Here is a 113,601-nt window from a genome sequence, read left to right on the forward strand (position 1 = left end):
CTGGTTCAGCACTCTCCTGGTTCACTTCCTATCTCTCGGATCGTCACCACTACATTTCCATCAATAGCTGTAAATCCCGTACCACCCCAGTCACTCATGGAGTACCCCAAGGCTCGGTGCTCGGCCCCCTCCTCTTCATCCTCTACATGCTACCTCTCGGACACATTATACGCCACCACGGACTCCACTTTCACTGCTACGCTGATGACACACAACTCTAAATTTCCACCAAATCCATCACCCCAGTCATCCTCTCCACCATCACAAACTGCCTAACTCTGCCCAGGACTTCTCCCTCCTTATCGACGGTCACAATGTCACCCCTTCCCCCTCAGTACGAAACCTCGGCATCACAATGGACCCCACCCTCACCTTCAAATCCCACATTAGCAACATCACCAGGACATCCTTCTTCCACCTACGCAACATTGCCCGTCTTCGTCCCTCCCTCTCTCACTCCGCTGCAGAAATACTCATCCATGCTTTCATAATCTCCAGACTTGACTACTGCAATAGCATTCTTTACGGACTTCCCTCTACCGACCTTCATAAACTTCAATACATACAGAACTCAGCTGCCCGGTTGCTCACCCACACTCGCTCCAGAGACCACATCACCCCCGTTCTCAAACAGCTCCACTGGCTCCCTGTTCAATACCGTATCCGATATAAACTCCTCCTCATCACCTACAAAGCTCTAAATAACCTTGCCCCCCCCCCAACCTTACTGATCTCCTCCATTGCCATTCCCCCACCCGCCGTCTCCGATCATCTGACTCCAACACCCTGATCCCAATCATCAGAACCAAGCACCGAACCTTGGGGGACCGAGCCTTCACCGCTGCCGCCCCAACCCTCTGGAACTCTCTCCCTCAGCAAATCAGAAACTCAGACTCATTACCGACCTTCAAATCCCAGCTCAAAACCCACCTGTTTCTTCTGGCATTCCCCTCAACCACGTCATCTCTCCACCATTTGTCACTTCTGTTAATGTTATCATTTGTTGTTTACTGCTCTGTTTTTTTTTTGTTGTTGTTGCTTCCATTGTCCAGCGTCTTTGAACACCCGGAAAAGCGCTATACAAATTTGATGTATTATTATTATTATTATTAATAACATCAAAAACACATCTCTTGAAGATGCTGTTGTAAAGTATCTAAAAAGCCATCTGAGTGCCTACTTTGACCTAAAGATGACCTAAAGTCGTGAGCTGCCAGGTTCTTCTCAGTTTTAACATAACCCTTCCGGTGCTGCTTCATGCCCCGCTGTGGGGCTTGGGGCTCTACCTAAATTTTAAAAAAAAAAGTGTTTTTTTCCTCAAGACTTAGGTTGACTGTGATTAAAAGATGTATTAAGTGCATGTTTAATTTTCAGCATAGTACAAGAAAATGGACAATACACTGTTCCAATAAAGTTTCTGAAAAACTATAGAGAAAGTGTTACACATGGCAATGATAAATGACATAATTAGAACTGAGAGATGGGCTGTGAACTGCAGCACAGGGGCCTAATTGTCATGAGACGACCTCCGTAGTGTGGGGTGGAGACCACCTTCTACTCTGAGCCTCTGTCAATAGATAGATAGGAAGATAGACTTTGCATGCAGTCATACAGCAGCTTCTTATACTTACTTATTGCTATGTAAGATTCAGGCAGCTATCCCAGCATGCACTGGGCAGCCTGAGAATCTGTAAGTAATATGGGCTCTTGAAAAAAGAGCAGAGGGAGCTTTTATTCCTTTTTATCAGCAAACAAACCTTAATTATTTATAAATATGTATATATACACACAAAACTTTTTTTTAAAAATATTTTATCTATTTGATATTATTTGCCTTACAGTATACACATTTGCTGCAGTTGATACTACGGTATAGTCTACATGCTGACAAATACACAATCTGTCATTTAAGGTTAAACATACTAGCATACATGCTACTTAATTGTCAAGATACCATCAAATTGGATATTTGAAACGCCATTACACCCACCTCTGAGCTTTCATGCACAGCAGCAGCTAACAATGCAGGTTAATAGGACAGGTAAACACCGCTGTTTAGAGCAGACAAATCCAGTAACAGGTAAAAGTTCCACCATTGTTACAGTCGCTCCAAACGCTGAAGGAGTTCCCTTCAGAGAGGAAACGTGGCTAACCACGGGCAGTCTGTGTGGCGAGGCCATTGCACTGATGAAGCAGACCTGCATCTATCTGCACCTTTCATGTGAAGTCCTCAGAAATATTCACGCTGTTTCCAAGATTCTTAGACATCATTTGATGGCCAAGTACATTAGTTTACCAAACGAGGCTGCTACCAAAACCTTTATGGTGCAATACCCCCACATGTATTTAAAGACGTGTTTAAATTTGATGGAGTGGAGCTGTGAGACTGACACTGTGGTTTTAGATGTTAGGTGGGCCAAACATCACCATGGAAACATGTATCGTCCAGGTTTAGTTGTTTGTCTCAGAGTCCATTGTGAGAGGCCGGTTTTTCCTCTAAATCCACCATGTTGCTATTAAAGGTGAACCATTACTGTCTGTTTCTTTTGCACTACAAAACAATACGTCTTGATGAGCATTTTAATGCATTCAAAACTGTCTCATGTAGTTGATGTCACTGAAGTTTTTTTTCTTACAAAGCATTTGATCTACAGATGTCACCGTTGTGATGATTCCAGTTTAACACACAGTAAAAATGTAGGTAAAATCTTCTGAGTATAATGATTACACTCTGTCGATTTTATAGATCAGTGCTGTTTCATCTATCAAAACTTTCATTTTCCATTTGTAGTTTGCCAGGTAGTGCAGAAATTCCTTATCTTACCGTACACTCCTCCTCCAGGGTGATCTTCCTTTGTCCTTTCATCTGGCTCTTGAATTCATCAGGAAGACGTCTCCAGTGGACACTTACACCACTTATCTGGTGGAGAACCAAAATCCATTTATTGGCAACTTATTAACATTGACAGCTCTAGACGTACATGCTCAGCAGCTGTAAGGACTGTGGGAAATAGAATACAGTATAAATTTGCTAATATGGCTTAGTCATTCACTTCTATGCACAATACAATAAATCACTCACACAGATGCACACACACACACAGACACACAATAGCACAATAATTCACACAAAAGCAGAATAACACACAGACGATTTCCCGCAGGGTTGTTTGTATTATTATCTCTCCCTCTCTCTCTGTCCACCATGAGCTGGATTCTGTTCAAGGTTTCTACCTGTTAGGGGGAATTTTTCCTGTCCAAGACCAAATGCTGCTCTTGGGGGAAGTGTTGGGTCTCTGTAAATAACATCATAACTTCTGCTTTGGCGCTATATAAATAAGACTGACTTGACTTCTGAAGTTCTGTGACAGAGCGCAGCGACATTACAACCAGTTTAACATAAAGGAGAAAACTGGACCGGACAAACACAGACTTGTGTGTGACAGCAGCAGTAACAACTCCCTCCTACATTCAGGGCCTGTCCTGTCTCATGCTTTGTGCTGCCTGTCTTTCCTGTGCTGAAAGTCTCTCTCTCCTGCATCCTGCTGCTCTCTGCCTGCACATCCTCACCTTTCTGACCTCCTTCCTGGCTGAAGAAGCATTCGGATTATTTCTTTGAACGGACAGTAACCGTATGAAGTTTGCAGTTCAGAGGACAAATATCTGAAACACTTTTTGGGTAACCTGTATTTACCCACCACAACAATTTGTTTCTGGGATTTATGTTCCATGTTTAACTGTAAATACCTAAATTGAATAAATATGAAATATTAAAATGGTGTAACTAAAAACAGTCCACACATACTAAGTTATCTTATAATTGTGAGGTGGACCTGGGCAGTAACAACTCATTCAGCTCCGAGATGATAAATCAATCTGCTACTGAAGCACACGTCATCGGCAAAATGATAGAAATGATAGATGTGACTGCAGATAGTCAACCCAGCCTCCAGAGACAGGAGCGTACTGAGGCCACATGAGGGCAGTAAACTACATGAAGAACAGACACACACACACACTACTGCACCAACATTGCTCTACACATCATTTGTTCTGCTGTTCATGCATGAAATGTGGGCATCTCCTACTGAATTTAAAAACCAGAGGTTCACGTTTTATTCTTGAAATCCATTGCGAAGCAAACAATTCTCTGTCATGTTTGGTTTGTCGTTGGCAGTTAAAACATGTTGACGTCTATGGGAACTTTACAGGAGGAAACTGGAGTAACTAGCCTGAACTTATTAAGCTGCTAAAGAGTATGAGTTTGCATTAAAGAGAAAGATACTTAAATGAATGATAATACTCCACTCTCACTCCTACCGAACACATTGTTCATCTACAGTGTTAGATTTTTAATATGCATCCCTCAGAAAAGAGTGGCTTTAGCTCACTAACTGCAGCTGCTGCTTTCTTGTAGGCGGTCATCTCTAAATGTTTCCTCAGAGGTGTAAATGACAAGAGTGAAGCTGGCACTGATCTGTCCCCCCTGCATCCTCTAACCCAGTGCTCAGCTGACCTTTACCTCTAACGCTTTCTGTTATGCCCTTCATCTATCAGTAGCAGGTTGTCGTCCATGCTGCCATTTGGTTTTCTTTTTTGTTTCCATTTCATTATCCATTTCATGTGGTTGGAGGATAACATGAAAGAGGAAAATGAACTTAAATACAAAATCAATTGTGCTTTTGCAAAACAATATTAAAACATTAAGAAAATGTTCTGAAAGAACAAACAACGGGACAGATGTAAGTTCAATCCTCTGATCTGACTGTGGGTAAAACAAAGAGTCACACTGCTCATTGCACTTCATACCAAATATTTATAGTGTTCTATCCTTACTCTAAATGATCATAACAGATACATAATAGAGTCCAGACCAGTCCTGTCCACTCCTTCTCTTCCACAGGTCTGCTGATGAAAGTTTTTTTTTTTTTTTTTGGAGGAAAAAGTCTGTTTGGATCTGTGTGCGAGTCCTGTCAGCGAACCACACAGACATCCAGTATACAGAACGTGGCTCTACAGGTGGGGCAGGGGACTTTGCTGGACAACCAGGTCTCAGGTCTTTGCTGATCCTGGCGGCTGGCGAACCATCGACCCAGACAGGACAGACACCACATGGGTCTGCAGAAACACTGCTGGCAGTCGGACTCGTTATCAGCTCCTGTAAAACACACACACAGCAGTGTGCAAGAGACACGGTCACATTAACCAAAGCACAAACACACATGTACACATGTGCTCACACACACACACACACACACACACACACACACACACTCACCCTCTGTGTGGCACAGTCTGACCAGCTTGGTGTTTGCTGGAACCTGCATACAGCCGATACAGGGCTCCAGCTCCTGTGTATGGACAGAGAACGTGTTTTAAGATGAACTGTGATCAGAGCATTTGAGCACAGCAGCTGCATCAACAGAAGTGTACCTGTCCACTGGGGAGCCTGTACGGCTGATTGAGGTCCACCTGAGCTCTGAATGTTTCCAGGAAGAGTTCGCTGATGGTTTGGTGGATCACTACATTAGCAGAGTTTCTGATGGGAGCACGCAGCTTCTCCCTGAGCTCAGCATATTCTGTCGAGTTGAGTCTGCAAACAGTAGAAAAGGGACCTGTTGTTGTTGTCATTACATAAACTGTTTTGTCCTGAGACCTCAGGACCAATTTTGGTCTTGAGCTTCTAGAAACACACCTGATGTCAAAGGGTCTGACAGCAGGGTTGATGCTCTCCACCCTTAGGGTCAAGATCTGTGCAGGTGAGGCAGAGTCTGGATTCAGCTGGTGCTGCCTGGACTCCGTCACTGTCACGTGACAGTCTCTCTGTAAGGCCATGTAGACGTGATAGGTGGTCACCTGGAGACACACAGTCCAATATTCACTCACATTCATGCACCAACACAATGAAACGTTCCAAAGAAGTGAGGAGATGTGCAGCATTGGTGGTTCTTCTTTGTGGGTTTACATTGGTTTACATGGTTACATTTTTTTTTTTTTTACTTTAGACCTTTCTTTGAACGTGGTTCTTCCACATATCTGTTCTGGGTCAAAGTCTCCATCATGAGGCTGATACACAATGACACAAATGTAACCCACACAGTAGGAACAGCAGGAGGACAGGTGCAAACTCCTGACAGTGCTACCCAGTAATCCCCTGTCAGGTCAGGTCAAAGGTGAAGTACATCCCGTAGGTCAGTATCAGGGAAAGTGCCTGCTCACATACTTCATGTATGTGATTACATCAGAAGCTGCGGGTGGAGACTCCTTCCACTGTCTCTCTTCTGTCTGTTAAGACCTAAAAGCTGACAGTGATGCACAGGTTTGCGGTTTGTCTGGATCACTGTGGGTAGATAGTCACCACTGTGGACCGGGAGAGCCGCCCCAGGTGTCTTCACTCACCTGTCATGGCCAGAGCACCATGGGTTGCTGTAACTTTACACCGTTTCTCCCACAGGAGATTGACTCCACTGATGGCATTCTACACACGGTCATAATGACACCTAGTGTTCACAATAAGAACTGCATTTTAATATATCCAGCTTTAATTTTAAAGTAGTTCATGGGCCGTATAAATGAGACCCGCAGATCGTAACCTGGAGAGTTTTACTCACTTTTAACACCCAGGTGTCAGTAACAATAACTCTGGCTCCTGGTGCCCCTGTTGCAAACTTATCAATGCGTCGGAACTCAGTGTTGATGTTGGCTGCCACTTGGCCCCAGCTGGAGTGAGGCGGCTGCACGTGGGCTTGCAGGGACCGGCTGATTGGGTGGTTGTGCCAGTGATGCCGGGACCAGTAGATGACGAGGGTCCAGCTGGCCAATTGGAGGCAGAGAGAGAGGACGAGAAATGCTCTCCAGCTGTCACTCACCTGGTGAAACACAGCATGACAACACCGCCGAGACCTTTTAGTAACTGCTGTCCACGGGACATGGACATGCAAGACAAAGACAGAACAACTTGTTGAGGCATTGCTACACTCCACAACAAATCTCATTAACCACATCATTACAAAATGGACCTAATCTGTATTGTGGGAAGTTATGCAGTGTCCAGTATGTACAGACAGAGAGAGACAGGCTGACCTGGTGAATGTATCCCAGGTTTTTCTCTGGAGCAGCGATACACATCCCCATGTAGTAACCTGGAGAGATGAACAACAACACGGACATAAGCAAAAAAAAAAAAAAAAAAGCACGATATGGACAACAGCAACCCAACAACCCGATCAGAAGCACATCATGTGAGGACTTTCACTGTTGTCTTCTCCGTACTTTGGACATACTGGGTCTGAAAGGTAACAAAGAGTGTGTGGATGAGGTCGCTGGCTGCTGGACTGAGCTCAGTCAGCTGGATATGACCTGTGGATCATATTAATACTCCAACTGGCAAAAAGATGACCCATGTGTAAATGTATGTTTTGTACGATTAGTCGATTAACTGACTAGTTAGAATTGAATAAAAATGCAGAAATAGTGTGTTATATGAGGAGGTGCAGACTCTTAACACTGTGTCACGAACCCTGGTCCTTGTGTGTGTCTCCGAGTGTCAGGTGTTACCTAAAGGCAGCACAGAGTGGACCAGCACGGTGACGCTGGTCCTCCGGACGTGGTACTGCACGAACCCCACATCCTCGCTCCCCAGCCAGGACGAAAACAGGTTCTGGATGGTCAGGCCGGCCGAGCGGAACTCATTGGGCGTAAACACGAAGCACAAACAGAAGACGATGTAGGCCAACGTAAAACTTAACTCCGGGCTCTCCATACTGCTTTCAGTCCGCTACCACCGTGCGGCCATGGCTGTTTATCATACTCCTCTTCCTGATACGTTTCTTCGTCAGCTGCTTCCTGCTTTTCTTCTTCTTCTTCTTCTTGGTTGGTATCAGCGACTGGCACCCAGCGTCGTATGAGGTGCATTAGCGCCCCCCCCTCGCTCCGGAGCGTAGGCCCCGCTGAACCCAGAGCTGCTTGTCTGATAAAAAACACAGAGATGTCTGACTGGTACATGTCTTTCTGTGTGTCCACGGCTTGACCTCTGGAATAACTACTGATAGTCAGGGTATAACAATGACACCGCCTTTCTCCTCTGCTGACTCTCAACTTATAAATGAATCACAAAAATATAATTAGCGTCCCGCAAATCACCCTACAACCAAATGAAGCTTCAGTTTACCATTGTCCACGTAGCTCAGGCTATTAAACATGGCGGTTGGACTCATGGTTTTCTGTGGGCCCCTGTCAAATCTGACCAGTGTTGACATGTTAAAGCCACATCCTCATTCAAACGCTGGCTGCAGAGTTGCAGTCGTAGTGGTTTTGGTGCACAAGTGTCAACCAAAAGTCCCAGGCCCCATTTTTATTCCCACTCTGTCCCTCTCTCCATTAGCATACGATGAATGGACATTATCTGTGGCAGTGTACAGTGAAAGATAAAACCAGGATGACCAGGGAAAATGAGTCTTAAACTATTCTCTGACTTCATCTGTGGCTTTCATTCACCAAATGCTGCTACGTTCTATTTGTAGGAGATTTTATTTTCATCTTTGCTCAGGGGGCCACCGAGCAGAGGAATCTTAGCCATGATAGAAAGGAGGACAGGATGGAAGTATGGCAGGTTGTTGTGTCGTATGATTAAGCCATTGTGTGTGTGTGTGCAGAATAAACAAAGTCACGAAAGTTTATGAATAAAAACGCATTTAATTCAGGAATATGAAAATATGTTTGAGGCAAACAACCTTTTTTTTTTTTTTAGATTCATTAATAAATACATTTTTACATTGTTCTGAAGTTGTTCTCATTAGCAAAAATATACATATAAATAAAGTACAACAAAAATAAAGTGTTTTGGTGTTTTTACTGGATATTTCCTGTAAAGCAGAGAGACTGCTGTGAAGTGTGTGTGTGTGTGTGCTCAGGGTTCAGACTTAGAGAGACACTGCAGTCCCGGCAGCCTCCAACGACGAGTGCTGCTGTGGATCCTCAGGTCCAACCACTCCTGCTGAGCAGCACCCAGAGCCAGACTGGGAAACAAAACACACAAGAGTGCACAGGTCTTACTGCTGAGTCCCTGCTTTTTATCCAGTAAAACAATTCACAGAACACCAGGAGATTCTTTAAGGGGAGGGACAGGCATCGAAGGCACTACCTGTCTCCCACCATCACTGCCTCCATACACGAATCTCTAAGAATGTACCTTGGAGCGAGGTAGGGTTCTCTGGGGGTGGATGGGTCCACCGGAGGGAGCTCAGTGGTCACAACAGAGGGATCAGTCTGAGTCAGGTCTTCGTCCTCCATACACCTCAGGTTGGTTATACTGCTCCCCACTGCTGCATCAGTGCTGCCTCTGCTTCTGGTGGCTGGACCTGACAGAGTGACACACAGAGGTCACTGACTCACTGAACACGATGGCAAGCTGTGCATGGTGGACACCAGGGTTCATCCTGGAGGAAGCTGGTGCCGTGACAGAGAAATGCAACATGGGAAAAGAAACTAAACCCAAACTAGAGTTGTATCAGGTTTCATTCATTCACTCACAACAGCGTGTGAAAGGCTCCCAGGCTCTGGACTGCAGGTACGGTTTGGCCTGTGGCTGCTGGAGCAGACACACCACAGCTGAGTCCACTTGTTGAAAGACCCTGCAAGACAGAGAGAAGGACTGCTCACCAAACATATCAATCAACCTGATTGATTTGAAACTTTCTAACGAGGGTTTGTTTAAAGTTTCACTTGTGCATTCACACTTGAATTTCAGACACAGAACAGCACCGACATAAAGAATTAATAATCATATAAAATCAGTAATCAATAATCTGAGTGTCAAAAACGCCCAACAAACATGACAGGGCGACCATGAAAAGGTCAAAGGTCATTTTAAGATGTTTCTACACAGAACAGGTGGAAATACCAGAAAACAACAGCACCGCTGCTGAAAAATATTCTTGGGGAAACACTGGTTAGTTACAAGGCGGGATGTGATACCGAAGGCTGAGCAGTCGTTGGTGGAGTTCAGCTGACAGGCCGTACTTGTCCGACTGGATCAGTTCCCTGATAGAATCAAAGTCCTGCTTCAGCTGGAGGGCTCCCTGCACACTGAGGAGGAACAACAACAACAGCACAACACTGCTCAGAGACTCAACAACGTCGCACATGCACACGCTTACATGCACACGCTACAGGAGAGGCTCACTCCATGGGTCATGGATTTGGTGGAGAACACTGTGGTAGCCGTAAAAACATACCTGAATTTGATCTTCTGTTTCAGGATGTGTTCCATCCACGCCTCCAAGAAAGCTGTCATTGTTATACTCAGGGCTTGGACACGGGCGTCGTCGGACAGCGGTGCCACGCTCTCTAAAACCTGACCGATCACAGTCTGAGCTGCCAGAGATGCGTACTCACTGGGACTGCTGGGAAAACCTGTGCGGCGTCGGAGAAATGCACAATCAGAAAACAAAAAGAAATAATATTAAGTTCTTGCGTCTTTTGTTCATTCTGTTCACAGTTGTTGTTGTGTGTCCTCTGAAGCAGAGATCAGAGATCTACTGAATCAAGAAATCATGACTTCTGATATTTGACTGACAGAAATCACTTCTCAAAATCTATTTCCTTCAGTACAAGGTGCTTCCCTTCCCCGAGACGTGTGCTTACTGAAAGAAAATCCTTTTGTCCTATATATAGTTACGCCAAGTCTCCGAGGCTGATGGACCGTGAAGAGATGAAGTGAGCTACGAGATGGGACGTCATGTGTTTCCATGGAGATTAACTGAAATTTCTGACCCCGTAACTCATTTCAAAATATGTCAACAATTCGGAACAGTACTGACACTGGGAACTCCAGAGAAGACACCACAGAAGACCAATAACCAGCCCTAAGCTTTTTTCCTAAAGCTAGCTACTCTCATCCCCATGTTCAGGACGAGTTCTGGACCAGGTGACGCCAGGTTCTTCCAGATACCATCAGACATAGAGTGTTTTCTGAGTCAGAGTAGCTCTAACACACACACCTCCACTCTGGTTTCACTGACTGGACTCCAGTTAGCCTTTGTTGATGTCATTAGCCTCAGGGTTCACAGACTTTTTCCAACCTACACTGTGAATGTCTGAATGACACTTTCAAGGTGGACGAGAACAAGACAACGATTTCTGTGTGACTAGGTTAAATAGATTGTGTTTGTTCGTGATTGTAACTTAGATGAAGATCTGAACATACTTTAAGACAAATGTTTTCAGGTAAAAGCAGAGGGATCACTTACTCTGTCTTACTTTCAGTGTGTGTTGTGTGAGTTTATGTCCCAGACTGCACATTAATAACTGAATCCAGAATTCAGTACCTGTCCTGTGGCTGGGTCTCCAGTGTACAGATGAAGGCATGGTCTGTTCAAAGATCTCCCCTGACATCCTCTTGCAGTCACTGGAGAAGATCTTCAGCACCAGAGAGGAGAAGGACTGATGGACACAGAGCAAGCGATATCAGGATCAGATGACAGCTACACTCTCCTGCTCACAGAGGAGGAGACTCCATTATATCCGCCTCTGATCAGCTGCGTGTAATCTGACAAACACATCTGATGTGTTGCTGTTCTTGTTCTCTAATCCACATCATCCTGATTAATGGAATACCATCCTGACAACAAAGCTAAGCACGGCGTTCACTGCTTTTGCAAATAAAAATGGAGGCACCAGAGGTGGTGGTGGTGGTGGTGGTGGTGGTGGAGGTTAATGTGGCTGTGAGACTGGCAGAATGAATCGGAGAGAGTCACCTGCAGCTCAGACACAGTTCTGTCAAGTGCTTCCAGTTGCCGCCTCAGCAGACGCTGGCCGTGGTGATGAAGAGCTGAATGATGGTCACCGTCTGAGTTCACCATCAGCGGCTTAGTCTGATGCACCATCGTCTCTAATGACTCTCTCATCGCCTGCAGAGACAAAGAAAGAAACACGACACAAACACACTTCGCTAAATTAGATTCGCTAATTAGATTCAATACATGATGGGTCCTCTGGCAGACGTACATAAGACACGTACTTTGAGGTCCCCCTGTGTGATAAGCAGGAACTTGTTGAGGCTCCATGATGAGAGGAACTGGTAAGCCTTGGACATGACCCAGACTGTGGACAGCTGCACTGTGGCCAACGCCAAGCTAAGAGTCCGTCTCTGGAGAGTGAGCCTGGCAGGGGGGAGGCTAAAAGGCCCTGGGGAGACAGGGAGAGGGAGAGATGGGCTGAACACTTAAAATGCACAAGTTACTTCAGTAAGTTTATTTCTTTATTTAGCACCTTTCTAGACAAGATGACCCAGAACTTTTACAAACTGTCCCTCCCCCAACAACAAGCCTGTGTGGAGCTAAGTGCTACACACACAGAGCGAGTGGATTTAGCTTCACTGTCAACAGCAGCTGTTTGCTCCAGACCGGGCAACACACAGCAAATGAAGAGGAGCACACACACACACACACACACACATACCTGAGGCCCTGCTGTTTGAGTGATGGCAGCACAGGGATGAGACGAGAGGAGGGGACAGCAGCAGGAAGTGCTCCATGGTCACTGAAATCACCACGCTTCCATCTTGGTTCGATGACGATGGCGTCCCATCTGTGAGACACTTGTCTTTCAGAGCTGAACCTAAACTTCTGCACAACACTGAAGACAGACAGACAGACAGACAGTGTGAGAGATAGCATCTCAGAATAATGCATCAGAGACAGGTCCATAAATCTGTAGGCTGAGGTTCATTTCTAGAACACCTTTAATGAAAACCTGACGTCCACTTCCAGGTGTAATGATTGTGTGTGTGTGTGTGTGTGTGTGTGTGTGTGTGTGTACTAACCATGGTCCCACTGAGCATGTGCTGTAAGGACTAAGAGATTGAGACTGAAATCCTCCAGCATGGCTCTGCACTCCTTTGGAACCAGATCTGCAACAGACAGCACAAAAACCCAGAGCTGACATATGGACAGGACAGTGAGTGACAGTGGATTTCATTCCAGAGTGTTCATAAAATAAAAGCGCACACACAGAACACTGGACACGGTGTAGAAGGAAGTGATCCGCTGAATTAGATATTCTGTACGGAAGCTCGGATTTAATCTTCTTACCGGACTTTGAGGCTTGACTGATCCGGTGCAGGATCTGGAACCGTCTGTGGTCGTCTTGGAGGTTGACGCTTCCCGAGGTGTTCCCTGCTTGTGGTGCAAGCATCTGCAGCCACAAGGCTTTGCCGCAGAGAGTCCAGAGCAGGGAGCGGTACTGTCTAAACAGATCAGCAAAGACCAGCGACTGGCCAAGGTCCAACCACTGGACCGAGTGAGGCCAGCGAACGCGGTCTGGCTCCACTGTGGACTCCTCTGCTCCCGCGGTGTCCTCTTTCTTTGGGTCTCCGTTCTCCTGAAAATCTGAGCTGGAGGACACAAACAGACTGCAGATGTAAAAGATGAGATGAAAATGATGAAATGAAAACAATCAACACACCGTTCTTGTGTTCACTTTGCTCATGGCATTACCTGCCAGTGGCTTCTACCCTGCTCGTAATTTCCGGCTGAGTTCCGTCCGGGTCGCGGTCCTTGTTCGGTTCTGTTCTCAGTCTGTTGTTCGATTCCACTGAATCCGCCGTATTTATGATCGGAGCAGCTGAAATCAATGGGTCGGTCTTTCCGTTGGGTGATAGCAGATCTGTTACTGTATTTGGCAGCAGTTGTTCTGTTGGTGCCTCTGGCGTCGACGCGTGCGACACCAGGGGAGCCAGCAGGTCGCTGGAGGAAACCAGCACCTGAAAAAGTAACTCCACCGAGGAGCACTCCTGTTGGCAAACATGTGACAGAGGCAGGACTGAGACATGGTGGGAGGAGTTTGAAAGGGGTGAAACGCTCTGTGGCGGGTTACAGTTTTCTAAACTGCTCTGTCTTTCTCCACCTGGTCGGGCTGAGTTCAACGCTTCCGCACTGGTCTGGCACATGTAGGTTTGGCACTGGCTGGTTTGGTCTTTGTTATGTTGGACAGAGGTGGACTTGACTAATATAGGATGGTGATTTTCCAAGACGGTACAGTCCAAATGGATGAGGTCAGGGATGAAAGCAGGTGGGCAGGTGGTGGCAGAACGGGGGTGATGGTTTACAGGAGATGAAATAAGGTCGGTGTGCTGCAGCTGATCACAGGAATTAAGAGAACAGGTCTCAGTGTTGTGGTGGACTTGACAGATCTGATAGCTCTGCGCAGAGGCCCAGCGCTGCATCTGCTTGGCTGCCATGTCTGCGTGATGCGCTGCTAAAATCACTGTCAGCTCTTTGACAGAGAAAGTGGCAGGGTGACGCTCTCGGCTGTTTGGAAGACCAGAACCCAGAGTGGGATAATGTGCTCCATGCAAGACCGCAGCCCTCTGCTGGGCGGTGCTGTGCTGCGCTCGCTGCTCCTCCACCGCCTGGTTATACACGTCTGTCCCGGCTAAAATATCCTCCAGGACTTCTCTTGGTACAGCGTCTAATTCAGTCCGGGCTATAGCAGACAGCATGACATGCACATACCGTTCCATCAAAACCAGGGCCTGCAGACCCAGTGAGTCCAGAGTCTGTCTGATTTCCAGCAGCAGCCTGGTTTGCTGGACCAGAGCAAGCCTCAGATAATGATCAGACTGGACTTTGGAGAACAGACAAGACCAGTGGTTTAGATGGACCCGCAGCTCCTGGCTGAGTGAGCCAAGACCAACCCTGAATGAAGACCAGTTTGATGGGGTCTGGAAAGGAGAGGAGGGTATTTGTGTTTAGGAATAATCACCAGAAGAATCCTTTAAAATGTGACTGTACAAGAGCCTGTCTGTCTGTCTCTGTGTCTGTCTGTAGCCTAACCTGGTCAAGTGTCAGCTGTGATTTCTTCAGCTGGTCCTCCAGCAGGTGGCTCACTCTGGAAATGTACGCTGCCGCGAGACGAGCCCTCCTGGTGTACTCGTGTACGAAGAGCAGCAGGGACCGCTGCTCCAGGAGTCTACACAGAGTTCTGTAGTGTCCCTGCAGGAAGGAGGAGGGCAGGAGGAGAACACCACCCTCTGCTGGGAGGCCTTTGACACAGACCTGACAGGGGGGAGGAGGAGAGGGGACTCAGTGCTCAGGACACTGCTCACATTATGACTCTGTGTCTTCTCCCTGCTAAAGGCTCAGACTCACCTGGGGAGACCCCACCTGTGTGCCGCCGACCTGCTGCCACTGGGGCGCCACAGTCAGAAGAGCTTGTTGCAGATGCAGGAGACGTGCAGAGGACCGGGACACCAGGTTGTGCGCAACGACAAAATTTCCTTCTTCCGCGTCCTCATCTTGACTGCGGCCGTGGAACAGCCACTTCAGGCTGGGATTAAAGGTGCTCCTGAGTAAAGTCTCAGCTCGCTGCAGAGAACGGGAGATGGACCTCTGTGACCAGGACCCTGGAAGGAGACGACATCCAATATTATACAGGGAGTGAAGATTTTTCAACACTGGAGACACTGAAAGAGACAACTGACAAACAAGGGAGAGGCAAGCCAAGAAGACGAAACTAAGGAATCGTTTTTAAGAGACACTCTGCTGTGTATTTGTGAATTTTAATTGGAGGAGACATTTCAAATACACTGCATATTTAGCATCATTTCCTGTTAGTGTACTATGTTGATTAGTGAACTGTATAGAATTAGTATGCAGCATGGATTTGGGACAGCGGCTGATAAGAGAATACAGAACGACCGCTTCATCTGCAGCTGTCGCACGTAGACGCCGTACCATTAGTAGCCACGTCCTCTGTCCCCAGGCACCTCCTCTGAAAGACAAAAAGAGAAGGTTCAAAAACTTATTATTGACTTATTTTAGAAATGAATTCTTCACTAAGATAATATGTGGGACTGCTGCTTTGATATACAAAGCAGCAGTGAGGTTTACAGGGTCAGGCTTGTAGAGAAAATTCAACAAGATTCCCACCAGCAGCTGGTTCCTTGTGTCTGCCTGCTCTTTGGTGCAGGGCAGGTGGTGTGAGGGCGGTTTATCAGAGCTTTTTCACCGAAACACTGTATCTGTGAGTTAGAGGATGCTAAAGAGTGTGTGTGATTCTCCCTGGGTCAACATTTACACATTTACACAGAGTCCTAGTGTTTAAAAAATGATCAGTGGAACTTAAAGCTATTTAAATAATAATTAACATTATAATATTAGACAGACACGGCGACCAGCTGACAGGGTGACAAAGGTTCAAACTAACCTGCTCCTTTTCTGGACAGAAGGACTCAGAAGTCTCCCAGTCTGAAAGAGAGAGACCAAAAAAAAATAAAAAATAAAATAAAATAAAATCCTCCATCATCAGTATCAGCATCGCTATCACCTGTGTGTGTGGTGTGTGTGTCACCTGCTGTCAGACCAGGCTCTCCATAAGGATCTTTCAGTATCTCTGGGTTGTTGTGATCCATCCCAGACAAACCCCCGGAAGCTGTGGACAGGCAGCGTGGACACTGTTACTGTTGCTCTGCTGCTTCAGAGACTAAACCCTGCCACTTGTACTTCACTGTTTCAACTTTAAGCTGCTGTTTACTCCCATCACACACATCCGTCCCTGTGCCCCGGGGCATCCTGGCACACCGGTTCGGACCCTGGCTCGTGTTTTTCTTGAATGAAGCTGGTCCTTTCTCCCACCCCCCCCCTCCCCGGTCGCTGCCAGTGCTAACAATCCCACAGAAGAGAGCTCCTGTCACCGGGAGCAGCAGCGCTCAGACCACCGAGCTAGCACCCGGTGGCTACTTCTCTCCGAGTCTGCTTTTCATGTTTATCAAACTCGCCTCTTGACTGAATCTTATTAGTGACTTAGGCCTTTCCTGAGACTGGCTTGTTAATCCACTGCACTCTAAGGAAGAGTGGTTTAAAATAGCATCGGGCTAACGAGGCCTGAAAAACACAGGATGTAGCGGCAGCCAATCAGGAGACAGCGTCCGCCGTCGCTACGGGGGACAGAGGAGGTCTCCCGTGCGGGAAATGGCGCCTCCCCCCAGTAACCTTCGGTAACAACAGGAGAGTCCATGAACTGAAGTGCTGCTGTTGTTGTTCTTGCCACATTAAAAACACATCTTGCTGGTTTATAAAGTTAAAAAATGATTACATGTTGGACTGAAAAAAGCTCTCATGTGTGCAGCCTCAAATATACAAACAATAGAGAAAGTTACAGCACTACTATCAATATTAAGAAAGATTAAACAAGCTAAGAACAATTAGTAAAGGAATCATTCATCACAGCATTTATATTAGCCTGGAGTTCAGTCTGAGGTGCCAAGTCCTTCAGTTTAATTTGCCTTTGCAAACTGTTCCAAATGTCTGGAGCAGAAAACATGAAAGTTATCTTTCCCTGTATGCTGGGACTGACAGCAGATCTGTATCCTGTGATGTATGGTTATGGTTGGAAAAAAAAAAGTTTCAAAAGAAATGAGGGTTTGTCCAGAATGGCTTTATAAATGAAAATATATGACTACTATGAAGAACAGTGAACAATGATATGCTCATGTTGTTAAGTTGGTGTTAACTCTTAATGGACTGTGGTAAACAACATATGGGTCCAACCTATGATGCCTTCATGTGTATCAAGTCGGTGTAATCAAGAACTGGTAAGAAAGTGGTTTCCAAAGAGAAACAGGGCTAGTATCTGAACTAAAACCCTAACTTCAGTGTGAGTTTCTTCACAAGGTTTTCAACATGTTGCTTAAAAGAAAGAATATATCATATTAATATCATATTCTACTTTTGGAACTAAAGGCAGCAAACGTAACAAAAGAATCTGTTCTGGTATATGAGTGATGAACGTATGAAAAAAGGGAAAACCTTTTATCATGGGGAAATAAATGGTGAGGATCTCTGTGGTCCACCCGATCCAGAAACTTTATTAGTGACTGGAAATTACAAGCTTTAAAATTACTAGTGGAGTGAAACACTTGCCCGACCCATAAACGTCTCAATCTCATTTTGGTCCTTTAAAGTTAAATGTGTTTCCTGTTAAAAGACCAGTTCACTTTTAAGATGCTTAGAATGTTAGCTCCCTCCGCTTGTAAACCTAACCTGGGTCGCTCCTGCTTGTCATTCTGCTCCCTGAAATAATAATCCTACCTGTTGACTAACATTTTTACTTTTCCCCCTTCACAAGCTCAGTGTACCTGGGTCCACATAAAATCTCACACTGAGAAAATATAAATAATTCAAATTGAACAAAGTGGTGTTCTTCTTTTAACAGTGACCCTGTGAGCTGGAATGATAAATGAAAATCCTGTTCTTCCTGTTTATGGATCTTCAGATCCATGTGGTGTTTTGGTGAAGTGGTTAAAGTCTGGCTCATAGAAATCAGCTCATATTTAAAGAGATAACCATGGTGGTGTTGCTGGTAATTGTGTCTTCTCAGGCACCACCAGTGCTGCCCCATGCAAAGTCTGTACACTTCAGGCTGAGGAGTATGAGTGCTTCACATTATGCCAGTCCTGCCTGTGTAACAGTAAGGCCTGTGGGTAAGTGTCCGTCCTTGCCCGTAGCCTATTGCTACCGTCAGCTCTTAAACACCGCCCGCCTCCAGCGGGCCTGTTGGATTTGCATGTGTATCCGCCCTTTCCGGTCACATGACCTGCTGGATTGTTCGGCGTCGCGCGTCTTTCAGTGTTGGCGGGTGTTTGTAGACTGTGGGCCGCGGGAGAGCACCTCAGCTGACTGCAGAGATACTTCACTGTCCCGGATAGTCGTTATAATCGTGAAAATGTCTGAGTGGACCAGAGGCAGACGACACGATGGTCACAGTAGCCAGTATGACGAAAGGTACGTTTGACTGTAGTTTGACCCGCCGCGGACACCGTCTGTAGGAGCTGCCATTGTGTCTATCCACTGGACGGGAGGGAGGCTGTGTTAGGTTCGCTGAAAGTCTAGAATAGCTCGTATATGTCTAACTACATAACACGTTTGCTGTTCATTTCTGGGAGACTGTTTGTGTAATTACTTTCTATAACGCTGTGCCTGCGCTACGCTAGCATTATGGTTAGCTTCCTGTGTTTTGGAGGGGGTTTGAGCTAGGAGCCCAGGAGTAGACGATACTGGGTTCTGGATTGTTCGGGGAACAAGGGGGACACGACGTTAGAACTGTGGCGGTTATTGTTTGGTCGTTGGTGGCGTGGGAAGACAGGCAGAGAAAAAGGCGGTAAACACTTGACAGCTGCAAAGTTGTTCCCCGTGTTGCTTTGTACTTTGTCATTGTGTGTGTGTGCAAGTAGCCGAGAGCTTGTTTAACCGCGCTGAACTGAGCACCGTAGCTAACAAAAGTAGAGTAAAGTCTGGGGTTATTTGACTGCACTTACTCGCTATTCCACTGAACTGTTATGGCCGGTGGTGACGATCAGGCCTCAGCCACACCGATGCCCTGAACAGGGTCGGGTAGATAATGGAGGGGCTACACAGATGGTCACAACAATAGGGAGTAGCTCGTATAGCTGGCGGGAGAACCTCGTAAGCTAAGGATGTCTTTTCAGCGGACTTAAGTGGGGCTGCATCCAGCCATACCGAACCGAAGCTCTGTCTAAGCGATATTTAATTGATCTAAAATCTCGAACCGCGAGAATATTTTAAGAATCAGCGACTGTTGTCAGAGCAACACGTCCTCAGATCCAAACCTGTAACAGCGCGGCTCATTGACAGTTAGCAGATCAGGACCAAGAGGTTTTAGGGTAAAAAAACACACATTTCCATAAACCCGATTCTAAGCTGAACCTTAAAACCAGGTTTGAGCCCACAAAGGGCTAACTTTGCTGAGTATTGTTTGCCCAATCAAAGCTGTTTTGTTAGGTTTCATTTTCCTGTTCGCAGTCCTGTTCAACACACGTAGAAAGGTTCTCTTGAGATATGCTTGTAAAGAAAAGCAATCAAAATGTAGCTGAACTTATGCTTGTATGTTTGAATCCAGTTCTTTCTTGTGTCTTTCCCTGCGTAGGAGCAGGTGTCGGTGGTCCCACTGCAGGAAGAGAGGGGTTGATGGAAGCTTGCGGGCCAACAGAGAGGAGGAAGGTGGTGACAGAGAAAACGGCAGACACACCGACAGCAGCTACAGGCACTCTGACAACAGACCTGCCAGGTAACATTATTATTATTTGCCTATAATACAAGTAGATTTACATTTATATCTGGAAGTTGGTAAGATTCTCACGTATCTGAAGTGATCCCAGAGGAAAAAGTACATCTGTTATTACTGTTCCATCAAAGACTTACATTCCCCTATGCCTTGTGTTTCCTCCCTAGTTTCACCACACCAGAGAGCACAGGCCCAGTGTCTCGCTGTGGTAGACAGGCTGACTGGGGCAGCCAGGTAGAGGATGATGAGATGAAGAGGGATGTACATAGAGACATGCAGCGGTAACCAGCCTTTTTTTTTATTTCAGTGACTTTGTCTTGGATTAATTTACTCTTTAGTGAGTGCTGGGCTTCACTGACTGTGTGTGTGTGCATTCTGTTCAGTTACAGAAGGAGGATACTGGGTGCAGAGGTCACCCAGAGAGAGAGAAGGACCTCGTCTGGCTCTTCTGGAAGGTATGTCTCCTCCTCATGTTGTCTCTTTCTGGCAGGACAGACTGCTTTTTGGTGGTTGCATTCACAGTGGATAGCAGCATGTTGTGTCTTTATTGTTGGGGTCTGTATGTGTGTGAATGTGGCTAAGCCTGTCTGTCTGCTGCAGCTGTGACTCCAGAGAGGGAGAAAACATCGAGACGGATGAAGCTGTGTTGCTACGGCGACAGAAACAGATCAACTATGGCAAGAACACACTGGCCTACGACCGATACATCAAGGAAGTTCCAAAGTAGGTCTACACAAACATATACGCAAACCTTCTAAAACTATTATGAGCATATACAGTGCTGTTTACAGTACAGTTTTTAAAAGTAAAGCGAGAATGCTTTTAAAAATAAAGCCATTAGTAGTTTTTGTTCTTCAGTCAACATCATCTCTGAAGAATCTGAAGAGTAGATGAACTAAAAACCAAGATGACATGACAAAGGTTTCCCCATTCCCATTTTTCCTTCTTTCCTTTTGTGTTTCCAGACACATGCGTCAGCCGGGCGTCCACCCAAAGACTCCCAATAAGTTCAGGAAGTACAGCCGTCGCTCGTGGGATCAGCAGATCAAACTATGGAAGGTCAAACTGCACGCTTGGGACCCCCCAGCACAGGACGGCCAAGACAAAGTCCTTGATAACATGTAGGAAAACGATTATTGTTGAAACATGCAAGATTATTGAGTTCTTTTGTCTGACCAACTCCATGTTTATCATTATTTTTGTTTGAAGATGGCTAACATAATTACTGAATTGTCAAAGTCGTTGTGGACTGGCTAATCAATGACTCGTTTTGTCTCAATCAGCTGTTGGTGGTATTCATGTGTTGCCTTGTCCTCTGTTCCTGCAGTGAGGAGCTGGGTCTTGATGATGTAATGGACATCGAGCTCGACTTCCCAACCCTTTCGGACTCCCAGAATGCCCCAGCCTCTGTCACATCGCACAGCTTTTCACTGGAGGTGAGTTTGATGAAGTCACTTGTGTTCAGTAGAATTGAAGCTAATCTAAAGCTGTTGTGAGTGCAGGAGGAGATCATTTGTTAAGTTTCCTAAGAACTGAACATTGTTTACTGTGTTCAGCTGATACACGTCCAGAGCATGAGGATAAGCACAGTCTTTTTGGCCATATTTGTCTGCAGATATACACTTCACTACACAGTATATGGACATTATTGTTTCCATTGATAATGGATGAATGACATCCCCTAGAAATTGACTAAAAATCGACTAAAAAACTAAACTAAAAACCTCTAACAACTGTGTCAGAGCTTTAAACTTGATTGCTTGTGCTCTCTTGCTCAGGGTGAGGACTGTTCAGGGACTCCAGTTAAAATACAGAAGACGGACACCGCCGTGGAGCCTGACACGCCATAGCTCCTTATTGGCCTTCTCCAGAACATTACAGCACGTTCACTCACATCTCAGATGGTTCAGCCGTCTCCCTGCAACACTGACCTCTCACCACAGTCCATCATGTCACTTAGAGTGAGTCTGTTCCGGGTACTGGCTACTTGGTCTGCTGGAGGCACTTCCGCATCTGCACAGCTTTCACAACGCTGTGTCTGTGTCTCAGCTGGTTGTTATTGGTTCAGCACTGTACCAGCTTTAGTATTTTTATTTTTTTTTTTCTATTTGTACTAGTGCTTCTTAACCCATATGTTAGAACCTTTCACAGATTATTAATCTGCTCAGGGAGTCTTCTGTTGTCACGTGGTTTTCAAGTTGCATGTTAAATCAAGCCTCGTCAGTTTAAATGGTTTAGGATTCAGTCTTCACAAAAACACTTACAGCACTAATCTGTGGCCTGGCGCAGCAGACATTCGGGTGTGTTGATGTCTCTTAGGTGAAAATGTTAAAGCATGCCCTGATTGTACTGAGCTCCAAGGGTTCACCAAGTAGTTAAAAGGGGATAGGCAAACCAAAGGCAAGGTATTTTTCTTTTAATGATTCATATTGGCAAGATTTTTTTTTTTTTCAGGAGAATTTTAAAAACTGAATAGCTTTCCTTCAGTTTTATTGGGCTGTGATTTATTTTTTACATGGGTTGTTTTTTAATACAAATGTTTCTGTGTTTCTTATTGCTGTTTCCTTCATGGTGAAGACTTTCAAATAAAAAAAAACTTGAATGTCTCATTGTCTTTTCTGATCAGAACGTTGATGGGTTGTTACTCATCCTGTCGTCCTGGTGTGACTGATTGGTTAAAACGTAGTTTTAGAGCTGGGCCTGCTGCTGAGTTCAAACAGTAGGTCAGCTTTGTTCAGGTAGTACCCAAAGGCTAACACTTAACCCACTGCTCCATGTGTACTGCTGTATTAAGTTTAGAACTAGTCCAGTTACTTCAGCTGCAGAAGCACCAGAACTGCACTTTCATATCTATTCTACCTGATGTATTAAGGTTACTGGCATTGAATTTGTTCTGGGAATGTAATTTGCATGTAGTCCAAACCATGAGTATCTGCCAAATCTTAGCTTTCAGACCAAAGCCACAGAAAATGGGAAAATGACATTATGATGAAGATGAACTACCTGGGGGTCTGTTTCATGTTACCGGATGTTTGTCAGTGGTTTGTTCTGAAACTGCAATGAGTTATTATTTTCATTATTGATTAATCTGATGATTATTTTCTCAACCAATAGAAGGTAAAATCATTACAAGTCATGTTTATCAAGACATTTCAGCAAATTCTTACCTTTCAGAGTAGGAATCATATATTTTTTGCATTTTTGCATGATAACGTGACTTAAACTACAAATCAATTCCTGATTCATTTTCTTTTGATCGACTAATCGATTAATGTAATAGTCCCTGCATCTCCAGTCGCTCTCCAGATGAGAAGCCTGCATTAATTCGTACTTCTGGCTGAGGGAGGCAGTGTTGCACACATTAGCGTTCAAACTACCTATACCAAGTAAGAAACACCAAGAAGAAGAGGGAGAAGGAAAGGGGAGAACAGGAGGAGAGCAGAGTCAGTGCCACTGTGCAGGTTAAATCGATTAGGATTTGAGAATAAAGTGACTGAGGACCATGCTGAGGGCTTGTCTGAGAGGAGCTAATGCCACAGCTCGGGTAAGAGCCGCAGCCGACCCTCCCCTGACCCACCGTGAGCTAGCATGTCGGCTTTAGCATGTTGTCATTCAGTGACCCACAGCCTGGCTCAAGGTGCCATAGCGGATTTCATTGTGGACAGGTTGCACTGTTAACCTTAAACCGCCGGCTAACTTTAGACTGTAGAAGTAACAAGACTCTTTACTGAAGTAGTGAAGAGAAAGAGCCGATGAGTAGCAGCAGCTAGCTCTGACATGAGCACAATGTCAGAGCTAACTGGTTAGCCTCCAGTGACAGATGGCTAAGAAGGAGGCTAACGAGTTTAGCTAAGTGTTTTGGGTGGTGGTGTGGGGTGTCTCTTCTTTTTCTGTTACTTCGTGTCAGCAAAAGAGGAAAAAGACTTAACATTTCAAAAAGTGACTAACGGTCCGTGTTTGCCCGCGGCGCTGAATTAGCCACATTTCTGCCCGAAACTACCGTCGCAATCCGGAACGTCACTCCCGCAAATGTGCTTGTATTTGTCGGCTCCATGCGTGAAAAGATCCGGAGTGACATTTGGTGAAAGTTAACTATCGCGGTCCAGGAGGGACTAGGACTGAGGACTAGGTCTGAGCCCAGGGGCTTCACAGCACACACGACTGGCTGCGGGCGTCTGGTTCCGCCTTGTGGTAGAAGCTGAGAATGTCATTCTGTGGATGATGTGCACTGCGCACTGTAGTGTAATAAAAAAATATGTACTATAGACTCGCGATGCTTTCAGTGACTTGCCTGTAATATAACAACAATGTAATAGTGCATAATGTAATAACAGTTTCTTCTGGTTATTACAGTTTGTTTTCAGTGAAAATTGTGCTAGCTTGACAAATCTAATAATGATGGATATATTTCTGAGAGTGAGATTTGGAAACTATTTTTATATCACCTCTTTAAAAACATCTAGTAGAGCTGAATGCAATAGGATTCTACTCTCTACCAAACTCAAATTGTGAGACAGAGACTCTAAACAGCACCAGGATGTATAACATATCAAACAAAGAGAACTCTGAACTTTCCCCTCACTGGTCTCTTTTGTCTCAGCCATCAGCTGAGAGATGTGAGGAAACATCTTTTCCTGGCTTTTAGCAGAATGAGTCATCCTTCCCTGTGAAGCATCTTCTGACATCAGGCTCTGCTGACGGCTGCACAGCTGGATCGGCCGTCTGCAGCAGCTTTTGTTATCGTGGAGTTTGTGTTTGCACAAGTGGGATGTGCTGCTTGTTGCTCTTCTTGCTCCAGGACAAAATCGAGAGTGAACCATTAGCCCATACATTACAAATGATCTGTTTGACAAGCCTCCACACGCATGCACAACACAGCTGTATTTCCCAAATCCGTCAAACCATACTTGTAAGTGTGCTTCACTGCTCAGAAACACTGGGGCTATATCTGGGAACAAAGTGTTTGCTATGCTATCATTTAGCAGCCCATCAGCCCAAGAAAAGGAAAATCTGAAATAATGGTTCATATTTTTTTTAAAAATCTAGCAAAATCACAGCTTTCCACAGGTCAGACTTCATGGTTGTGGAACTGTTTTGTTTCTCAGACCATCAAACTCCAGCTGTGGCTTTTTGCTTTAAGCCAAGAGTAATGTGCAGTTAGCCAGGATTGAATCTACCACACATAATAGTGGATGTGTGTGCCTGTATGTGTGTGTGTGTGTGTGTGTGTGTTTCAGATGTTGGAGGTGTAACATTAATTGTATTGATTTTCTCTCCTCCTCACTCACTCTCTCCTTGTTCCTCTCCTGCTCTCTCTGTAGAAGAGCCGTGGGAGAATCCCTCTAACCAATCTGCAACACTGCCGGCACTACACATCAGGAGAGAGCGGGTAATACACCAAGTACAGAGATGAAACTGTGCAGTATTTAATATTAATCAATCAATTAAAGACCTTGCACGTTACGTTCAACCCTTCACATGTTGACCTCAGATTCATATCTATCGTTTGTTGTCTTCTTCCAACCACAGCGGTGCTTCTAAAGTGGTTGCTGCCGGCTTGGTGACAGTAGGCGGTGGCATCGGAGGCACAATACTCTACGCCAAATGGGACCACAAGTTCAGAGCGGCCGTGGAGAACAATGTTCCCTACTCTGACTGGCTGCTGAATCTGGCTTTGGGACCCATGTCCCAAGATGGCGGCGTTCCAGTCAAGAAGCAGGTCAGGAAAGATTCACAGCGTGTCTGGACAATGAGCTGAGCTCAGCTTGGATCTATTTATCATTTGATCAGACTGTATTCAGATTACAGCAGGATGTGAAAGAGAAAAATACACTCCTTTGTAGGGCTGGATACTGGCAATGATGTCCCAGATTCAATCCAGTATGATAGTGCTTCTTACAATTTATCCTGGGAACTTAAATTTCATCTACTTTCAACCAGTGAGCAACACTGGTTGAAAGTACTAGAGTACACTAGAAGTTTTTTAGGCCTGAAGTGCATGTGCAAAACATTTCAGCATTAATAATAAAAGTGGTACTCAGTAGAAAACACTTCAGCTACTGTGATAATGACTGATGTCTGCACACTGATTCCTCTGCACTCTTTGTGTTGACAGGACATCAGCCTGATGTCTGCCAAGATACGCTCTGAGTCAGTAGGCCTCAGTTATAATGGCTGCTGTTTCTGCTGTTTTAGATGGAGAAGGCCCAGCCTCCTTCTATGATGGAAAAAGACATGAAGGCAGCCAAAGCCAAGTCGGCGAAGAAGGTGAAGGAGGCAGCAGAAAGTCCAGCCAAAGAGACCAGTCCTGTCCCAGCACCGCCTGCACAGAGCATAGAGGGTAAAAAGCCTTCTGTAAGGCACTGCTGTTACAGCAGTCGCTCAGTTGTACACTTGTACATTGCAGTATTACCTACATTCTTTCCATGAGCAAGTTGTTTTTGTTATGATGCGTGTGTGTTTGAGAGGATGTAAGGCGCACTGTGGGGAAACAAGGGGGACTCATCGCATTAATGAAGCAATCATGGGGCCTCATCTTTTGGTAAATGTTTCCTTTTGAAACCTCAGAGAATATGTAATTTCTTCCATATAATAAATTTCCCTGACTCTTGATCTCGATCCGGGGTATTATATGTCGGCGGCTCTGGTTTCATCCACTTGGTAGTAATACATTTAAGTGCTGCAGTCAGTAATATTTGGAGAAGATATTTCCTACTCTTTTCCGTCAAATCCTTCTGGATAGACCCCCAGTATTTAGAATATTGGGCACTTTATCACACCCTGACCAAGTACAATGGTGAGGGCTGCGAAAACACATCATCCCAAAACAACAATATCTTGGGGCAAGTCCAAAAAATGGATGTATGTATTTAGTTTTGTTAAGATATCAGTGTTTTATGTGCACTCTGTTGTTTTCTGCTTCCACAGAGATGCCTCAGGGTAAGCTGTCTTCTGTCGTACCGTAGCTTCTCTCTAGAACGCTGTGATGCTGCATCGTTTCGCTTTAGAAATTTAGAGATGAAACCATTAAGGGCAACACACAGAGATGGCATCACACGGCGACACGGTGGCAACTGCATTTTCAAATTTAGATTCTACAATTTCATTTATTCATCCAGATTCTCATGAGTCTGTATTTAAGCCTAAGCAGAAATAGAAACGGTGCAAGAGATAGTTGCAAACATGCAGAGAAATTTCCAAAACTTCCAAAACAATGCCATAAAATGCCATCCATGTTTGTCCTTGCCATCGATTGCTTTCCTGTTTAGGCTGTAATCCTTCCTCTTTATTTTATATTATTTTATTTTATTTATTTTCTTTTTTTTTTTTTTATATCTGGAACTTCGTAGTTTTTTTTTTCCCACCATAGGCTCTGTCATAGGCCCTGTTTGCTGTAGCCTATTCTGTATTACTCAGCACAGCAAACCAATTGTTGTTTGTTGCCAAAAAAAAAAAAAAAAAAAAAAAAAAAGCAGCATTGCTTCCAGTGCAGCAGCAACGCAGTAATGTCGTCACAGATTTAAAACTTAAGTGATAGTGTCATTTATATGTAAAAGTTCCGCACTCCAGCTTTGAATGACATGTGTTGACCGTCATTTTTTTGTAAATCTATTTTTAATTAGAACTTCTGTAACTTTTTTATAACTTTTCTTTTTGTTTTCCAAAAAAACTTGAGCATCATGATGGAGCACTCAGTTGCCACACATGCTCATGTACATGCAACCAACTGCCTGTACCTTTTTGTATCTGTGTCCCATCCAGAGGCTTCAGCAGAGGCGACTCATATCATCTCCGCCATCGGCGAGGTCCCGTCAGTCCCTGCTCCATGTGACACAGAGGCAGCAACAGTCAAAGGTAACACAATCTCCACCACTGGGCCCTTTGAGAAGTTCACCCTTTAGAAACACTACTAATCCTTCATTTGGTGCACTATATGCTAAATAACTCAGTGAGTTGTGTCTCTGCGTGTGTGTGTGCGTGCTTTCTTCAGAGGAGTGCAAAGAGTGCCACGACCATAAGGACACACCAGTGACAGCAGCAGTTCACCCTGCAGCAACAGAGCCAATGAAAGAACGCCCAGTAGAAGAAGTGGCAGCTAGGCTGGCTCAACAAGACCAGGAGGAACAGGACATTTTAGCAAGTAGGCTGGCAACGAAAATGATTTTCATAAAAGTGATACACACACACACACAGGTACATCTATCTAAACCTAAACCTAATTCAAATCCAACCGCAGTAAATCCTCCTTCGTGAAGGCGGTGAATTCAGTTTTTAATTCAACCATATGATCATTTTGGAGGTTTGTTGTGGGGCTGTTGAACTGTATCTCCCCTGTCTGTCTGTCTTTCTGCCTGCCTGCCTGTCTGTCTCTCTCTGTCTGACGGTCTGTCTGTCTGCCTGCCTGTCTTGCAGCTGTATCAGCCAATCTTGAAGAGTCACTGGCCAGCTCAGCTAAGGCGACTCTGCAGGCCATTGGAGCTCAGGAAGCTGCCCTGCAGGCGATCACACAGCACATACACAAACTGAAGGAGGCCATGGATGAAGAGGTACACAGCACAGTGGTGTGGTTACTGGTACAGGTGGGAACCACAGCTCATTGTTACACAGAGAGTTTAAAGACCTCCACAAACCAAAAAGTTCAGACCATCACAGGTTGCCATTTGTCATTTCTGATTGGTTGCCAAAATTCAAGAGGGCGGGGCCCTTATCTGATATGAACCCGGTCTGAAGGCAGATACGCCAGGGACAGCGTTGTCACTGTGATGGACAGGGAATGATGACTCTCATCCCTCGTTTTGGTCTTGGTTCAGTTTCTGTTTGCACCTGTTTTGTTATCCTAGAGAAATGCGATGTTATTGTTGTGCAGCGGAGTGATTTACAGTTCTTATTATATCCAGGTTCCGCCTCAGGAGAAGTCAGCCCAGTGGAAGGAGCTAGAAGCTGCTATTGCTGATAGAACCTGCGCTATGAACGATGCTGGGACTGCTCTGTTGAAAGCCAAGTAAGAGACTGACTCTGGCCACGGAGTAGGTGATTGGCCACAGGAAATCCTTAGGAACTGTGTGCCCATTATCTTCTCAAACTGTCCTCACCCCCCCCCCAACTCTCCCATGTCTCTCTCCTCGTAGTGAAGCCTTGGACAGTCTCAAGTCAGTGATCGAGAAGTCAAAAGGGTTGAAGGTCACTGCTGCTCGTCCACTGGTTTTAGCAGCAGAGGAGAACCTCCATAACATGGTGGTGGACCTGGATAAAGTGGTCGCTAAGGTAAGGACATTTTTTTTTGGCACATTATGTACAAGCAGCTATATCACCAATACATAAAGCTGTCTTACATGGTGGGAGTGTTGTTGTTTACTGTTGCTAACATCACTCCAGCTGCTGGAAACACCTGCTCAGGTGGGACAGGTGTCCTGTCACACCAGCTTTATCAGTAGAGCCAAACTTCATCCAGTCCAGTCCAGTCCAGTCCGATGTTAGCATGAGCCTGAGGTATCTATCTACGCTAAAGGGGTGCAGCACAGAGCTGCAGGTAAACCCAGAGCTTCAACTTCTCCTAAGCCTGTGTGTGTGTGGTGTGTGTGTGGTGTGTGTGTTTGTGTGTGTGCATGTAGGTGCGGTCTGCAGAGTCAGAAGCTAAGATTGTCTCCCAGTACACTGAACTGGTTAATGAAGCCAAACAACAGTTCCAGAAGGAAGTAAGCAGCCTTACTCCAGAAATCCAGGCCAACTGGAAGGGACTCAGTAAGACCTCACACACACTTATCTTGATCAGGGACAGCATAAGTGTCCCTTCTTTATACGAAAGAGACATGTTTGTAAAAGAGCTCTCCGTGTCTTTGTGTGTGTGTGTGAGCTGGTAAACTGTCAGCGGATGACCTGAACGCCCTGATTGCCCATGCACACCGGCGCATCGACCAGCTGAATCGAGAGCTGGCCGAGCAGAGAGTCAGAGAGCAGATCCACATCGATGCAGCGCTGGAGCAGCAGAAGCTGGAGCACCAGACAGCCACGGAGAAAGCCATCGGCACCAGCCTGCAGCACATCAAGGAGGAGGCACGGCTGGAGCAGGAGAGGAAGGTATGGAGGGGATAGAGGGGGGGGGGTTCAGGGTTTATAGACTTTCACCTATTTGGAGCCGTCAAGGCTTCTCAGAGACAACATTTATCAATGGAACGTTATTATCAATGTGACTAGACAGTACCAATAATAAATAAAATGTGTGTGTGTGTGTCTAGTTGTCTGAGTTAAGGGAAGTGATGGAGGCAGAGATGAGGACTCAGCTCCGGCGTCAGGCAGCTGCTCACACAGACCACGTCCAAGATGTCCTCAAAGTCCAGGAGCAGGAACTGAGAGCCGATGCAGAGCAGGTCTCCAAACCCTAAACACTGTCCTAGATTTTACTGCGCTCTTTACATTGCTGTTCTCTTGTTGCGGTGTGTGTGTCTGACAGCCCGTTGAAGCTGTAAAAGCGTTCCTTAAAAAGGCTCTGCTGTGGCTTGTGTTCAGGTCCTGAGCACTAAGATGCTGGAGCAGGAGACCCGCTACCGTCAGCTGAGCCAGGAGCAGCTGGATAACTTCACCCTGGATATGAACACTGCCTATGCAAGACTGAAGGGGATGGAGGAGGCCATAGACAGTAAGATAGTTCTGATCTCTTGAAAGTATGTAAAGGTATGGACTTGGGTAGGAGCTTTGAAAATGGTGCTCTATGAAACCCCCATCATGTCAATGCCTTTCCTGTCTTTTTTTTTTTTAATGCAGGCCACGTGATAGCAGAGGAGGAGGCCCGTAAAGCTCACCAGCTCTGGCTCTCTGTGGAGGCTCTCAGCTACACTCTAAAGACTGCCGAGGCCGATTCGCCCTCCGTGCCTCTCGAGAGCGCCGCTCAGGTCGTGCGAGACAGCTGCCACGACAGTGACTTCGCCTTGGCTCTGGCGTCGGCTCTTCCGGAAGAATCCCTCCAGCGCGGCGTGTACAGCGAGGCCTCTCTCCGCGCCCGCTTCAATTCCCTACGATCACTGGCTCGCCGGGTCGCCCTCGTTGACGAATCTCACAACTCCTTGTACCAGTATTTCTTGTCCTATCTTCAAGCCGCGCTCCTGTTTGAGGCTAAACAGGAAGCCCCGCCCACCCAGCTCAGTAGTGAGGACCTAGACCCATTCAGGCTTCTGTCATATGCTAGTTACTGCTTAGAGCACGGGGATCTGGAGTTAGCAGCTAAACTGGTGAACCAGTTGAGAGGAGAGGCTAGGAGAGTGGTGGAGGACTGGCTGACTGAAGCCAGGCTCACTCTGGAAACCAGGCAGGTTATCAGTTTGCTGTCTGCTTATGCAAATGCTGTGGGATTGGGAACCACGCAGGCTCCATAGGCGTTCCACCCTCACAGGAACAATCCACTGAAAAATCTGGCTTTCGAGGATCAAGTCGCTGTAAGGCTTTGAAGGGTGGGGGGTGGCAGAGGCTGCGGCCTTCATCTCTGCGGATGAAAGCGGCTGCCGTCGGCTCTGATTCACAACAAGCTGGGGGGATAGATTTTCAGTGGCGTAGTCCTTTAAGTTAAGTGATGGATGTTTATTTGTTTTAAAAGCACTAAGTCACTGTGGGTGATCATTTGTAAAAAAATAATAATAATAATCAATGCACCCTTTCAGTCTAGTCTTGTCAATTCAGGCCCACATATGTCCGGTCCAGGTATTTATTTCTGGATAATCTCTTTTTTTTTTTGTGTTATGGAAAATGAATCCTGACATTGATTAAAAGAATGTGTCTGCACTGCATTTTCTTTTTGTCAGTACTGCACATGTTACAATAAATCATGAGCAAGATTGTCGGGTGTCAGATTTCTTCATTTCTTCACGTCAGCTGTTAAAACGTCATGGCTAGTCGGTCTCAGTGAATGACAGCAGAACAGTGTGAGCTGCAGCCACGCTGATGAGTTTCCATCGTCGCCGTCTGCAGTCGCTAAATCAGGTCTGAAATCACTCACACCACAGAAAATCTTTGTGGACTTCCGGTGGTTTAACTCCTCACCCTGCTGCAGTGAGGTACAGGTGTAGTATCCCAGCACACTGACTGCTGAGGTCAAAGCAAACAAATGTAACAGCAAGGGAAGCTAGCAAGCTATCCAAAAGTCAGTGGGTCACATGACTTGAGTTGTTTCCGGCAGCTGACATTGTTTTCTACTGGGAAACAATGGGAATAACTAGTGAACTTTTTATCCAAATATGATAGTGAAATCATAGTAAAATAACTGGAAGGTTTATTGATAGTAAAACAATCGTTAGGTGCAGCCCTTGGCGTCTCATGGTGTTCGAATCAAAACAAAAAGTATTTTCCTTCAGCCATAAAATGGTACAGGTCACTGTTTATTGATTGTGGGTCTCCCAACACAAAGCACACATTGGTGTGAATGACTCATTTATTGCCAAAGGAGTTTTACATTAACACAAGCTGCTGTTAGCACTCGCTAGCTAATGGGGAAAAAAAAGAGATCTGGCCTCAGATTGAACCTGAAAACAAGAGGTTTTATACATCACTTTATCATGAGAAGAAAGAAAAACCCTGACAACAGTAAAACTATGACCCTCCCCCAGTTACACGATGCTAAAATACACTGGCCCAGGGTTGAACTTGATTGACAGGTGCTGGTGCTTGACCGGTTGAGGTCAGTTCAGATGTTTAACCGGGAGCGTTCTGGGCTGTTGGAGGGGAAGGTGAGCAGCAGTTTGTGGTTGTGAAGGCAACGAGAGATTTCTTTAAAATATATTATTATTTACCATCAAGTCCCTTGTAGCCTAAAAGATGCCATCAGTAAAAATCTGGCTCTCTGTACATAATGCAGACAGTTCAGGATCAGGAGCCCTCGTGTTACTGATCAGAGTCCAGAGTCAGTCGCACTGGTGGCTACCTCAGAGGCTGAAGAGATTTCAAGCCGTCCATACAGAGCTGCCTGCTTCTGGATGCTCTACACTCCCATTTGTTAAACTATACACACTATGCTGAGGTGAGACGGACACAGCTGGTGATCTGCCATGTTGGTTGCAGAAGGAGAACTTGAGGAGTCCAACAGGAAAATGTGAGCAGACAGTGGCTGTGTGCTTTGTTCTGCTCTGCTGAGAGTTTTTTTTTTTATCTTAGGATTCATATCCTGGGAAGGAAGTGTGTCATGGTCATGGTGGGTGTGACCCGGTTGCCTCTCTTGGTTTTGCCGGTCTTGCCGAGGCCGATGTACATGCCGGGGTAGGCAGCTGATTCGTAGGCGTTATAGTTGTTGGGCAGGAGCGTCTCCTTGAACTTGCACTCGTCGTTGAAGTGGCCCTGGGGAAGGTGAAGAGACACACAGGACACAAGAGACAACAGAAAACCGTCTCTGTCAGCATTCTAAACAACTTTAACTAAAGCTGATCAGTCCAGTGTTTTGGCCCGTTGCTACCAAAGAAAACATCACACCTACGGCTCAGGGCCACAAGAACATGACCTACAATTATCTGTGACATGGAGGGACATGAGACAGGAGCAGCAGACAGCAGTGTTTACATCATCCACATGTTAAAATCACCTGATCATAGTTTCAAGATGTTCAATTCTATGTATATATTCAGTTATTATATATATCAGACATGAATTAATGTTAGAAAGTGAGCATATGTGTTTTAAAACATGTCTGGTAACATAAGTTGCACTGTAAAGCTGACATGTGTGTAGCTCTGTCTTTAGCCGTGCCACAAATCAGTGTTTCCATCAGACGCCTGATGGCCTCATGACATATGGAAATATGGACATTTGAAATTAGATCAAATTTGTTTATGTCAAGATTCACAGCATTTCCTGGATCTACTTCCTTCCAAACCTCAGTGAACATTCAACGCCAATGGCAGGTTACAGCATGAAGATATGGAGGGGTGCAATGCTTTTTGCAATCTCAAGCCCACCTGTGGTACAATGCAGAGATGTGAGGTACAAGCGGAACAAGTTCTGATCGGTTCTTACCGAGCCGTAGAGTTTCCCTTTGTCGCTCATGGCGATGAAGAGACCGCTTCTCATCCCAAACAGAGTCACCACTCCTCTCTCCACCGGGGAAATTTCTAGAAGGGCTGGGATGAAACACAAACACGGTCAGCAGCAGATAGTTTACATCAAAAAAAAGGGAAGTCAGACTAATGGGGACACTGATACTGCACCATAAGGACCACTGGTGTTGTACAGTCAGAAAACAGGAAAAGCAGGAAAGGACCTGGACAGTGTTAATATTTCTGTTTTTATATACAGTACGAGAGAACAAGAATAAATCACATTCATGAGAAGTTAAAATATATTTTATTCCAACTTTATGCGCAACAGAGTATATGGTATATTGGGCATCTCAGGGGAAATGCTCTTCAGATATGAATACTGGGCCATGCTCTGTTTACTGTCAGTAGTTTAAACTGGTTTAAACTGAAGTTTACCACACAGGCAGCGGGAACATCAGGAAATCATCCAGAAAGCTGCAGCACTGTCAGCGCACAGCGAGGCTGAGGCCTGGATACTCAGCTGATCCTGAGCTGATCCTGAGCTGATCCTGAGCTGATCCTGAGCTGTCCGGCCAAACTCAGTGTCTCTGAACACATTTACACTAAAATCTAAGCCGCACACACTCACACAAACGGATATATACCACACGTGACGCACACGTCACCCTGGGTCCCCCGCCCCCCCCCCCTCCTCCAAGTACATTTACCTTTTCTGGCTTGTTCAGTGAAGCATATTTCCCACATACAGCTGTGTGATCTCATGTTCACACAGATCTCATGCTGTGAACCTATCAGTGGTATCTGTAATGACTGATGGGGCAACATGTCTGTCTGCCCGATGTGACATGGGCCAGTGTCAGCGGAGAGAGCCAGCAGCCTGTGCTTGGTAATGAACACAAGCAACAGCTGAATGAGAACGAAACTAAATCAGGTCTCGACAGCATTACATTCATTGTTCACACATGAGTCGTAGAATATAGTTATACAAGGCTGCTTCTTTCCTGTGGAGCATGTGAATATCAGGACAGCGTCTCAATTTTATAACTTACTAAATCACTTTGACAAGAATTCATATAAAGCATGTGATCATGTTCATGTCCTTCTCCTCCTCTCCTCCATTCCCAGCTGTCCTATCTTCCTCCTTTTTCCTCCTTTCACCCAGCCCCGTCCATCAGCAGGAGGCCCCCCCCCCCCCCCCCCCATATGAGCCAGGTTACCCTGGTTGTTTGTCTCTATTGGTCAGGGTGTACCCCAGCTCCCCCCACCCCCCCCCCCCCCCCCCCAAAGTCACCAACTGCAGCACCTGATTATTATAAAAAAAAAAGAAAAAAAAGCCGCCACCGTAATCTTATGGGGATTCCACTGGTGATGTCAGCATGATGTCACAGATGACAGGATGTGGTCCAAGAGAAATCTAATTGTGATCACTGGTGATTGATTCTTTGATCAAACAAGCCTAATTACAGTGAGTCTGCAGGTCCTGACAAACCAAAAAAACAAAAAAAAAACACACATTGTGTACATTAAATTAAATATTATGAGCTTTACTAGTTAAAAAATAGTGACAAATGACTATCTCTAACAATTTAGGAATCACTCATCCAGACTGCCCTCACTCAAATCAAAATTCTCTCTCCAGTTCTTCATGTCATGATCTTGGACAGGTTAAATGTGTCCAGGTTAATGATCAGTTATTTGCTTGCTTTTACATGGATTTCAACAGGAAATGGCAAAAAGGTACTTACTGTATCTGTTTTCATTATGCACGCCTGTGATCTTCCCGTTTGGTAAGACTTGAATGTGGAAGCCGATGCCCACGTTACAGTAAAGCCTTCTCAGTCTTTTGATCCCGAGCAGGTATTCTCCATCCCTAGCTGTCACCTCCCTCTTGTCCCAGGAGCTGCCGCTGGCCCGAACCAGTGACACGGCGCCCTGGATGCTCTGTCTCTTACTGCTGATGACTGGGAGAGGAGCGAAGGAGCTGCACAGGAGGATCCCATACAGGAGCAGTGGGAGCTTGGACCTCGACGATGACGATGACGATGACATCCTCTGCTCACCAACCCCCGAGATACACAATGATTGTGTATTTCAAAGCCTTAACAAAAAATGGTCATAAAAATCTTTCCGCTTTCTGTCTCTCAAAGAAATACCATGAAGAAAATGTCTGAATGTCTGCGCTCTGTAAAGCCCAGAGAGAGGTTTCAGCATGCATATTTAGACATCTCTAAACACTGAACCCATTAGGGGTCCCAGTTTGCCAGTGATTTGGGGGTCCTGATTTCCCCAGTTTGGTTCCCTCCTCAGGTAGATCTTGCAGACAGACAGCAGACTTATATGTGGCCCCATATTACATCACACGCCACCTGCTGTCTTGTTTGTCTGTGAGTCACAGATGCTGTTAGAAGCACACAAACTTAGAAATACATAAAACACATAGTGACAGAAAACAAAGAGGAACACGCAAGGAGATAGAAACGGAGAGTAATAAATAAATAAAGAGGGAAGCTGGATGGGGAAACGGATGGACATCAGCATCATGACCGCCCCTGCTTCCCCCCCAGCTTCAGTGTCTCAGCGAGACACTGAAGTGCGAGACACTGAAACCAATTAATTAATGTCATTCTAAAATGAGGACCCAAAATGTGTGCGTGTCTTGTGTGAACTATGTGGATACACTCGCTGGGGGAGTGTTTTCCACCACTGGCCACCACTGCAGCTCCAGCTAGGGGATGCTCAGCAGGCTCCTGTTCCACAACCTGCCCCCTGAGGGAGCTTCAGCAGAAACAGGACTGTGACAGAGGTGCAGACCCTGAGCCTGGACTCTTCTCCCTGATCACCACATCACTAGCTTCCACTGCGGTGATCAGTGACTTCATGGTTTTAGGGCCTGTTGCTCCTCTGCCATGGGACTGCTGCACTGCTGGACCTCAACACACCGGGGAAACACACAAACGTAGGTTTTGTAGTTGTAAACTCTGAAACTTTAAAGGGATTTTTAAATTCTTTTTACCACTCTGAAAACAACTGGAGAGAACTGTCCTGACAGAACCTGAATCTTCTCTGACTTACTGAGGTGTGACTGGGCATGGATGCCCCCTGCCTCACCTGTCCATTCAGATATATATTTTTAATTTTTGTAATTGTCCCGAGGGGGAAAGAAGGGTGGAGGAACAGCTGTAGAGAGATGCTGAAGGACAGGGGGTGTGCCACTGTTTTAAATTCTCAGCCTCTTCTCCTCACAGGGACCATGTGTACACCCCTTAAATTATCTATTCCCTCATTTCCAACTGTATTCAGATTCAGAGAACTTTATTTGTCCCCGGGGGCACAATTTAAGGCACAATGAACAGCATGAAGTGGAAAACAAGACACACACACACACACAAAAAAAGACCTACTATCAGCCATTCATATCTACTATGATGGCTATGATGGCTTTTTCGAATTGATGAAATGTACAGCTTTTAAACGACATGTTGACATACTGACTCATAAACACGGACACACTTTGGATTTGATTACATTGTGTGTGTGTGTTTTTGATCAGGCCCTCTCTGACCACCTGTGTGTGATCTGGTTTTCGCTATTCCCCTGAGTCAAGTTGCATGTTGATAACAATTTCTGGGATTTTTATTCTTCTTTGTTTTGTGTCACTGTGACACTTCCTGTTTGCACGCTGCCTGCTGGGGCACTGAGGGTTAGAGGAACATGCAGCAGCCTGGACAAACAGTCGGACTGCCTTTCTCTCCACCATGAAGTCCTTTCAAATGCACATTGATGCTGTATTGACTTTATGCTGTTATCTTGTTTGGACATATTCTAAACCCCAAACGCTTTGACCAGCGACCATCACTGCATCACTGTGATCAGCACTGAGGCAAAGTGGCCTGGGTCAGTCCATGACTCCTGGGTCTTCAGGGAGTCTGCTATGTGCCAGAGATTTGAGCAGAGTATACCAACTGTACATTGCATATTATTATTCTTTTGTTCTTTAAACAGCATTTTATGATGGTGATCATGCTAGTTAATAAGACATTAGCTTCTCTTCTTGAAGAGCACTGAAACCCTTCAGATTGAATTCGTGTCACAATGCAAGTATTTAGGAATTTTAATTGATGATTGTTTAACCTGTAGGCCTCACACTGAAAAACGTAGTAAAGAAAATGAAATGTAAGCTACGAACCTCTCACTGACCACTGCACCCTGTATCTCAGAGTTCAGTGGCTTTCTTTGGCCTCAGACTCATTCATAGGTACATATTTATTTAGAAATCCATCCTTGGTCTGCTCTCCTTTTACCTCTGTGGGTATATCTTGCTCAAATCCAGGAATCTAATAACAGCCTTTTAACGGACTGATCCTAAGATTCCCACTGAACTTGGGTAACAGGGTTTGATGTTCTCTGCCCCTACAGCCTGGAACCTATTTGAAACTGCTTTTTTCCTTTCCTTTTTCCTTCCTCTTGTCTGTTTGTCAGTTGTTGTTGTTGTTGTAGGTCTTACTTTAAAATGTTTGCTGTGTTAAATAAATAAATAAATATTCCTTTTTATCTTCAGGGCTGTTCAGTGGAGTGCTGCATGGTGACAGGGGTGACGCCTGTCCTATTGTGGACCCCCCTATTCTGACCCCCAATGTCTATGTGGGCTCAGAGTGGCTCCAGACCAGGCTTGCAGAACCTTTTGCTCTACAAGATAGCCACCATAAGGAAGGAGATGGCCCCTCCATTTATGTATTTATTTCCTGGGGGGACTACTTTAAATGGATCAAAAGGGTGCTAAGAATTGTGCCCAGGTTACATTTTATGACTGTATTGAGCAGAGCTCTTCCACCAGGACAATGCTGGTCCACAGGTCCACAGAGGCAATGGCTGCTATCCAGGCAATATGGATCCGAGCTTGTCCAACACCTGCCCTATTGATGTGATTTGACACCCTCAGACCACTACCTCTTCCCCAAGATGAAGAAGAAGTTCAGTAGTCGCCATTTTGACAGTGACGATGATGTCAGCACTGCTGTGGACCACTCTCTGGAGGATCTGTATGCTCCATGATCTCTGGACTACACGTATAAATGTAGGGGGAGACTAGAATGAAAATTTTTTCTAAAACTGACTCCTTCTTACCTTAAACCAAAAACATATCACCCCTCATAATTAGATGGTAGCTGAAGAAGAGGATGACTTATATAGTGATAGTATCACAGGGTGATTCAGGAGAAAGGAAACGTTAAAATACAGTCATTTCAATAGGAACAGTATTTAGTCCTGTAGAAGGCTTTCACTCTTCTGTGCTACCCCTGCTGCTCCTGGGCAGCATACAAATAACTCAAGCATAAAGACACATTGCAAACAACAATGTGATTCATACCAACAAAATGTTGACCTATCTAGTCTGCACATACGGCACATAATACAGCAGCAGCAGCAGCGGAGGGCTGATATCATGTGACATGTGGTGCGTCAGCGCACCGGTCATGTAGGGCTAAGAAAGAGAAAGAAAGACAGAGGCAGTGATAGATCATGTGTGTGCACATGTGAAGGACTGGTCGCCCCCCCACTGGGAGAAACCCCCGTAAGTAAGTGTGACGTGGGTAACCATTTACTAACATTTGCTCTGACATCAAACCTCGTCAACAGAGACTCCCCCCAAGCCATGTTGGCGAAACGGTGACACCGACAGACCAAGAAAATCCCGATACACTGGCTTCATAGATGAAAAGCACTGTTTTGCGTGGAATTCATGTTTTTTTTTTCCCCTCTGAACAACTAACTCTAATCACATTTGGCAGGTGGACCCCTATGGCTCACCATTACCTAAGCATGGCAGCCCACATGAACAGGCCAGATGGTAATGCACGCAGTATATTTACTTTGTGTTTCATCAATGTTCACACAGTTTACACGAATTCAGACAAGGCAGATCCATTTCTGTCTATTCTAATGACAAAAAAGAGGAAAAACAGGAATGTCAATGTGGAGACCCTTAAAAACAGAGTGTAGCTAACATGGAACAGGGGGAGACATCAGTGGACATCAGGCCAGCTGAAAACAAGGGAAAAAAAGATGGGTTGGACACAAGTTTGATGTAACTTTCGACGCACACCAATCAAATAGAGGGAAATAGAAAGGGATATACCCGGTTACGCCCAGTCCTGTCCTTGAACCTCGTCAACGGTCTGCCACTGGTTGTGTGTAAGGCCGCATGCTTTTTTGGTACAAGATGGGAAGGGCTGAATCTTAGACACGAGTAGAATCATCCCAAAAACTATCAAATAAGGGAAAAAGGGATGGGGTCAGACATGCCCCTTGGTCTGTACCACACCTACAATTTACAATACAAAAAATGATGTACAGATGGTACAAATCAGTCGTTTTCTGTGGGGCGGCTCAAGCTTTTGAATTCTGTATTGAAGAATAAAGCTCTATGGATTCAACTTCTCTGGTCTCCAGTGCTTAAGATGCGCCTCTTTGTGTTTTCCTTTGAAAAGAAGAGTTGAACAGTTCCCACAAGTTTTTGGGAAGAAAAGGACTTAGAGAATGAAGAGTAAAAGAGTAAGGTGTGGGGACTTGGCCGGACTTGGACTCAGCTTCAGCTGGTCCTCAGCTGGGTTTACAGCCTTGCCTGAAAAATCCACATCACCCTAAAATTGATTCTTTACTAGTACAGTGTCCTTGTACTGAGCCTGGCCATTGATCAGTTGTGCCACATTTATCTAGGAAGTCTGTCGTGGCAGTTGTTTCTACAACTATGTGCGATGTCCAATGGACATTTTCTTCACGCTTGTTGTTCATATTGTAATTAACATTAAAGAGAGGTTCCACTGCTCTCTCTCTCGTCCTCTCTTCTCTCCCTCGTCCCATGCAGGAGCACAAACGCCCCCTGTTGCTGACTGGCTGGAATAGTGTTGTGTTTGCTTTCCATTTACAGATTCAGGGCTGTGTAGGAACACCATGAGGACAACATATTTATTGAATTTGACTGAATGGATTTGAATGGCTGGCACTACCTTTAAAGCTGCTGAATGTGGAAACAGCCCTCTGGAGTTGGACTCTGCACATATATCACCATCAACTCTGTACAGTGAAACTCAACCATCCATGTGAAGGAACAAAAAAGCTAAGCAGAGTGAAAGTGAAAGGGAATGGTAATACTTTTAGCATGTAGCACCTCATGTGCAGAGATGTGATAATGAAAATGTGCTCAGTTCAGAGAGAGTACTTAGTGACGGACCACCACTGTCTTCCAACAGTTTATTAGTAATGGACTTCCAGTTAGTTTATGAATGTGTAATTATTTTTTAATGAAGCTAAAAACCTGTTATACAAATGTCTGATTTGAACTCCACTGAATTACAAGTCCAGGTTTCATGTGTCACTTTCCACAGACGGAACTAGTTCTGTCATTTAACCAGCAGGCGTCGCTGTTCGACGTGAGGCGCGCTGCGTGTCACTGACGGTGCTACTTTCCTGGATCGTCTGAATTCTGAGTTGAACGCTGAGGTGAGAGATAACTGAAAACAGAGGCGAACAGTGCTTTAAACGGAAGAGGGAATTTGAACTGAAGTGAACAGAATTCTGTATTAGCGGTGTTTACACTCTGAAAGCGGAGGTGAGCAGGATTCACCAGGAGTCACCTGGGTCAAACGGATTCTTGTATGAAGCTCCACTTTACATTCTTTCCCACGGGACAGTGAACGCCACACGAAATATACCTCGCGAGAAGAGACTTTGCTGGACAAGCACAGTACGTGGCTTGACAGCTGTGGACTGGGAGTGTTTACTGGGATGCACTTGTCGGTAGGTAGAATCTGAACGTCGAATAAATGCTCTGACTCTCTTAACACGGCTTCGGATTTTGTCACAGAGCGGTAACTGAACCGCCGCGGACCCCGTACCGACGCCCCCCCAACCACCCCCCTCCGCCGGCAGTAGGGGGGCCACTGCTGAAGAGAGCTTCTCCCTGCCGATCGTCCGAGCCTGTCGGTGTGATATGGCGGAGAGCGGGTTGTCGGTTGAATACTCCGGCTCTCTGACGAGCTCTGCTCTTCCGCCGCCGAGGACCCGCATCTTCAAAATCATCGTGATCGGGGACTCGGGCGTCGGAAAGACGTGCCTCACCTACCGCTTCTGTGCCGGCAAGTTCCCCGAGAAGACAGAGGCCACGATCGGGGTGGACTTCAGGGAGAGGCTGGTCGAGATTGACGGCGAGAAAATCAAGGTGTGCACTGCAGACACAGACCACTGTTCAAAAACACTCTGCAAAATATATAACACAACAGTGAGACAGACACGGTGCAGGTGCTGTGCCTGCGGGTGTTTCCTTCCTCTGATGTGGAGCATTTGTCATGGAAAGGTCTGAAACACAGTGGACACCGTATGTAGAAGATGGGGCAGCAGGTGAAACGTTTCCATTGTTACAGAAGCTTCACCGAACTCCACAGTCAGTGGTTGTGGGGTCTGTGTATCATCAGCCTGATGTTGGGCCGCTCAGCTGCTCCACCGCAGCAGTTGATGGTTAAGTGCCTTGCTCAAAGGCAGCGGTAACTAACGAGGGACTGGCAGATGCTGCTCATTCACACTTACCCCATTCTAAGCTCACGTTTAAAGGGCTTCTCCAGAGATGTGCCACTGCTCACTATAGAATTTAAATCAAAGCAGCTACAATGGACATATCCAGACTATCAGTCCCTCCTATGGGTCACGCTTCTTGCATTTTATGTTAGACCTCTCCTGTCTGGTAAATGCCCCCAGTTTGTAACACAGGCTTAGCTTTATCTGTTTGCTACGCTGATTTCTGGAATGTGTTACAGATCACAAACAAAATTAAGTGAAACTTAATTTAAATGTCCATATTTCCACTTCTGTTGGGTTGTGACAAGAGCAATGAGATAGATCAGGCTTTGATACATACACAATACTTAGTAGAATTCAGTCATTGTTGGTTTGGGTCTTCTAATGGGTTTTGATTCATTTCCACTCTGTCCTGCCCAGATCCAGCTGTGGGACACTGCAGGCCAGGAGCGTTTCAGGAAGTCCATGGTGCAGCACTACTACCGCAATGTACACGCTGTTGTCTTTGTCTATGATGTCACCAATGCTGCCAGCTTCCGCACCCTCCCCGCCTGGATTGAGGAGTGCAAACAGCATGCTTTGGGGACAGAGGTACCCAGGATCCTAGTTGGAAACAAGTGCGACCTCCAAGACTCCATCCAAGTGAGCACGGATGTGGCGCAGCAGTTTGCAGACGCCCACTCCATGCCCCTGTTTGAGACGTCTGCAAAAAACCCAAACAGCCAAGGAGACGGGAGCTATGGTGGTGGAAACAGTGACCACGTCGAGGCTATTTTTATGACGGTGGCCCACAAGCTGAAGTCTCAGAAGCCTCTGGTGTTGAGCCAGCCGCCAGGGGGACCAGGGGGCACCATCAACCTGAGCAGGGGGATGAATGATGGGGGCGATGGGGCCAGGAGCTGGGGCTGTAGCAGCTGCTGAGGGTGGAAAAGGGAAAGAGGGAGACGGCTTCATCTCCAGGCTGTACAAGGCCAATGAGATTGAAGACGAAGGAAGCTGAGGAAAGATTGAGGGGGGGGGGGGTCGAGAAACATGGAGTGGATCGAGCAAAATGGCTTCACAACACATAGATGACTGTCTCCGTGTGAAGACCATACATTTTTCCAGTGCTTGTGCTTGATTTTTTTATAAACGCCTTGAAATGGTTTTGGGCAGTATTCACAATGTGATAGTTGTTTTGGAATGCCAAAATCTACGGTTGGTTTATGGATATGATCCCGAACAAACAGCCAAAAATCTGGTCCAAGTCCGTTCTCCTCAGATATTAAGTCCAAAGCCCGCATCTCTGAAGTTACAAGTCAGTTATCTCCTTGTGAAACGCAGTGACGTTCATCATTCATCTCATGCAGAGCAGCAGCTGATCAGCATTACTGGTCAGGATACAGAACAGCTTTGCTGCTCAGAGCGTGAAACTCTGAAGGTGGTTGCAGTTGCAGATTTGCTATTACTATTAAATTCAGCCATTTCTTTAAATGTAAATAACCACAGATAGTTTTACATCCAGTGCTTCACAGCAAAACACATGGTAAAACAGGGGAAATTCTCTGAAGTGGTCACATCCTCATTTTTCACCCTCATTCACTTAAGGTCAATCCTTCACTCAGTCATTCGCTTTTTTGACATGTAGTGCTTTGGACTGGTCTGGGCTTGTCCATGCAACTTCAGGCAAATAGAAGGGCTGATCTAGAAATGTCAGGCATGGCAGCCTGAGCAAGTTATTGATAGTCACAGCATGGCCCCAGTCTTTAACTCCCCGTTTCTCCCACGCTGTGCTTAAGGTCATAAAACTGGATTTTGAAACAGCGTCCACCTTAAAGCCTTTATCATGTTAGTGCACATTGTCTTCTAGTACTTAATAGTTCCAAGTAATCAAATTATTATAAAATAGTTCCCAAACAGTGAACCATGGGGCATTTGGGTTCCCTGGTGCAGTTGCCATGGTTGGTAATCCAGAGTGATTCAGCTAAAAAGACATTTAAACTGATTTGATTGGTCCAGTCCCGTCAAGCCAAGGAATTATTTTGGGGTAATTATTCATGGGGTAGGTCCAAATTTGGCAAAAATCAGTAGTTAAGTAGCTAGCAGGCTGGTTACAGCCTCACATCACCAAAGCTTGAGCTCTATTGATAAGTAGAAAGCTCTGATCTTTGGCCAATGTAACTATTTCTCAAGACCAGTTCATGTCCCCTTAAAGATAACAGGACACTAACAGGACACAAAGCTCTAAGAAGTCTCTGTTCACTACCTGCTCAGCAGCAAACAGCAGACAGACTCAGTCAGAGAGCAGCTGGTGAACATAGTGGAGCATTTAGCAGCTAAAGAGCCAGATATTTCCTTCAGGAGCTGGTGGAGACCAAAAACAGAGCTAAAAGAGAGGGAATACTGAACTTAAGATTTATCAGGTGGACTCAGACACCACTCCACCACTTGTTTAGCTCAGTTTGTTAGCATCTAGCACCAGAGCTAGCACTGGGTTATGTGTGCCCTTTAAACCATGTCTGCCTAACAGACCTAACCTATGAGCCTGGTGTCGATTGTTGCAGTAATGGGGAGAATGGATTCGTAGAAGGAGAAAGGATTCAAAGGGAACCTGTGAGAGCGGAGCTCAGAGAAGCAGAGGTTTCAGACTTTGTTAGATGTGTTTGCTTGTTCCTTCCTCTGCACAGAAAAAGGCTGCTAAATAGCCAGATTGGTGAATGTAATTAAAGCACTGTGCAGGTTAGCAAGTCAATGAGACAGTGAAAACACTTATCTGTCATAGAGTGTAAGCCTTTGTGGTGTCCACCTCTACGTGTACTTGGATGCCTATGCCCACTACTTATCCTGTATGTAAGCTTGTGATAGAATATTCGGCATGTCTCTTGTATGTTAAAAAGCTGTCTTATTCATTCTTTAGAAGCCATGACACACCACAGTCTGGTGTCCATGTAGGTCTGCAGCACTGTCTTTGAGGTTTGGGATGTCTGTTGTGGCCACAGCTGGTCCTGTGGCTTCTCTGCTGATGACACCCCCCAGGTCACGCTGCACGTTCTCGTCTTCTTGAAGGATATGGACTCAATCAATCAAACCAAATGGCCTTCTCTCAGGACTCACTGTTCAGAGGCTGTGCGCACGGACTGGCTGTGCTGGCTGCATCTCTGTGGCCTGTCAACAGTGGAAGACATCATGTGGGGTTTTTTTTGACTGTTTTAAATTTGGGTCCTGATCTCTTCTGTTAAGTGTCCTTTGTTTTTGATAAATGCTGCCCCCCCCCCCCCACCGTCCACCTTCACACTGGGTCCTAGAATTTGCTTTTCCTAACTTCTGTTCACCACAGCCATGAACAACAAACACTACACTGCTACTGTACTCAGAGAGAAAAGTCTCAGTTCCAGAATGGTTTTGGTTCAAAAAGTGACTGATGAATGAAACTGCTGGGGGACAAGTGAAAACGATGGTGCAATGGTTGTGTCATGTGTAACCTTTGCAATAAACTACCCTGAACACACCGTGGAGTCATTTCTCTCAGGTTTTATTTATTAAATACAAATAAAATGGCTTCAAGATTTATGAATTTTGAACAAACAAAATTCCAGTACTGACATGTCACATTTACAAGTATTCAGCTTTGGTAATCTTTGGCAATTTGAAATCTTTGGTCAAAGGGCAAATAAAGGCGCTGTCACAGTCCAAAGTGCTATGGTGTCTAGAATATATTTTTTATAAGGCTGCTGATGGCTTTAGCAGAGTCTCGAGATTCCTCGCCTCAGTCTTTACTCAAAAAGTAAGAAATGTGCAGGCACGTCTTAAACCATGCCCGTCCTCCGTGGAATGAAGGCGGCAAACAGAAATGTTGAAGACCGGTCTCTGCTGTGGACATGTGTCAGGTTAGTCTGCTGTACGGAGGCAGTTTGGAAGGTCCCTCCTCTGCCTCAGTGGTGCCCCGGTCAGTGGACTGAGCTGGAGAGTTGAAGAGCCTGTCATCGCCTCCTGCTGGACATAGAGGAGAACTACATCACAGGCTGACCACAGCAATGGCAGAGCAACTGCAGCAAAAATTCGTTTTACATCCAATTACCTTGCCAGGTGCAAACCATCTCTGTGTCCCCAGGGTCACACTGAGGAACCAGTGTCTCCTACAACACAGAAGCACACTCACTGTAAATGAGACTGAAAGGTCAGCCTAACCAAAAAAAGAAAGAAAAAAAAAAGAAAACAAAAACACGTCTCATCCTCAGAGGTGATAATCAGTCATATCTACGAAAAAGCCTTCTTACAGCAACATGCTTTGCTAAACCCTTTCTTCTTCTGTAACAGTCCAATACCAAGTGTTAGAGGGTATGGCTCACGTAACGCTAATGTAGAATTACTTCCTCTTGGAAGGAGCTGATCAATAGCTAATTACATGGTTTCCATCCATCTATCCATACCATTTATCTTCTTAAGGGTCACATTAACACCTTTGAGCCAGTTTCCTTGGACTGTGGGAGGACGCTAGCACGGGCAGAACATGGAAAACTCCACATAGAAAAGCCTCGGCTGGCAGATTCGCACCAGGAACCTTCTTGCTGTGAGGGGACTGTGATAACCACTGAAAAATTACTGTGCAGGACTGACACTGGACCTGGATGATACTGTGTCAGAGTTTCAGCTCATGTTAATGGCTCAGACTTGGTTTTTTTTTGGATATGTAGATGTTTATATTTCAGAGCCAAACTCTTTGCCTGAGAATTATTTCTGTAAAACACACTCGTTAGTCCTCAGTCAAAACCTAGTAAGCCTGTGAGCAGGTCTATGTAAACAGGTCTATGTGAGAAAGAAACAACAGTGCGATCTTATGTTTCGGCAATACATTACTGCTACTCTTATTTCCATGTCTTACACGTGAATGAGCTGGTGAGGAGGCTCACACAGCTTTAGCATTGGTCTGTTAGTAGATGTGCAGTATACAACATAACACTGTGAAGAAGGTTTAGAGACTTTAGATTCTTCTCTGCCATCAGTCCCATCAGGAGGTCATAAAGAGTCATAAAGAACTATATTCAGAGACCAGAAGAACAAGAAGTCCTGATGTAGATGGTCTAGACTAACAGAGCCCTGATCTCAGCATCATGGAGACACTGAGACAGACAAAATCCACAGAAGTTCTTCCACAGAAGAACTGAGGAAAGTTCTCCAAGACCTGCTAAGAACCTGAAAAACTGTGTGCAGGTGTACTGAGAACTGGTGCTGGTTTAAAGACAAAGGGGGTTGGGGGTCACAGCAAATCCTGATCAGATTTAGGTTTTCACACTTTACTGAACTGAGAAACAAGTTAGCTATTCGTGGCTTTATTTTCACCTACCAGTCCAGTTCTGGCATCGTAGCAGCCACAGCAGGGCAGACTGCGACAGCCCACATAGGCAATGAGGGAGGAGAGAGCCAGGCCGATGGTGCAGGTCAGCAGTATGGTGGCGTTGGCCCCCTTCACCATCCGATGAAGCACAAACGTCTGAGGCGAGACACAAAGAACAGCAGGTCTACACACCTCAATAAATCAATTAGTGGGTATTTTGTCATAGTCTGTCTACAAATGCGTGCGTGTGTGTGTGTGTGTGTGTGTGTGTGTGTGTGTGTGTGTGTGGTGGTTACCACTTGAGGACTGTCATGGTGGTGAAAGACATCTTCATCCTCCTCCCCATAGGTGAGCGTCAGACAGGCATAACCTGATATAAACAGCGCAGCCGCACAGGAGAGCCCTGCTGCTGCCACCATCACACTCACCTGCAGGGGACAGGAAACACCTGCTTCTCTAACTGATACATTCACATGTTCACTTCTGTGTAAAGAATATGTTCAAAGTAGGATTATTCTGGTTTATTTTTATTAATGTTATGTAGGGATGGGTGATGCTTTCTGCTATGTGAGACCAGGACTTACTGTTGTAATCAACTATAATGCCAATGAAAGTTCCTCAGAAATATATTTATGTATAAAAAGACAAAAAAATGATAAACACCTATGTTCAGTTGGTGACCTGCATTCAAACACTGGTCCTCTGGGTTTACTGTAGGCAGGGTTATGGTTAGGCTGTGACTCACACCACTGCTCAGATAAGAGTCAGGAACACCACCATAACTTTCCCTTAAGAATATTACAGGTAGAGGATGAAATGGTAAATAAACTGTCTGAGGCTGAGATCTTTCTACACTGAGAGACACTGAAAGTCATGGAAAAAAAGAGATTAAACTTTTTCTGGAGAAACTTACCAGGACCGAGTTTTTCCTTTGGGAGGCAAACAGCGCCAAAACACCTGGAGAGGCCATGATCTAAACGGAAGTGAACATGTCCAGAATGAAATGACAAAAACAAGCAGCAGGCAGGAATAAAAGGGCTGCCCCCTGAAGCGTCCCGTTACCTTCACCAAACCAAACTCCATTCACTATTCTGGAAATTTAGTGGATTTGTTCTTGTTCTTTGACTGAAAACCGACAAAGCACCAAGACTGAAATGTGTCGTGGTTGAGGATAAAATGAAGATTATGATTCCAGTTAGAAAGCTTAGAAATCTGTTACGTCACACGTTCAACTCTAAACCGACGAAGGCAGGAACCTGTTCCCAAACAGAAGTACACGCGATCCCTCTGAGCGCGTGCTGATTACCTGCTGAAAGATTCCCCTGAGCGCGTGCTGATTACCTTGCTGAAAGAAAGTTTCTAATACAGGGTCAGTAGCTCACCAGTCCTCCCCACACCGGTGTCCTGGTGGTGCTCAGCGGGGTATCCTTGCGGAAAACAGCGTCCATAAACCCGCAGACCACACAGAGACCTGCACAGGCCACCTGGAGGATACCCAGGACGAGCACGCCCTTCTGGTTGAAGATAAAGTACCTGTATCGGTCCATCTCCGGGTGTTCACCGGCCACGTATTAAGCAGCCAGGCACTCCGCTCAACTTTAGCCCGTGGGCTGATCTTCAGCTCGAGGCTCGGCGTCGTTTTGTGGTGGGGGGGGGGGTAGTTTTCGTTGTCAGTAACTGTCCGGACGGTCACAGCTACGGGGAATGTGTCTGAAAACTGAAAACGGAGTTTGTTTTCATTCCAGATGCCCCTCAGTTTCCCCCCCGCCGCCTGTGGTGTGTATGTTCCGGGTTGCACACTAGTGTCACCTCTGGCTCAGCAGGTAGGAAGTTTATCCATTAACCTGGCTGATCAGCGGCAGGTGCAGGGAAGTGGAAGAGAGACATTGGTGCCCAGAGTTTGGACTGTCAGGCTGCTGGACCCGCCCCCTACCTCCTGCCTTACGAGTCCCCATTCATGCATGTTTTTTTTTTTTTTTTCCATGCTGATGGAAAAAAAAACATGAAACAACACACAGTCTTTATTAAACACTAACCTGAGACTGCAGTAAGAGCAAAAAAAAAAAAAAAAAAAAAAAAAAATAGACACATTTATATAATAAATGAGGATAGATGCAGATAGATTTTTCTATCTTGGACTTTATTGTGTAGCGTCTGAACACAGGTAATCAGGTTAGAAAAGTGGAACAGGCTCACATAGAGTGTACTATAGTGGTAGACCATCCATTATTTTCACCTAGAGTCCTTATGTTACAAATCACCTCTACAAATCTCAGGAAATACAGTACTTTACCAATTTCAGATATTATAAATAAATTAGTCACTGTGATCTATATGCTGTATATACCATAAGCCTAAGTGAACAGGCCTGTAGTTACATTTTGTAAATGTATACTGCTGTGCAAAAGTTTTAGGCACTTGTGGGAAAAAAAAAAATGCTGTTAAGTCTGGATGTTTTAAAAATAATGCCAGGAATAATTAACTTCATACAAAGTAAACAGAAAAAAAAACTGAATCAGATCAGTAGGTGGTGTGACCACCCTTTGTCTTTAAAACAGCACCAAATGTTGAGATCAGGGCTCCTGTGGGCTCCAGACCTTCTGCTGCAGGACTCCTGTGGGTGTCTCGGGTGTCTGCGGCTGTGTGTTTTGGGCTCGTTGTCCTGCTGCGGAATGAATCTGGGACCATCAGACGCCTCCTGACGGGACGGTGTGATGAAAAAGAATCTAAAGAAGTGCCTAAAACGTTTGCACACTACGCCGTCCAAATAGTGCCGTTAATCTCAACACCTCGAGGGGAGCCCTGCAAACTGCAGCTGCTGCGTAAAACTACTGACGCAGAGTGAAGTGAAGATATGGACAGTGAAAACTGAAAAAAAAAAAAATGGAAGTAATTTGTCATCATTCCCTAAATTTATAAGCACCAACCATCAGCATGTAAATCATTTCCATAAGAGTAATATGTGATGAAGAGGACAGTGGCGAAATGGACAGAACAGCACCTCCAGCTAGTGACACGTCTTCTTTAATAACATTTGGTTTCTTGCATAGTTCTTGTGTTGCTTTGGCCCTTGCATCTCCAAGGCCTCCAATCAATACTGAGTTGTTCAAACAGTATTCCACTTGAATTCCATATGAAGCATAGTATCTTCTCAATTATCTACAGTGTGGGTTGCAGCTGAAGGGAGACATCAAGTGCCATAATACTCCAGGAGTCTTGTAAGGTGATAGCACAGATAGAGGGTTTTTTTTTTTTTTTTTTTATTGTCCAGAGGTATTCATCTGCATTCTCATTGGCCAGCGGCAGCTGCTTGTCTCTGCTGGAACACCTCCAGTTCCTGCTTGTACCAATCGGGAGCCTCTGGGCCATTCTTTCCCGCCGCCCCGTGATCGTAGCCGTAGGCGACCGTTAGCTCCTCGTCTTTCTGCACAGCCCTCAGTGTTCGGACGCACTTGATTGGCCCAAAACGAGGATGGACGAACCTGCACAAACACACACAAAAAAAACACGTTTAAAGTCAGACAAGAAACAAACGGTAATTCAGATTCAGATAATATATGTAGATTATTGCATAGAATAGATTCAAAATAACAATGGTTCAAATGTCATTCTCTCTTTTTGCCCGGGTCCAGTCAGCTCTGTTTCTGGATGGCATGAGATTTTGGGATTTAGTGATATGATTCAAATGTCTGTCTCAGTTTAGACAGGCAGCACCTGGTTTCCTCAGGTTTAATCTAACAAAGGTGTACAATCTGTACAACAGAGTTGGAGAGGACAAAGTTAGCACGAGCCATAGAGCCACAACGGACACCTTTAGGGGAAAAGTGCCAGGCGGTAATAAACAGAAACTATCCTTTAAGCCGACATGGACGAAGATTTGAATCCATTTGAATATCCACGTCATCTGCTGAGGAAGACTGCGTCATGTGAACCAAAGCTATTCCATCAGCTATCACATACTCACGGGTCGTATTTACAGTTGGGGGTGAAGGAGTGGTTTGCCTTGTGACCCAGAGAGGCGCAGTACCTCTCTGTCTTGTCAAACGGCTGAGGGACATCGATCACAGTGTCCTCGTCCAGTGAGATTGTGTTTCCATTCAGCGCCCAGTCTCTGCTGTCTACCTGAGGAGTCCACGTCGTCGTGAAAGACGGACAAATGGTTTAATTAGTGCAAATACTGCAACAATAACCCAGGAAAACTGAGAATATGTAGAGGGTGGCAAAAATGGAACAGTTTCTCATTCATCCATTGCTTAAAATTTTAGTGATGGTTTACAACATGCAGTGTTCAGGTGTTCCAGCTGACTTCATGTAAGAATATTTTTGTTATTCAGATATTCAAATTGTAATTTCTTTTAGAAATGAGTTTATCTACTCCACAATCTTTTCCTGTACCTCATGAAAACCTGCAGAAGCACTCCCGGGTGTAAAAGTAGCCCGAGTGGTGAATTTCTTTGCCTGCTGGTGTGTGTGCCATACCTCCGAGTGTGTGATGCGCACTCCGTTATAAAAAGCCATCACAGTGTCCGTTTCAGCATCTATCTTGGCAAACAAGCCCTGTCCTGCTCCTTTAATCATAGAGTCTGCCACAAACACCCTGACAAACAAACACAAACAATACGGTGACAATATGACGAACAGTCCTGAAAGTGGCTCCAGTGTCATTCTAATCACCGCAGTAATTAACAGGACAGAGACGTGTGGACAGCTTGACCCACCTCTGGCTCTCATATGGGTCCGGAAGGAGAGTGTGGGTGGCGACACAGGTGGATGTGGACTTGTCATACGAGTACACAGGACCTTAAAAACAGAGGACGTCATCTTAATGTGTAGCTGTATACAATATGTATACAATATACATTAGACAGAACTGCAGAGGACAACCTGACAACCTCATCTGCCTGCATGTGGCGGGCAAATGAAGTCTCGTTGGAAAAACTACACTCCTGATTCAAGTATGATTATCAGTCTCCTGAAAGATTTGATTTGTGATTTGAATATTGGCTTTGTAGCTGATCGATAATTTCAGAAAAAGGATATTTTAAAACGTCTTTCATTAAAGTGCACAAAAGTGCCTGGAACTTCCTGGGCTGGTCCGGGGGAAAAAAAAAAAAAAAGAATTTAATCTAATGACGGTCAGCACTGGAAAAATCAAAGCATCTAAATATTACATGGATTCAAATGGGTAAATTATGCAGCTAAAGCCTGCAGCCTCCGGGGGGCAAAACATGTAGCCACGCGTAGGTCTCTCTTTAGATTTGAGCTGCAGAAGAACTCGCACTACACAAAGTCAAATAAAATGCCAGTCGAGACGAGCGCTGACCCGAAGACGGCATCTATACTTACTGTCTGGCGTGACTTCGAAGCGTACCCTTCCGCTCTCATTGGAGATCAGGGTGGCAAGGCGAGCCTCGATCAGCTCCCCGTCCACAAAGCTTCCAAACAGCGCCGTGCGACCGTCTGGGTAGATGTACGCTACCGAGTCACCGGTCATCTCCCCGTCCTCATTCACCTCCCCAAACACACAGCCCCCGTCCTAGACGCACCACAGTACACACCAACACGCACAATTCACACCGTTAACAAAGATACATAAAATATGGCCACAGAGGTGCTGGAACTCATGTGGCTGAGTGAATTGTCCACACACACCATACGCAGTGTTACAGCGAACAGTGAGCTGACTCACAGGGTAGTAGACCCGGCATTCCCCACAGCGGTTGTTGTCTTTGTACTGGCCCTTGAACACCAGATGGCCCTCTCCATCAAACTCCTGTGCAAGCCCATTGAGCTCGCCGTCCACATACGTCCCATGCAGGACTCCGCCATCTTCATAGGTGTACACCCCCTGGCCCTGCAGAGCATCATCTATATAGAAACCCTCCAGGGTACTGTGGGGAGGGGAAAGACAGAAGACAGCTGCAGTGGAAATTAAGTTTAAATTCCATCATCTCAAGACAAGCATAGCTAGATATGTGGGGAAGACCTTCTGGTACTAAAATGGAACAACACTGTAATAATATATTATAAATACTGCTGATTATATACTATATATAACAGAGAATTAGGGCCATTGTTAGGGAAAAAAGTCTGAGTTTGAGAATAAAGCTGAATAACACTACCTCTGAGATTAAAGAAGCAAGTTCTTGAGAAAATGTCTTTAACTGGTAACATTTCATTATATTTTTATATTTAGGGGGGGCGGGGGGATATTGTGAAATTTTCAGAATAAAATTGAGAGAGAGGTTTCTTTGGGAATAAATATTGTATGTCATGATTAGCTCGAGTAGGGTTAAGTGACACAGACGTTGTTTTAGTATTTATGACAGTTCATATATCCTGTATCACGTACTATTGGCCTTTGTGTTTGAACTGGAATGTCTCTACTCTGAGACCAGTGCACAGCTGTGGTTCGTGTCCATGTCATTTCTGCTTCTACCCTTGTTTGGTGATATGACTAACAGTTGCCTATTAGCCTGTTTGGTATTTCCTTATCCACTGCATCCACTGAAAAAGCTTTGGGCTGCAACTTTAACACAAAAGGGAACAAGCTGCTCAAAGATAAAAAAAAAAAAAAAAAAAAGCCTTCAAGGATGAGAATGTAGCGGTTGCTCTGGTAAAATGGACATTCAGCGAGCACTTTATCATTATTCGACACAATATTGCTTCTGTCTTATCTTTACAGTACCTTCCATCAAAGAAGAAGAACTTGCCCTTGCCATTCTTCTCCCCGTGGGTGAAGTGTCCTTCAAAGCGGTCACTGGATGAGTAGGTGACCGTGCAGAAACCATTGGGCTGCCCATCTTCATCCAACGGACCTGAACACATTCACACACACACACACACAGAGCAGTGTTAAGTCTAGTGGTTTGATTTAAATGAATGCATTAATGGCTCCTCGCAACTTTCTGACTTTACCAAACAGTAAGCTGAGGCTCATACAACCAAAACAATGAGCCAAAAGATGCTAAAAGGCTCTGTGGGGTGGTGGTGGTGGTGGTGGTGGGAGGTCCGTTACTTTTTTTTCATAGTCGGTAAAACAGTAGTGTGTGACATATTCCTCACTTTTCATGAATTCATCTCTTCTAACATTACCGACATGAGCGAATGAACACATGTCGCTAACGACCCAAAGTCTGAAAACACACACCACACCTATCCACATATTACAGTGCTAATTATCCTAAAACCGAGCGTGTGTTTAGCACACTGACAAAAAAAACAAACAAACATGCAACCGTTATTTTATTCATAATTCCCAAAAAGTCAAACATTTTTCAGTGCCCACACGCAGGCAGCGGGACACAGACATCACCCGGGCCGCTCTCAGTCGCCCGTCAAGCGGGTTTCCTCCTGAAATAAAGTCCCTGGCGCGGGCCCACTGTGAGACTGACTCAGGAAGATTTACGGAGAACTGCTACCACAGTCTCAACACAGCAGAGAAATGTCGCACCGTAACCGACATTTCGTCGTTTACACAGAAATAAAAACACACGTAAGATGTTGCTTACCTTCCACAACCTCTTCTATATTTTCATCATCGCTGTCCATGCTGCTGGAGGACCGCACACACACACACACACCACCAACACCACCACCACGGCACCACAACACAGCCCTGACCGCTCCTGTCACCGGCGGGGGCGTCAGCTTAGCCAGGCAGCACATGACAACAGCCGGGCCAGACCCTCTGTCTGAGAGGGGCTCTTGAAGTTTTCACAGTGAAGCTAACTGACTCTGAAACCGGCACAGATTTCATTTATTTCTTCATGTACTTATTTTGGAGTCAGCCAAAACGAGGCTGTCAGTTTCAGTTAGTGCTCTTGTGGTAAATGAGACAGGATATGACTTTTGATAAGTGATTACTTGTTTTAACTGATTTTCTGATTTCGTCTGTCATTTCTCCCTTAATAGGCAGCAGCCAGGCGACATATTTCATCTATCCCTCTTTGGGCATCACAGTTTCTCCCGTCACACAGGATGAAAACTGGACACACCCTCTATAGAAACACATTAGCTTTGGGATCTTTTTTATTCTCTGAATTTGTAATCAGGAAAAAACGTGAGGGTATTGTACTATACACTGGGTGAAAACAGTGTCATTGTGTTAAGACTGCTATGTTCAGCTAAGGTTGTCACTGAAGGTGTGATAAAGCTTAGATGCTATGGAGCCTGTGGCAGCTACCTGAGGCAGTGATTTATGTGAGATAGTACCTGAGAGTGAGTCTGCAGCAGGAGGGGGGAAGTGAGAGAATGTTGGCCTGGAGATCCCACTGTAAACCAGACAGCTTTCATAGCTCCAGCTTTGTCTACAGCTCATAGCAGCCTGTGAAAGCAGCTTCATTACTGACAGATGCTATGGTATGTACCTGGTCCCCTCTATTATAAACTTATATAGCCTTATACATTTGCATATATCCAAGCATGCACATTTTACACACATCTGGATACAAACACTTGAATTATAATGTATGAATTAATTATACTATATATATAAATCTACAATTTTTATATACAATATTATCTCTTTTTGCACTACATCACACTTTATCTCAATGTATGTACTTTGCAACATTGCACATTATTTATACAGACTGTCCTTCTTTTATACTTTATTTCTTTTTATTTAGTCTGTTTTGCTGCATGTGTTATGGGACCTGTCAGTCCAAGTCTTCTGTTTTGCACCAACACCACCATGTCAAATTCCTTGTATGTGTAACATACCTGGAAATAAAGTGTTTCTGATTCTGATTCTAAATAGTGCACTTACACATCTACACACCAAGATACAGACGAAGTATGCAAAACAACAGTACTAGTCCTACAGAACCCCCCCCCCCCCCCAGTCAAAAAAAATCAGTTCAGTTCAATCCAATTTAGTTCAGTTTAATTTTATTTATAGAGCACTTTCCACAATCAAAATTGTTTCAAGGCGCTTTACAGCACAACTTTAAGGAGCACCACACAAACTGAAGTTCACTGAACTCACTGTCATGTTCATGAAACCAGTTTGAGGTGACTTGAGCATTATCCTGCTGGAAGTAGCCATTAGAAGATGGTGAACTGTGGCCATGAAGGGATGAACATGGTCAGCAACAATACTCAGTCAGACTGTGACATTCAAACCATCACTGATTGGTATTAAGGCCCAAAGCGAACCAAGAAAACATTCCCCACTCCATCACACCACCACCAGCCTGGACTGTGGACACAAGGCAGGTTGGGTCCATGGGTTCATGCTGTTGTTGCCAAATACTGACCCTACCTGCCTCAGCAGAAATCCTGATCCATCAGACCAGACTTCATTTTTCCAGACTTCATCTGTCCAGTTGAGTCACCAAGATCATATTTTTTATTCTGATGTTTGATGTGAACATTAACTGAAGCTGCTGATCTGTATCTTTTATGCATTGAACTGCTGCCACATGATTGGCCGATTGGATAATTGAATGAGTTGCTGCGAGTGTAGGCTACATCTTATTAACTTCTCCATTTCCGATAAATAGGAACTTACTGGCAGATGGAGCTCTGAGTCATTGTGTTGGTCTGAGTGGGGTATCAGCATGATGCCAGAAGAGCATTAAGGTTCACTCAGTGCACAGTATACTACCACAGCAGTTGAGTCTGGCTGCCTTTCGTGTTATTTCAACAGTCATAATGTCCACTGCGTGAACAGTCCACTCCTCTGACTGTTGGCAGAGGGTGGTTTCAGATATCGCAGCAAGAACAAGAATCATAGCTGTTCCCTAAAATATAATTAGCAATAAAAAGTACTTATTACACACTGAAAGCATCCGCCATACAGCCAATACTGTTTGAGCATAACAAGCACAACAATGCACAAATGGTACATTCTTGAGACTTCAACTGGTGTGTGTGTGTGTGTGTGAGAGAGAGAGAGAGAGAGAGAGAGAGAGAGAGAAAGAGATCCAGTTCATCACATCATATTTAGATTATGAACAGTCGCTGGGAAACTGAAGTTTCCAACTTGGCTTCTCAACAGCTCTTTTCATACAAGCTTGCTCCTGACTCTGAGATCCTGCTGTGTGGAGTGTGGGTGTATGCGGCACGTTAGTAGCGAAAGAGAGAGAGAGAGCGTGGAGGAGCTGAAACACAACTTTACAAGCAGAGCAGAGAATCTAGTCCATCAGAGACCAGACTAAAACACACAATTCATTCACAAGAAAGCCGTCCAAAATGCAAATGTTTAGCACACAGGCTTGTAACTGACTTTCTCCAGATGTCAGCCTGGTTGCTTGCAAGTGACTGGATGGGTGTGTCTGTCTTTTCCATCGAATAGCAATAATGAGATTTCTCCTGGCTCATCAGCTCATCAGCAATAGCTGTTGTCATTTAAATATGTCCCTGTTTCTGCTGTCAGTTAACTGAACGAGGATGAAATAATGATTTAAGTACAGCAGTCTGTCACAACAAGGTACGAGGCAACAGGGGGTCTCTTGCAGGAGCTGGGATCAAACCACCGAGCTTGTAATTAAAAAAAGTCTAAGCCACCCCACGAAGCAACGAAGTTGCAGATTGTAATCAAGGGAATTCCCCTCCTATCTCCCTTCTTTCCAAATGTGTAGGAGAACCTACGGTGGCCTTCAGGTAACATAAAAACACAAAAGGCCTGGTCTAGATCCAGTGTTTGGTTTGTCTTTTCTGGGCTACCGTAGAGACGTGGCTGGGCATTATGGCGGGTGCTGTGGAAGAACCTCCTCCCTATGTAGATATGAGGGGCTCATTCTAAGCCAGCAAAAACAAAGCAATTCTTAGTTTAAAGGTGAATATACACTAATGAAAACATCATTATGAATATAATTCCAATTCTGCCAACTGATCCCCCTAAATCCTACACACTGGTACTTTAATGTGGATGTAGCCTAGGTTACATAACCTCTTAAGACAAATACCCCATGGGTAATAGTCTGGGAAAAGGTTCACTTAACCTTTCATCTTAAAAGAACTTTTCTTTTTTAATGGAAGTTTGATGCATATGTCAAAAAAGACCAAATTCATCATAGCTATGAACTAAAGCTGTACTTTACTGAGTAATTATGCTAATGGAACCCTTACATGGATGCTTGTGAAAAGAGACATACGCCTGGTGCACATAAGCATCTCTAGGATGTTCATACCTGGGAGTTCTTTAGCACATAGTTTACCAATATACAGTAAAAAGAGTACACACATTCCAACAAGAAGGATTCACTTTTAGGCAGACATTCAGTTTGGTACTTTGATGGATGAAGGACAGCAACAAACAACCTTTGTTCCTCATGCAGCTGGGCTGGTGCAGATATTAGTTCAGCATTTAACAGGCCCTCACTTCTCTGGTCTAGTGAATGGCAGGGGAGGGCTTTAATAGCGCAACGTGTCAGCACTCGTTGTGGGATGTGGCACAGTGGCTTTCACCCAGGAAACACTCCTGCTTGTTTCATAAAGTTGACTTAGTACAAGAGGCAAAGCTGTGAGGAGAGCTGTGTTTTTTTTTTTAGCAGAGGAATGGGAACTGACTCCCCCTTTTTGTTGGCTGCAGTGTCTCTTCTGTCTGCACTGCAAATGGGTGAGTTACACATGTCAGCATACTTGTTCAGTGGTGAAAGCTGGCAGTGGTTGCTTATTTGCCAAGAACTTTTCTCACACTCTGGCTGTGTTTTACGCCAATTCTGAGGTAGGGTCTGGACTATAGCAACATAGACAATTCTTGTAAACTTTATCCTTCATTTATGCCTTAATTCACTGTGTCACTGATTTGGTCACTGAGACTTCAGATCTGTAAGTGTGAGTTTGAAAACATTCCCATTATAGGCAGGCCTGTAACAGACTGAAAACCGGTTTTTGTTATTTAATGAGCTCTCACCAACACCACCCCATCACTGTCTCCCTCCAGGCTACCTGGCTCGGCGGGTTGGATTGTCCAGGATGGCCTATAAGGTCCTTCCTCCCTCTGTCACTGGTCCTCCAGAGTTTGAAAGGACTTTCCGTGCACAGTAAGAGGACCAAGACATCTTTTCATAAGCTAACATTATGCAGTTATGTACCACCTATAATAACATTGACAGGACAGTGACAGGACACACACTCCAAAAAATGTTTATCTCATTATTAGACTCAATGGGCTTCTCTCAGAGTGTACTTAAACCAGAGAGAGCTAAACTGGTCCTACTTACCAGATCAATTTCAGTTTGTAGATGTTAACAATGAATCCCCCATGTATGCGTGTGGAGTTCCACAAGGTTCGGTACTTGGATAGATTCTATTCACCTTATATTTGTTTCCCTTAGGCAACAGTGTCAGGAAATTCTCTATAAACTTCCATTGTTATGCAGACAATACCCAACTGTACTTGCCAGAGAAGCCAGAGGAAACCAATCAGTTAGTTAAACTTCAAACGACCAGTAATTTTCTGCTATTAAACTCAGGCAAAACTGAAGTTATGTCTCCAAAGACTCTCCAGCTGATCCAAAATGCTGCAGCATACTGATAGGAACCAGGAAAAGAGATCATATTTCTCCTGTGTTAGCTTCTCTATACTGGCTCCCTGTAATATCCAGAACAGAATTTAAAATCCTGCTCCTCACCTACAAAGCCCTCAATGATCAGGCACTATCATATCTTAGGGAGCTCTTAGTACCTATTACCCCACCAGAACTCTGGGCTCCCAGAATGCAGGCTTACTTGTGGACTGCATTCTGCCAGGGAACTTCCCATGATTCACCGAGGGGTTAGGGTCTTCTCTTCTCCTCACCCTCTCCATCTGTTCTCATTCATATCCCATTAATACATGTTACTAACTCAGCTTCTTGTCTTTCCTGTAGTTCTGTTCTTTCTCTCCTCTCTTCTCTTCTGCTGTCTCTCTCTGCAGTTTCATCTTCCTCCAGAGCTGTAGAGTCTGGATCTACAACTGTGGGCCACATACTGCCCCCAGTATTAGTCTCATTAACTATTACACTGTTGTTATTGTTAGTCTTATTATAAATCCTATTACTGTTTTCTTCTTCTTATTAGTCTTGTTATTATTATTATGTGGAAGCTGCACTGTGCTATGCAGCTTCCTGGTCTGCACTCAGGACAATGGACCCCTGTCTAGCTGTCAGTGGAGGGCTTCACTGTTTCAGACTAAGTGCTGTCTCAGAGGCCTTTGCAACGTGGCTGTAGGATGCAGTTCTGAGAAACAAACTGAATACAGAATGAAGATATTGACTGTCCACACAACTTGTCAGCTATTTGCCAGATTCAGTCCAAAATTGAAAGTGTTGTATATTTTCAGTCTGTTACCCTCATCAGTCAAACTCAGTCAGAGAAGTTATGACATTAAAGTTGACTCTGCGTTTGTTGTGGTGTGTGTTTGCAGTCAGAACTGTGTAGAGTGTTACCCTGTATTCCTGGTGACTCTGTGGACCTGTGGCATGTTCTTCAGTGAAGCGACTGCAGCTACAGGAGGACTGCTGTACATTATTGCCCGACAAATCTATTTTAATGGATATGTCAAGTCCACCAAGAAAAGGTCATTTATCTAACTGATAGATTATTTTTGTGCATTATTAAATGTGTGAAATGTGATATGTGTGTGTCTTCCATAGCAATGGCAGATATGATATGATCTGGCAGCAATGACCTGATTTAAAGTATGTGATGCTCTCTGGTTTACAGGTTACCTGGTTTTTACCTGACCGTGGCTGTCTTTGTCACTCTGTCCCTACTGGGTTTTATTGGAATACTGCATGGAATACAGCATAAGTACTCTCATGTCCACTTATGAAGACATCATCTCCACCAAATCATGCAGAACAACTAATTATCAGAATCAGAATCAGAAAAAAATGTTATTAATCCCTGTAGGGAAATTCTTTTGTTACATACAAACACCCAATTGAAAATGAAGAAAATTGCAGACATAGTGTGTACACAAGAGAAAAAAAATGTTTCTAAAATAAATATAAACATACTAAATAATATTGCTCCTTACTTCATGGGTTTTATTTTATGCAACTGTTAAAACCACCATTCAAATCCTACACAGAGTGGCACAACAACCACAAACCAGATGTATAACTGAAGGCATCTTTACATTTTTTTACATTTTTAGGCTGTGACAAAACAGGCAAAGGTCTGGTGGATTTGTGGTTTGAATGGTTTTGTGCTATAAAGAAAATAAAACATTCTTGTGTTGAATCTGTGCCCCCTCTCTGATTATATTTGAAAAATCATCACTAAATAAAATGCTCTAAATTTATTATCAAACTCAAAGGTTTCGTTTCAGTTCTTCTGGGTTGTTAGGTCGCCCCCTGGCGGCTATGTGGTGTACTGAGCATGGTACTGAGCCGATGGTAGTAACTGGACGTACCGGACACGACTGTGGGGATTTACACAAAGCTTTTTCCATTTTCCGTCGACATTCTGCATTTGAGAGAAGCAGTAGTGGATTTCCGCGTCGTACGGTTTGTGTCCTGACTTCACGGTACTGTTTATTTGTTTTTTAGCCTTGTGGGGCAGTTGAAGATGAACAGCGTAAGCCTGGTGTGTGTGTTAGCATGCTAACGGCTCTGCAGTTAGCAGCAGCAGCAGCAGGCCGAGCTCGGGGTGTTTTTATGCTAGCAGCTCTCTTCCTTCTCCCGCTTTAATACAAGCTAACGAGCAAATTGTCCTCGGTGTGGCTGCTGTCGAACTCAGCTCGTAATAGCTTTGCTAATGGCACAGAATGAGATGTAGCTAGCCTCACACAGTCACGGCGCATCACTTGAACGATGATACCGTGATGAACTCGTTTTTTTAAATTTTGGCCAACATGTACCGTATTACTGGGAGTTGTTAGACAAAGTCACGGTGTACTGAGGTGGAGGCGGTTTACAGGAGTTTTGCTCATATTAGACAGACGCTAGTATGTCGTGTGTTATGTGAGCATATTTGCTCCGGAGGAGAGCGGTGAAGTTACGTTCAGCCAGCTGTATCTGGTCTGCTGAACCGAGAACACGCCACAGATTGAATGATATGTTTCCTTAATCTCTCAGTGTCTCAGAGAGTCGCAGCCCTGCATTCCAAAAAGGAAGACGAGTATTTCACCATGAGCTCAGAAGATGGTGAGACCACACACACACACACACACACACACACACACACATATATTTGTACTTATATCTTTGTGAGGACGCTCCTTAACATAATGCATTCCCTAGTCCTCTTGCCCTAACGTTAACTGTATACTACGTTTCATTTTCCTTTGGGACTTTGATTGTAACCAATAAAGCTATCCTGATCTGAACCGTCTGAACTAAATGCCTAACCCTAACCAAACCCCTATTCTAACCCTAACCCTGAAACCACGTCTTAACCCTCAAGCAGCCCTACAAAGTTCTGAGGACTGACCAAAATGTCCTCACTTTCCCTGAAATGTCCTCATTCCATAAGATCGATGCTGATTTTGTTTCTCACAAGGATATATGTACAAATGCACACACACAGTTGATGTGCGTATGTACAAATGCACAGACGCACAGTTGATGTGTAGTTCACGTCAGTCAATCACTGTCGGGGGGTGGGGCTTCACTGTCTGGTGCATGGCTGCAGGTGACTTGGAGAACCAGGCTGAGCTGGAGGAGAAGACAAGGCTCATCAACCAGGTGCTGGAGCTTCAGCACACTTTAGAAGGTATGATATAATACAAATACAAGCAGTGAGACGTTTGTATGTACAGTTTGGAATCAACCAACAGAGGTGATCCACCTCTGTTCCCCAAATCCCCAAATTAATCAAAGCGGTCAGGCATGGAGATGGATGTTGGGGTATGGAGCAGCTGGTGGAGGCAGAGTGGCTTTTACCAGAGAATTTATGGCATTCACCAGTCTTCCAATTTCCACAGGTTGCCCAAATAATTCTACTAAATAATAAGAAAATGTGTACCTGCATATCTGTATAACGTTGCTGTGTGTTGGTGTATGTGTGCTCAGACCTGTCTGCGCGGGTGGACGCTGTCAAAGAGGAGAACCTGAAGCTGAAGTCAGAGAACCAGGTTCTGGGTCAGTACATTGAGAACCTCATGTCTGCCTCCAGTGTCTTCCAGACCACTGACACCAAGAGCAAACGAAAGTAAGGAGAACCTCGAGAGCCTTGACCTAACCCCCCCACCCCCCCACCCCACAGTCCCTAACCTGAACCAAACACCTGATCCTGAACCAGCCTGGATGTCTGAACTGTAATATCAACATCATGGACCCTTAAAGAACTGCTAAAGCCTAAAACATGTTTCTGTTGCTGTCTGTCATTACCTTAATTTGTACACAAGGCGGCAGCGTTGCATTGATCAAATCAGAATGTACGGGAAACCAACTGAAGCCTGTTTTTTTTTTTTAGTTCAGGAAAATCAGTCAGAAAAGTCACATCTTCACAAAGCTCCACTTAACAGCAGATAGTCGCCACAGAAATGTATGAGGGCCGATCGATAAGTTCATGGTCTGAGGTCAGTTTTAGAAGTCCCCCCCTTTATTTACAGTCTTAGTCCATCAGTCATGGACCTCCAGAAAGTGGTCCACAGCAGACTGGACATCATCATCACTGTCAAAATGGTGACCACTGAGCTCCTTCTTCATCAAAGACCTCCTTGGGTGATGAGCCCTTGAGACTGAGGTCGCTGGTGACTGAATGAAGGCTCATGTGTCAGTTTTCTCAGACAGAGCTGAATTTCAATTTTCAATTACCCGAAACAGAAAAACCACAAAAAAGTTATTACCTTCAAAATTTCTGCAGAATCACTCAGAGTTGAACTGAGCGTGGGTGCAGAGAGCTGGGTAACTCCTCTCCTTCTACCTCAGGACAAAAACGTATCAGTCGTCCCTCAAATCTTGTCAGAAGCACACATCAAAAGGTCCTTAGACCTTCCACCAGTTCCAAACATGCAGCAGTGTTTTGAGTGAACAGAAGAAGTAAATAACAGAACAGCAGCTCTTTGTCAAAGCTTCTGCACTTTAAGTACAAGCTCATGTATTTGAAGCACATTGTGTAAACTGTGGTTGTTGGTTACAAAAAGGACGGGGACTCAAAATCAGGTCAACAAGTAACGTTAGCATGAAAAGATGTGTTAGTAAGATGGATGTGAATATTATAGTAGTAACACTAGTGTCAGTCACAGAGCCTGACAAACGTGTGCAGAAACAGTCAGTGACAGTGTGAGCTGTCTGACCACAGAACAATATACACTGTTTGCACTTGGGGGGTGGTGGTGGTTTGGGTCTGATAACAGATGTAACATGTGGCCCACACGTTTGTTTGGAACTGGTGATGTTGCTCTTCCTCACCCCCCCCCCCCGCCACCAACAACAGCACTCCAGCCTCACCTCCCTGTTCAGATTTTACGGAGATGAAATGTTTACGTTATACTTCCCCGTCCTCGGTGGAACCTTTCAGTGTTTGCGGGTGGGAAGCTGGTGAGGGATCATGTCTTTGTCACTGCCTTTGGTCCACTGTACAACAACAACAACAAAAAAAAAAATCCTTTTTGTTTTTAAAGTAGTCAGTATTGCTGCCACTCCTGTAGTTCCAGTAGGTTTTAGAAACAGTGTTTTTGTTGTTAGAAATGGTTTTGTTGTTACTGCTTCCGAGGGTCTGAAGGCCTTTTTTGGAAACTGCTCAGTCTTTATTTCAGCACAATGTCACTTTTTTTTGTTGCTGCTTCTTGCAAGCTGGGAGTAAATGACATGACTTAAACAGTGACTGTCACTGTTTCAGTTCATAGCCAAGACCATGATGTGTCCATTCATTTTGAACTCAAGAGTCTTGTGTATATAATAAATATTAAACTGGCAAAGCCTCATCTGTTCTGTCAAGAAATCAGCAACACGTGCATACTGAACTTTATGCATACATGTTGAAGAAACACCACCTGTTACTTATCTTAAACCCTGTTGCATTTGTATGTTATTAACATGTTTTTTTTTTTTGTTGCTGATTTGAAATGTTTAATAAAGTGACAATCCTTTTTGATGAGATGTTTGTCAGCGATGTTTCCTGATTTAATCGTCTCTTTTCATCTCACCTGCTCACAGGGTCACTAAGGGGGCTCGCAAGGACAAGTGACCTCCTGCTTTGCATTCTGCCTTTTCACTGTCGGTATATACTGCACATACAGGCGGGCGACAAATGAAAGGAAAACGCTAAATTAATGACACAGAGAATCTGAGACCAAGAGCTTTTTTTTCCCTTGATTAGTCATCCACCTGTATGTTTGTATGGTAGATAAAAAAAAAAAACCTTCAGATACATGTCTCCTGTAAAATGCACAGTGTGTAGTCATTGGTGCATTTACATGGACAGCATTTCCCTTTAAATTCATCCCCAGAGGAGGATCTGGTTTCCCACTAACATCTTTATACAAACATGTCGCTGGAAGTTAAATGGACAGAGATGTTTTGAGGGTGAAGATGTGCAGGGGGAAACCAGGTGTAACCTGTGAGCTGTAGGCACAGCATTGATGTGTGTTGTTGTCATAAATCCAGCAGTTTTAGCATTAGCATTTGTGCAGACTGTTGTGTGCTTAGTAAAAAAAATACTGTCCGGATCAGCCCAAACTCCAGTGGCGTACGTTAGCATTTTTTTTTTGTTCACACCTCCTTTTTTCATTTAACAGAAGAAGCCAAAGTTCTCAAATGTTAAATGTCTAAAACACAAGCAACCATTCAGGGATTTATTCTAAACATTGTGGCAGCAGGACAGTGTGTGTGTGTGTGTGTCTGTCTGGGACTGAGTCAGAATAAACTACAGTGTGTTTGCTGATGAAGGAACGTGACCCAGTGTAACAGTGTGGATCACTGATGTGTGTGTGTGTGTGATACATCAGGCTCTGCATTCAAACACAATACTTTTATTCATTGCTGGTTTGGGATTTCTTTAGAAAAATTAAAATATAGAATATCACCTGCCTTGTCCTTTAATAACGAGCTGTATCAGATGCATATCTGTGGATAAACCTTCCCAGGTTTGTTCATTGTTTGGTTCTCAAACTAACGAAAGGTGACCTTAAAACCGGTCTGTTTGCTTTACTTCAGACTGATGTTCCTCCTCCTACATCCTCTATTCATGGTAACAACAGGGAAACTAAATCTGTACAGTCCACATGAGAAGACAGTTATTTGTATTCTGGGGAACCTGTTCTGCAGTTTTGGATTTCATATAAATGCAGCTTAAAACAAACCTCAAGGAGATGAAATTAAATACTTCAAAGACAAGGTGGTACTGGATTGATTTTCTTAGTTTGTTACAACAAACTATATCATCATCATCATCACCATATCATTATCAATTATTCACTGAGTGACTGTGCTGCAGCAACATGGCCAACTGGCTCAGTTCACGTGGGAAATTTGGATTTCTTTCCAAATTTCATATTTCTGTTTGAAGTGAAAGTAAATGTCCTCAGTCCGGCTCAGAGCACTAAACACTAAAAACATGGCTCCTCCTTCTCCATAGACCGCCGCAGACCACAGTCAGTTTAGGCACTTTCAGGTCTTCCTTGTAAACACAGTCCCTGTAGTAAGAACGTTTGTCCAGCAGGGGGGGGGGGGGGGGGGGGGGTTGTTCAGGTGGAGCACCGGGCTGGATGGCAGTCCGCGCACGCGCGCGTGTGTTCCCTCTTTTCTGGCGTCGTCAAACTTTAATGAGTATCTGACAGACACAAACAAGAGTGAGTGTTAAGCAAACGTTATCTCACACACACACACACACACTCTACCACACCAGTCACAACACAAACACCATCACCTCCCTCGTCCTCTACGCCATCGTGCAGCACACTTGGCCGTAATAATCAAAGTGAAAGTTGTCTTAGCCAAGCATGGAAGAGTAGCAACGGGCACGGTGAGGGATATGTAAATCAAACCAAGTCTGCACACGCAGATCCACACCTGAGATGAGGTTTAACCAGCCAAAACACATGAAACACCTGTGTGGGTGGACCATGGCCATGTAAGGGTTTGACAGGGCACGTGCTCAGATCATTAGGTAAGTGTGTCCCCTCATGCATGTGTGTGTAAATATTCAGTTATGCAGGGTGTTTTAAGTACAGGTGAACGCACACACTTTCACACACACACACACAAGCTCTCAGGTCACACCTCACTCAGCAGAGCCCAGACGTCAGAGTCGGAGTGAACCACCAGGCGCAGCGCTGAGATCGGCTGTAGAGCTTCCTGGATCTCCCCCTCAGCTACTCCGTTTTCAAACGCACCTGGAACACACAACACACACACACACACCAGCAGATTTATTTATTTATTTATTTATTTTTTACAAATATACAGGTGCATCTCAATAAATTAGAATATGGATTACAGCTAATGAAAACCCAATATTCAGTATCTCAGAAAATTAGAATATGTACTGTAATGGAATCCCAGGTTGCTTCAATACCGGCCTTCATCTCGCCTGCATTGTTGGGTCTATTCTATAGCCCTTCCACTCTTCCTCCAGGACCTTGATTTCCAAATGAAATGCAAAATGGTTGTGAAGCCTACTGAAACAGACTGAGACCATTTAAAGGCTCAGGAAACCTTTGCTGTTTTGAGTTAATTCGCTGATTAGAGTGCGACACCTTGAGTCTACAACATTGAACGTTTTCACAATGTTTTTTGAATTTACTGAGATACTGAATTGGTATACGTATACATTTCAAAGGCTCATCAAGAACAAAGTGTTTTTTTCAGGCTTTCTGAATTTCTGGCCCATGTGACAATCACATTAGTCCCTTGGTGTCTCCTGCCAATACAGGATGTTTGTTTTGCTGACAGACTAAACAAGAATTCTAATGAAAGGCACATCACAAGTTGATTGGCATGTTGCTGGCTGACAGCAGGGTGGAGCCACTGAAGGACTCTTGGAAGTTGGAACATCTGAACAATAAAATGTGTTGAATGTGAAGTATCAGTTTGTTTGAGACTGACACTGGAGGAGTGGTTCAGAAAGGTGTTGGAGAGCAGGTTTCAGTTCATCAGTCAATACTGTCTCCGTCAGCTCTGTCAAACATGTCCCATACACCTGTAAAGCTGTGTGGGGTGTGGCCTCGGTTACCCAATTTCCCTAATAAAAATCATTCAGAAATAAAACTTCCATCTCATCTCCTGGTCTTGTAACTCAGCGTGTGTGTATGTGTGTGTGTGTGCTGATGTTGTGACACAGTGACAACAGGTTTATTAGTGTGATTGTTTTATTTACCGATAATGATGAAGCCCTGATCGGACTCCGGTGCTGGTGACTGAAAGAAGAAAACACAACATCTGTCAGTGAAGTTTGGCACAAAGGTGTCTTGTGAGACGATTCGCCTCAGGCCACCATTTTGATTTCAGCGTAAATCAACATAAATCCTGAGATCGTAGGCACGTCCCAGCACTGTTCACAATTCCCTGGAAAAACAAGTTCAAAATGCCAAGTTATTTGTTTATCTGGGAGGAAGCAACTAGTATAGTCTTCCCAACACAAACTGATACAAACTGGTGTGATTGCAAGTCAAATGCAGTGTGGGTATTCACAGAAACCACAGATCAGACTGGTGATTATTCAGATAGCTGGCTATAGACCAACCTGCTCTGTTATGGGCTGTTTTCAGGGTGTTAGCATGTTCCTAAGCTGCATCCATCTCACCACTTTATCTTTAAGATGGACTGATCTCTGCTGCTCATTTGATAGAATAGTTATTTAGAAATGCAAATGATAAACTCAACGATAACACTGATGTGCAAACTCAAATGACACTTGTGACATGTCAGCTTCAACGCCAGAACATTCAAATGACAGAAGTGATAAGTAGCTGGAGACACGGCAGAAGGACAAGCCCAAAGACAAATGTTTTTCACACACATATATATATATATATATATATATATATATATATATATATATATATATATATATATATCGTTACAGTGATAGTTTCTAAATCCACATTGCATTTGGAAAGAGCGAAGTCATTTCATCCATGATTAGCATACGACTGCCGGTAAATGTAGGAGGGTTAGACACATATTTTGATAGCCGTATATAGATAGACGTAGTGTTGTACGTTTCTGGAAACCGAACTACTGCATGACTCGAGATCATAGGTTTGTCCACCCAAACACGCAGCTGCATGATACTGCGCAACACAAAGACCTGCTGTACTTTCAACAGACACTTTTACTGCCAGTATATATTTTAAAGTCTGTCCTCCGACCTTGCAGATATCAAATCTGAGAGGCTGGGAGCCCAGATAAGAAGGCCAATTCCCCCACAATTCATTCCAGCGCTGTGGTTTTATGCCGTCACGTTAACTGTTATCATTACGCCCCCGTACAGGAGGTCACTATTAGACTGTTGAGAAGACAGACCTTTCTCCTGCGTAGTATGTGAGCTGGACAAAAAACCAAAACCTAACAATGGTCCAGTTTTTTTTTTTTTTTAATTTTTTTCATTTCTCATTTGGGACAGACAGAAGAAAAGACACGCAGGAAGTGAAAGTAAAGTCAAAATAAAGGAGGCCTATGTAACGTGTCGTTAGCAAGGTTATAACAGTTGATTTAAATGAGTGACTCTTGGACTCTGGTATCATTTCCTGTTCTATTTTGAAATGACTACCTTGTGTGTTGGTTAATTGTTTTACCTCCTGTCTTGGTATTTTATACACAGTGGATATAAAAAGTCTACACACCCCTGTTAAAATGCCAAGTTTGTGTGACCTATAACCTGTACAACACAAACTGAAATCTCTTTTTTTGGGTTGGGGGGAGTAAAAATAAAATGATCTGTAGTCCACACCCCCGCACTAGGTGTGTTAAGACCAGTCCACCTACACTCCCCTGTTATCTGGAGAGGCTCTGGACATCACACAGACCTGATAACATTATACTGATTCCCCCGGCTGACGTAATCGAAGGAGTTTAGAAATAGCATAAATTCACTGCTGAGGAGCTACAACACAACGTACAGTACAAGCCACTTAATGAACACATTTCCTTTCTAAGATGATGTGTCAGTAGATGGAGGAGAATCGCAGTGTGTCTGGAGGCTGATGTCATCAGCAGATACGAGGCTCGAGGCTGTGACGTTCCTCACGCCCAGCATACCGATGACATAGCTGTGCTTAGAGCCTCAGGCTGTATCTTTATCCTGTTTTTGTGAGCTGCCTAACAAGTAAATTTCCCCACTGTGGGAATCTTATCTTATCTTATTTTATCTTATGTCCTCCTCTCTTCTGTCCTCTAGTGATTGGGCTCAGTACTTTCTTTGTTTTACTAAACCTTAATATTTACATGTATATGGTAGATAGTTCTTCATTTTCAAGTTCTATCTATGGCTGATTATGTTATGTTAAAGGAAAAACAAGGTGGGGGGGGGGGGGCAGATGGACAAGGCAGAGGCCAGTGGACGGATGGACAGGCATAAAAACACTGACTCACCAGAAAGTAGCTCATTTTTGAAGTTGATTTAACACATGTCTGTGTTCAGGCCTCGGTGTGTGGGTGTTTCACCTGACATGTGAAGCCTCTGGACCTGGACTCATCTTGTGTAAAGGTTTCCCCTCCTCACTTCTACACAGAGATTCCATGTCTGTCTAACTTTACTCAAAGGTCACTCACGGCATGACCACTTTTCCCCTTCAGTGTGACAGAGGTGTCGACTGACACAGACACACACACACACACACACACAGAGCCAAAGAGAGGCAGCAGAGTGACAGCAGATAGTTTGTTGTAGTGGGTGTTTCCTGTTGCCTTGGCATTCTTTCCCCAAGGCATCAACACCTGAGATGAAAACCAAAACCTGTCCGACGGCAGTAATGGAACCAAAGAACAACTACACACACACACACACACACACACACAAAGAGGCGGGTTACTCACATTGCTGGGCAGCACTTCCACTGTGGTGTTGTAGAATTTATCTCCGCTGGTCTCGATATTTCCACTGCGAAACAGGTACCTACAGTAAAAAGACAGCACAGATGTAAAACAACCAGTGTACAGCCAGGACCAGCGTACAATGTATGGGTGAATCCAGCCTAAAATATTGCATCACATTGTTATATCATTATCGAATAATACAATTCATCAGATGTGTCACATGTCTACCTATCCGATTCATTCCTAAGGGACTGTTTAGATTCTAAGACTTCAGCCACTGCTCTTGAACCCAATCCTTCCTGTCACTTTATTTCTGGACCCCGCCGGTATTTACCTGAAAAGAGCACATGAAAACCAGCAAATTCATTTTCACTATGTGTCCAAACTACTTCCAAAGAAACTGAAACGGAACCGCTTCCTGTGCAACATAAGTAACTGTCACTCAGGAAAAAGACCTACAGTTATTTTAGACAGAATTACCTGGCGATTCGGACTAAAACAACTGAGTGTGCTGGTCTGAGGGGGGGGGGGTCATTGAAACAGTTGTGTGAATGCCGGTCAACCACTTCAACATGGGAACACAGGCCTTAAATGACAGCAGGCACAATGAGTCGGAGCAGGGCAAACAATCCTATAGGCAGGGATGCACACAAAGCCCTTCACACACACATACACTCCATCAGTACATACACACCTCACAGCACAACAATGTGAAAGCTTGTGGAGTGTGTGTGCTCAGTGGGTGTGTGAGTGTGTTTTCGTTAAGAAGCACTCAAAATACATATAAGGAACACGAGTGTGCTGTTGCCTCGTTGGTAAACGCTGCTGCTGAGCATCACCTGTAGTTTTGTTGCTGGACTGTAGCAGAAACATGAGCGTCTGTCTCCGACTGACTGAGAGCAGCAGCTTGGAAATGTCTTGGAAGTGACTGCTGGTTAACACGGATCTTAATCTTAATATAGGGGACACAGGATTACAACTGGGTTTTAAATGCAAAGGGAAATCAACACACGAGTGTCCCACACAAAGCAGGCGGGTGGAGCTGTGTTAACGTGCGTCGTGAGTTTCACAAGCAGCATCTGTATTGGTTTCAAATTTGCAGCAGCTGAATTTCTGTGGGAGCGCGATTTGTGCGTGGCCTGCCTTCTCAGCATATTACAGCATCTTCTCGAGCTTAGCTACTTTCCACTGAAAGAAGTTGTTTATAGCAGCTCCACACCATTGGCATTTTCTTTTTATTACCTGGTGCTGGTATTTGAATATACACAGGTTGAAATACAGAATTTTCTTGTGCGAGTATTTGCATTGTGTATCTACTATGTGTGTGGTACTGTCTCTATGCAAATAGAGATAGTGTCACAGATAGTGTATGTCTCTTTAGCTGATGGTGTAACAAGCCAGCTTCCATTGTACTAAAAACATTTGAATACACCCGATGTTTTTACTCAGGTCATTTTCTACCGCGTTCTAGGAAATCATTTGTATAATCAACTTAAAAAAAAAAAAAAAAACTGTTCGCACTGACCCAGATATGTGGATTGGCTGGGGGAAGCTGAAGAGGATGTAGTCACCCCGATTGGGTGTTAATGCCCAGAAGAAGTCTTCTCCTTTGTAAGCCCTGTCCAGACTGTGCTGCTGGTAATGTTTCAGGCTGCTGCTCACTTCTGCTGTTGGGTTTCTATGGGCCTGGTACAGAATCTGCTTCCCAAAGTCCTTATCCTGGGTGGCAGGAAAGACAATCAGACACACAGACACAAACACTAGCATTAGGACATCTATAAAAACATTTGGCTTCATTTTCATGTGTGTCGGGTGTTTTGTCTGAAGCAAAAATGTTCTGTATCTTAATTACATTCGACATTCAACCTATTGTTGCAGAGTCTGCTCAAAAGAGAGGAGGAGGAGAGAGGCGCACAGATAAAGGGCCAGCTGAAACTAGGCAGCATGCAAATATGACTCCATGAACAGGGTATTTAGCGTATTAAGTCATCAAGCAGATTTCCGAGCTTTAGCTACTCTCCACTGAAAGTAGTTGTTTACAGCGGGTTCCACAACTACGACATCAATTTCACACATTAGCCACATGAGGTCCAGACGTGCATGACATTTTGTCATGGCCTTGTACTCTGGTGTAAAAGAATTCGGCTCAGAAACTTACTCAGAAAAAGTAGCTTAACACAAAAGTAAAGTCATTTCTCATCAAGAAACCTCTACCGTTGAGTAATTGAGTAATGTCACACACAGATAGCAGAGGTGCAACTACCTTCAGGTGCTGTAGTTTCCCAGGTAGAGAGGAGTGGAGGCCTACATGCTGGAAGAGGGAGGGCTTGTATCGCTGCTTAAGTAGTGCCTTCTGTTCATTACAGTGTTTCTGCATCAGACAATACACAAACATATAAGTCACTGTATGAAGACGTGGCAGCGACGAAACATGACTTCATCATCGGCGGATTACTCCTCAGGTAATTACCACTGATGAGGAGTTTCATGAGGAACCTTTTCAGAAAGTGATTGTGACACTGATTAAGCAGCATGATGAGAATAAGGAACTGGTTGAGGAATCTAAAGAAACTGTTTACTAGAGTGGAGTCTTTAACAAAGGTCAAGATAGACCAGTAATAAAATTGTTTTATTGCATCAACACTGTGTACGATAACATGTAGTGTGTGCTGTTTTTGTTGTCAGTATTGTGCATATCTTTGTGTTTCTAAAACTGACAATCTTCTGTGTGGAGCTGAGAGATATTACATGACTTACAACACAACACAACACAACACAACACAACACTGACTCACCGCATCTTTCTCTGGGTTGCACACTTTCACCCACAGGATGTGATCTAGCAGCCAGTCAATGGGTTTGTCTCTATGGAACATCAGGAAAAACTCAGCGATCATGGGGAGGTCACGAGTCCGAAACATCTTCCCTGAGACACACACACACACACACACATATATATATATATATATATAATACTGTCAGTGTACAGTGCACAGGAAACACTGCACAGACAGAGGGAAGAATGATTCCACTATATTATAACATTAAGTATCCAAGTGCTGTCGGAGAAAACGATGTGAACCCTTGGATTTAATAACTGGCGGCAGCAAATACTTCAAACCAGCTCTTCCAGTAGCTGCAGGTCAGACCTGCGCAATGTTCAGGAGGAGTTTTGCACCAGGTGAGGCCTGGTTCTTCCTGCAGAGCTGCTTTCAGCTCAGACGTAGTCTAGTGTGAACGTCTGTCTGAGCTCATCTTTGTCAGAAGTCACTCTGTAGTACATTTACTTTGATGTTTAGGGTCATTGTCCTGCTGCGTCACCCATCTCCTGGTGACCGCCTCCCTGACATTATTCTTCTGGCTTTATGCAGTTCACACACTTAGATCAGATGATTCTTTTTGAGAGTAAAACACTAAAAATGTCTAAGTGTGTTTTACAAGTTAGAGTAGCTCTAACACACACACCTCCAGTCTGGTTTCACTGACTGGACTCCAGTTTTACTAAATCCTGACTCCAGCTAGCTTTTGCTGATGTCATTAGCCTCAGGGTTCACAGACTTTTTCCAACCTACACTGTGAATGTTTGAATCATGTTTTTAACATGGACAAGAACAACACAATGATGTGTGTGATTCGGTTCATGATTGGAACTTAGACGCAGATCTGAACATACTTTAAGACAAATGTTTTCACAAATGCAGGTAAATCCAGAGGGATCATCCTCACTCTCTTTCTCTTTCCATATGCATGCACACACGGAAACACACCTATAAATCCAAGCTGGGAGAACTCCAAGTAGAGCCATGGCTTTGACGCTTCCTGGGTGGTAAAGGTCTTCATGTCGTTGTAGTAGCCTGACTTTGCAACCACGTCATCCTCTAACTGGAAAACACACAACACAAAAACCCACTGACTGGTGGGGAATCCAGGTATTGAACCTTTTGTGGGGTCATTAACACACTGAGAGTTGCTGAGGTCACATATGAGCCATGGTGACCTCCTAGGGAGGGATCTCAGCACTGCATTGGAAGTGTTTGATAAGTGGTGTCGTAGACCACCTCCTCTGTTGACTGAGGGGGGTCCTGACCTGAGGAGCTTGCTCTCCTATGTTGTGCCATGCGCTTGTGAAGTGGTTGTTTTGTTTCCCCAGTGTACAGGCTACTATGAATTCCTCACTGCACTGAACTGTGTACACTGCTCTGCTTATGTCTGGGTGTTTTGTCCACCCTAAGGACAACACAGGAGAGCCAACAGCTCAGGTTGGGCCTCAGTAGCCCACTTTGCATCTGAAGGACAAGGGACACTCACCCAAGGGACCCTAAAGACTCACATGATGGCTGTGTGGGTCAATGATCCATACATGAGCTCAATGACTCTCAAGATGCTGACAACTCCAGTAGAGGTTAAATACCTGGGACTCTCCACCAGTCAGTTAGAACTGAAGAAGTCTTTTGGATGGAAGACTTGACAATAGCATAACACAGGGCCAAGAACTGAACCTTGAGGCACGCCATAACTTCAGACAGCAGCATCAGATATGTCATCAACCATCATGTAAAACTATCAATTTGATAATGATATAAACCCGCTAAAGAGCAGAACCAGATAGGCCAGCCCATATCTGCAGCCTGTCAATGAGGATTCTGTGATTGAAAGCTGAGCTAAGCTATGTCTCCAGAGTCAGCTAGCATTAAAATGTCATCAAGCGCTTACAGGAGGGCAGTCTCTATGCTGGGTTTTTGATGACAGCCAGAAAATTCTCAAAAATACAGTTGGACTACAAGTTATAAATGAACCGAGTGGCCAACAAGTCCAGAAAAATGTTTTGAGATAAAAGGTAATTGCTGAATAAAATTGGCTACAGATTAGGCTTTTTGAAAAGGGATTGCACAGTAGCCAACATGGTTAGGAATGCAACTAGAGGCAATTAAAAAAAATAGACTCTATGTAAGTAGGGTATGGAAAACCACTTAAATCAAAAGGTAGAGTCAGACTTTTGAACCTTACCTGAACATAATAGGTTCCTTTGTCCTGAGCATACAGCATGAGGAAGCTGAAGTCAAGATTCTGCTTAGTTCGCCATCTAAGAACAGACAAGGTGCACACACAAACACAGAAGGTGTTCACGTCTTTTACTTAACAATAAAAAAAAAAAAAAATCTTATTTGCCTACTAGTGCTCACGAAACAAATATATCTGTTTATATAAGAAATACAATCATTTCCTAATCTCCAGTGAAGATGATGTGATTAAATGTAAATGATCCCACCACAGCAGAAACCAATACATAGACACAGCCAAAAATAAATAAAAATAAAATAGGAGCAGAAATGGTAAATGTACTTGACTCTGTCCTTGGAGTCTCCAAAGGTCTCTTTGAGGCTGGTGAAGTCGGGGTAGTAATACTGTGAGGGAGAGACGACCTCCAGTAACCCTGACTGCACCTCCTTGGGAAAACTACAATGATGAATGAAGAGATGGTTAGCTACAGACCAACATTCTCCATGAACGACATCCTGACTTCACCTACAAAATACAAATGGAGCACATCCATATGACATGGGAAAGGCCATAATGGTACAGATAGGTGACAAAGGAAAAACCCGAGAAATGAGTGGAGGAACAGGATGACAGTGCCCCCATCCACAGGGCAGGGGTGGGGTCTCTCCACCAACATCATGGTCTGGAGGCTCGTGGTGACTCCACACCTGACTAAGACTCTTTATGTTGGTTTTTCCTTTCACTTGTCACCTCGTCTGTACCTTTCAACGCAGTTTGACCATGGTAAATACTGCGTGACTGTTGCTTTGAGAATGTTAAACAACCATTGTACAGTATACAAACAATACATTTCTTGAAAAGAGGATCTTTAAAAACCATTACTGTTTTGGTACGGCACACATACGTGGCACAAATGAAAAGCATCAACATGTCAGGGCAGTAAACAGAAAGTTATTCTTCACGGTGCACTGACTGCAGACTTCAGATGAGCCTAAACATGTTCCAACTTCCAAGTCACTGTGATTTGATTTAAGGTTAGCCGGGCATGAAAGCAGTATCATAAGCAGGAAGCTCAACAACAAGTATTTCCCAGCAGATGTTTTGCATGTCATTGCATGCAGTTTACATAACATTATGCAATACACGGATTTAAAGACACAATCATGAAATTGTGCATGACATGGGTCACACCATAGCTAACAGCACCTGTTTAAGTTTGGCTGTCACACAAGGCAAGGCAGGTTTATCTGTACAGCATCTATTAAATCATATAATAAAACATTTAAAATCTTAAAAAAGATGTTGTTAAAATATACTTCAAATTCAGTGAATCCAGGACATTTTCTACACCCCCTCTGAAGCTTTGGTAGTATTTCTGTTCAGCCATAACTATACCTAACTATACTAAACTAACATGCTGCTTTAGATGACCGTGGGGATAAAGACTCCTCGGACAGTAAAACCCGCTTTGTGACCCCCTTCGCCACCTGCTATTAACATGCAATCCGTATCTGACATCTGACATGGATCAGGAAAACACATGGTTGTTAATGCAAGGTGTAAAGGCACACACAGAAAGTACTGTAACAGGAGTGAACACAGACTAGTCAGACCACACCTGAAAGTGGTCTGGCATTGTGATCATATCTCAGGGCAGTTGTAAATTAAGTCTGCACATTTCGGGCCACATTCTTCAGGGAGCAGACATCCTGCTAAAAAAAATGTTGAAAGGCCACCTTATGTTAGTCTTACTACCTGAAGCAGCTCATCAAAAAAACAGTTGAGCAGGAGGCACAGGGTGATGGCAGGCCCTTGGTGATGGAAGGACTGGTATATGATTTCATTCCTGCTTTAAACTATTACAAATTTAACCAATGAGAAGTTTTGTTTTTTTTTACCCAATCAGATCTCTTTGAAAAGCCTTTTTAATTAAAAACCTTAGACACAAGAAGCTGGCTGCTGTCACTAACTGCTGGCAGCAGAAGAAATGAAACCACAGTAAATAACACATATAACAGAAAGCGTGAAGCCATCTAGAGACACTCACTTCTTCCTGATGGTCTCTGCTACGCTGTCCACATAGCGCAAGTCCGTCTGACATGACAGAGAGGGAGAAAAATTGAGAACATTAGTAATACGGGGGATTTCTAATGTGGTTAGTTCATATCAAACATGAGGTCTTGAATGCTTTTGCAACAATGAAGAGATGATGGAGGTCTCATGGGGGGGAGACCCACCAAAGCCAGACCCCCAGTTTAATTTGATACGGGGATGATGCAGCCTCCTACCAGTCATTTCACCTTAACATGCACACACACACACACACACACACACACACACACACACACACACACACACACACACACACACACACACACACACACACACACACACACACACACACACACAGAAACTGGGTATTTAATGTGTGATGTGCCACAAAAACTAGTTGAACAGGTCTTAAAGGGTGAAGGTGTTTATCTTGCTCCTTCCAGACTGAATTGCTTTTGACTGCATTCAGTGGATATGGAATATCTACTCTATATCACATCACATGATAAAACAACAACTGTGTGCTTCAGTGACCTGGGCTGACAGGAGCTGTGTTCAAAACCAACTCAGACACTAGGTATAAGCCCTCTTCCCTGACCTGTCGAGCAGCTTTGTGCTGGGTATGCGTGCATGAGCATATGTACTGTGTATGTCCATGTTGGTGTGTGTGTGTGTGTGTATGGGAGACAGAGAGCTGAGTTTATTCTGCTGGAGATAAAGTTCCTGACTTGTTCCTGGCTTCTTTCTTTGATCATGATTTATGAGATACAATTAAAATGTTTAGGGGAAGTTGAGAGCTGTCCTCTGTAAATTATGATATCAACTTCAGAAGAGGCGCTTATAACACCTGGTGCTGCGGCGTGCCCTTTAATCCCAAGATAAACTACAGATTTTCATTTGTAAATATAGCTGCAAGCGGCAGTCTGCAGGTTCTAGCCCTGTTCTTCTTATTAGCGGCATTGAAATAGTTATTTGTCACACTATTCGATACTGGAAAAAGAAAATATGTCACTTTCCCAAAACTCCCATTTTCCACATGGTAAAACGTTCAAGGCTTTCAGCACTCATGCCTATGCAACATTAAATACAAATAGAAGAAAATATGCGTGGACATGTGTGTAAACCTCAGCAACAAAGACGATGATAAGGAGATCTTGGCGTTGTGAGGAAGTCAGGCTGTAGAGCAGAGAGCTGAGGGTGTTGACCAGGTAGCTCTCCTTATCACGCTTCACTGTAGGAATACCTAGCACTATGGACACTGAGGGAGGACAGAAACACACACAAACACATACAAGTAATGAGAGAAAAAAACAGTGCTCTGCACACTGCTCACTGTTCCTAACACAACAATACTAAAGGTGTCTGTTTTTTATGTGTGAGTGCTCCATACCTCCACGGCGTCCCTGTCCCAGAACGACGTTGGGTATGAGGCTGTCTGGATGTTGTCTGAGATGAGGCATGTAGAAGTAAATGCTGAGTTGGTGGAACGCCTGCCGACTTGGATCACCTGTCAGCTGACTTTTTGATTCTGTCCACGGGTAGAAAGAGGAGGGAGAGGTGGGGAGTGGGAGGTTGGTGGTCATGAGCAAAGGTGGAGATGTATATACACATATATATATATATATTTACATTTACACTGTTGCCCATAAAGTTGGAATAAAATATATTTTACCTCTTCTCATGAAATGATTTGAATGATCTAAAAATTATTCCAAATTAATATCTCTCCCTCTCCACATATATCGATAGCTATAGATATATAGACAGATATATAGATATGGAATAATTCTACCTTGATTGAGATTTTCTGTCAATTACTTGACAGAAAAAAATGGAAGCAATGTGATAAACCACAACTTTAGGTCAAATGAGCAACAAATACAAATGAATTATATAACAAACAACAGGAACTGAGACAATGGAAATATTAAAATAAGATTTTGACAATGATTTCCTCCACAAGAGCAGAACTACAAGATGGGGGATGGAGGACCGGTAAGAGTTGATATTAAGTGGAACAAACTTGTGTCAAATTTTCAATTAAATTATGTAGACCTGAGCGACTTGTAAATAAACATAGAGCTTTTGAAACCCCTGGGTTCTCGAGCCCCTGGGGAGTCACCTGGCTTCTCCCTGGTTAGTTATTCAGCTTCGCACCTACCTGTAGAGATGTTGGAGGAACTGGTGGGGTGGGTGATGTTGGCAGCTTTGGACATGTTCCTCAGCTGTTCTAAGATATTGCTGAGATCCCTGCTGACCTGCCCCCCCAACTCCTCAGCCACCGACAGTCGGTCATACAGGACATGCAGGTCTGGCAGCAGTGTTGAACCTGGAGAGGCTGAAGAAAGAAAACACAGAGAAACGGTGAATCGCTGTAGTGTTGCTGAAGCCTGTCAGCTGGGTGAGTTAAGTGTAATGGCAGACATAACACCAACCAACAAAACTGTGAGGAATAACCTGACAAGAGTGACAGCTTCAGTTTGTTTCGACAAACTAACAATCAAATGATTTTTGCTTTTCCACTGACACTTCAGCTTCCTTAACAGACATTTCAACTGCTGCCACTGCCACTTCCAGCTGACACGATTTACAGCACAGATACATCGGCTATCTGCAGCACTTGAACTTCAAATGGAATTTCAATGTCTTTCATCTCTTACACTATCTCCTATCTCCTACGGTAGTAGGTTTTTGCCAGTTTAGAAGAAAGCCTTCAATAATTATTTAAGATGAGTCAGTCTCTCACAACGCCCGTAAAACATACTGTCATCCGTCCCTGATTTTCATAAAACGCAGCTTATTTGTAAGCTCCAAACCTTGATAGTGACTGAGTGGTTTGTTAGGCTCGTTGCACCAACTTCTATCTCTCCTTTTGGCTGGATTGGTTTACATTTTTCAACTAGTTTTGGCTAGACCACCACAGCAGGGCCAGACCTATGTCTGTCACTGCCTGACCGACCCACTGAGCGATGAAGTTACACCACTGATCAGTCACCTGATTGTCGGAGTTTCCTTATCGGCTGTTTAAAAATTGGCACAAACAGTTCCTATTACATCATCAGGTGGCGTTTAGAGGCAGAGTAAAATCAGGATTTTAGCAGCAGCAGAGCAGCAGCTTGCACTACATCCTCAATTTCACACTAACCACATAAGGTCCAGACATATAAGAGGTTTTGACATGGTAAAAGAAATCAACTAACAAGGGACAAAGGATATGATTGGACAAGGCTGTGTTGTTTGCAGCTTCCTCTTCCACTCCTAAATAGTTTGGTCTATGCCTTTAAACGACTACATACAGAGGAAGTAGAGCTACAACCAGTCAGACCATAACCAAAGAAATCATTAAGCTCCAGCTAAAACAAACAAAAAGTAACAAGAAGTATGGCTACACATGGTTTGTGGTTATAAGATATAATTGGGTTTGATGTTTCTCTTATTAAAAACTGCAATTTATTTAATAGATAAATGTAAATATTAAAGTGTTAAGTTTTTAAGTCTGGACAACCTGATAAAGCATGTTTCTACTGTGTAGACTCATTTCAATCATACAAGTAATTTCAAAAGGTCTTGAAAAAAATTATAGGCTGAACAATTAAAGAATTATTTGTAAAGAAATCAATTTCTAAACTAAAAAGATCTGGGTCTCGATCAAAGTATTCAACAGTCATGGCTATATTTAATTTTACAGGAAAAACAAAAAGTGGTTTGGATGAAAGACTTTGATACTGTGAACCATGATTTATAAATAAATTGAAATAACTTTTTTCAAACAAGCTTTAAGATGGTTTATGCCATATGTGGAATGTAGTAGTGTGTTAAAATTAACCATTTCAATGCAAATTGTAAATGCAAATTGGGTATACCACAAGGTTCAGCACTGGGCCCTTTGCTTTTCTGCTTATACATATTGATCTACATGAAAGATGACCGGGAACCAAATGTTTGCAGATGACAAAGCTGTTAACTAGGCAGCTGGTTAATGTCTAACACCTAACACTAAAATGCACAAAAAGGTGTTGGATCGATTTATAATCAACACTGACTGCAAGCAAACTGAGAATGTTTTTCTTTTGATAAAACCGTGTAAATCTTTTAAAGCAGCTCAAAAGAATATACATGCTATGATTTTATCACTGTGTGATCAGGCCTCCCAGACCTTGAAAGTAATGGACTGGAGACCAATGTAATTACACCATTTTCTAATTCTTTAAAAAAAACATAATTGACTAAGTTTTAACGATTTTATCAGCTTCTCATTTATGAAAACAATATTTAAGTGCATAAGTGGCCTCATGCCCAATGTCATTGGCCAACTGATTCAAAAATGTCATACCGAAGGAGTGAGGACCAGAGGGACAGCAAATGGGAAGTATCATTTCTGAGAAATTTCCCAAGTATAGCTATCTTCCAATAGCTCCAGGTTTTAACATTATTGATCCCTATGTTGAAACGTATTATCTTATTGGATGTAGTCCTCCTAGCTGCAGTGCTTCAGTTTCATGTCTATTCAACCTGTGTAAGAGCACATGCACAGTCAGGTATTGTGACATTCCCTGCATTATTTACATGAGTCATCCTTTGTCAGTAATCAGACTAGAAACACAGATCTGTTAGGTGATTTGACACAAACCGGTCAAAAACATTTTAAAACCCATTTTACCCATTTGATGATGAATAAAAAAAATAAATAGAAAATCAATATGTGGTGGTCAAAGTTGATATTGTAGTGGGCTACCCCATTTGTAAATCAATGTATTTATGGACGGATAAATCGGTGAGAAACACCTTCTGTCCAGTTCATGCCAAACCAGGTCCATTGGGTTTAGGTCTTGAGACTGTGCTGGTCTTCCCCCATTTGAAGCCACCGTCTAGTTCCTTAGAGTACCTGGCTTCCTGACTCATTGCCGGAGCAGGCAGACCAAGGGAAACTTCCAGAGACATCCGATATAATGTGGGGTAACGTCAGGTGTAGAGCTGTCTGGAGCAGGTGCATCTATGGTTTTGACGGAAGCTGTATTCTGTATGTTTCAGCAGATACAGTGTATGTGTCGTACGCAGCGCCTAACGATAGTTTGTTTGTTGGTTGAGCAAAGTTTGATGATGAAGTTTAAATGACAGTCCAGTGGTGCACACAACACAACACAACACAACACAACACAACACAACACAACACAACACAACACAACACAACACAACACAACACACACACACACACACACCGTTCAGCCACAACATGAGAAGCTGTCACTGGTTCTTGTGGCTTATCGGTGTAGCTTCTCTTTAAACCGGCAGTACACTGGCAACTTACCTCCATCCCGGGGAATCGATTTAATCCAAGTAACCGACACAAAACACGCGAAAACCAGCAGACATCCAAATTTCAAAGAGTTACACCTCATTTCATTTCTAGCTTTAATCCGCTGACTTGCCGCCGGTTTCCAGCAGTCAACAGGTGGATGTGAGCGGCACAGGTCAAGCGCAGGTAAATGCCAGAGGGGCGTTACAGGCTAACAGATAGGACTCCGCCCTACGTCAAAAACAACCAACACAAAAGCATTCCTGCCTTTACCTTTTCCCGCCTCTGGGGACCGTAGGTGTACACTGTCACTTAATAACAGCTCGTTTATGCTGCTGAATGGTCTGCGAGACACTACAGCACGTGCTACATTCATTTACGGCCAACAGCGACGCCTGCTGGTGGACTGAAGGAACGACCGTCCTGTCAGCCTCAGTCCTATCGAGTGTGTTGCACAAATGGTTATTGAATTTCACGAGCTAAGTTGTGTTATTTTTGAAAATACGTAAAATCACAAAATAGCTCTATAGCCTATCAAATATTATAAATAATCTTAATTGTAGCAGTCGTGTGTGATAAAAACGGCCTATAACTATTTTTTATCATTATTATTATTATTGTTGTTGCTGTTGTTTTAATGTTGTTGTTATCATTACTATGTGTTCATTTTACGGCTGAATATTTCGTAGCTTTGCAGTCTGTGTTATATGAAACCTAACACTGTTTTTAAGATATCATGAAAAAGCGTGTGTCACTTTGGAGGAAAGGACTCTATGTACTTTTCTTCAACATTAATAGCATGATATTCATGATTATATATTATTATTATTTTTAATAAGCTGTAGTTTAGCCAAATCCTAAATAACAAAAACACGAACCCAAGAATCACGTAGGATAGAGTCATATTGGTAAATTCCGTCATTTCGTCAGAGGGGATGTAGCTCAGTGGTAGAGCGCATGCTTTGCATGTATGAGGCCCCGGGTTCAATCCCCGGCATCTCCAAATGTTTTGTACTTTATTATTTTCCCAGTATCAATCATCTACCATCAACCAAACAAGCGAATCCCTGTGGACCTTATCCGTTTGTGTAGCTGCATTAGCGCGATATACAGAAACAACGAAATTATAGTGTCAAATTATCAAATATTACTATCGAACAGGCACATACTCAACTAAAGCAGCTGAGGTCTTAAAACTAGATTTTGACAGAGTCACTTCACAGCTTAACTGAACAGGGTTTCTTAACAATAGCCGGAGAATCCGGAGGAGGAATGGAACTTCTTTTATTAGTGATCTTGCAATCTTTCTGGGGGTGGGTGGTATCAAATATCACAATGTTGAACACCATTCTATGGTTGGACTGATTGTTTTCCATTAGAGTAGCAATGGAAAATAATCTTTGCTCACTAGGCCAGCTCTATACAGTGATATTACTGCGATACGTGGTACATCCTGCGGGTGATTAACATTACCGGCATCACAGGCTGGGTTCTCAGAAAACGTCCAGTCTGAGGTAAGTGCTGTTCTGCTCCACTGCTTCAGCTCTGCTTCTGCTGGCAGAGATTTTTTATCCTAAAAGAAAGAGAAAACTGTCTCATAGTCCAGCACCTCCAAATTTTAATTTGTCATGACGTTATCTCTAATAGTAAGGAAGAAATAAAAATAGTAGCTCTAATTATAGCCAGATGCATCCTGATGGCTTTTTTCATTTATCTGTCCCTTCAACTAATTAGATGATTCACCCGTATAGCTGCTTGTTGGCTCTTTACCTTGTCATCTGGTCAAAGTGTAAACTCTCTGCTTATCAACAGAACTCAGCTACATGCTTGCAGCCACCAGACCGTCTTTTCCATGGTGTGAGAGGATTCCAGTGCCCTTTACCTCTCTGATTCGGTGCCCAACAGAATTGAATGTAAACACTTGTGCCAGAATCTGCTGCTCAGCAGAAGTTACATAGGTTTAAGTCACCAATTAAGATGAGGTCTGAGTTTGATCATTAAGTCTCATGATTAGATTCCATCTATACTGATTCTTATTTAATAAATGAGCACATAAACAATGATGCACATCATGACTGTCATCTCATCTCTGACATCCACATTAGTAATCACAGTTTTACACTGCTCTCTTTGTGGACCTGGAGCCTTGACCTTTTTTTTTTTTTTTTTTTCTCTGCCACTCACAGCTCCTCTGGTGGTTTACCACCATCTGCTCACCAGTTACCACAGGTCAGCTTCATCACAGCCACGTCATTGTCAGAAACATTTTTATGCATCACACTAGCCTGTTGTTCCACAGATACCACATCATCTGATATCCACTGTCTTCGATGCATTACCTCCCAGGATAGAGTTCTACTCACTGACTGCTTATCTGTTTGTTTTGAAAAGCAAGGAAAAGAGTAAGGTTGAAAATAATGGATGCTTGACCAAAATATTGTGTATTGACAGTTGCAGCCTCAAACTACTGGAGTGAGTATTGCTTTTTAAACCCTTTCTCAGTCAGTCTGTACTGCAGATGTGTGCAGAGGGATCTGGTGCGTGCAGGACCTCAGAGGGGCTCATTCAGAAAAACATGAGACACCATGCAGTCCAAAAAGAGCATTTTTGTTGCTATGGACAACAGCAGCATGAGCCCCACAAAGTCTAAGACACATGGCTCAATTCATATAGTTACCACCCCAGCCACCCACCCGGCATCCATCACCCGTTACCCACACATAACCTTTGACCTGTCCCAGCAGCTGCATTCATGAGGAAGTAGCCTGTTGTCACGGTGACAGAGGAAGCATTTAATGTCTGCTTACCCCACAAAACTTTAGACTTAATGTTTTTATTGTTTTGAGTAAAAGGAGGTAAAGAAGAGTAGGCTTAAACCATCAGAAAGTTAACTGACTGTCATATAAAACTTGACCAATGTAGGTCATACATCCTTTCATCTGTATATGGATGTATGTTTGTCATATATGAAGAGAAATAGTCACTGCAGTGCCAAGGCTGAGCAGCTTGTTACATTTAATACACATATAGTGTTTATTATTTGAAAGAATCAGAATATTGGACACAACAAGAACTTATTCTCAACTACTTCACCAGCATGTCCACAAAAAGAAGAACATTGTCAAGAGAACAACAGTAAGAGGAGATGGAGGTCAAGGAGAAAACTGATTTCGTAAATAAGAACTATGATTATGATTTAAGTTGTTTATTGTTGTACAAATATACAAACTTAGCCACAAGCTGCAATATGTGGGCTTTAACCTTTTTAGGCTCGAAGGAGTGAGACCAATCACAGACCTGTGTTTCACAATCACAGATGTTTACAGAAAAAAATACTGTAAATTCAACAAAGTGTCCATGTAGTGAGTCACATCTTATCTTGTCTGCCATGTAGAAAAACGTATTGGCGAGCTCACTGATGAAAAACATCTGCCTCAGTGCTGTTTAGTAACATCTTCCTCCAAAAACAGGACAAAAGGCTGGAGGTAATGAAAAGAGAAAGAGGGTGATGCAGTGGAAGGTGCTGTTATGATGCTGAGCCATTTCTTTCCCTGTTTCAGCTACAGTCCACCCAGGTTGAGTGGTATGTTTGAATTTTTGTGATTTTGTTTTTTGTGTATAACTGATATTTGTTGATAGAGATGGGAATCTGATCAAGAATAACTCCACGCACACAACAGAGGGACTCTGGAACCTGTGGCCCCGATTGTCAATCTGATCATTTAGAAGCTTGTAAAAATCATATTGTGAAACTATTGTTATACTAGTGCACATGCAGGATCAGTGAATGGAGAATACACGAGTCAGTAAGTTTGAATTTTGTACTGTACTGCAGCTTTGGCCTGGATTGCTGTGTAAAACTACAGCTCTGGAGGAAGATGAACCTGCAGAGAGCGACAGCAGAGGAGAAGAGAGGAGAGAAAGAACAGAACTACAGGAAAGAGAAGAAGCTGAGTTAGTAACATGTATTAATGGGATATGAATCTGTGCATCATAGGAAGTCCTCCCCAGCAGTCTAGGCCTATAGCAGCATAACTAGGGGATGGTTCAAGGCAAAGCCTGAGCTTGAGTGTTCAGCAGCAAGTTCTCTCATTCTGAAGTCACTTTGGGGGCGGGGGGGGGGGGGGGGGGGGGGGGGGGGGGGGGACTACCCATGTGTAGTCCAGCCTGCTTGCAGCGCTGGGAGCCTGCAGTCCGACTGGCTAAAGCACATTTGTGTCATTAACTCTTTGTGACTTGGCTAACCTTTGGGTTGCGATTATTTTGTCACACACAACTGTAGCGACCACTGAGGTCCCCGGGGTCCAGACATCAGTATCTTTTCTGAGGTTTTACATGGTACAAATCAAAGTGAAATAACTGCCTGAAAATAACAGGCTGATTTTCTTTTTCTGATCACCGGCATCATCACTTGAGTGTAGTATCACAAATGAATGGACACCACACTGCTGTGAACAAACCCATTCATCACTCAAATGAATCATAAATGCTAACGTGTTTAGGCGCCAAAGTAAAAAACTGCAACTTCGTACTGAACAAAAACCTTCCACATTTCTGCCAAACCCACTCAGCGAATAATGAGTAATGAGATTGTTCAGTTCACAAAGAGATAACAGTGATTATGTGTCTAAGTTGGTATTTTTCACAACAAGTACATTTAAACTGAAGAAAGACTGTGCCTAAAAATTTGGCCAGCTCTTGGTTTAAAAGCATCAGTCAGTCACTGGATCTGCCTGTCCTGCTACAGAGACAGATCAGAGGGCTCAGGTTTCCTGCAAAAACATCACATCAGCCTTAAATGTGTTATTACTATTAGCCATTGTCCCCCAGGAGACAAAGAGCAGATTAGATGGACTTTAATGACCCCAGTGGGACGCAGCAACAGCTAACAGGAACAGGGCTCAACAAAGAGAGAAATAATATTAGTATTGACAGGAATCAGACTACGGCCTTGTGGAAAATAAACTAGTACAACATACACTTACACTATGCTCCTGTCAGTCTGTCCAAAGGCTGATTCCACTTTATGTTCTCTGCTTTTTAACTTAGCATTCACTGGGATGAATGTCTTTATCGAGGGAGTTTAGTAGAGAGCGATCAGTTGTACTTAGAGGAGGAGGTCAGTATGCTGACCATGTTGACTCTAACAGTTGGTTCAATGGCTGAAACACAAAGAAAGAATGCAAGAAAAAAGGAAACGGATAGAGAGAGGGAGACAAATCTGTTCGTCTTCATTTGAGTTTTTTTTTTTTTTAATCCTGGCGTTAAGAGGATTGTGAGTAAAATGTTAATGCCATCATGAGAGAAGATACACATGAACATGCAGATGTTGCACACATGCAAACATGCACGCACACACAGAATCTAAACCCATCTTACTCGCTAATCCCTCCCGGGTCAAATGCAGGATTTCAGGTTCAGAAAATACAGTGCTGCGACTAATTGTTTTAATTTTAGAACAGAGTAATCTTATAAAATAAAAGCATTGATTTTCATATATATTCAATATTTGCAGTGGAGCAAACAGATGGAAAAAGCGTGGCACTAAGTGAGCGAACTGAGGCAAGGATCAAAATCTTCTTAAGTGAAAGAAAGAGGCTATTTCTGCAAACATGGAAGCCTACATTTGTCATGGCATTGTGGCAGTGGGTGGGGTAGAGGGTGGGGGCTGGGGGGCTGAGAGCTGAGGGCTGGGGGTTAGGAGATGGGCTTTGATGGAAGAAGCAAGAGAAGAGAAAGGACCCATCTGTTCCCATAGTGGCAGATAGAAAAAGAAAGAGAGGGAGAACGGACGCAAAGGAAGAGGAGGAAGGTAAGAATGAAAACACTTTCACATTTTGTTTGAATGAAATATTGAAGTTACTTTCACTACTCGTTTAATGCAGTCTGCAGCTGGTCTGCATTTTATATCGCACTAAGTTCATCTGATGGATGTGTGTGTTGTAGTGAAAGGTATGAGATGTTAAGGACTGGTATCAGATGGGGACAGTGTTGCATGTGTCAGGGCCAATATAATCAGAGTTACTGTACAGCTGCAAGTGGCGATGCAGTGGCTGGGTCTCTGTATTAATCACAGTGCAAAAAGGGAAATGAATGAAGTATTGGAATCTGAGACAGGATTTTATGAATACTGAAGTCATAAATTTGAGTCCGCCCAACCCCTAGAAGATTTCGACCCAACAACAAAAGTCCAAAACATTTTTTAATTACGCTGTGGACTGTTCTTTTAGTTTCAGCTTCTATAGGTAACACACCCGATGTTACCCTCAAAAAGAATCAGACATATCATAAATACAAATTACGAAAAACAAATGACAGACTAAAACAACACATGCACACACACACACACACACACACACAAAACAAACACCTACACAAATCTTCATCTTCCAAATTATAGCTACAATAACAATGAAATACTGAGGAACATGTGGACTTTACCCTTTGGGGAATCACTTGGATCCCAAACTGTTTGGCATGATTTCAGCATAGTCCTGTACAGTATAATCTATAACAGGGCACAAACAGAGAAAAAGCCATTCATGTCTCCATGGAGAACATGTGTTGCAGAACATTATAAAGCTAACTTGAAACAGATGGTTTGACATCATCCGACCAATGATGTAAAATTGATATTTGTGCACATTGCTACAGAAAACTAAGGATTCTCTTAAATCTGTGTAATTCAGGTGGTAATAACACAGAAAACTATGGATGATACTTACAGTCAAGCCTGAAATGATTCATACCCCTGGCAAATTTTGACTTAAAGTTACTTTTAAATGTAAATAAAAGCTGAGAAATATATTTTTTTTAGTGACTTTCAGTCGTCCAGAAGAAGAAGCTCTACAGCCTCCCCGAAGGACCATGCTGATTTTTTGTCTTTTCTATTACCTCACAATATATTTTTCATTCCCACAGAGAAAGGTTGCGTAGTATTACGATACAGATTATGTATTAGACCACTGCTGGTTGTGACCACAGTACGGGTTGGATGCATCCTCAACTGTGACTGCTCAGGTGCAAGTCTGTCTCACTGCAGCTAGGTAAATAACTTACAAGAACTTACATATACAGCTTAAACAGAGCTTTTTAACCTGACCTGACACGCTGTGTGTTATCAGGCTACAATAGCCTGCTGCTGGGCTGACTGAGCTCTAATCGTGATCATGAATGCAGGGGATGATATTGCTGTGGCTGATTGCGGCTGCTGGTGCTGGTGTCTATCACGTCTGAGAGAAGCATCGGGTCCTGATCCTGACCGTCTGCTTTCTTGGCTCATGTTAAAAGTAGTCACAGTACAACTACTTTAAGCATGTCCACAGCATCACAGATGAAACCACAGCAGCAGCAGCAGCAGCAGCAGCAGCTGTAGTCTCAGCAGTAACCATGTCCACAGTCACAGCTTCAGCCAGCACAGCCAGGCAGAGCAGCTGCAGCTGATCACAGCTCAGCGGCTGTCTACTGTCACAGCTCGGCCTTTAGAAAGGACGACTGAACAATAAATCCATCATGTGACATGTCCGCTCATCTCTCCTTTCTGTAGTGTGATATCTGCAAAATGTTTCCCTAAAGTGGCAGTGTATTAGAACTGAACTGGACCAACACTAGCTATTCCTGTCAATAAGGAGGAATGCAAAAAGTAATGCAAAATGCAAAAACGTTTCCACCATGACCCTTCTGGGGCTCCGTACTCTGTGTCATATTTTACAAATGTATTTCTCAGAGGTTAATATTAACATGTCAGATCCCAGGGAAGAAGTTTGCTGGCATTTAACAGTCTGTCCCTTCTGGCTTTTGCCCTCTACTCTCTCTGCTTCTTTAATCTCATTACTTTAACACTGTCCTCCTCCTCCATTCATCCTCCCTCCCTTTCATCCTTTATTCTCTGCCCCCCATGCTTTAACTGAAATGGTATACCCTCTAACTTAATTAAATGAAGCATCTTCTTACTGACACAGACACACACTTACATCCCCCAGTGTCCTGTACAGCAGTCGGCAGAGCCCTGCCCTCTGTATTTTATGGTAATTTCCTTCCATCTTCTGATTGCACCTGGTAGATTGTCTCCCCTGTGGGAATACAGTGGATGTTTCCCATCAGCTTTCACTGACTGCTTCAACACATTGGTGCTATTGTGACATTGGTTGGTGTTTTTTTTTTTTTCAGATTCTGCAGTGAGAAAATGTTCAAGGACAAAAACAGATTCAAGGCATTTATTAGATTTATGATTGAATTCTTTCCTCCCTGAAGTTAGTGAAGACACCAGGGATAGGAACCTACTGAAAAATGCATCTTCTCTGTTGGTACGAATGAAGGGCAGGTGATCATGGCGAGTAAAAGGACAGGAAGAAGGAGAGGATATGGGCTAGAACCCAGATCCCTGACATTGGTTCAGTGAGTCAGAGTAACATTTCCCACTTTTCTCAAAATATTTCTTTGACAATCAATGTGGCTGCCAGCAGCCAATCATAATTCAGCAGCTTGTTATTTCCACTGTGAATCCAATTAAATCAGTGGTCAAGACTGGTCTGTAGGTTTATGGTGTCATAAAGAAGGAGTGTACCAAGCTTTGGAGCAAAGGAGCCTCAAGGTGGCACTACAACAAAAAACATTTACGTTTAGAGCCTGAATTTCAAAAATGACTTGATCTAAATTCCAAATTCCTTCTTGTTCTGCTCCCTACAACACACTTTTATCACTTTGCATCATACATTTGACTTTTTGCAAGTTAAGCTTCCTGCCTTTTCACTGAGATAACCCGAGTTTCATCAGCTCGTCTGAGACGGTTTCTCAGATTCTTCTGAAATTCAGTGTGAGCCAAAAGCTTCCCATATGGCAAACCATTGTAAAGAAACACCCAAATACATAACAGCACAGAACTGAGAAAATGATCATAAAAACAGTACAAGCAACAAATCAAAGGGCTATTTGAGAATTTTTTCTCTTTGTATTTGTTCTGCTGCTGAAGAAATTTACTGCTGCCTTTACCCAATGTGTCATTAATATATTTAAACTGTTTTGTCACACTACAGGGATGAAGAATCATCTCAGACTCCAGTGGATTTAAATACACTGAGGACGCTGAAGATTTCTGTTAAGTGAATGTTTCCCACTAAAACATGTAGCCAAGATGATGTGGATTATTCTCCTCTGCCTGAGCGACGGATGGATTCAAACACCCTCAGCTGCAGCGGTGACCCCTACACCCTCCTCTGCACCAGTGACGCCCACTGAAGATGAGAGCACCCAGCTGGTGGTAAATGAAAATATATAAACCTTAGTAACAGCGGTCTGTGAATCACACTGTCTGAAGTATTAGTATGTGAATAAATCACTGATATCCAGTCCACTCATCTGGAGAAAAAACAGAAATATCAGTAGCAACTGACTGTGGAATGTAAACGGACTGCATTTACATAAAGCACACACACTTTAAATAATTAAATTAAATCTGCCAATTACATTAACAATACACAGGACTCACACATGTACAGAGGTGTCATAAATACTACACCCTTACCCTTCAGATCTCAAGGGCACAGAAAACAGCTTCCTGTTACAGCAGAGATGGAACAAAAGTTCTTCAGCTTTTTTTTTTTTTTCTTTGGAAAACCTGCCAATCATAACCCACAGTCAGGTTGTGAAAGGCTGCCAGCTTAGTAATACTGGCAGTATTACTAAGACTAGTAATACTGGTGGCATTACTAATCAACATTCACATCTGCCCGGTACAGGTAGTGTTATTCAGAATCATTCAGTTAGTCAGATAAAAAAAAACCTTCATCCATACACAGGTCAAAAACACAGCCCATCTTCACATTTTTCTTCAGCTCTCACCCAGAAAAACAACATCAGAGCTGTGGGAAATGTGACAGAGTAGGTCATGAGAGTCATTAAACCGTCCTGGCATCACACAGGAATGTGTGCACATGATTACATCTACAATACAGTCATTTCATGCAGCATAGAGCCTTCTGTGAGCTTTACAGCCATTTACAACATGTAATGCAGTTCACAGCATGGATGGTGGTCTCAGTCCAGTCCAGGGTTGTCTTATCGCCATTTGTTCTAAACCGAGGAGAAGCCTCCACAATGTGTGAGTTGGAGTGTGTGTGTTTGATTCTCACTGACTGTGGCAGGGGATCTGTGACCACTGCATCAAACTCTACGAGGCCAGTTTCTGCCTTTAGTTTTGTCCATATCAGTTGCACTGAGGTGGTTTCACAGGTTGTTGAGGTAATGCCAATCTGACTGGACCCTAAAGTGTGTGTGCGTGTGTGTGTGTGTGTATCCTGGAGGACCTTCTGTGGAATGTACACATTAGCAAATAAATGCTGAATGTAAGCCAGGGCCAGATGTCTGATGGCCTCCAGTTTCATGACCACAGGCAGGGAATACAAGTCCATTAAATCAAGCCTCTTCTAATATTCATGGGGTAGCTCCTGCACTTGTTCTGCCAAATTACAATTAAACTTGTTTCCAAGGTAGTTGTAGATTGTAGTTTGGGGTTCAGTGTTTTGCTCAAGAGCACAGCAACAGGTGAACAGGATCAGGAAGTGATCAAATCTGAAACTCTGTGATAACTGGGTGACCTGCTCTGCCTCCTGAGCCACCATTTGGGCTTCATGTTGTGTGAATGAAGCCTGAATCTGCCTTTGAACTGTCAGTCACTACATCAGCTCACGTACAGGAGTGAAATGAGTGAAGAACATCCTGTTAAGGTGATTATTTGTCTTTCTTATAGGACTGGTTGATGAAGTATGGCTACCTTCCACCTTCAGACCCCTCCACTGGACAGCTACAGGCCTGGACCGCTGTCACTAATGCCGTCAGGGCCATGCAGAGGTTTGCAGGCCTCAAAGACACTGGAGTTGTGGGTGAGGATGACAGACAATGGCTGTAAATGACTGCATGCTTTGTTTAAGATGCAACGCATTGATCTTATTGAACACCAGACTGAACAAAGCTCCTCCTTTGTTGAATCTGGCGTTCTGTATGTGACTCAGATGAGGAGACAATGGCCTTGATGAACAGTCCACGATGCTCCCTACCTGACCAGGAGGAACCATCCAAATCGCTGGCCAACCAAGAGGGCAGAAACATAAGGAGGAGAAGAGGGGCTGTCTCCAATTGGACAAGCAGGAACATTAACTGGAGGTGGGACAAGATTACTTTCTCATTATCTAGACCAGATTATGTTCTTGCTAAACTGGAGCAAGCATAAGTATTTTCCATTTTCAATAACTGTGGGGTATCAAGCGTAATGGTTTACAGATGCACTTTTGCCTCAGGTCATCTGTTGTTGGATAAGGTTTCACCCTCTGTGTCTCTTTTACTCACAAACACCCACTCTCACATTGTCAGGTTGCATACATATCCCTCCTCTTCCCGTCTGTCCCGGGAAACAGTTCGCTCACTGGTGTTCTATGCTTTAAGAGTGTGGTCAGATCCAACACCCCTGGAGTTCCATGAGGTTAGTGCATCTTAGTTGCTTGGTACTGTCATTCTTCCACAACAAAATGGAGTACACATAAGTGGTACCTTTAATGATGTAAGGGTTAGATCGTGGATGAGATCTTACAGGGTTAAAGGATTGAAATCCTTTTTTCGTCCCCATTCGTCACTCCGTTCTGTGGTCCTCTGTCCCCAGGTGAGTAGTCCAGAAGCAGCTGACCTGCAGGTAGACTTCCTCCATGGTTCCCACGGCGATGGCTATCCCTTTGATGGGGCAGGTGGTGCAGTCGGCCATGCTTTCTTCCCATCAGACCCAGCTCGGGCAGGAGGAGTTCATTTGGACGCAGAGGAGGAGTGGGCCTTCAGACAGCCAGGTGGATTGATGTTAAGAAAAGTTCTGTGCAGCTCATCTTCTTTTATGATGTCAGTTTGGTGAAGACAGTGCTGACAATGCTGAACCGGTCCCTCAAATGGAAACATTAGTAACATTAGTGTTGACAGAGTCAAAAGTGGTGAGTATTTACCAACGTGGACGCCAGACTAGATTAAAATCACTGACCGAGGCAGGTTATGCTAAAATCACCTCTCCTGGCGAAATAAATCCGAATGGAGATTAGGCCTGTAAACAAGTGCATTCTACAGTGGCTTCACTTTTTGCACACTTTGCACTAATCTACACTCAATAACCCATACTCACAGAGTGGAAACATGTTTTCAGACACTTTTGCGAGTTCAAAAATCAAAAACTGAACTCTTTCATTTCCAAAAGTCTTCAGAGCCTTGATTCAGATTCTTTGTAGAAGCCTCTTTGGCAGCAGTTACAGCTTCAGGTCTTCTTGGGTGAATCTCTACAAGCTCTGTACACCAGGATTTGAGTTCAAGTTTCTCTCATCAGACCAGAGGATCTTTTTCCTTCAAATGCTGTTAGTCTATGCTGTTAGACTCTAAGAACAGTAATACTGTTAGTCGGTTAGTCTGTTGTTTTTTTCCCCCCTGTCCATCAGCTCCATCTTGTGGTTTGTAAAGAACATCACCACCTGCTGGCTGCCTGCAGGGCTTCTCCCCCTTTCATCTAACTGATTTTCTCTCTCCCTCGTTCCTAGCCTCTGAAGGTACAGACCTGTTCACGGTACTGGTCCATGAGTTTGGCCATGCACTGGGCCTAGCTCACTCCTCATCTCGCCACTCAGTAATGAGACCGTATTACCAGGGTCCTGCTGGAGACCCCCTCCACTACCGCCTGGGACCCCATGATCTAGGGCACATCACTCAGCTCTATGGTAAGAATTCTCCTCAGCTAAAATAGACCTTTCTCACACCTCTGGTCAAAAAGTCGCCATGTCCACCTGGAGAATTTAGCCAGTTTCATGATGATTATTCAGTCCTTGTTGGCCTGTAAGAATGCGTACAGAACAAGAACTAAGTCATAGTCATTACAGCATCATCACAAGAATGACTTCATTGTTGTGACTCTGACTATTGAGGACAGCTGTGAACCAGCTGCTGGCCTGACCTCTGGCGTGTTATTGAGGAAGTACAGACAGACAGTACCGTATGTTCGTATGTTGCCAGTTTTATCCTGCATATTATGCTCAGATGCTCGTGTGAAAGCCTTGTATTGTAAAGATTCAGAGGATCAAAAGCAGCACGTTGTCTGCGATGAAATGTGTGATTGCACTGTAGTTCTCAGAGAGTTCATTGAGCCTTTGCATAAAGCCATGCATGCTTCCTCCCAGACCGTCAGCAGCTCTTGAGATAGATGGTTGTGCACTTGACTATGTAGAACCCTTTTCATATGAATCAAGCAGCTGCTTTTTATACTTTCAATACATCCTTCCTCTTGGCTGCATTTTGGATGTAGGGAATTTACTCCATCTGTCGTTGGACCGATAACATGGAAGAATTTTGCATTTGCCACAAGAGATTGATTGAAATTTTGCACATATGAAATGACCTAAGCTTTCTCATGAAGCAAGCACCCTTTCTGTACACAGTGTCTGTGCTGCATTTCCTGTCCAGCCTGTTGTTAGAGGGCGCTGCAGCCCCACACATCCACAAACTATGGTAGCCAGCAACCCAGGAGGTCATGGAGGGGTCAGCCTGTGTCCGCTCCCATGATCTTCTAACTGACATTAGTTACAGCAGGCACACGTCTTATTCATTGTGCAAAACACAGAATGAGACTATTTCAACTTCCTTTTAATTCCCACGATTACCAACCTTCAGGGACAAAACAAAATTGTCAAAACGTGGAGACATTTGTCCTCTCTCACCCAGTGTCACTCTCATTTTAACATGACTTATGGTTTTTAAATGAATCCCCTCCAAGCACAGAGCGTGCTGACCAGAGCTCCCAGAGACTGCCATGTTAAACTGAGCTCTTAGGTTCTTGTCAAGAACAGAGATTATGGGAGTTTTTAAAACTGTGACAGCTCCTATACCATAAACAGTAGGGACATGTTTAATATGGTGTCTTCACTGAAGTCTTGTGATGCTCATGTTGAAATAATTGTGTTGATAGGACTTGTACTTTTCAAGCTATGAGGACATTTTTTGATGACAAGTTGTGGCTTATAGATGCTGTTGTCTGCTGAAGACACAGAGTGGTTTGTCTCTATATTTACATTCTGGTCCAGGGGCCCCAATCACCACAGCAACCAGTGACTCAGCAGTATCTGGGCAGAAGTTCACAATTGTGATTGACTGATTAGATTAACTCGTCCTCTCATGGGGACGAGCAGGAAATATCAAACATCAGCTTTAAAACAGGTCAACACCGCCGTTGCTGATGATATTAACAAAGCTTTAAAATCAGTGCCACAAATAACATCACCCATAGTCCTTCAGGTCTTCCTGGATGAGTGCTCCTTCACATTCACTTGTGTGCAGTCACAACCACAAACTCTTGTCTAGAGCAGCCTCCTTTATTATCGTTAGGGTTAAACTGATGTTGATGTTCTTGATTTAGGTAAGAGGAACCAGCTGCTGGCTACCGACGCTGCTCACCTCGCTCCTGAGCCTCAGTTGCGCCACAGAGCCCACCGCCACCATCAGCACAGACATGGGTATGCTTTATAAGATAAGATGAAAGAAGAAAAAAGTAAAAAGAAAATGATGAGAGATGTTTTCAGCTTGGAGCCACACTGGGGCTCCCCACAGGGGGGGGCTTGGAGTAGAGCTGATTGGTGGTTTAATCCCCTGCTCCTCCCTGTGTTCTTTGGCAAGATACTGAACCCCAAATACCAGATATTATCCAGAGTTGCCCTTTCACACATGCAACGCACAACTGGTGATTGTCTGTATCAGTTGTGTTACTGGAAATACCGCCTTAGGTTTGGACGAGGGGTGGTGCCTCGGTAAAGCCCGCAGTAAGCTGTCAGCATAGAAACATCATCAACACGCCCACTCACTCACTTGCTGTGAATACTCTGGGCTGTGACCTGCTCTATTCACACACTGGCTCAAAGTCAGTTTAATGTCTGGTTCAACTGATTTGGACATTTGTGTTCACTCACACACTAGAAAGGTTCAGGGTTGCAGTGTGTGTGAAAGCAGGTTTGTATTAAAAGAAGCTTAAGAAAGGATCTTTTAATGTTTGTAAAAATGAGGTATTGTTTTTATTTGCTGAAATGAATCTTGGATTTTTATCCTACCAATAAAGGCATGGAGCTCTTTATTTCAGTCTCCCTGTGTGTTTTCTCTCCTTCAGCTCCTTCATAGATCGCTGTAACACCAGTTTTGATGCCGTGGCAAGGATCCGAGGAGAGACTTTCTTCTTCAAAGGTCTGAATACAGAAACAACTGACTCGTTAGGCATGCCACATTAGAAAATGGATATTTAGGACCCACTCATATCTTCTCTCTAAACCACTCTTTTATTTCTCCTCCATTCTCGCCCACCTCAGGTCTGACAATGTGGCGTGTCAGTGGGGCGGGTTTGGTGTCGGGGCGTGGGACTTCGGTCCGGAGGCTGTGGAGGGGCCTTCCTCCGGACTTGCCTCGCCTTCATGCTGTACTGGAGAGACAGTCAGATCATGCCATCATCTTTATCAGTGGTATGTTCCAATAATACTGTAGGAATGTTACTTTATTTTGACATCATATTTCATAGAAGCATTTGGGGGTTTTCTTTTTCCCCAGAGACTTACTCATTGAAAGCGTGTGTGAATGAATGAATGAATGAATGAAATAGTCATTGAGTGAATTCAGAATTAAATAAATAAACAATTGATGGACTGAAAGCACTATCACTGGCCATTTGATGAATGTGGAGGGAGTCAGCTGACCAACAGCTCGTGTCTTACTGCAGGTTCCCACTTCTGGCTGTTCAAGGACTTGTCCCTGCAGGAAGGCTACCCTCAGCCTCTCTCTGTGCTCAGGATGGGTGTGGACTTTGCTGGAACAGATGATAAGGATATGGAGGAGGCAGCAGCAGGGAGGTGGGGCCTGATCTGGGACCCAGAGGAGGGTCCCAAGTGGGGAAACATGGGAGATGCTGAGGAAGACAAACAAGAAGACACCTGGACTCAGCTGCTTAGAGAAGGAGTCAGTGGCATCACCACAGACAGCAATGGTGGGGACACAAATTGTGCATAATGTATTTTAGCTTCAGATGAAACAAGACCAGGTCAAAACCTGGTACATGTCTGGACCTCGTATGGTCACTATGAGAAATTGAGGACATAGTTGAAAACTGTTCTGGAGCCACTATAAACTACTGCTTTCAGTAGAAAGTAGCTAAAAAGTGGATCAATGTCACTAGACAGAATCACCACACAGAGAAGTTAAAGATGGTGGCTGTGCTGTGATTTCAGATGGATTTACCTGTAAAATCATCAGAAAGAGAGAAAGTTAGAAGAATAAGACTCATAGAGAGGTGTGTCTGTGGAGGGGAAGCCCGACCTCACCCTTTTGAGGAAATACTGAGAACTCTCTTTTACAGAAAGTAGCTAAGCTTTGTTCCACAAGCAAAATGTCACTAAAGGGTCTGAAATCAGAAAATCTAGAGAGAAAGGCACCAAATGGGCAACACTGCCTGTAAATACCCCCTGATGATGTAATAGAAACTGATCAGTTCATTTCGAATGAGCAATGACCACCAAGGAAACTCCATCAACATCAGGTGGACTCAGACACCACACCAGATGAAGCATCATGTTGATCTGTAACTGCTGGATTTGGACACACAGTTTCAATATATCAACAAAAAAAGGTGATATTTTGCCAACTTGAAAAGTTAAAGTGTTAAATGTTGATTACATTTGCTTCATATAAAACTGTAAATGACTTCAAGTTAAGTAAGTACAGAGACTGTAGACAAGAGTACTGGTGATAATCTATGGAAATGTACCATGACAAGTTGTGTGTTAGCATCATCCGTCTTATCTTAATGATTATTATCTAGCTGAAGATTTGACAAATTACACGGGAACCACTGGATGGTGGGTAGATGACAGCCGCGGTCATCAAACAGATGTTCATCAAACATAGTAATGACAGTGAAAAATGTACTGTAGGCTTAAAAGTAAAGTGTTATTTGGAAAATGTGAGATGCAGTTCAGACCAAGTGAAACAGATAGGAGCAGGAGATTGTTGTAAAATAAGAAAACCCTTTGCAATCAAATGCAAAAACATGTAAGATGATGGTCCCTCTGTCCTCTCCAGGCTCCGTCTACCTCTTCAAAGGAGACTCCTACTGGAAGTTCATGTTTCCAGGCTCCTCGCCCCAGGATGGATACCCACGATCCTCGGCTGCAGACTGGCTGGACTGCCCTGACTCCACCTCATCCTCACCTATCATAGACAACCTGTCCTTGGCTCTGTCTCCACCTGCAGGAAGACAGGATCTCAGGGAGAGATGGAGAGAGGTTAGCGAGAAGGAAGAAGCAGGAGGAAGGTGGAGGCACAGACATGGAAATACACATAAAGACAGACAGGACGGAGATTCACACATCTGGGCGCAATGCACTTGCCAAAATGGAGCACTGAGTGAGAGGACAGCATCTTTTATTGCTGCCTTGCTCCTGGGCACATGGATACTTTTGGCTGTTTAAAGCCACACATGACAGTAAAAGTCAGCTGCGTTCTCTAGAGAAGGGGATGTAACAGAGGAGAGCACCCCACCCACATACACTCACCATATCCATTCATTATACTAATAGTAGTAGAATCAGATCAAGAAGCATTTTCTTTTAATAATGAAATTAATATATTAATATATTAATATACTGTTAGAAATCCATGCTCAGGAGATGTTCTCTGTATTTGTGTGGTGCTTATTTGACAGATAGACGGGAGTGAACTCCAGCACAAGTTGAGGACACCCCTGGTGACCGCCCTACCTGAGTCAGAAGGTGATAGGTTTTTGGTTGTTGTTAGCCTTTGAACCTTTATATGAAATTACCATCAAAGGTTCTTGTTAGAGAGTCACTCAAAACCACCACAAAGAGACGCAAAACAGCTGCAAATGAAAGACAACCACTACAAAGCGATGAAAACCACCTCCAAGGGACCCCAAAGCCCCCACACAAGTGAAGAAGCACAGAACACTGAAACTTCGCTTGCCTTTGATCCAAGTTAATATCATAACCAGGCAATAATGTCACCTCCTCTGTACAGTGTCTGACCTACCGCTTTTTAGATTTTTCAGCAGAGGATGAGTAACTGACAGACAGCAGAGGTCGACAGAGATTAGATTACAGTGCTACGGACCGAGAGCTTCCAAATCAAACTTCGCTCAGCTATTTTCATTTTCTGTTTTAAGTTGATATGAGAAGATGTCTTTCTCTACTGTATGTACAGTGCATAATAGGATACATGTCTTTTTTATCTGTTACACGACTGGAAGCTAATTAGAGCTGTCCTATAATGTGAGACAGTGGGATAGGGTGGGATTTGAATCATTTACCAGGACTCAGACACATTTTCCACTCAGTTGGACCTAAACAAATGTTCCCTAATGAATCCTGGTGCATCATTCCTTTTTCTTTGTTCACAGTATTTACACAAAGAACGTCTTTATCTATCAGTGTATTATACTTTTGGACACAGTTAATGCATTGATGGTGTCTTGGATCTGTTGGAGCTGTTGGATCAGCTCATTCCACACGAGTATGAATTCAAAACCATTCCTATTCTTTTTGATATACGGGCAGAGAGCTCCTTTACTAAAGGCCATGTACACCTGTTCAGGGGTTTTTGGTCTTTCTGGCTGACTAGATCTCTGTTCAGGTTGAAGCTGAGTGGAGCTGCGAAGTCACCGAACTTCATAACCATAATCTGAGGTGAATGGTGCCTGCCTCCTGTCCCCAGGTTTTCATGGGAAGTATAGCTCATACAGATTAGTCTGACTTTGTCTTCAGTTGCTGCCTAGTTTAAATAATCTCATACGGCTGCTCAGGTTACAGTTTGGTTAACTTGGATCAAAGGCTTTACTCTCTTTACTCATGCCCTCTCAAGAGGTATCAAGTATTGAGACTGTCCTCCCAAGAAAAATGACAAAACCAACATGTGCTTACATTAAAGTGACAACCCTATGTAGCGGATTAGGACAAGTGGACTTTTATTATAGAGCTGCAGATGGATGCTGGCTCCACCTGACAGAATGGGAGGAATAAGAAAACCAGCTGCGTTCTGACTTGACAGCGCTGACACATTATTCTAAGGTGGTTTAGCCCTATGACCTTTTAAATTTGCTTCATTTATTTTTATGTAGTTGTGTCAGTTTGTTACACAGATACAATCAAACTATGTAACACCTACATTAGCGGAATATATTTTGTTAGTGTTATTTCTGGATTGTAGTTTGATGGCCGTCAGGGTGTCAGTCACTTCCCCGCACTGAAACGTTTACTGTGCATGAATTACTGTAAATAAAACAAATCATCTCATGTTGTGTTTGGTCTCACTGTTGGAACAGTCCTACCTCAGGTATCAGATCATGGTTTAAAGTTTAAAATATTTTTGAATAGAGGCGGCGTATTAGCATATAATCTTGTTTAAACAGCATTTCAGTTCCTGTGTTTACAGTTTTTTTTCCCCGATTGCGAAGACACATTTTCTGAAACCATTCACCATTTTCTCAAAACGACAAAAAAAAGGTCATTCTCATCTTTCCAACCAGCTAACTTTCTGGTTCAGGTGCAGACATCACAGTATGAGAAATTCAGGGGTGCCAGTCATTTTGACAAGGAGCTCCATTGATGATGGTGTATTTTTCATTCGCCACATGAACTTAACTCAGAGTGAACACACACACAAAGCTGATTGATCTGAAACCCAAAACTCTTAAAGTTTCGTTCTTAGGCCTTTCTTATTATCAAGACTCAGTGTAAAAGACACTCAGGAAGATGTCATGGAAACTGCATTAACAGCATCAGTAATAAGCACACAAACTGTAGTGGATGAGTATAACGATATATATGTTTTACATGCACGCAAGTGCAATACCGTCAGCGGAGATTCCCAATGACACAACAGTGAAACTCTCTTTTTATTCCATTCAATAACACAAACAAACCCCTTCCACACAGTGACCCATGACAGATGTGTAACCCCAGCCTCACGTGTATCAGACTCATGGGAAACACCCCATTCCTGGAAAGAACATACTAAGAGAAGCACACAATGTATTTGCTGCCGGTCAGCCACAGCAGCATACAAGCCAGGGATTGGTGCACCTCACAAAATGCAGGATGCAATGTATGCATGCAAAGGCATGCAGTGGGGACGGGGTGGGGGGGGGGGGGGGGGGGGGGGGGGCATAGTCAGATGTCTGTCCAAAACCTCCTGAGTGAGGAGGTCTCAGGGGAGGACACGGGAACTCAGATGGAGGAGCCTCTTAACTTGCTTGGGCCATTTGGGAGGGTGTTGTGTCAGACCCATGGGTTTTGTCAACAATAGCCAGTGGATACCAAACTACAAGTTCTGGACAACTGGTTGGTGTGTGCCCTGTCCCAAGATCCTTTGGTCTGGGTGTTGTTGTTCAACAGCCTCCTCCTCGTCTCTGTCCCTCCCATGTGTTCATGTTGTGCTTGTTATGGTGTACCTGGGCTTGCCTCTTGTGGAGTCTGTCCTCTTTCCAGGTGGAGAGGAGGTCTTCTGTCTTCTGACTTATCTGCTGGCAGCACCTGGAGGTTTTCCACAGTGTTGTCTCTATGATCTATTAGTCTATCATTTCCTAATCCTGATTGTTCTCTCTGTAAATTTACCATGTGCTTTATTTTACAGAGACAACATCTCCTGCATGTCTGTCCATCCTGGAAGAGGGATCCCTGTTCAGTTACTCTTCCTGAGGTTTCTTACTTTTTTTTCTAATCTGATTCAAAGGTCTAAGGACAGAGGGGGCTGTATGCTGTACAGCTTGTAAAGCCCCTGGAGGGAAATTTGTGATTTCTGATTTTGGGCTGTATAGCCTAAATAATTTTGACTTGACTTGATTTGAATTTGATGGACAGTGCCACTTATGCCCACCTGGTTTCCATTGGTCAGGATTTCATGATCAGTGGTATCAAAGGCTGTGCTTAGATCTAGAAGATCAAGGTCACCTTTGTCTGATGACAATAAATCATTAATGACATATAGAAGATGTCAGGGTTCACTCTGGGGAGCCAGGGCGCTCTTATTTTGTTTTGCTTATTTAGGGTTTCCTGTTTTATTTTGACAATATCTTAGCTTCCGGTTGTTCACTGTTCTCCCTCTCGTTTCAGGTGTCTCGACTTTCCCCCTCCCCGTGTGCTCCTCCCACTTCCTGATTACTCTTCCTCTCCTAATGTGTTTCACCTGTTTGTAATTGACTCACCTCCCCCTGATGTATTTAGTCCTCGTCTTCCCTGCACTCGTCGCCAGATTGTCTTGTGTGTTGTTGACCAAGCTTTCCAGCGTTCTTTACCCGTTCGAGTTCTAGTGTGTTCTTAGTGTTTGTGTATGACCCCTGCCTGGATTTCTGGATTTCGAGCTAGCCTTTCCCTGGTGTTACCTTTGCTTCCTTGGACTGATTCTCTGTGTAACGAACCTGGACTGATTAAACCGTTCTTTGATTCCTCACACTCTGACTCTGCGCCTGTGTCCTCTTCACTTCTCCCTCGGGCCCTGACAGAAGAACAGTTTCTGTGCAGTCATTTTTCCTAAAACCAAACTGAATCTATTAAAGATGCTGTTAACAGCTAACAGTTATTCTGCCAACAGCTTTTCTAAAATCTTAGCATGAATACTGGCCTTAAATCATGAAGCTAAATGGAGCCAAGTGTGGGCTTTTCAATAGAGACTGAATCACAGCTGTTATTTGCATAATCATTGTGTTACAAGCTGTGCACATATTGTGGGCAATGCGAAATGAAGACTGAACACTGGGGATCACCAAATCCTGCTTGATGTGCATCAGCTCACCAGGATTCACCACTGTCCTTTATTCCAGCATCTGGGAATTAAGGCAACAATCCACTTCCTGGATCCAAGTTTGAACTACAGTCAGTGTCTTGGCTACTTTTCAGTCTTTGGGATTTTTTTTTTTGTTTTTTTTTTTGGGGGGGGGTGATGTAGTACTGTGTATCAGAGCCTGGGGCTGACAGATGGAAGGAGGGAGGCCAGTAAATGATATATTGAATTGTTAAAAACCGAAATGTAATAAAAACAACATTCCATATAATAATAAAAGAGGCTGCAATATTTGTGGTCAGCGATTTGTCTCAAGACTGTGACCTCCCTCGCTGGAACTCCCCCGGGCTGGGTTACTTGAGCAGTGAAAAGGGGAATCCTCAGATTCCACATCATCTACGTGATTTACTGCAAGCACAGCAGAGAAGTCGCTGTGGTTAGCCCATGACACTCATAGCACAAGCAGTAGTAAGATAAGCTGCATTCCTTCACACTCATCTCGACTGCAGTGCTTTCAGATAAGATTAAGGAAAAATGTGAATCAATCTAAACATGGAACATGTTGTACTTCAGCTAAAATCAACGCTCTTCATTAGAAATGCCTTCGCCTGGGCCAGTACTCCTGAGATTTCACTTTGTTTCTTTGTGCATGCAAAACGCTGAAAATGGTTGAGATTTTAGTTCAATCACACATCGCTTTCTGAGCCGTTCTCATAAAGAGAAAGGGATTGACTGAACTGTGGAGATTCAGAGGAAATTTTTTACAAACAGTCACGGTCAGGTGGAAAACTGCGTGCTGTTGCTTTCAGAGCCGTTTGTCACGGCAGGAAGATAAGACGAAACCAAATCTGCTTCTCCCTATCTCTGCCATCTTAATGGTGCTGGCCACATAAATTCTTTTGCACCTTTTAATTAGTCAGCCTTTCAGATTTGAGAAATACAGACCTTTTTTTTCTATTTCAATTTTCAGATTGACTTAGCTGAGCTTTGAATAGGTTGTGGGATTCCAACGCTCGATCAGCCCGTGGACCACGTCACACCTCAAGAGAGAAACTGAGTTTTTGGCCATTTATTTCCCATGCAACCACTGAGACATTTAACTTGCACAGATTTGAATGAAACGACTCGTTTTCATGTCATTATTCATGAAATAAAAAAAAGAAAAAGTGTGTATTTTACCACTACTGTACATTACAGAGTTATTATTAAGGATGTTCTGCCAGATGACATTTAAACTGCAACTTATGAATCAGCTTTTGAACAGTTTGTAACTTGATTTTTGTGATTCCTGATTTTTTGTGAACTCTCTCACCAGTTTCCAATATATATATATATATATATATATATATATATATATATATATATATATATTTTTTTTTTTTTTTTTTTCAGCTGTGAGCAGCTCCTGAATTTCACATGTTGAATTAAACTTTATCAGTTCTTGTTTTGTGACTGATGACTGTGACTTTATGAATCTTCATTCTCAGCCAGATATTGGTGATGTACTGTCATGGAGGTTAAGCTTTGGTTTGGAGTTCATACGGTTGCTGACTAATATCAGTGATTTGATATTTCTTAATTGATTTGTTTGCGGTGGTGTCTTTGCAAACCAAAGCAGCAAAATGGCAATGCTCTATCACTACGGTATTTTTTAGCTGAGATGAACAGCATCCTCATCGAACCACACTGGATCTGTTTACGGTTGAAATCTGCTGACCTGCCACAAACAGACTGTTTCAAGTCAAGGACCCTCAAAAGACCAGCTGAGCCTGAGAGAACAATGCAGGCTGCTAAAACCTTATGTGGACAAGTGCCTTGAAACAGACAAACAGACAGAGAATAAGACAGAGAATAAGTCGTAATATTTGGCTTTGATTGTCTCTCTGTTCTATTCAAAGTTCTGTTTCACATGGGAGCCACTGTCACTGAGCAAGTGGATCAGTGTTTTGCTCAAGAATACTTCAGTACTAGTTGGTAGATAGTAATACTGGAATAGATAGTATTCCTTCGCTATCCCCACCCACATTGTCCAGGTGGTCCAAGAATGAACAGGACAGACAACACTGGATTGGTTTGAGTCTATTTATAGCTCTGGACAGCAGAAGAGGGAACACATCCTATGGACTGAAGGCAGACAAAGAGAAGTCTGGCTCCGACAGCTCAGTTAGGATGGTCATTTCAAACCAGATGAGCAAATTCACCGAGAGCATGCGGATGGGAGCGTCTCTGCTGTCCACATGGCCTCGGGACTGAACGGAAATGATTCACAAAAATGATTTGCAGTCTCCTGAGATTACCAGGACATTCAGTTTTGGTCACCAAATCTTTGACGACAACCGTCCAATCTTCAGGACGCCTGTTGGAAACGTATGTTCCTTTTCTTTTTTTTTTTTTTAACAATCATCAAGGTGCAAGGCTTGTGAGGGATTTTCACCTGGAAAAGAACGTCTTGGATCGCCAAAGTTTGTGAATCTTTTGGTTCAAACAACCTCCAGAAAAAGTGAAGTGAAAGGAAACTCTGTCTGGGAACTAAACATCAAGCAAGGAATCCATTTTCGAGTCTTGCCTATGGTTGGCCTTATTTTATTCTTATAGACTACACAGCAACTGACTGGGTAAAACCACCGCTATCTGAGAGAGTTGTGATTTCAGGATTTGACATTCAATCCATTTTTTTTTAGAGCCAGAAGAAGCCATTGGGCATGGGTCTGTGCACAAGCAAGTCCACTGTCACCCTGGATCCCAGCGCTCATACTCTGAGTGCAGACCGAGCCAGTCGGGCAGCGGGGGAGGGAGTAAGCCCCGCGGGGACCCCCATTTTGGACGAGGGCATCCTGATGGTCCAGCCGGTCAAACATAAGGCTGAAGGTGGAGGAGCAGGAGGAGTAGGAGGAGGAGGAGGAGGAACAAAGAGCAGCGGCGCAGTCAGCCAAACTGCCAAGGGCTACCTGGAGCTGGGGGGGAAAGGGGGAGGAGGAGGAGAGGGGGAGGCGCAGACATCTCGGGAGGCTGAGGAGGAAGATGAGGATGAGGATGGTGACGAGGTGGAGGAGTTGATCAACTTCTCAGACAGTGAGGGGAGTCTGAGGAGTGAGTTTCTGGAGTAGAGAGGACGGAGATGGGGGGTGGGGGGTGAGAGGAGAAAAGGGAATGATGGGAAAAAGTAAATGAAAAGGCAGAAAGTGATGAAACATGGGTGTTGTTTTTATGTTGATCTTGTAACTGCTGAATGATGGGAAATAAATTTCATTCTCTGCTTTGGAGCTTTAGGTGACTGACTTGTTTTGTGTTTATTCATAATATATTATACTCTGCTGAACCACATTTTATCCTCTATATAAATGAATATTGTCATTTTTCTTCTGTTATATTCTGCGACTGTTATTTTCTGTTCCTGCCAGGAACGTGAAAATCCCAGTAGGAGATGAGCAGCTTCCGAAACACTCAAACCAGCGCCATCAGATTTTTTTTATACTTTCTTCATGTACATGGGATTTAATACACACATGATGTGATACAAAGACATTTTTTCTTGAGTTTATCCGATGACATCCACTTTCTCACCAGTGCTTTTTGTCCACACCGAGCCCCCGCAGCTGAAAACGAGCCTTTCAGTAACTTCACCGTATCCACTGACAGTGCAAGCGAGTCTCAGGTGTGGCAGCCGTGTGTGGCTTCACTGGTTTCACTTTCTAAGAAAACCGTCTCAGTTATTCATCTGTTGCATCACTGATCGCCGCAGGCTCTGGTTACCTAACAACAGTATGTGGGGAAAGCCTTGTTTCTCCTGTCTGAAGTGGAAATTAGTAAGATTTGCTGTTTTGGTGAATGGTTTTATCTGCGTGTGAAATAAAGTGACCTTTTGAGTTTTAGTCTTGTTATTTCTATCGCACAGCGACATGAGGGGAAAAATTAGCCTCTGTGCTTCCATTGTTCTTTTTATCTGAATGAACAAAGGTTACGGTGGAAAACAGAGTCGATTTCATTCATCAGTGGAATTCTGTATGAAGAGTGAGCCCACACTGTCACCCACAGACACGTTTTACATCATTCCTGGTGAATGTAATGGAATCAACAGGATAGCATCATACTTGTAAAGAGACCACAACCGAGATAATCCATACGGGCTCCCGTCCTACCCACATGGACATCACTCTTTGTCTCATCACAGGTGTGGAAACAAAATGTTCCTCGGCCCACACAAGCGCAGCAGCTTCCTATTTGCAACGGAGATGCAAATAGGAAGTCAACCAATAATAATCACAGCCTCCATCTGACTTCACTCACAGTGAGAGGAGCTGTTTACGTGGCTGAGGAACTGGAGTCGAGTGCAGGTCTTCATCTAACAGCTCACTGTGGCTGCTCCTCACTCCTCACTCCATCATTTCAAAAATCATCCGCTAACAGAAATGCCCCAGGTGACCACTTCCTATCTTGACCTATGTAACTGCACTGCACTGGTGTACTTGCTGAATATAAACACTACAGATGTTGCAGAAAAATGCAGATCCAAAGTAATATTAACTTTACACATCTGTGCCCAGGGCCCTGTTCAAGTTTCAGGCTGTAACTACACTCCACTTAAAGTAGTGACTGAAGAAAGGGGCCGAAATAGAGTTGCAGGACATGCCATCTAACTTAAGGGGCCCCACACTTTGTACCCAATTCTAGCACTCATGGGGGGACACACAAAGTTTGCTTTTTAAGGCCATGTACAGTTCTCAGGTACATTTGAGGCTTATGTGGATGGAACAGCTGGATGAAAACACTATTTCAGTTCAGTCCACAGAGACTACAGAAGAAGAAGCATCAGACTTGTTTTCGTTCGTGCAACGATGGCCAGGTCTTCACAGAAGTGAGGAAATGCCGCGACAGTCATAACCAATCAGATCGCGCTGATATGTGGCTAGCATCTGCACATACATGTTGTATCACTTTTGCCTACCATTTCAGGATTGTGCTGAGTAATGATGTGTAGGAGCATGATCAAACCATGGCCAAAGAAAAAAAAAAAAAAAAAAAAACAAGCAGGGATTCCCCAATAGTCTGGAAATGTCACATCATGGTGTGTTAAAAGCGAACCTGTGGGCCATCCATTGTCAAAGCGTCAGGAGAAGGGACAGGAGTGCACAACAGACAACAAGACTTTCTACAAGATTTAGAAAGCGAGTACAGGTGTAGGCATCAATAAGTAACTGGACTTAGAAAAAGCAGCTCAGACAAAACTGAAATTAAAATATAGATTGGGAAATTGATTTGCACACACACACACACACATACAAAAACAATATTTCTTAAATCCTAATTCACATTGTGAATTAGGACTCCTGCTGCAAACCTGACCTACCTGTTAGCCATGTCTGGGTCCTCTATGTTCTCCTCTACATGGATGCTGTCTCTGCTGCTGCTGCCTCTCTTCATCCCGTCTCATCAGTCATTCCCAGCCAGCGTACCAGATGAGTTCAGCATCATCATGACGGAGGAGTTCAGCACTGTCGTGATCAAATTTGGAGAGACCGTGAAGGTAAGGCAACATACTCCTGACCTGATGTTGTGTGTTTACATAAAGTACATCACAGACAGTGTCTTGTGAGGCATTTAATGTGGTGGTGCTTTCTTTTTACTTTTTGGAGGGGAATGTTTTCATGTTCCCTTTTTCAGGACTAGACAAAAGCCAGATGTTTCAGCTACTGTTTCCAGGTTCATGTTAGTGTGGCCTTCAGCTGGGCTGTTTGTGAAGTGGCAGACAGCCCAGCTGTCAATACTGGGACTCCGTTTAGCATTTTGCTGGTGCTTTGACTGGCTGACGCTGATGCTGATGCTGATGCTGACGCTGATGCTGATGCTGATGCTATTGGTGCCACATACTCATCTTTGCTTCTTGTTTGGGTTGACAGAACTGTGCTGAGAACTGCAGCTCAGGGGCCATCACTGTAAGTCTACCACCATGTTCTTCATTTCTCTTTCTCAGCACTCTGCCACCTTCTCTGCTCTGGTATTTTAACTTCATTCACAAGTGCCTAAATCGCTTCATGGATCATCTGAGAAAATATCTGTAATAAGTTTTTGTATCTTTAATTGTTTGTTTTTATACGAGGAAACGTCACAAGGTTACATAATGGGTGGAAGGAAATGTTATTTACACTGTGTCACAGAAAAAGGCACTATTACTTTATTCTGCAGTGCACACACACACACACACACACACACTTTAGAACCATGACATCTTAACCACTTCCTTTCTGCTTGGCTGTTATCTCATCTGAACCACTTTCAGTTATTCTTGCATAGCTTCGTTGTCTGGTAGATGCTGATTCTCTTTCATCTGTTTTCATCCACCTTCAGAAAATACATCACATTTTAATATCATTTGCAGTCTGAAAAAAAAAAAAAAAAAAGCTAAGACAAGTTACAGGTTTGAAAAAGATTCTAAAAAAGAAAGTTACCTAAGTTACATTGTTAACTGTGAAAGGGATTTTACAAACAAGACAAACAGGGGGCTGATTCTGTGGACCCCAGCGTGATGATGGATAACATTTTCACATCATCTCTTCGTGTTGTCTTCTCAGGATGAAAAATGCCGGTGTTTTAACGTCAGCGGGGTAAGTGCTGTGTGTTTTTGGTGTGTGAGTGGTGCATGCAAGAAAGATGCTTATCATTAATAGTGTAATGAGACTTAAATGAGTTACTACAAAGAATAGCAGGGATGGAAAACAAGTTTTCTCGCCATGTGTTAACTATCTTGACATTCCGGAAAAACTTACCCAGAGGCAGATGAGAGGCTCATTTATCTGAGCTTTCAGTACAGAAACAGGTCGATGGCCATGCTTTAGCTTAGCACGAAGACTAAAAGCAGAAAGATAGATAGATAGTGAGCAAACACCTTTCAGCAACCCTAGGCCTGTCTTATTTTTTGTTGTCGGTGCAGTGTTTGATCTTAGATTGAAATAAAGCATATGATGTGTCAGTTTTTTGAACTGACACATCATATGAAAAGCCGTGTCCACGTTGTGTTGAGCACTACTTATAAACAAATATCAGTAGATAAACATTAGTTTTGTCAGTGAACCCTGGCACTTGTAACATTTTCCTTTGTGTGTACTAATGTGTTGTGTTGCTGTGTGTCCATCTTCCGTGAAGGCATGTGGCTTCCCTGAGTTTTTCAGCGAACGCCTGAAGTACCTGCACAACAGTATTTCCAAAGAAGATTTCATCGTTCATCTGACTGACTTCCTGACCCCTCAGTCACCATCATCTAATGTAAGTGACCATAGTTGATCATTTATGTGTGTAAAACTATAATAACAACATCTATGTTAGCAGTGAACTGCAGCTGCCATGAGTTTTTTCAGCTCATTTAGTCAATAATCACCCAAGTAAAGACTGGTTATTAATTGACAAAAGGCATATTAACATATTTACCTATTACCATAGGTTAACATTATTAACACGCTGTAGCAGTTGGCTGACAATGCGGTGGCAGTGTTTTCGTTCAGATGGTAAATGGTTCAGTTCAGTACCCTACTTACACCAGTAGATGTCAGGGTCCCCCACAGGTTGGACAGTTGGTGCCTGTAGTTA

General features: G+C 43.8%; 12 protein-coding genes and 1 non-coding gene across 20 annotated transcripts; 7 read left to right on the forward strand and 6 right to left on the reverse strand.

Moving 5' to 3' along the window:
* Positions 1–4,759: 4,759 nt before the first annotated feature.
* Positions 4,760–7,837, reverse strand: tmem129 (transmembrane protein 129, E3 ubiquitin protein ligase). The gene is made up of 7 exons (XM_041049002.1): positions 7,558–7,837; positions 7,084–7,142; positions 6,612–6,869; positions 5,696–5,856; positions 5,434–5,593; positions 5,279–5,351; positions 4,760–5,158 (listed from the first exon to the last, which is right to left on the reverse strand). Exons 1-7 carry the CDS (start codon positions 7,760–7,762, stop codon positions 4,974–4,976), a joined length of 1,101 nt encoding a protein of 366 aa, XP_040904936.1. The 5' UTR covers positions 7,763–7,837; the 3' UTR covers positions 4,760–4,973.
* An 856-nt stretch (positions 7,838–8,693) lies between these two features.
* Positions 8,694–16,872, reverse strand: ccdc142 (coiled-coil domain containing 142). The gene is made up of 17 exons (XM_041047910.1): positions 16,351–16,872; positions 16,207–16,247; positions 15,735–15,771; positions 15,150–15,403; positions 14,835–15,056; positions 13,497–14,722; positions 13,092–13,393; positions 12,824–12,910; positions 12,460–12,636; positions 12,020–12,186; positions 11,757–11,909; positions 11,328–11,442; positions 10,236–10,413; positions 9,976–10,086; positions 9,532–9,632; positions 9,191–9,359; positions 8,694–9,017 (listed from the first exon to the last, which is right to left on the reverse strand). The coding sequence occupies exons 1-17, from the start codon at positions 16,409–16,411 to the stop codon at positions 8,909–8,911; spliced, it is 3,510 nt and encodes a 1,169-aa protein (XP_040903844.1). The 5' UTR covers positions 16,412–16,872; the 3' UTR covers positions 8,694–8,908.
* Positions 16,873–18,610: 1,738 nt separating this feature from the next.
* LOC121188262 (stem-loop binding protein) lies at positions 18,611–22,684 on the forward strand. Of its 2 annotated transcripts, none has more exons than XM_041047912.1 (8): positions 18,611–18,782; positions 19,945–20,085; positions 20,250–20,363; positions 20,466–20,537; positions 20,683–20,805; positions 21,048–21,203; positions 21,410–21,518; positions 21,861–22,684. In XM_041047912.1, the coding sequence occupies exons 1-8, from the start codon at positions 18,724–18,726 to the stop codon at positions 21,930–21,932; spliced, it is 846 nt and encodes a 281-aa protein (XP_040903846.1). In that variant the 5' UTR covers positions 18,611–18,723; the 3' UTR covers positions 21,933–22,684. The 2 variants fall into 2 exon arrangements, with proteins under 2 accessions (XP_040903846.1, XP_040903847.1); XM_041047913.1 differs by having other exon boundaries at positions 20,472–20,537.
* Positions 22,685–23,486: 802 nt separating this feature from the next.
* immt (inner membrane protein, mitochondrial (mitofilin)) lies at positions 23,487–31,907 on the forward strand. Its single transcript, XM_041047911.1, has 14 exons — positions 23,487–23,626; positions 25,404–25,471; positions 25,612–25,801; positions 26,278–26,422; positions 27,844–27,936; positions 28,073–28,222; positions 28,495–28,628; positions 28,980–29,083; positions 29,211–29,346; positions 29,694–29,823; positions 29,936–30,159; positions 30,318–30,449; positions 30,589–30,718; positions 30,844–31,907. Exons 1-14 carry the CDS (start codon positions 23,585–23,587, stop codon positions 31,449–31,451), a joined length of 2,286 nt encoding a protein of 761 aa, XP_040903845.1. The 5' UTR covers positions 23,487–23,584; the 3' UTR covers positions 31,452–31,907.
* Positions 31,908–33,222: 1,315 nt separating this feature from the next.
* Positions 33,223–36,143, reverse strand: LOC121188922 (fibroblast growth factor 4-like). The gene is made up of 3 exons (XM_041048867.1): positions 35,840–36,143; positions 34,072–34,175; positions 33,223–33,399 (listed from the first exon to the last, which is right to left on the reverse strand). Exons 1-3 carry the CDS (start codon positions 36,141–36,143, stop codon positions 33,223–33,225), a joined length of 585 nt encoding a protein of 194 aa, XP_040904801.1.
* A 5,718-nt stretch (positions 36,144–41,861) lies between these two features.
* rab33ba (RAB33B, member RAS oncogene family a) lies at positions 41,862–46,174 on the forward strand. The gene is made up of 2 exons (XM_041047750.1): positions 41,862–42,312; positions 43,086–46,174. Exons 1-2 carry the CDS (start codon positions 42,085–42,087, stop codon positions 43,584–43,586), a joined length of 729 nt encoding a protein of 242 aa, XP_040903684.1. The 5' UTR covers positions 41,862–42,084; the 3' UTR covers positions 43,587–46,174.
* On the reverse strand, positions 46,166–49,836 carry zgc:113425 (uncharacterized protein LOC541425 homolog). Of its 4 annotated transcripts, none has more exons than XM_041047752.1 (6): positions 49,362–49,836; positions 48,893–48,952; positions 48,276–48,407; positions 47,989–48,135; positions 46,723–46,780; positions 46,166–46,634 (listed from the first exon to the last, which is right to left on the reverse strand). In XM_041047752.1, the coding sequence occupies exons 1-6, from the start codon at positions 49,524–49,526 to the stop codon at positions 46,528–46,530; spliced, it is 669 nt and encodes a 222-aa protein (XP_040903686.1). In that variant the 5' UTR covers positions 49,527–49,836; the 3' UTR covers positions 46,166–46,527. The 4 variants fall into 4 exon arrangements, with proteins under 4 accessions (XP_040903686.1, XP_040903685.1, XP_040903688.1 ...); XM_041047751.1 differs by having other exon boundaries at positions 46,166–46,637; XM_041047754.1 differs by having other exon boundaries at positions 47,989–48,163.
* A 270-nt stretch (positions 49,837–50,106) lies between these two features.
* Positions 50,107–55,695, reverse strand: setd7 (SET domain containing 7, histone lysine methyltransferase). 2 transcript variants are annotated; one of them, XM_041047748.1, is made up of 8 exons: positions 55,491–55,658; positions 54,668–54,797; positions 53,669–53,870; positions 53,326–53,515; positions 52,698–52,779; positions 52,459–52,576; positions 51,944–52,101; positions 50,107–51,461 (listed from the first exon to the last, which is right to left on the reverse strand). In XM_041047748.1, exons 1-8 carry the CDS (start codon positions 55,645–55,647, stop codon positions 51,269–51,271), a joined length of 1,230 nt encoding a protein of 409 aa, XP_040903682.1. In that variant the 5' UTR covers positions 55,648–55,658; the 3' UTR covers positions 50,107–51,268. The 2 variants fall into 2 exon arrangements, with proteins under 2 accessions (XP_040903682.1, XP_040903683.1); XM_041047749.1 differs by lacking the exons at positions 50,107–51,461; positions 51,944–52,101; positions 52,459–52,576; positions 52,698–52,779 and having other exon boundaries at positions 53,333–53,537; positions 55,491–55,695.
* Positions 55,696–59,450: 3,755 nt separating this feature from the next.
* On the forward strand, positions 59,451–62,220 carry mgst2 (microsomal glutathione S-transferase 2). Its single transcript, XM_041048361.1, has 4 exons — positions 59,451–59,545; positions 59,873–59,972; positions 61,337–61,489; positions 61,636–62,220. The coding sequence occupies exons 1-4, from the start codon at positions 59,485–59,487 to the stop codon at positions 61,742–61,744; spliced, it is 423 nt and encodes a 140-aa protein (XP_040904295.1). The 5' UTR covers positions 59,451–59,484; the 3' UTR covers positions 61,745–62,220.
* A 72-nt stretch (positions 62,221–62,292) lies between these two features.
* Positions 62,293–65,961, forward strand: LOC121188773 (short coiled-coil protein B). Of its 3 annotated transcripts, none has more exons than XM_041048661.1 (4): positions 62,293–62,423; positions 62,994–63,062; positions 63,550–63,630; positions 63,930–65,961. In XM_041048661.1, exons 2-4 carry the CDS (start codon positions 63,047–63,049, stop codon positions 64,070–64,072), a joined length of 240 nt encoding a protein of 79 aa, XP_040904595.1. In that variant the 5' UTR covers positions 62,293–62,423; positions 62,994–63,046; the 3' UTR covers positions 64,073–65,961. The 3 variants fall into 3 exon arrangements, with proteins under 3 accessions (XP_040904595.1, XP_040904594.1, XP_040904596.1); XM_041048662.1 differs by having other exon boundaries at positions 62,305–62,443; XM_041048660.1 differs by having other exon boundaries at positions 62,303–63,062.
* A 698-nt stretch (positions 65,962–66,659) lies between these two features.
* On the reverse strand, positions 66,660–84,358 carry LOC121188806 (alpha-1,3-mannosyl-glycoprotein 4-beta-N-acetylglucosaminyltransferase B-like). Its single transcript, XM_041048717.1, has 15 exons — positions 84,202–84,358; positions 81,055–81,231; positions 80,284–80,421; positions 80,018–80,151; positions 78,889–78,935; positions 77,184–77,297; positions 76,848–76,923; positions 75,608–75,722; positions 74,636–74,766; positions 74,104–74,211; positions 73,366–73,559; positions 71,841–71,919; positions 69,181–69,220; positions 68,085–68,197; positions 66,660–67,635 (listed from the first exon to the last, which is right to left on the reverse strand). Exons 1-15 carry the CDS (start codon positions 84,290–84,292, stop codon positions 67,618–67,620), a joined length of 1,575 nt encoding a protein of 524 aa, XP_040904651.1. The 5' UTR covers positions 84,293–84,358; the 3' UTR covers positions 66,660–67,617.
* A 762-nt stretch (positions 84,359–85,120) lies between these two features.
* trnaa-ugc lies at positions 85,121–85,192 on the forward strand. Its single transcript has one exon. It is a non-coding gene; the product is annotated as a tRNA-Ala (tRNA).
* A 4,757-nt stretch (positions 85,193–89,949) lies between these two features.
* Positions 89,950–103,518, forward strand: mmp17b (matrix metallopeptidase 17b). The gene is made up of 12 exons (XM_041048714.1): positions 89,950–90,001; positions 93,225–93,448; positions 94,937–95,069; positions 95,199–95,349; positions 95,557–95,665; positions 95,843–96,020; positions 96,750–96,926; positions 98,615–98,711; positions 99,356–99,429; positions 99,552–99,701; positions 99,956–100,219; positions 101,311–103,518. Exons 2-12 carry the CDS (start codon positions 93,323–93,325, stop codon positions 101,697–101,699), a joined length of 1,848 nt encoding a protein of 615 aa, XP_040904648.1. The 5' UTR covers positions 89,950–90,001; positions 93,225–93,322; the 3' UTR covers positions 101,700–103,518.
* The last annotated feature ends 10,083 nt before the right edge of the window (positions 103,519–113,601 follow it).

Source organism: Toxotes jaculatrix, chromosome 10 (assembly GCF_017976425.1).
Source record: "Toxotes jaculatrix isolate fToxJac2 chromosome 10, fToxJac2.pri, whole genome shotgun sequence".
Lineage (NCBI taxonomy): Eukaryota > Metazoa > Chordata > Actinopteri > Toxotidae > Toxotes > Toxotes jaculatrix.

Bases quoted from the DNA above. Each gene is read 5' to 3' on its own strand.
- tmem129 (XM_041049002.1), bottom strand. From the start codon at position 7,762: ATGGAGAGCCCGGAGTTAAGTTTTACGTTGGCCTACATCGTCTTCTGT. The intron at 7,143-7,557 runs GTAACACCTGAC...TCATCTCTCCAG, and splicing joins CCACTCTGTGCTGCCTTTAG to GTTACTACATGGGGATGTGT. The intron at 6,870-7,083 runs GTCAGCCTGTCT...GTGTTTCACCAG, and splicing joins ACCTGGGATACATTCACCAG to GTGAGTGACAGCTGGAGAGC.
- ccdc142 (XM_041047910.1), bottom strand. From the start codon at position 16,411: ATGGATCACAACAACCCAGAGATACTGAAAGATCCTTATGGAGAGCCT. The intron at 15,057-15,149 runs GTGAGTCTGAGC...CCCCCCTGTCAG, and splicing joins CACAGGTGGGGTCTCCCCAG to GTCTGTGTCAAAGGCCTCCC. The intron at 11,443-11,756 runs GTGACTCTCTCC...TGTGTCCATCAG, and splicing joins GAACTGTGTCTGAGCTGCAG to TCCTTCTCCTCTCTGGTGCT.
- LOC121188262 (XM_041047912.1), top strand. From the start codon at position 18,724: ATGTCTGAGTGGACCAGAGGCAGACGACACGATGGTCACAGTAGCCAG. The intron at 18,783-19,944 runs GTACGTTTGACT...TTCCCTGCGTAG, and splicing joins AGTAGCCAGTATGACGAAAG to GAGCAGGTGTCGGTGGTCCC. The intron at 20,806-21,047 runs GTAGGTCTACAC...TTGTGTTTCCAG, and splicing joins TACATCAAGGAAGTTCCAAA to ACACATGCGTCAGCCGGGCG.
- immt (XM_041047911.1), top strand. From the start codon at position 23,585: ATGCTGAGGGCTTGTCTGAGAGGAGCTAATGCCACAGCTCGG. The intron at 29,084-29,210 runs GTAAGAGACTGA...CTCTCCTCGTAG, and splicing joins ACTGCTCTGTTGAAAGCCAA to TGAAGCCTTGGACAGTCTCA. The intron at 29,347-29,693 runs GTAAGGACATTT...GTGTGCATGTAG, and splicing joins TGGATAAAGTGGTCGCTAAG to GTGCGGTCTGCAGAGTCAGA.
- LOC121188922 (XM_041048867.1), bottom strand. From the start codon at position 36,143: ATGTCATCGTCATCGTCATCGTCGAGGTCCAAGCTCCCACTGCTCCTG. The intron at 34,176-35,839 runs GTAAGTACCTTT...GTTTCATCCCAG, and splicing joins GCATAATGAAAACAGATACA to CCCTTCTAGAAATTTCCCCG. The intron at 33,400-34,071 runs GTAAGAACCGAT...CACCTTCCCCAG, and splicing joins AAGGGAAACTCTACGGCTCG to GGCCACTTCAACGACGAGTG.
- rab33ba (XM_041047750.1), top strand. From the start codon at position 42,085: ATGGCGGAGAGCGGGTTGTCGGTTGAATACTCCGGCTCTCTGACGAGC. The intron at 42,313-43,085 runs GTGTGCACTGCA...TGTCCTGCCCAG, and splicing joins TTGACGGCGAGAAAATCAAG to ATCCAGCTGTGGGACACTGC.
- zgc:113425 (XM_041047751.1), bottom strand. From the start codon at position 49,526: ATGGACCGATACAGGTACTTTATCTTCAACCAGAAGGGCGTGCTCGTC. The intron at 48,408-48,892 runs GTAAGTTTCTCC...TGTCCCCTGCAG, and splicing joins AAAGGAAAAACTCGGTCCTG to GTGAGTGTGATGGTGGCAGC. The intron at 46,781-47,988 runs GTAGGTGAAAAT...TCTGTGTTGTAG, and splicing joins ACGATGCCAGAACTGGACTG to GAGACACTGGTTCCTCAGTG.
- setd7 (XM_041047748.1), bottom strand. From the start codon at position 55,647: ATGTGCTGCCTGGCTAAGCTGACGCCCCCGCCGGTGACAGGAGCGGTC. The intron at 53,871-54,667 runs GTACTGTAAAGA...CCCTCCCCACAG, and splicing joins TTCTTCTTCTTTGATGGAAG to TACCCTGGAGGGTTTCTATA. The intron at 52,102-52,458 runs GTATGGCACACA...TGGACTCCTCAG, and splicing joins TGCGCATCACACACTCGGAG to GTAGACAGCAGAGACTGGGC.
- mgst2 (XM_041048361.1), top strand. From the start codon at position 59,485: ATGGGAACTGACTCCCCCTTTTTGTTGGCTGCAGTGTCTCTTCTGTCT. The intron at 59,546-59,872 runs GTGAGTTACACA...GTCTCCCTCCAG, and splicing joins TCTGTCTGCACTGCAAATGG to GCTACCTGGCTCGGCGGGTT. The intron at 61,490-61,635 runs GTCATTTATCTA...TCTGGTTTACAG, and splicing joins GTCAAGTCCACCAAGAAAAG to GTTACCTGGTTTTTACCTGA.
- LOC121188773 (XM_041048660.1), top strand. From the start codon at position 62,969: ATGATATGTTTCCTTAATCTCTCAGTGTCTCAGAGAGTCGCAGCCCTG. The intron at 63,063-63,549 runs GTGAGACCACAC...GCATGGCTGCAG, and splicing joins CACCATGAGCTCAGAAGATG to GTGACTTGGAGAACCAGGCT. The intron at 63,631-63,929 runs GTATGATATAAT...ATGTGTGCTCAG, and splicing joins GCTTCAGCACACTTTAGAAG to ACCTGTCTGCGCGGGTGGAC.
- LOC121188806 (XM_041048717.1), bottom strand. From the start codon at position 84,292: ATGAGGTGTAACTCTTTGAAATTTGGATGTCTGCTGGTTTTCGCGTGT. The intron at 73,560-74,103 runs GTAGTTGCACCT...CCTGCCACCCAG, and splicing joins GGAAACTACAGCACCTGAAG to GATAAGGACTTTGGGAAGCA. The intron at 71,920-73,365 runs GTCAGTGCGAAC...TTTTTACTGTAG, and splicing joins CAGCCAATCCACATATCTGG to GTACCTGTTTCGCAGTGGAA.
- mmp17b (XM_041048714.1), top strand. From the start codon at position 93,323: ATGATGTGGATTATTCTCCTCTGCCTGAGCGACGGATGGATTCAAACA. The intron at 95,666-95,842 runs GTTAGTGCATCT...CTCTGTCCCCAG, and splicing joins CACCCCTGGAGTTCCATGAG to GTGAGTAGTCCAGAAGCAGC. The intron at 96,927-98,614 runs GTAAGAATTCTC...TTCTTGATTTAG, and splicing joins GCACATCACTCAGCTCTATG to GTAAGAGGAACCAGCTGCTG.